The 144179-nt window shown below is 35.6% G+C and overlaps 7 protein-coding genes across 11 annotated transcripts; 5 read left to right on the forward strand and 2 right to left on the reverse strand.

The window, feature by feature from the left end:
* The first annotated feature begins 6471 nt into the window (after positions 1–6471).
* LOC120634168 (myrosinase 1-like) lies at positions 6472–15277 on the forward strand. The gene is made up of 7 exons (XM_039904594.1): positions 6472–6522; positions 7516–7612; positions 8628–9203; positions 9594–9836; positions 10683–10840; positions 12503–12744; positions 15022–15277. The coding sequence occupies exons 2-7, from the start codon at positions 7534–7536 to the stop codon at positions 15173–15175; spliced, it is 1452 nt and encodes a 483-aa protein (XP_039760528.1). The 5' UTR covers positions 6472–6522; positions 7516–7533; the 3' UTR covers positions 15176–15277.
* Positions 15278–16370: 1093 nt separating this feature from the next.
* Positions 16371–31797, forward strand: LOC120634308 (serine/threonine-protein kinase pelle). 2 transcript variants are annotated; one of them, XM_039904805.1, is made up of 10 exons: positions 16371–16544; positions 17948–18176; positions 18587–18666; positions 20458–20535; positions 23030–23192; positions 24541–24678; positions 26265–26391; positions 28471–28635; positions 29261–29454; positions 30850–31797. In XM_039904805.1, the coding sequence occupies exons 1-10, from the start codon at positions 16428–16430 to the stop codon at positions 31023–31025; spliced, it is 1467 nt and encodes a 488-aa protein (XP_039760739.1). In that variant the 5' UTR covers positions 16371–16427; the 3' UTR covers positions 31026–31797. The 2 variants fall into 2 exon arrangements, with proteins under 2 accessions (XP_039760739.1, XP_039760740.1); XM_039904806.1 differs by having other exon boundaries at positions 26265–26364.
* A 7363-nt stretch (positions 31798–39160) lies between these two features.
* Positions 39161–54168, reverse strand: LOC120634229 (wolframin). 3 transcript variants are annotated; one of them, XM_039904702.1, is made up of 9 exons: positions 53975–54168; positions 52876–52977; positions 51553–51652; positions 49008–49127; positions 47881–47999; positions 45983–46090; positions 43438–44627; positions 42538–43043; positions 39161–40965 (listed from the first exon to the last, which is right to left on the reverse strand). In XM_039904702.1, the coding sequence occupies exons 1-9, from the start codon at positions 54006–54008 to the stop codon at positions 40596–40598; spliced, it is 2649 nt and encodes an 882-aa protein (XP_039760636.1). In that variant the 5' UTR covers positions 54009–54168; the 3' UTR covers positions 39161–40595. The 3 variants fall into 3 exon arrangements, with proteins under 3 accessions (XP_039760636.1, XP_039760635.1, XP_039760637.1); XM_039904701.1 differs by having other exon boundaries at positions 52876–52980; XM_039904703.1 differs by lacking the exons at positions 51553–51652; positions 52876–52977; positions 53975–54168 and adding an exon at positions 49753–49834.
* Positions 54169–56117: 1949 nt separating this feature from the next.
* LOC120634157 (protein SHQ1 homolog) lies at positions 56118–58885 on the forward strand. The gene has a single exon (XM_039904575.1). It carries the CDS (start codon positions 56334–56336, stop codon positions 57747–57749), a length of 1416 nt encoding a protein of 471 aa, XP_039760509.1. The 5' UTR covers positions 56118–56333; the 3' UTR covers positions 57750–58885.
* Positions 58886–59610: 725 nt separating this feature from the next.
* LOC120634158 (peroxiredoxin-2-like) lies at positions 59611–64354 on the reverse strand. 2 transcript variants are annotated; one of them, XM_039904577.1, is made up of 8 exons: positions 64177–64354; positions 64043–64091; positions 63122–63263; positions 62540–62675; positions 61611–61713; positions 61219–61347; positions 60458–60560; positions 59611–59947 (listed from the first exon to the last, which is right to left on the reverse strand). In XM_039904577.1, the coding sequence occupies exons 1-7, from the start codon at positions 64207–64209 to the stop codon at positions 60469–60471; spliced, it is 684 nt and encodes a 227-aa protein (XP_039760511.1). In that variant the 5' UTR covers positions 64210–64354; the 3' UTR covers positions 59611–59947; positions 60458–60468. The 2 variants fall into 2 exon arrangements, with proteins under 2 accessions (XP_039760511.1, XP_039760510.1); XM_039904576.1 differs by having other exon boundaries at positions 59611–60560.
* Positions 64355–82488: 18134 nt separating this feature from the next.
* LOC120634096 lies at positions 82489–85207 on the forward strand. Its single transcript, XM_039904489.1, has 4 exons — positions 82489–82938; positions 83006–83234; positions 83338–85022; positions 85088–85207. The coding sequence occupies exons 1-4, from the start codon at positions 82489–82491 to the stop codon at positions 85205–85207; spliced, it is 2484 nt and encodes an 827-aa protein (XP_039760423.1).
* On the forward strand, positions 85200–85548 carry LOC120634340. The gene has a single exon (XM_039904853.1). It carries the CDS (start codon positions 85209–85211, stop codon positions 85533–85535), a length of 327 nt encoding a protein of 108 aa, XP_039760787.1. The 5' UTR covers positions 85200–85208; the 3' UTR covers positions 85536–85548.
* Positions 85549–144179: the final 58631 nt, after the last annotated feature.

Genomic DNA, 144179 nt, shown 5'->3' on the forward strand with positions numbered 1-144179 from the left:
GCACTGGGTCACAGTGGGGGACTACGGCCTTCCCCCCTACGGACTAACACCTTCTCATTGTGGGAGGCGACCCTCGATGCCTTGGATTATTATTTATGTATATTATTATAATAAATATCCATTAGTCATCTTAGTACCCGTTACACAGATGTGTGTTTTACCGGAGAATATTTGTTTATATTATTATTTTTTTCCCGGGAAAATGGTAAAAAGTCCGCTAATAAAGAAGAAAGTTGTCAAGGCATTCGCATTGATTGTTACAAAATTTCCCTAATAAATTTGTGATAGAGTGCGGCCCTGAGTTCATGTGGTTTCGTGTGTGTTCAAGTGTCTTCTATATTTGTTCCAATTCCTACGTAAGTGTAACTCGGAAAGGTAAGTACCGCTCATTTTTCTCTATATCCTCCATTTTGTTCTAGTTTTGTGCATTTCGTAATTATACCTAAACAATTTAATGACCTCGCCTAGCCCTCAAGAAGATAGAGTGCTGGATATGTTTCATTATTAAATTCATTTATTTAAACTCTTTATTTGCATACCTCTACACAGCTAGACAGGAATATTCTACGTGATCGAATCAGAAATGAGGAAATCCGTAGAAGAACTAGAGTTACCGACATAGCTCAGCGTGTCGCGAAGCTGAAGTGGCAATGGGAAGGGCACATAGCTCGGAAAACCGATGGACGTTGGGGTCTTAAGGTGCTGGAATGGCGACCCCGCACGGGTAAACGCACCGTAGGTCGGCTCCCAACGCGGTGGACAGATGACATCAGGCGAGTCGCTGGAGGCAAGCGGCCCAGGACCGTGTATTGTGAAACTCCCTACAAGACCTATGTCCAGCCATGGACGATTGGTTGAAATGTTGATGATGATGATAACACAGCTAAAAATATAAAGGACGAATAGGGAGAAACCCTGAGGCCGATTTGGTCCATAGATGGCACGTTGCGTTCATTACGTGAGAAATATGTACATGGTAGTGAGATTATGGCGATAAACAAACGAGGGTTCAAATACGGGCTTTTAAGAAAAAGCCCACTACAAACTTGTATTGGTATTCTTTTTTGTTATCACCATCTCACATTGATTCGTACTTATTCAATAAGAATACCTATGAGGCTCTACTAAGAGCGAGAAGAACTATTTTGGCTATACAACGTGTAACAGAATTACGAAATAATGTTGAAGGATGTATAAGTTTTCATGAGGAATCACCACGTAAAAATATTAAATTAAAAGAAGCATATTTATTTTTCCATACAATGAATTCAAAACATTCTAAGTGTTTACTTATGTCAATCCTATTGAAGATAAAATACCAACACGCGCATAGTACCTACGCTAAGCGACGTGTACTTTATAAAGTGACATGAGTCACATGATATTAATTTTGCATTTAATGTTAGGACTGTATCTGTTTTATTTTAGTAAAAAGTGTGGTAGTTGTTTTTTTTTGTTTATATACCACTGATGGTAGGCGAGGATGCGGCCTAAGGTGGAGCGCGCTTGCCTAGAAGATGGCTATTCACTCTTGATTTGAATGTACTCATATTGTAGGCACTGGGGAAAATGAATTCTCAAAAACTATTAGGTTTTCGGTTGCGCAGATAAGTCTCAGAGACAGTACATAATTTACCTGTGAAGTTTATTTACACGTTGCACATATAGGTAGGTACACTCATATGTACCTATCTAGATAGATTACTTCACACGCTCGCCCCAGTAGTCGCCCTCGCCTCATATTTCGTAGTAAAAATTCAAATAATAATTAATCGAATGTTTACTCACATATGCGGAGTTACTCAGTTGAATAAACAAACAGACAGCCTTAATACTGTCCCAATTCCTTATCAAGGCTCGGCTATTGTTAATAATAATTTATTTCTTTTCATGGAGAACGAATATGTAACGAGTACAAGCTGTCATATTGCTAACTTTACCTACCAATGAACTGTTTAGAATTATTTGAAAAGAGTTAAAATATGTTCTATAAAAAAAACATCTTTTCACCAAGTTTTTGTGTCTATGAGCCTTTTATTAGTAATAGATATTATGCAGTGTCGCGCATAAAATATTTTAGAAAAATTATCAAAATTTTGAACAGTAGATATCCCTTGCGACTTTGTCCTCAACCTTAAAAGATATACATATGCTGTCGCGGACTTTTTTTTAGAACTTTTAAAAGGAAACAACTTTGTCATATTAAGTGACTCCGCTCTTTATAAGAGATAGAGAGAAAAAAAAAAGAAAAAAACTTTGTCATACATGATTTATCGAAAAAACCCCGATTTTGAAACATTCTTCATTTGTGCTATGCTCGCATTGGTCTTAGCGTGATATATATAGCATATAACCCAACTCGATAAACGGACGGATTTGCGAAGATGAAATAATTTTTCATCTAGGACCAGTAATTCCTGAGGTCATCGCGTTCAAATAAACAAACAAACAAACTATATCTTAGTATAAGATAAAAGATTTCGCCAAAGCGGCCATTGCTCAGTGGACTTCGATTTCACTTTCGGGGAGTGTAGTTCAAAACCTAGCAGGCATTTTTAACTTTTCTAAGTTACGTTGAACTAGACCGGATCACAGCAATGACGCTAGGCGGCAGAATTAAGCATGGCTGTAGAACTAACGCGAAGAGTTCAATCACAAAAAAGTTCTACTACTTAATACACGGTGCGTATAAGTGTGACGATAACCCCAATTAAATACGAATCGATGCTGACAAATATGATTTCACCCGGCGATGAAACGCTGTGGTAGATGACAACCGCAAAATATAAGCAACTGTGAGTATCATTGCGCGCATATAGTACCTAAACGTTGCCTATAAGTTTTCTAGATCATGGTCCTACCTATTTTTTATTTAATTTTCATTTATACCTGCCTCTCATATCTAGTGGTTAGCAAGTTGCATCGGGTCACGGAATCCTGAATTCAGTTCCCGGGTTGAGGCAAAAAACGGTTAGGTATTAAGTTTTATTGACAAGGAAATAACAGTACCAGCGCAAGTTACAAAATTAGTACAGTAGGTACGACATTTAGTATGGCATTGGGACGTCTTAGTTATTTTTTGAAAAAAAAAAAAAAACAAAATTCAAAATTCATTTATTTCAAGTAGGCCTACTTTAAAAGCAGTTCGAGACATCAAGTATGTATGTTTGTAGTTACTCTACCACCAGGTTGGAAAGCAGATTCTACCGAGAACAGCCGGCAAGAAACTCAGTAGTTCGTATTTGTCCAACATGAACATTTACAGTCTATCTTAGAGGAGATGAGAGCGAAGCTAGTTGCTTTCAATCTACCTTGTCATTAAGAAATGCATCAAATGTGTAGTAACCTCGCTGAACATTTTGTCTTCATACTGTATAAGTTAGTTTAAAGTTACCTAAGCTGTATTGTAGTGAAATTGATGACGTGTAATGATTAATGATTAAAATTCACTTGTAAACCGTTTTAGCAATTGCACATCTAAGCTATTGCGCTTTAAAAATGCCAGGCGTATAAAATAAACACCTCTTTCATAGAAATTACCCTGTGATCGAGCTTTATCTATTCCACACCCTGTGCTTCTGTTATATCGGTTTGGTTGTATTTGTTGGACTAGCTGTTAGCTAGTATAGGATTTTATTTATTTATTTATTTATTTTTTGGATATAGCGTGTATAGGATTGGGGAACTCACAATAACAATCCCATTATTTATATTAAATAATAACTGTTTATTATGAATATGAAACACATTTACGTTATAAGTTTTACATCTTCCGTTAGTAGCTAAGACTTCGAAGTTGAGTTCTAATCAACAGTCAACAGTTTGAACTTCTTTCAACATAGACAATGATGCCCTTGACTAGAATCTCACCTGGAAGTAAGTGATGGCGCACCGCGCAGTTTAAGATGGTAGCGGGCTCAGGACATGACAGAAAAGCAATAGGTACCACAAATTGGTTTCTACGCGACATATCACATACCTATCGATTTCGGAAGGGCCTAAAAGCCTCCCAACAACAAGACCAGAGAAAATTTTGATGAGAAATTCCCAAGTTGCCCCAGTCGGGGGTCCAACCTGCCTCTAACATTCCACTTATAAGACAACTGGTGTTTATTGGTTAAGTTTTTCTGTCAAAGAAGTGTGTTCCAGCCTGGAGTGAGGAACATGGTGTTCGCTGTAAGCACGTTAAGCCAACGAACTCGGTTATAGGTATCACTAGAGTGTGATTCAATTTGTTGTATACGTATAAGCGAATTACAAAATACTGTAAGGGTGCATAAGCATATTTCATAAGGTATCACCCTGTAAAAGTATTAAAACAAAATAAGCTTTTTGATTTTTCCAAACAAACTAATTGTAACGAGTGCGTAGCGTCAGACGAGGAGAGGAGAGGAGAGGAGGTGGGGAACGAGGGGGAGCTGCGGGGGAACAATAATATGGCGGCAAGCGCGCGCGGCGGAGAGAGAGTTGGTTGAGTTTGAGTTTTTGTGGTGATTAAGTACCTAACCGTGTATCAAAATTTTGGATAACATAAATTAAAAGTGATTGTTGATTGTGTGCTACATAAACTCTTTTATTTGTTCCCGGCTATTAAGTTACATAATTCAATAAATTCTAAGTAAATTCTTAAGACAACCCTTTTGAAGTACCTACGCTCAGTGGCGTGTATAGGGTATGAACAGGGTATGCGGCTGATATAAAATTTGGAAAATCTCGATTAAGAGTTATAAATACTCAAGGGTAGACTTTTTTTAACTCTTACAATGCCTATCCTTAAGTTTTTAATTAATCGTACTGGAGGTTTTCGTCATTTTGTATCATCTGCATACCCTGTGCATACCCTCATGAACGCCACTGCGGTAACGCCACGCGTAACATGACGCGTACCTAATAAAGTTACAGAAGTGGTGTTAGGGCTGTATCTGATTTCTTTCAGTAAAAAGTATGGCATTGTTTTACTTAAAAACTATTACCGTTTCGGTTTCACAGATAAGCCTCAGAGACAGTAAATAATGTACCTCTAAAGCCTGTGAAGTAATATTTCGGTTTTCATTAAAACGTATAGCCCCGTCACCAGCACTCTAGAAGAAAATAAATGCAAAAAATATTTTAAATCTGACTCAAACGTTGTATAGCCCAGTCACCAGCACTCTTTCCGTTATCGAGAAAATAAATGCAAAAAAATATTTTAAATCTGACTCAAGTTAGTCTTTTCTCAACATTAGCGAATTGAAACAAAAACATAAAAAAAAACTTTTGGTATCTCCTGTTACCTTGTCTGATATTTAAAAAATCCTTAGCTAAACTGTTTAAAATAACGCTACGAGTCGAGCCGGCGGGCGATGCAACGCGGTGGCTCGTACTGAAAGTTTGTTTATGACAGAAATTGTGTTGAAACAAACAAAACCAGTAGTCTTTAATGTTAGGTAACAATAAAACCAACAAATAACGTATAATGACATAATTATTATCATTCCTATCACTGTTATCTTATTTTAGAGCATTATTGTCCTAACCTAAGCCTGTTAAATTTACGACTACGATTCAATTCCGTTGTGTCTACGCCAAACCAAAAATAAACGCGATCAGTATACTCCATATGCTTCAGATTTTGAAGCCTTTATCATTGACTTAATTGCATAAAAAAAATTCATTGTTCTAGGTAGGCTCACTCTATAAGCACTCTTGAACGGTTCGGAAGGCAGACTCTACCGAGAAGAAGCTATCCAGAAACTTTGTAGTTGCTATTATCCAACATTCACAATTTGCAATATATCATTCTTTTTCCTTTTTCAGAAGGATACTTGCCGATGACTGTGGTGTTGCTACGGTGCTACCGGGAAAGGGGGAAGACCACAAGAAGAGCCCCAAGGCTCAGCGATATCTGGGAGAAAGGGGAGACGTCGACCCGAGGATGTCTCCTTCAAGGACTCGGACCTCGACTCGGTTCGATGTTTATCGGAATCGTTTGTCGGTGGACTTTTGAACTAATAGTAGCTTAGTCTGAACGCCCCCGTGACCGTGGTGAGGGTGACGGGTGACGTCAGAAATCGGGAACTTCTTCGCCGGCGAAGACCGGTGCTGTGAATTCTGTGAGTGTGTGTGTAATAACCCATTTGATGGGACAAATTGGCGATAGGTTTTTAATAGTCTGGGTCGTCAACGACGTGTTAGGTCATCTCCGCATGAGATCGACGTTGGAGTCGGGAGTATAAAAGCCTCGACCAATAGGGTATTTGGTCGGAACTCCCTCGATATGGGTATCTAATCAAAGTCTTGACTAGTGTCGGGGGTTTTAAATTTTTAATTCATCTTTTGTTGTTTATTCACCTCACTTTCACAAGTATTCGGTAATGATAGAAGTCACTAAAAATTTAACATAAGATATTGTTTGTAATCAGCCCGCATTTACCTGTGATGTTATCTACGTTTATTTATTCAGTTTTTTTCTATGCTGATAATAGGTTTGGTTTTCCATTCCACTGAGATCGTGCTGGCGGATTGTCGTGCAGGTATTAGAACGTAAGAAACATCATTATCTTTGCGCTAAATAATTTGGGCAAATTTTACAACAGCACTAAAGAATATTTTAACGTTAAGAATAAATACACAATAACCATTAATCTAGATTACAATTTTTTTTTATTCCTCTACAAGCAATACCATTGACTGAAATATCACCGTTTGGGGCTGTATAATATGTATGTACAGCAGTTGGATTTCATTCCGGAATGCTCATTGTCGGTAGTGGTAAATAAAAAGTGAGAAACCAGAGAAAATTCAGAAATTTCACAATTCTCAAATTGATCGGTCGGGGATCGAACCATCTCTTTAGTGGTAAATAATAACTATTCCGTTACAACATTTACAGCATTAACAACCTACCACCAAAGTATCTTCGCCGGCAGACCCTTAAACAAAAATACTTCCCCCTGCAGAAAAAGTCAGTTATTGTCAAGGTATAAATAAAAAAACTATGTGAGGTTAAATTTCAACCCATGTTGCTTGTTTGATTTATATTCATCACTTGCTGTTCCCTGCGATTAAATCACTGGGGGTGTTGCTGCAAGTGTGAATGTGGGTGAGGCTGAGGGTTAAGCTATTAGTGTGGCTGTGGGAGTGGCAGAGGAAGTGGTAGGAGAGGCAATATGTGTGGGTGTAATCGTGGTAGTAGTGTGGCAGTAAAAGTGTCAGCAGAAGTCGCTGTGAGTGTGGCAGTGGGTGTCGCTGTTCGAGTGGATGTGAATGTGGCATTGGGTATGGCTTTACGAGTGGAACTGGGAGTGGCTGTGGATGTAGTAGTAGGCAGTGGGAGTGCGCGTTGCTGTGGGAGGGTCTGTGGGTGTGACTGTGGGTGCGGCAATGGAAGTGACTGTAGGTGTGGCAGTGGGAGAGGGCGTGAAAGTGGCAGTGGGAGTGGCAGTGGGAGGCAGGTCAACTCAAGGTATCCGTGTGTAAACATCCCTTTGGTCTTAAGATTTGTAGAGTGTTCTGAAAATGTATCACATTTTATAGATACTAGGATAACATAACATGAGGAAGCTACCACAAGGGCTGAAGCTGGGTGTGGCTACAGCAGCATATCAAATCGAAGGAGCTTGGAATTTTGCAGGTGCCCGTTTATTTGTTAATCGATAACATAAAAAGATTTTTGTAGACAACCTGATTTTTCAGTAATTTCTTTGACTTTTTTTATTACATACCCAATGCTAGAAGATGTTGCCAAATTGTCGCTCCAGAGCTTTTGGTAACGCTTTACTTACATTGAGAAATTTGTTATCAATTCCTTGAGTTCACATATCCTAGCTTAATCGGAAATCAACGCATATTTTACATGTGTTAAAACACCTTATAAGGTAGACCAAAAATAGATACGTAAACGATATAAGCTTGGATGTGAACAATTACTCTAACCAGGTTGCTTCTTAAATATTATCAAATGACAATGGTGGATAATAAAAAGAACACCCGGCTAAGATTGTTGTGGGCTTCTTCTTAAACCAGGGCACGTTTGGAACCCTCGTAGCTTTAGTTTTAAGTTTACGAATGCAGTTATCGCCATGAATACTCACATTTCGTGATCAAAAGTGTCATCTATGTGCCTATTTGAATAAAGAAATATTTGACGTTGACTTATTTGATAAAATCCAATTATGAATTAAAATATCTTGATTTTGTAAAAGAGCAACAGCCGAGGGTCATGCCAGCTTTTTCGCGGAAGAATTCTTCATTTGTTTAATGGCATTTTGTCATGCCTGCACGGCAAAGTCGGGAAGGTAGCTTGGCTCCAGGTCCTAGCTTTTAGGGGTATTCACCAACTTTTTAATAAACGTAACAAAATTCAAATTCAAAACTTCTTTATTTATTTAGGCCTATATATCACAGGCACTTATGAAGCGTTCATACATATAATATATTTACATAAATGTAAGGGGATGGTGATAACTTCGTTTGCCAACTTAAACCTAAAGCTACGAGGGTTCCAAACGCGCCCTGGTCTAAGAGCCCACAAAAAACTTAGCCGGGTAATTTTTTTTTTGTTATCACCATCTTACACAGTAAATTTTTATCGTAAAATTGTTTAGTTGTTAAAATGTATGAATATTGTTTATGGTTTTTTTAAACAGACAAAACGCCTAACATCTGGGATACTCTGTGTCACAATAACCCCGAAAGCATTAGTGATGGAACGAACGCGGACGATGCTTGCAAATCTTTCGAGTTCTACAAACGGGATATTGATATGCTGAAATTTGTTGGAGTGGACTTTTACAGATTTTCCATATCATGGCCCAGGTTGTTACCCAATGGATTCGCGAATAAAATAAGCGAGATAGGATATGAGTATTACAACAACTTCATTAACGAATTGCTGGCCAACAATATCGAGCCTGTCATCACTATGTACCATTGGGACCTGCCGCAGAATCTTCAAGATCTTGGTGGATGGGCAAATCCACTAATTGCAGACTGGTTCGGTGACTACGCACGAGTTTTGTACAAACTATTCGGCGATCGAGTTAAGATGTGGGTGACCATTAATGAACCCAAGCAAATTGGACTAATGGGGTACGGAATGAAAAGAATGGCGCCCGCATTAAATGCTACTGGTATTGGTGAATATTTAACGGCGAAGAATATTGTTATGGCTCACGCGAGATCTTGGCATATTTACAATGAGGAATTTAGAGACACCCAAAAAGGTATTTCTTATGAGATCTAATAATATAGATTCACCCTAATATTAATTATCTGTGTCAATGTCATTATGCTGTACAAGTTTATAGTCTGTCTATCGTTTTGGATCTCAATAAAATGATTTAAGGTGGTGTCAGAAGTGGGATCATTTTATCTTCATATAATAACTTTTTATACTAAAGGGTTCCATAAAAACTCCGTAATCCAATCTGTCACGTAGATCCCAGATCCATAACTTCAAATCTGTCCTGATCTGTCGCTATAACACGTTTGCATCGGGACGTGGTTTATATAAAATATGTGCATTTAATATTGCAGAAAAAACTATTATTACTTTAGAAAAATACAATACAATCATTGGTAAAAGAGGGAGTTACCTCGAGCCTTGCTTCCAGGTGTATGCGGCATTACAATTGCCACGGACTTTCGTGAGGGGGTTACCGATTCTCCAGAGGACATTGAAGCCGGTCTCGACGCTATAGAATTTGAGGTTGGCTTGTACAGCCATCCTATATTCTCTTCAAAGGGCGGATTTCCAGAACGTGTTATAAAACGAGTCGGTGCTAGTAGTGCTGAGCAGGGTTATCCAAATAGTAGATTGCCTGAATTTACGCCAGAAGAAATTGAATATGTCAAAGGTTTGTATTAGGCTTGTTTTTCTAACATGTTGTTAAATTAGTTATCTACTAGACTTATATGAGTAATTAAGTAAAATATGAGTAATTAGATAGAATCGCAACGACACCAAATCACTACTTTCTCCATTCATTCATTTTCTTGGTCTTCGTTTTTGAACTGAACTGCCGATACCGTATCGCCTATTTACAGAATCGTCAAAAATATAACTGTTCAGAACTGGGAATCAAATATTTTGTTCCAAATACAAAATTTATAATTTTTTTATATGCTCTAAAGTTTTTTGACAAATCTGGGTGCCAGGTGTGAGATTTTCTACCTGCGTTTACTTATTCCATCGCGTGAATGTTAGCTACGATTCTTATGGTATCGAAGAGCGCCATCTCGTGACAGTTTCCTAGTGTTGTTGTTTTGTTGTGTGGTAAGGCGCGCTCTAAAAAATGCTCCATCCCATTCACACTCATAGTATTTCTTCTTTTGCTTTTTGGCGTTTAGGGAAGTGTGCCAAATCAGCATATTGTACTTCGTTAATTTCACTTGTGTTGAAAATTGGCATTTCTATTCTTTAATTTACTTTTATAAATATTTACGTGTATTATATTCATAAAAATATTCTTCAGCTATCTTAGTACCCATAGCACAAGCTACGCCTACTTTAGGGCTAGATGGCGATGTGTGTATTGTCGAAGTATATATATTTTTTAATATATTTTTAATTTTGAGACATTGTCATTCGGTATGAGTTTGGCACTCGTTTGGCCAATCGCGACTTAAGGCTGCTAATCCACCAGCGTAAACGTTTGGTAATTCTAGAATGTTCTTTACCTATAGATTTTTCAACATTTAAGGTACCAGTGACTTCTATGGCTTCAACCACTACTCCTCAAAATTTTACACGCGCAGTGAGTATAAGCCTGGAACGTATGCCGTACCTTCTTACGATGATGACATCGGTGCAGATTTCACTTACCTGGATTATGAGAAGGGTGCTGTACCTCATGTCACAGTAAGCCAAGTTTTATATATGTGACCTTATTGTCTGTGTTTTTTAATATCATCGTAGCACTCAGACGAATGTTTTTTATAAATCTCGCAAAAACTAGCTATTTTCTCGAGCACATGTCCATATGCATGGGATATTTAGTACAGATATATTATGAATGGGCTTTTTAAATTTACAACGTGTAACAGAATTACGAAATAATATTGAAATTAATATTTCATTAAGAATCACCCTTTAAAATATTAAATCAAAATAAGCATATTTATTATTCCATACAAACGAATTCAAAACATTCTAAGTGTTTACTTATGACAACCCTATCGAAGTTAAAAGACCGACACGAGCATAGTACCTTCGCTGCGCAACGCGTACCTAATAAAGTTACAGGAGTCACATGCTTTTACAAAATAAAATCATGTAACTCCTGTATATATGTATGTGATAGTGGCTTACTCTAAAACTGTTGGGTCTTCAGTTTCACAGATAAGTATCAGAGATCGTACATATTGTACCTCTAAAGCCTGTGAAGTATTATTTCGGTTTTCATCTACACCTTGTATTTAAGTATGATGCAATGCATGCATTTACCAAATATTATCGAGTTCTGTTAATTGTTTTGTACAATTTATAATATAGCTCAGCTTAAGGATAGTTTTTTTTATATATATATTTGGTACAGCATGCCGACTATCTTGCGTGATGGAAAGCAATTATGAGATCTAAGTTTGGGTGCGCTTGCCTACAAAATGCCTATTCAATTTTGCCTTGAAAGCATTGCGGTTTTAGACAGGAAACACTGGCATTATTTTTTTTTAGGACTACCCATCATATTTTGTATGTAGTTTTAAAAATACTTACCTGCTTATAATTCCGAGCGCTGAACGATGAATACCGGTGTACGGATAAACCCGATTGGGTTTTTGATACGCCGCAACAGATGTATAATTAAAAGCCTTCCAAACCGTAGTGGTACAACACACATTTTGATGATTTTGGATATGAATTAAAGTCTGCGAGGCCTGAAACCCGAGTTATTTGACTATTCGTAAGGACGGCCAACAGCTATCTACACTTAGGTAACCAACGTGGTGACGGTTGAATCTCTTCTCATCCTAAGAGCAGACTTGTTCCCTGTAATAGGATTTTAATGGTTTTATAATCCTTACTAATAATACTTCTAAAAGCTGAGCCACATCTTGTCACTCTATGACTATGTTATATCCACCTCATGACGTAGATATGCCTTGCGATAGTGGGATTTTGTTACAATGGTACCATACGGATATGATTATTTCGGCATATTGTTTTTTTTTTTTTTTTGTTAAGCACGCTCTGATGTGCAATGTTAGCAAACCTTCTTAACATGTAATAGCTTTAAGTTTTCATGTAAGTGAATATTGTTCTTATGAAAACATTAAATTTCTTAAACCGCAATATTATAAATGCAAAAGTGTGTTTGTTTGTTCGTTCCTTTGTCTGTGTTTAGCGCCCTATCTAACCAATAAAAAAAAAAATTTTTAGCATCGAGTTAGTTGAAAGGACAGAGTAATATAGGCTTCTTTATATCCCTGGAAATGAACTGGTGCACACGGGATTTTTGAAACACCGTTATAAACCGCCGATTACGAACGCGTGGAATTGTGATAATTGTGATTTTATTTTCAGGTAATACCACACGGTATAAGGAAAGCTCTGAAATGGGTAAAAGACAATTGCAACAACCCGCCAATATTTATAACCGAAAACGGTTTCGGTACCTTCGGAGGCCTGAAGGACGCTACCAGGATATCATACTACAGGAGATACCTCGACTCGATTTTGGACGCTATAGAGCAAGACGGTTGCAATGTCGTCTCATATACGGCTTGGAGTTTGATTGATAACTTTGAATGGAGCAGTGGTTTAAGGTATTTAGAACAAGTAAAGCTTTTTGGATAGCGCAGTGGGTAGGTGCTCGACTTCACTTTCGGGGGGCCGAGTTCAAATCCCAGCAAGCACCTCTAACTTTTTTAAGTTATGTGCGTTTTAAGTAATTAAAAATATCACTTTCTTCGACGGTGAGGAAACCTGCATGCCTGAGAGTTCTTGGCACTGGGCCAGCGTGGTGGACTACGACCTTAACCCCATTCTGATTGTGGGAGGAGACCCGTGCCCTGTAGTGGGCCGGTAATGGGTCGATATAATGAAAGCTCTTTGTGGTAAAGCTCGTCCGGGGACGTACTACAGCCATGCTTATTTCTGCCGCTAAGCAGCAATGCATACTGTGTTCTAGTCTGAAGGGCGTGGGTGCCGGTGTAATTACAGGAGGCTGCACATGAGGCTTAACACCTACGCCTAAAGGTTAAAGGACACAGGGCGGTACGTTGCGAGACGTGTTGCTTGTATGCTCTATTTATAGGCGATAGTTTTCCACTCACAATCACTTATGCCATCTGCTTGGTCCGTCAATTACTTATAACTGTAAAAAAAAAGAAAAATATGTGGCGGAACCCCGCGCGGTAGGTATTCGGGAGCTTTCGTGGTCGCTCGAGTACGTTCGGCTGTCGGGATTCGCCAGTGTGTTCGGGACTCTGCCGTAGGTGTCACGCATCGCGGTAACTCGCACACCACGCCGCGCGGTTAAGTTTAGATTTTTGATTTTTTTAGTCATTTAACTTTGCAACTTAACTAAGAACTAATTATAACGATACTTCATATATGTGGGTTTCATTTACTACCGGAACCTCCTATAAATAGTTATTTCTATCATTTATTATTTTTCTTTTTTTTTTTTTATTATTAACAATGCTTAAGAATAAATTAAAAAACACTATTCAAAATTTATAAAAAAAAAAACTTCCACTCTCCGCTTGCGGGGCTTTTGAATGCCCAAGCAACCGGTGGTCAGGGCTCCAGAGTGAGAAACCTCACAATACGCGCCGTTTCAAGGACTGCCTTCTGTATCCGACCCTTGATCCAACAACCAAGCGAAAGCTTCTTGAGATGTTGGTCGAAGCTTTTCGCGAGAAGACCATTGACTGAAACGACTATCGGAACAACAACGGTCGACTCAACATTCCACATGGCGGTAATCTCGTGAGCAAGGTCCAAGTATTTAGATACTTTTTCCTTTTCAGCTTTCACCAGATTATCGTCATGTGGAATAGTTATGTCAACAATTATTGCACGGCGCACTGATCGATCGACTAGCACTATATTAGGTCTATTAGCTGTAATATACCTGTCAGTGATAATCTTTCGATCCCAGTAGAGCAATGCACTGCTATTTTCAAGAACTGACGCTGGGTCGTACCTATAGTAAGGCATCTCAAAATCGATAAGGCCAAACCGAAGAGCAAGTTGTTGATGAACTATCCTGGCTACTTGATTATGTCTGTGCAAGTATTCGCCGTTAGCAAGATGAGAACACCCGGAACTATATGCCTGAGGGACTCCCCAGGACGATGACACGCTCGACATATGTCTAGAGTGCCATCTTTCATAATGTGTTTCCGGTAGTTTCTCGTCTTGATGACTTCGTCCATAATTGCACAGACAAAACCCTCGGTTTCCCCAAATAGGTCACCGAACTGTAACCAGGATACAGATGCGATTTGATCTACATCTGGTCCCGACAGGGCCTTGTAGAATCTAAAAAAATAAATAGTTTATTAATAACTTGTTTAAAAGTAGAATTAATGATGATGGGAATTTGACGCACAGAGTAGGGATTGTGAGGGACTCAAACTGTAACCTAATATCGGTTTTTGACACTGTTTTAAAAACATGTTTAAATGTAACAGAAAAAATACAGTTACTGAATCAAAGTTTAACTATTAAAATGTGTTAATAGTGTAGCAGAAATAAATAGGTTAAAGTTACTTATTGCACGTTAAGGCAACATTGGCAACGATTACGAAAAAAAACAGTTTCCCTGACCGATTTTCGCCTCGGTAGTTAATCTTTTGAGAGATTTTCTAATGCTGCCCACACTTTAATGTGCAACAATATGCAGAATATTGTCAATAATATTGCCCGTCTTCGGGGTATTAAAGCATTGCAGTATCGATAAAAAATATTATAATTACTGTCAATATTTATAGAGTCCATCATATCGACTGTCTCGGGCAGCCTTGCGAGTGTGGCAACTGTCAACTATTTACATTGACAATATCTATATATGTATACTTTTTTTCTTTTTCCAGCATCAAGTTTGGGCTTTTCGAAGTGGACTTTGATGACGAAAATAGGAAACGAACTGCGAGAGCTTCTGCATTATGGTACAAGAAATTAATCAGTACTAGGATGTTAGATAGCAACGATGATGATATACCAGAATTGGTGGAACACATTTTTTAACATTTCTTTTATACATTCGACCTTTGAGAGAATGCACTCCTGACAGGCCGGTTACCACCATCGCTTCTAAGCACCGCTTATAGCAATTTTATTTAAAAATGACAGTTTATTTGACATACCCTATATCCTAAAGCTAAGGATGAGGACAAAATGTTTATTTTTTAATTTAAATTTAATTTAATATTTTAAAATACAACAATGTGATTGGTTTTTCTTATCAAATTTTTTAGATAAAATTAAAAAATACTATGTAAACATCATTTAGTTTTTTTGTTGTTGTGATTATTATTTTATCCGTCATCACCATATCAACCCATTACCGGCCCACGACATAGCACGGGTCTCCTTCTGTAATGAGAAGGGTTTAAGCCGTAATCCAGTCAGCTTGGCCAGCTGGCTGGATTACGGCTGGAGTGCGGATTGGTGGACTTCCCACGCTTTTGAGTCAAACTCTCAAGCATGCAGGTTTCCAACAATGTTTTCCGTCAACATTAAAGCAAGTGCTATGTAATTACTTGAAACGCACGTAACTCCGAAAAGTAAGAGGTGCACCATGCGTACCGGGACACGGTCCACCCGAAACGGAAGCTAAAGCTCTGACCACTAAGCTATCACCGCTTTATACTCCCAACATATCCGCTGAATCCGTGCGTTATAAGCACAAATCTAATAAATAAAAATACAGACATAATTTATAGTTATATAACACGGTTTGCAATCTGAATTGATGCGAAGTTGAACCGAGAATTGTAAATAGTTTGAAATAGTAAACTAACCGCAGAGATAATAGAACAGCCATAAAGACAAATATACAGCAGACAATAATTTCAAAGATGAAGACAAGAATTTAGCGTTCTGTTACTTATTCCTAGCGTCTTCCAGTTATATTATTGCAAACATCTTTAATGTACAGTCTATACAGCTAGTCCAAGATTTGGAATTTATGTATAATATGAAACTTGGCTCTCAATTATTTTTACATAAGTTATGTCTTTGATGGGATAAAGGACTAGTAGCCTCCATCTCAGTTTTAGATGGCGAAGCCTTAAAGACCTTAAATCTATGGCCGTAAAATAAATTAAAAAAAAATATTTTCCTGCCGTTAATCTGACATTGACATAATGTAAAATCGAACGTCAAACTCTAAGACGACCACGAAAATGTCAAAAAAGTTTAGTTGTCAAAAAGTGTTTGTTTAGGTTGTTTGTGTGCCAGTTTTTTTGTTTATGAAATAATACGTGACCCCAAAACAATGTATATTTATGAATTACCTTACGATATAAATAAGGAACTATGCAGACTTCTAGACAACGATGAAGATTGGAAGGAGCTAGCGGATCATATGGGGTATAAAGCATTTGATGTGAACGTAAGTGAAATTACATACAATATTATGTTATTCATTTAACATATTTGGGTTTTTCCCATCGCTATGGCTGGCCCAAGCGAGATCGCACTGGAAATTCCGGATGGTATTCGAATTATACAATAGGACTTTAGTGTCTTATAATTTTCCTCATTTTCGTAATATTGAAGATACCCATGATTCATTTATTATTTGGAAGGAGTCCAAAAATGGGCACTGCCCATCGATCATGGTACTGCCTCATTTAAATTCAATATTTCAAGCTTGGAAACCTTAAGGTCAAAGGCCAGGACTATGATATGTTCACATAAGCATTTTATCTGTGAACTGGTCCACCAATTAAAAATATTCAGCAACTTTATTTTTATGTCCTCACATTTGTGTAACTTTGTTTCTTCTCTGTGGATCACATGTACTTGTTATATGATTGTGATAATAATAAAACTTGTGGAGTGTGATTATTAATACAATTGAATATTGTATAAATAATATTAAAATATGTCTATTAAAAGTGTTATTCTTTCCCTCCATTCTCATTAACCACCACTCTTTTACACACTTCTTTTACATGCATATTTTATCATAATATTAACATAATATATTAATTTCTCTAATCTTAGAAGGGGTGGTTATTTAAAGAAATTTTGTGAGAAGTTTTAATTATTTTCTTTTCTATCTGCCTTCACCTTATTTATTTTATTTATTATTTGACAGTCAATTGGTGCAGTGGGCAGTGATCCCGCTTTCTGAGTCCAAGGCTGTGGGTTTGATGATGAACATGAACGTCTTTCAGTGTCTGGGTGTTATTATAGTGTATTATATTCATAAAAATATTCGTCAGCTATCTTTGTACCCAAAACACAAGCTACACTTACTTTGGGGCTAGATGGAGATGGGTGTATTGTCATAGTATATTTATATATATATTATCTACATGCATTTATTTTTTAATTAATATGTATTCTATATTCTATAGGAACTGTGCCTCGCTGCGGTGGTTTCGAGGACGTTTTAGATTTTATTTAGTTTTAAATAGTTTATTTTAGGTTATATTTATAAAACAATTATTTTACTGCATTTAATTTTTTATTTTTTTCTATATGTTTAATTAATATATTCGTAAATTAACTACCACTGCTTTGTAAAACAATTAAGTTACAATATTATTAGAGCAGAGGAGATATAAATAGTCCCCTAGTGATATCTAATTTATATGGGTACAGAATAATAATTTCACTTACTCATAGATTATATGTAATGGTAATTCTTAACAAGACTAGCAAAAATATTTGAGTCAGTGAACCTTATTTTGTTTAGACACAATATAGTCAATTTATAAATAAATGTATTATTGTCACTTGTTTAATAAAATTATTCATTCATTATTTATAATTTCCTCATTACAGGAAATACAGCAGATAGCCAAACGCCAGGAAATATCTCCAACGGGACAGTTACTGACGCAATGGTCTCAGCTGAATCATAAAGTAGAGGAACTATTCATGCTGTTGTACCGTATGAAATATATAACAGCTCTGAGATGCCTTAAACCGGTTGTGGATAAACCATTTCATAGGCTCTTGCAAAAACATGACAGCAAGACTTTGAAAGAGAGACATTCGCTATCTTATGATGGTAATTCTGCCTTGCTAAATTTTTAGCGTTAATTTCTTTTTAGTTGATGAAAAGTTCCATAGGAATATTTCTATTTTATAGAACTAGTTGATGAATTATTGTAAGAGATTTTTTGGGATTCACGGTTCTGGTAATCTGGAAGCCCCTGCACCAGTCAAGTCAGTATAGTTCCTAAGTTTTTACTTTTCCTTTTTATTCAGTTGATGTAAAATTCCATAGGAATATTTTTATTTTATGGATTTTTTTTGTAGGATGCTACCTCTTCTTTATCTAATTATGGTGGAGCTCATGGATAAACTGATATTATTATAAATTTTTATACATCTTTCATAATGTGTGTTGTGGACAACTACAGAAGATTTAAAAACTGTGTATTTGGCAATCTTGATCAACAAAGTTGTCTTTTTCAGAAAATTTGAATAAGCAAAAAACACAAAAAGTCAATGGAAGTGAATTTTCTATACCTCTACCTGTGATGCTGTATGAAGAGGTATGTAATGGGATGTTGATATTAACTGTTTAGAAGCATACATTGTAAGTCATTGTTTTTTTGTATGTGCTTATGCTTAGGAAAACTATTTAATTTTAAGAACTTTAAAACCACATTAAAAACAAACTTTTCCAGCAACCTAGAAATGTTCAGTACTGTAATATTATTAACGTGAAATGAAATAAAAAAATCCTCACTAATTTAATAATTTCATACCCGAGAAACCCTCTTTTCTAGGAAATTTTTAGGGGTCTTCGGGTTTAATTTAAATGTTTTATTTTTATCAGCATTTTTGTCTACACTTTGAGGAAATATAAAAAAAAAAACTAAGAAAATTATATCGCATAATTTAAATAACAAACTAAAAAAGATTAACTTAAAATTTTCGTAACGAACATTTTGTTTTGTCTGGAAAATTTTACTGAATCGTGTTAAGCAAATAAACGTTAAGTATCGAATCTTCTTCTTTAGGTGCCTCTCCAACTAGTGAAGGTTGGCCGTCAGTTTTTGATAATTTTCCTTTTCTCTCGCGAGGCTAAACAGATGGGCGGCACTCTCGATCCCAGTCCACTCCCTTATATTGCGCAACCAAGCCTTCCTCTTGCGACCGATGCGTCTCTTTCCAGCAAATTTGCCCATCATTATCAGTTGCAGTAGCCTGTATCTATCATGCCGAAGCACATGCCCTAGATAAGCAACTTTTTTCTTTTTGACGGTCTTCCAAAGTTCGCGCTGACAACCAACTCGTCGCAAGACAATAGAAGTATAGAATAACAAATATTATTTTCACTGCGAAGCTGTGAACATATATATTAAATATGTTGTTCTTTCGACTTCACTTAGTGGTCAGCACCTTAATCTAAATAAAACATAATCAACTAACTGGTCTGGGTGTTTATCTCGAGCAAATGTTTTGCCGTGTTAGCGTTTGTTAACTTATTTTATTTTACATTAAACTAGCTGTGACTAGGGCTGCTACCGCGTACATCGTAATTTCTAGTCGTACCGTGTAGGCTAGTATTTTTTTAATTTCTCGGATTTTAAAGTATTCTTTCCCGGGAATGTAATCTACTTTTGTATAAAATTACATTAAGATTGTTTCAGCGGTTAAGCTGCACATGAGCACCATATCTCTCTCTCTCTACGTCGTGTTCCTCATTGCTGAGGGTCGTGACCCCTTCCACTTTTTGGACGATTTTGTGCCATTTGACTCAGCTTTGAGCAACGTTTAAAGCAGTATGCACTTTGGTGTCGGGAGCAGTGCGGATTTGATCCGACCAACGAATCGGGCTACGTCCTCGAGGTCTCTTTCCTTCCACTTTGCCAGTGACCACTATATTTTCAAGATTGTCTCCATCTCTTTTGGCAATGTGACCGAAGTACTCGAGAATCCTCTTAAGACAGGTGGTTGATAGGCTTTTTGGAATTTTAAGCTGTCTCAAAATCGATGCGTTGGTCCTGTGTGCCGTCCACGGGATTCGCAACATTTTCCTCGAGCACCACATACTACAAAAACAAATGTTTATATGAACCCCGTAGGACCTCTTTATTTCCCGGGATATAAATTATATAATATCTAAAAACTTAGTACCTTTTTATGTGTATTTGTGCAAAAGTTCAATAATGGTCTTTTTCTTATTATCATCATCATCACTTCAACCCTTTAACGGCCCACTACGGGGCACGGGCCTCCCACAATGAGGTTTATGCCGTAGTCCACCACGCCTGTCCAGAGCGGATTGGTGGACACCTGTCTTCTTCTAAATATTGTTAAATAACATCTCTTTATAGCGACACCAACTTCCAACTCGAAGTGACAACAATGTGGTGACGACTCAAACAGAAAGTTCAAATACGGAGAGTACAAAGGTAATGTAACAAATCTAAATATGCATGAATGGCATATTTTATATATTCACTTTATTGCACAACCAATAAAACAGTTTACAAACGGCTGACTTAATAATAAAGCATTTTGTATTATATACAAGGTGGAAATGAAAACCGAAATAATCCTTCAGAGGCTTTAGAAGTACATTATTTACTGTCTCTGAGCTTATCTGTGAAACCGAAACGCTAGTAGTTTTTGATCGAACCATTGACATCGTTTCTACTGAAAGGAATCAGATACAGCCTTAACATTACTGTGCGCGTGTCGGTCTTTTATCTTCAATAGGGTTGTCATAAGTAAGCACTTTAAATGTTTTCAATTCGTTTGTGTGAAAAAATAATTCTTCTCTTGGTTTAATATTTTTACAGAGTGATTCCCAATGAAATATACACATGCATCCTACAATATTATTCAGTAATTCTGTTACACGTTGTATATACAATTTATACACGTTGTATTCACATAAATTCATTTAAAACTTTCAAAACTTTTTATGTAAAGTCTCATTTAAGTTTTATCAGTAGTAGTTTTTGTGACAGAGCGCGTCCGGGGAAGTACCACTACGACTTGAAAGAAGGAGAAACCAATAAACCTTTCCATCAATTTTTTTTTTATTCATCTATTTACGAAATTCAAATTGAAATTTCAATTCTACACAGAATACGTCATCAACTCGTGGTAGACCCGACAAATAATATTTTTATAGGGATTTTTTTAATGTGTTCTATTTACGAAAGCTATTTCAATTCTACACAGAATACGTCATCAACGCATGGTAAACCGGACAAATAATGTTACTAGGGGTTTTTTAATGTGTATCTATTTACTACAGCTATTTCAATTCTACACAGAATACGTCATCAACTCGTGGTAGACCCGACAAATAATATTTTTATAGGGATTTTTTTAATGTGTTCTATTTACGAAAGCTATTTCAATTCTACACAGAATACGTCATCAACGCATAGTAAACCGGACAAATAATGTTACTAGGGGTTTTTTAATGTGTATCTATTTACTACAGCTATTTCAATTCTACACAGAATACGTCATCAACTCGTGGTAGACCCGACAAATAATATTTTTATAGGGATTTTTTTAATGTGTTCTATTTACGAAAGCTATTTCAATTCTACACAGAATACGTCATCAACGCATAGTAAACCGGACAAATAATGTTACTAGGGGTTTTTTAATGTGTATCTATTTACTACAGCTATTTCAATTCTACACAGAATACGTCATCAACGCATGGTAAACCGGACAAATAATGTTACTAGGGGTTTTTTAATGTGTATCTATTTACTACAGCTATTTCAATTCTACACAGAATACGTCATCAACGCATGGTAAACCGGACAAATAATGTTACTAGGGGTTTTTTAATGTGTATATTCACTACAGCTATTTCAATTCTACACAGAATACGTCATCAACGCATGGTAAACCGGACAAATAATGTTACTAGGGGTTTTTTAATGTGTATCTATTTACTACAGCTATTTCAATTCTACACAGAATACGTCATCAACTCGTGGTAGACCCGACAAATAATATTTTTATAGGGATTTTTTTAATGTGTTCTATTTACGAAAGCTATTTCAATTCTACACAGAATACGTCATCAACGCATAGTAAACCGGACAAATAATGTTACTAGGGGTTTTTTAATGTGTATCTATTTACTACAGCTATTTCAATTCTACACAGAATACGTCATCAACGCATGGTAAACCGGACAAATAATGTTACTAGGGGTTTTTTAATGTGTATCTATTCACTACAGCTATTTCAATTCTACACAGAATACGTCATCAACGCATGGTAAACCGGACAAATAATGTTACTAGGGGTTTTTTAATGTGTATCTATTTACTACAGCTATTTCAATTCTACACAGAATACGTCATCAACTCGTGGTAGACTCGACAAATAATATTTTTATAGGGATTTTTTTAATGTGTTCTATTTACGAAAGCTATTTCAATTCTACACAGAATACGTCATCAACGCATAGTAAACCGGACAAATAATGTTACTAGGGGTTTTTTAATGTGTATCTATTCACTACAGCTATTTCAATTCTACACAGAATACGTCATCAACGCATGGTAAACCGGACAAATAATGTTACTAGGGGTTTTTTAATGTGTATCTATTCACTACAGCTATTTCAATTCTACACAGAATACGTCATCAACGCATGGTAAACCGGACAAATAATGTTACTAGGGGTTTTTTAATGAGTATCTATTCACTACAGCTATTTCAATTCTACACAGAATACGTCATCAACGCATGGTAAACCGGACAAATAATGTTACTAGGGGTTTTTTAATGTGTATATATTTACTACAGCTATTTCAATTCTACTCAGAATACGTCACCAACGCATGGTAAACCGGACAAATAATGTCACTATTGGTTTTTTAATGTGCATATATTTACTACAGCTATTTCAATTCTACACAGAATACTTCATCAACGCATGGTAAACCGGACAAATTCAATGACGAATTCCTCAGGAACGTTTCAGCAATTCCATTGCTCAAATACGAGGATCTGAGAGAGGCCACTAAAAACTGGAGCGAAAGTAATCTTCTAGGAAAAGGAGGATTCGGACAAGTTTTTAAAGGTACACTAGTCATTCTGTATTTTAGTAGAATTAATAAATGTTAAGTAAACTCATTGACTTATTATAACTTGAGAACTTAAGTTTCTTAAGTAATTTATAGACTTATTGTAACTTATTGTTTTTTTTTATGTTGACTTAACAATTAAGTATTCATTGTAAAGTCAACATCTCCTGAGGATGCTACGTCTTCGGAGCGAAACGTACATTGCCGAAGATCTGTTTGGTGTGGAATATATGGATTGAAGAAATTATAGATTGCACCATACAGATTGTCCTGCTTTTCGCGGAGTATAGCAAATTAAGCTTAATTTTCATAAGTCAAGGGCTAACCTGTAGTGAAATAGTTTATTTTTATTGAAAGTCCTATTATAGTATTAAGGACTACGTAAACGATAAAAATGCTTTGGTGAAAACTATTGCTCTAACCAAGTTGCTTCTTGGTTTTAAATGACAATGTGAGATGGTGATAACAAAAAAAATAACAACCGGCTGAGTTTGTTGTGGGCTTCTTAGACCGGGCGCTTTTGGAACCCTCGTAGCTTTCGTTTTAAGTTGACGAATTTAGTTCGCCATCAACTCACTTCTATGTCATATTTACGATGTAATGTACGCATCAAAAGTTCCATCTATGTGCCTATTTGAATAAATAAATATTTGACTTTAAGTCGAATTTACCACAAATTTTCTATGAACCTTTAGTATAAGGTTGACGGCCGATTGGCGCAGTGGACAGCGACCATGCTTTCTGTGTCCAAGGCCGTGGGTTCGATTCCCACATCTGGAAAAGGTTTGTCTAAAGAACATGAATGTTTTTCAGTGTCTTGGTGTTTATGTGTATATTCTAAGTATTTATGTATATTATTCATATATATATATATGGGTATGTTCCGTATAGGCTCCGAAACGGCTGGACCGATTTCAATGAAACTTTCAGGGAATCTCCGGATTGACCTGGCGAGTAATCCTGTAAAGTTTGGTGACGATCGGAGCACTCCTATTTTTGAACTGTCGAACTGTCAAATACAGCTTTTATTTACTATGATGATATTCTATTGTTGGGTGTACATGGGTGTGGATAATGATCTTCACCCGCTCGAGAAGAGAATGAATACGGAGAGAAATAAATGATTTAATATATTATGAGACTTAAATTTAAAATATAATGATGTAAGTTTATTAAATAAAGCAAAATCTAGTCCGGCGAAGCGGGCTGGGTACGCTAGTTTTTCATAAAAATAATTATCAGTCATCTTAGTGCCCATAACACAAGCTACGCTTACTTTGGGGCTACATGGCGCTGTGTGTATATTATATTTATTTATTATTATAAGGAGGTTATGATTTATAGGCGAATGGAAGCTGTCGCTAGTTGCAGTGAAGAAACTCAGCAGCAATGACGCGCAGAACAAGGAGTTGATCGGGGAGATGTGCCTGAACCAGTACCGGCATGACAACATCCTGCCTCTATACGGTTACAGTTTAGGAGGTAATTGTTGTTTTACACATTTACAGGTCTTATTTCTGGACGCATACCTCTTGCCTTGAATGAGAAGGGTTTCATGAAGGGTGAGATCGGTTTTAAGTTAGCGGTCCCGTCTTCGGTTCTCGGCTGGGGAGATTTGGGAATTTATTATTTCCGAATTTTCTCTGCTCTGGTCCGGTAGGCTTCGGCCGTGGCTAGTTACCGCACCACCGACAAAGACGTGCAGCTAAGCGATTTTGCGTTACGTTATTATGTCGCGGAGAAACGGATTAGGGGAATTGGTTGAATACGGCCACACTCCCTAACAGGCTAGCTCACTACCATCCGAGACCGCATTATTACTTACCACAAGGTGAGATTGCAGGGCTGATTTAGTAGTAGTGTAATAAAAAAAAAAAGGCGGTCAGTAGGTGATCATCTTCATCATATTACTACAGGACACGGGTCTCCTCCCACAGTGAGAAGGGTTTAAGACACCTTTGAGAACATTATAGATGCAACTAAGACATGCGGGTTTCCTCGAGATGTTTTCCTTCCTCGCACAGGCGAAATCCTTGCCTCTTTCTAAAAGTCTCATAAAAAACTATTTTTTTCCGCACGTAGCATTATAGTGTGTAGTTTATTTCCTATAATTTATTGATTTTCATTTTTTTAATTCTTAACAATGCAAAAAAAAACACTATTAAAAATTTTTGAATGCCCAAGCAACCGGCGGTCAGGGCTCCAGAGTGAGGAACCTCCTCACAATACGCGCCGTTTCAAGGACTACTACCTTCTGTATCCGACCCTTGATCCAACCAAGCGAAAGCTACTTAAGATGTTAGTCGAAGCTTTTCGCGAGAAGACCATTGACTGAAAAGACCATCTGAACAATAACGGTCGACTCAACACCCCACATAGCGGTAATCTCGTGAGCAAGTTCCAAGTATTTGGATACTTCTTCCTTTTCAGCTTTCACCAGATTATCGTCATGTGGAATAGTTATGTCAACAATTATTGCACGGCGCACTGATCGATCGACTAGCACTATATCAGGTCTATAAGCTGTAATATACCTGTCAGTGATAATCGTTCGATCCCAGTAGAGCAATGCTACTTTCAAAAACTGACGCCGCGTCGTGCCTATAGTAAGGCATCTCAAAAATCGATAAGGGGGCGTCCATAAATTACGTTTTTTGAACCTCCCTCCCTCCCCCCTGGTAAGATGTCGTGAAATTTCCCAACCCCATCCCCCAATCACACATGCGATTTTTCAAAATGAGGGTTTCTTACGTTAATGTGTTGGATTGTTATTGTACAAAGAAAGACCAATGGACCAAATTAGTATAATTTTCTTTGTTTCAATCAAAAAAAAAGGCGTGATATATGCCGAGACCCCCTCTCTCCAACGTAAGGTTAGATGAGATTTGACTCGACCCCCGCCACCCCTTGAACATCTCACGTATTTTATGAACGCGCCCTAAGGCCATACCGAAGAGCAAGTTGTTGATAAATTATCCTGGCTACTTGATTATGTATGTGCAAGTATTGGCCGTTAGCGAGATTAGGACATATTTTTGATTGATTCAGATATTATCATTTATTATTAGGTCCAGAAGCCTGTCTAGTATATCAGTTTATGGCTGGCGGGTCACTGGAACAAAGGTTGCGGCATAAATCAGCACATCCCCCTCTCACGTGGTTACAAAGGTACTGGATAGCACATGGTGTTGCCAGGTAAGAATCATTTGTTTACCAGGTTTCACTGGAAACTGTTCCTTCATCTAAGTATTTTTATATCTCTTTAAACAACAACACAACTGTAAATAGGCTGTGTATCCTACGCCAACTATCAAATGCGAGAAAAGCGAGTTTAAATTTTAAATGACATTGTGAGATGGTGATAACAAAAAAAAACACCCGGTTAAGTTTGTTGTTGGCTTCTTCTTAGACCAGGACGCGTTTGGAACCCTTTTAGCTTCAGTTTTATGTCTACGAATTTGGTTATCGCCTTTATCTCACTACCGTGTAATTCTCATGTATACATCAAAAGTGCCACCTGTGGGGTCCTACTTGAATAAAGATATTTTAGACTTTTTTTTGACAAGTGAAGGTGCGTCCAAATAATATATATATTATTTATGCAACACGAAAACCGTAATATTTCTTTACATGCTTTAGAGGTACATTATTTAATGTTTCTTAGACTTTTTTGAGTAAACTAAAATTATCAAGATACCGAAAATATAATTCGTTCGTTAAAGTAAATTTACTAAATATGTAACATATTTTATTGAATATTAATTTGAATAATTAAAAATATGGTAGAGACACACATACACCCACACACGCACACACTTACCCACACACATGCACGTACACACACAGTTATACACATAATAAATTGTATGTTGATAATGTAAACTTCCAAATATGTATGCTCTCTGTTTTTTTTTGTTTTTTCTCTAATCTCGATGCACATATGGAAAGACACTGACCCCCAAGACACGGGATATCTCAGTTCTGGGGTCCACGGTAATTTTAGAAAAACCGTTGTACTTTTAAGCAAATAAAAACTGATATTACTGTTAACTTCCAAATAAAACCAACTTCCAACTTTGAAAAAAAACCACTGCCATAGTTTTTATTGAAAGAAATAAGATAAAGCCCCCAACATCGCATGCAAAATTAAAATCAAGGACTCCTGTCACAGTACGTACGCGTCGGCATTGGTACTATGCGCGTGTCGCTCTTTTGTCATTAATAGGGCTGCCATAAGTAAACACTTGAATTAGTCTGTATCATGTTAGTCTGATTTAATAATTTTATAGGATCATTCCTTATAAAATATTCTGGTGGTGTAAATGGTGGTAGTACTTCCGAAGAAGAGCTCTGTCACAGAAAGCTCTGCTACTACTTTACAACCATTATAGTTTTATTTAAATTTTTATTAGCGTTTTTACCTACACTTGGAGGAATTATAAATTTATAAAATTTTAAATTTATAAAAAATGATAATTCCTTCAAGTGTAGGTAAAAACACAAATAAAAATTATAAAAAACACAAAAAAGCAATGTCATCTCATTGTAATATGGACCTTTGAAAAACGTAGATTGAAACTGCAACGTTTCCTACTAGATGACGCTACAGACGCTATAAGACAGATGTGAAAGGCATATACTAATTTCGGTATCGACGGTAGGAGAGCCGTAGCTTAATTGGAGAAAGCGCTCATTCCTGTTTAGAAGAGAAGTCCCATAGTACATGTAAAGACTAGAGAAGTCAACCAGTTTCTAGTTGTAGAAAAATTATTAAATACTTCTTTTTCCAGGACTAAAAGTAGCATGTGTTACTCTCCGTCCTTTCCACTTAAATTAATTAATTAATTTAATTTACCCTTCTAATTAGAACATCGACTTCACTTTCGGGGATAGGGTGGTGGTGAGTTGGAATCCCAGCACGTACATCTAAGTTTTTTTTTTTATTATTTGGTAACTATGACCCGTCTACACTATAACATAACGGAATAATTCAAAAACTAAACTAAATCAAAAAAAACTTACATTCAATATTAATATGCAAGATACAAAAAGTTATGTGCGTTTTAAATGTAACTTGCTTCAACGGTGAAGGAAAACATCCTGAGGAAACCTGCATGTCTGAGGGTTCTCCATAATATTCTCAAAGGCGTGTGGAGTCCACCAATCCGCACTGGGCCAGTATGTTAGACTGCAGCCTGAGCTCTTGTCATTTTGGGACCCCTGCCCTGTAGTGGTCGGATGAAGATTATAGCTAGGTTATATCTTATCTCACAGAGGTCTTCAGTACTTACATACAATGGTCGGCACACCTCTCATACACGGCGATATCAAGCCAGCCAATATACTACTGGACCAATGTACGAAGCCCAAAATAGGGGACTTCGGACTCGCTAGGAAGGGGCCGTACGGAGAAGACCGGACGCATTTAAAAGTTTCCAGGTAAGACATGGGTACGGGGCTTAGGCTACACCTTTTTACTATGTAGTTTGGATATTCCATTGAATTAATAACATACAGAATCCTCATTCAGTCATTTTTGTTTGCAATCCGATCAATCAATTTCTATTTATTTGCTGATACACGTAATGAGGTGTTACAGTAAAAAGCTAGTACAATAATATTAATTAAAATTATGAAATAATGTTTATAATAATACAATTCATAAATAATAAATTACAGTATATGGGCACATGTCAAAGAATACAGTAAATTAATAATTACTTACGAATATTCATCAATGCAGTGCATTGTTTTCAAAAACAGTGAAAACCTTGGTTGGCTAATCTGTGTAAATCCAGGAGGAAAAAAATCTTGTCATGATACAGAGTAAAAGAACGTTCCATTTTTAAACTACACGAGAGATTTTCATACAACTTTTACCGGCCGCTGCTCGCATGCTTTTGGCCAGTAAGTAACCTACAGCAATTCCGATTTCTTTCGAAGAAGGTTGTCAAAATAATGCTCAAATTTGCAAGTAGCTATCCAATGTCATATTTATTGTCTTCCGGCGCGAACTCTTAGTGCGTAGTGAACTACATGTTAATCAAATGCTATATTGCTTCAGAGTACACGGCACGCGTCCATATTTACCCGACGAGTATCTCCGTTCCCGATGTCTATCGCCAGCCGTTGATGTATTCAGCTATGGCGTGGTTATGATAGAAATGGCTACAACCCTGCCGGCTCTAGATCGTTCTAGATCAGTTTCGTTACTGAGCGATTATACCCACCAATTGGCAAGAGAGGGCGTTGATTTTGGTAAGTAATGGTAGAAATAAGTTTCTGTAGTGGTAGAAATAAGTATCTGTGGTAGAAATTAGTATCTGTGGTAGAAATACTCTTACTTCAAGGATTTTGTTTTTAAGCCTTCTATCGCCAGTTGTCGATATATTTGGCTATTCGCTCTAGATAGCTGCAACCCTGCTTGCTCTAGATCGTTCTAGACCAGTGTTGTTATTGAGCGATTATACCCACCAATTGGCAAGAGAGGGGTGGATTTTGGTAAGTAATGGTAGAAATAAGTTTCTGTAGTGGTAGAAATAAGTATCTGTGGTAGAAATTAGTATCTGTGGTAGAAATACTCTTACTTCAAGGATTTTGTTTTTAGCCTTCTATCGCCAGTTGTCGATATATTTGGCTATGGCGTAGTTATTCGCTCTAGGTAGCTGCAACCCTGCTTGCTCTAGATCGATCTAGATAAGTGGTGTTATTGAGCGATTATACGCACCAATTGTTAAGAGGGGGCGTGGATCTTCGTAAGTAATGGTAGAAATAAGTTTATTTTGTGGTAGAAATAAGTATATGTGGTAGAAATAGGTACTTCTAGGATTATTTTGTTTCTGAGCCTTCTATCGCCAGTTGTTGATATATCGGGCTATGGCGGAGTTATATACTCGGATAGCTACAACCCTACTCGCTCTAGATCGTTCCAGACCGGTGTTGTTATTTAGCGATTATACGCACCAATTTTCAAAGGGGCGTGTATTTTGGTAAGTAATGGTAGAAATAAGTTTCTTTAGTGGTAGAAATATGCTTCTTAGGTAGAAACAGTCAACGGATATATCGAAATAGTTTCGCTTTCCTAAAATCCTACTTGCACTTGAGCAGTTATTTTAACGATCTGCAGTAAAGTTGCGTTAGATAACATTTAGTTATAGTTTTAGTTGTAATAAAGCTTTTTATTAAGCAACTCGTCCGGGAACTACTACCGCAATGCTTAATTTAGCTGCCCAGCTGTGTTGCCATTAAACTGTATTCCGGTCGAAATTTTAAATGTATAAATTTGACTATTAGTAAGTTCAGATTCTAAAATATTTAGTATAAATTTATTCTCTATAATTTATTTCTTAACAATGCTTGCTTAAAAAAAGTCCATTAAAAATTTATAAAAAAAAACCACCCTCGTCTTGTGGGGCTTTTGAATGCCCAAGCAACCGGCTGTCAGGGTTGTGAGGAACCTCCGTTTCACAATACGCGCCGTTTCAAGGACTACTGCCTTCTGTATCCGACCCTTGATCCAACCAAGCGAAAGCTTCTTAAGATGTTGGTCGAAGCTTTTCGCGAGAAGACCATTGACTGAAACGACGATCGTAACAATAACGGTCGACTCAATTATTACTAGAACGGTTTGTTTTAATTTTTTTTTTCTTACAGCATCTCTAGAAGACCGAAGCCTACAGGCTATACAGAATTCGAACCCGCAACTGTGTAGAGAGTTTGTATCCATCGGGCTACATTGCACTAAATACATGAGACAGGAGAGACCGACTATGTTCGATGTATACAAAACTCTGGATGCTATAGACTTGCCAGGAAAGAATTTTACTTAGCAATTATATAAACGCCTTTAATACCTCAAAAGGTAATTTAATATTACCGGGTATGAGAATGTATCCCCGTTCGCCCTAACCTACCCGTGACGTAGAGAACTGAACGGTATTTTAATTTATTCACGACTGTCCCCACAACTTTATTCAGTTTATCAACGGTTGTCCCTATTACCGTGATAAAAAAGTTCTCATAAATAACTAAAAGCGTACATTGTATAAAATATGGGAGACAGGAAACAAAATTGTTTTTTGATGGTACAAAATAGCTCTTTAGAATTCTATGTTGTATATCTAAAAGGCTCTATAAACCTCTAAACGAAATTAAATCTGACCTTATATGAGATTGGCCACACTTTATTAAGTTTATTAGCGGTTGTCCCAATTACAGTGATAAAAACCACCTAGGTATATATTAAGACACCTATGTTGTATAATATGTATGACAGGAAACACCCATGTTTTTGGACGGTATAAAATAACTCTTTAGAATTTTATGTTGTAAATCTAAAAGGTTGCCCCCGTTACAGTGATAAAAACCACATACGTTACGTGTACGTACGACACGTACGTTTTATATAATATGTGTGAAGGGAAAGATCGACGATTTTTGACATGTATAAAACTTTGTGCATTCAAATTATACGTAATAAATCTAAAAAGGCTCTTTACACCTATAGGAGAAATTAAATCTTGCCTGATTCGCGTTGTCCCTTTAATTTGAAATGAAAATGAAAATGAAATGAAATTTGAAATGAAAATTTATTTGTTCACATAAAACAATAGCAGATAAGGCGGAGAACTTCTGTTAAGTTTAAAACCTGTGCCAAAAGATCTCGCTCTTCCATTACAAAACACATTTTTATCTTAATTTATTTATATATTACTTTTTTTTTTTAATTTCTGACATGCGAGTAAAACATGCAGTGTGAGTGCGATTATGTTATGTGTACGTGCGTGTGTGTGTGTGTGTGTGTGCGAGTGTGCGCGCGTGCGTGTGTATGTGTGAGAACGTGCTTGCGTGCGCGCGTGCGTGTATATGCGTGAGGCTGATTATTACTTAAGTAATAAACCTTAATAAATTTAATGCCTTACTTTATCAGTTGCAAAAGGAGTTCAGTTTTTTCATATGTTAGTGATTGTAACCATTGAGTAATTTTTGTTTTACAATCGTAAGACTTTAATTGGTATATATTAAGTGCTTTATTAATTCTGTTATATATAAGACTGGATTGTTTTTTAAATTGTTTATTAGCAAAGGCCGTTTTAGTGATTACTGAAGGGACAACAGTATTATTAGTTCTTTTATTAAGAATACTGCGATCAATTAATGATATAACTGTGAATAACAACATGTTATTTTAATTTTTAACGATTGTCTCCACAACATTATTCACTCTATTACGATCGTCCTCATTACCGTGGAACAAATTCCCTCGTATAGCCCCCGAATTTGCAATGGAGACTCCGGTGACTAATCTAAAGCACCATGTTTAATTTAAACAGTATATATGTGTTAAGGAGAGAGGTCCTAAAACCTCTGTGATACGATAATTAAGATGATTCTGTTTATGTATTTTTGTAAATAGATAATCGGTATAAATATATATATATACTTAAAGCTATATATATGTGATATAAAAAAACGGCATTACCCTTATGTGTAATAGTACTGTTGGTTGCCCTTAAAAAGCTAAGAAATAAAATAAATATATATATACCTATATACGTTTAACCGATGATTGATTAATTTAATTCAAAATTTTCTGATGGCAGATTCAATTTAGTAGTGCTATCTTTATCCACAATGCCATAATATACTCTATGACAAGGTCCGGCATAAAAGCATCCGGTTCCGCTTTCAGAATACGTTAAAAAGAAAAAAAAATGTTTTAGTCAATACAAAAAACAGTTGCAGAGTTGCTTGGCGGCTTCTTGATAGAATCTGCCTTACGAACCGGTGGTAGAGTCACTACAAACAGACATACTAGACGTTCCGAAGGTGTCTACAAAGTAAGCTTATTTGAAATAAATGAATTTTAAATTAACGAGGTCATCGGATGTTTTTAGATTGGATTTGTTAAATTTCTGGCGTTAAAAATTATGATCGAACGAAGTAGTTATTAATATTGTATTTAGTAAAACACGTTTTAAATAAAATATTTTTTTAACATTATTTATTATTAAAGGGATTTTTATATTGTATAATAATATTTTACTTTTAAGAATTATAATAAGACAAGCTATCATCTTTATGTCCAATCATTATTAAATCCACCTTAACGTTAGGATGCACTATGAGAGCTCATGGTAATGTTTGTTACTACGGATGTATTGTGTTTTTATCGGCCAGTAGTTATGTAAGCTGTTATCTCATGTTATTAATTGAATATTTCTATTTTCTAATAAAATATTCTTCCATAATCATTTTTTAATTTTTTTTTTATCCCCACTTCTATCAACAAGAAGTTATTTGTATTTAAGTTTTGCGCTTACATAAATAACCTTTCAAACGCAGTGGCGTACACTGGGCTTCTAACCAGGGTATGCATACAGTGGGAATATTGCCAAAAACGCCAAAAATCCTCCTACTATACGAGTTATGTTATTATATTATTATAAATTTTGGGGTAGTCAGTGCTTTTGTGAATTGCACGCCACTGATCAAACGACATCGGCCGCTTTTTGAAAATCTATTCATTTATGGTTTTATTAGTGCCAATAATCTGCAATTTAAATAGCTGTAAAATACGCACAGGGCGTTTTAAGGTTTATATTGTTATTTACTGCAAAAGCGGTAACGGGCGAATGGTTATGCTTCACTTTCGGAGGGACCGAGTTCAAATCCCGGCACTCAACTTTAACTTGCCTAAATTACGTGCGTGTTAAATATCAATTTCTTCAACAGTGAAGGAAAACATCGCGAGGAAACCTGCATACCTATTATATATATTCTATTATATTTTTTTTGATTTACTAGCTGTCCCGGCGAACTTCGCACAGCGATCTTTTTTTTTTTGATGAATGTTATATTTTAATACTTATTATCTTATTCCGGACTAAGAGAAATCCAAAAAAGTTTTACATTGAAGAATAGGATTTCAGTAATATATATATATATTCAACAAAACTAAAAAAAAATTGGTTGCCTGTAAAGTCGGTATACGGGCGAAAGTTTTACGTGACAACGACTTTGAGTGGTAAAATAATTTTAATGTGAATATTCATTCGTATAGTAGGAAGAAGGATGAAATAATAGTAACAATTTAAAACATTTATTTATACAAAGAATTATATTTAAAACATTAATTTATACAAAGAATCTCGCACTGAATTTCATATTAACAAAATTTTATTTTTACCTTTACACATACATACGTATTTATTTACAAATATACATACAATAACTTGCAATGCATTTGCGTACAATGAAACAGCGTTTACTACAAAGGGACGCGTGCCTTTCGCTTTTTATGTCTGTCTCTCTCGCTCTTAGGCAGGCGCGTGCCTCTCACTCGCTCTCATTGTGAGCGCATAACGTGAGCGGAGCGTAACGCAGTTTCTTGAAGTGTCACCCGGCAAACCAATTAATAAGACGTTGTCACGTCAAAATAAAATATCATAAAAATTGGTCCAGCCGTTCTTGAGTTATAAATGGTGTAACTAACACAACGCCAAATGGAACGCCTTGCCGTTAGATATCCGTGAGGCACATCGATTAGGACCTTCAAGAAACTAGTGAAGGATCATTGTCTCTTTCAGCCGAACATCGCTGAAGCGGATCATTTTAAGTGTGTAATTTTAATTATTTATGTATTTCATATAAATTGAGGATGTTATATGTTATATATTTATATAGGTATTTATGTTATATATTTTATTTGTATTTATATGTAAAATATTTATATATATATATATATATATATAAATATAGTTATATTATAAATATATATATATATTATTTATATATTTGTATAATTTTAAATCTTATTTATTGTACCACCTACCTCTTTTCTATGTTTGTTCCTTTTACGCCATTGGTTGCCTGGAAAAAATCGCTATGTAGCGATAAGGCCACCAAACTGTACTCTCTTCATATGTATTTATATCTTTGTAACTACTTTTTTTTCTTTGCTGTACAATAAAAGTGTATTCATTCATTCATTCATTCACAACTTCCTTTAATATGTACTTATAGAAGTGTACGTATGTGAAGTAAGTTATATATATACTTTATTTATCTGTTTTTGTAATTTATGTTTACTATTTAAATATTATTTGGTGTACACTCTAACACCCATTTTCTTAACTTCGTGTACTTTGGAAGGTTGCCTGGTAGAGATCGCTTTTAAGCGATAAGGCCGCCTATTGTACATTTTCATTCTTTATTTCAATTGTTTCTTTTTATTGCTATGTCTTTGGTGTACAATGAAGTGTATTTGATTTGATTGATTTAATTTGATACCTTATAGTTCTTCATGATTTTCAAAGACAACCAGAACGCACTTACTGTTGGGATGAGAATGATGAATATAGTAAAAAAAGACGAAATTCAATCAAAATATTTAATTTGATTAAAATACACGACATCCATAAACTATATTGTCACATTTTAATAAACATTTTTAGTTTCACATCTTTAAACTACAATACATAAAGATATGGGATAAACATTTTAATTTCACAATAATTTAAATTCTCAAAATACTTAGTTCTGATTAAAATACGCGACAGATGAAACTTTCGTCACATTTTAATACATTTCATTCACAGATTAACACAGTACACTAAAATACATAACATATTATGGCATTACATTTTAATGTCAAAATAATTAAAACTCACAAAATACACTCTGTTCTTATTAAAATCAATAGACGACAACTATTATCACAAAATTGTTTATAAAAAAAAAAAAAAAAAAAATTGAATTCCCAAATTACATAGAAGTGTATTAGTACATTTTATTACCTTATTATTTTTTATATTTTAGGATATTAGGATTTCTTAAATATTTGTCATTTTTGCAGCACGTTAGTAACACATTAAAAAAGTTAATGAATTTTTCGTAAAAAAAAAATTACGTCTACTAGAAGTTTGGTAACAATTCTTCTGGACATAAATCTTTAAATAGAACTAACTACCCGAAAAAGTAGTTACTACAGATTGGCCGTTATAAAATGTGTTGCAGACGTGTGTAAGTATATGTATATAATACCTTCTATAACCATGGTTAACAAAAACCGGTCGTTTTTCTTGAATCTGTGCTAAAATTCATCCAAATCTTTAAGCCTTTCTGGCGTGATTGAGTAATAATAAACATCCATCAACTTTTGCATTTATATATACAGGATGTTTGGTGCATCGTGTGCCAAATCGAATCTGATGATTGGAGGGGTCTTTGGCTATCTCTTCAGCCCTCGTAAAAAAATCTTGCTCAAACGGTTTTTTTTATACTGATTTTAAATTGTTTTTTTAAAAATTGTAAAAATTCTACATTTAAATTTTAATAAAAAATAAAGTTGTTAAGTATTAATTAATTTTCTTTTTAATCTTTAATTTGTAACGTTTTACGCTTCTTTTGAAACTAGAATTACACGCCAGCAACATCTAGTTTTTGTTTTACAGCCCCGCAAAGTTTTTTTTACGTAAAAAAATAAGCTTGAACGTCAACTTTCGGTTTTAATAAAAAAAAAACTAAAAGTGATCATGTTCTTCCAATTTTTTTAAAACATCTCTGGACTGTCCCCTTTCTAATGGTGTGCAATATGCCATGAAAAGTAATTAGTAACATCACTAATTTTCAAATTTTCTAAACTTGGTCGCAATTTTCTAATATTCAACAGGTGAAAGAAAAACAAGGGTTTGCGTAAATAACACTCACAATTCACAAGGCAGATGACATTTTCTGTCTCTTTCATAAAGTTATACGCCCGTTGTTCGTTTAAACAGGCAAAAATAGTTTTTTCACTCTAGTGAAGCGAAATCTATCTTCTATTCCTTTCTTGCATAGTGCAAACCTGTTTGAACCAATCGCGAACGGGCCCCGCGTCGCGTCGACACGGCGGCCATCTTATTTTTTAGTCGAGACATCACTGCCTCTGCTGCCTAACGTGTGTGCTAGCTTACTGTACTCCACGATTCTTTTATTTAGTTTTCGTTAAGTTTTGTTGTTTTTTGTTACGTTTTATTTACTTTTGGTGTTATTGTTAAACTTTGTTGACTTTTTTGTTGTTGCAATGACGACATACTCTAACGAGGAATATGCGGACATCATAATGGTTTATGGTGCAGCCCGTGGTGTCGCTCGTGCAGCGCAACGACTTTACCAGGAACGCTTTCCTGGTCGACGATTACCTGGCCGCAGAGTCTTCCAAGACACATACCGACGTTTACGCGAGACTGGGAGTGTCAATTTTCATGAACCAAGGGGACATGTTGTGCGACATAATGTTGAAGTGGACGAGAGAATACTGGCACTTTTTGAGGAAGACGACACAAGAAGCATTAGATATGTGGCGGCACAACTTGATATTTCAATATGGAAAGTGTGGAAAGTCCTTCGACAAAACGAAAAATATCCATTCCACGAGACTCCGGTTCAAGGTACGTAATTTAAAACCTTTGTTTGACGTTGCCTTTGTTTAGCAGGTATCCATAATCTTCTAGTGCAATTAATTACTGCTCAAGGGGAATTAAAAAGATTTTTGGTTGTTGCAGGTCTTGAGGGTGGCGACTTTGACAGACGAATGCACTTTTGTCGGTTTTTGTTACACACAGATGTGGATAATCCTGATTTTTTAAAAAGAATACTGTGGACTGACGAATCCAAATTTACCAGAGAAGGGATTCTTAACTTGCACAATTTACACCATTGGGCACCGAAACGGCAAAACCCACATGCCAAAAGACAGCAATCTTTTCAAAGACGGTTTAGTGTGAACGTTTGGGCAGGAGTGATTGGGAATCAGGTAATTGGACCGCACTACCTGCCTGATAACTTAAATGGCGATAATTATTTAGAGTTCCTGCAAAATGATCTGCCGGAATTATTGGCCGAGGTGCCCGTGTTTAATGAAGATGTGCCCATAGTATTTCAAAATGACGGCTGTCCCGCGCATTGGCGTTTAACTGTGAGGGAATACCTCGATAATGTGTTCCCCAATTCGTGGATTGGGCGCGATGGGCCTATTGCATGGCCTCCACGTTCCCCAGACTTAACTCCGTTAGATTTTTATGTCTGGGGACGTGCCAAAGAGCTAGTATACGCCACAGAAGTCCCAACGAGGGAGGTACTAATACAACGCATAGAAGCGGCCTTCGGTACAATTAAGAACGAAATACGGCTTCGGACTACAACTGTAACAATACGTCAAAGATGTCGGGCCTGCATTCGAAACAGGGGTGAACAATTTGAGCAGAATTTGTAAAAATTATGAAATAAATGTTTCAAATGCAATGTATTATTTTTATTTCAAGTAAAACCTACGAAATTTAAAAATTTTACCTGCTTGTGAGTTTTATTTACGCAAAAACTTGTTTTTCTTTCATCTGTTGAATATTAGAAAATTGTGACTAAGTTTAGAAAATTTGAAAATTAGTGATGTTACTAATTACTTTTCATGGCATATTGCACACCATTAGAAAGGGGACAGTCCAGAGATGTTTTAAAAAAATTGGAAGAACATGATCACTTTTAGTTTTTTTTTTTTATTAAAACCGAAAGTTGACGTTCAAGCTTATTTTTTTACGTAAAAAAAACTTTGCGGGGCTGTAAAACAAAAACTAGATGTTGCTGGCGTGTAATTCTAGTTTCAAAAGAAGCGTAAAACGTTACAAATTAAAGATTAAAAAGAAAATTAATTAATACTTAACAACTTTATTTTTTATTAAAATTTAAATGTAGAATTTTTACAATTTTTAAAAAAACAATTTAAAATCAGTATAAAAAAAACCGTTTGAGCAAGATTTTTTTACGAGGGCTGAAGAGATAGCCAAAGACCCCTCCAATCATCAGATTCGATTTGGCACACGATGCACCAAACATCCGGTATGTATCTTATAATAAATGCTTATTAATAGCAAAAGTGTGTTTGTTTGTTACGAAACCAATTAACTTTAATTAAAAAATAATTAAGTTTTTTTTTTTTAATGACAGTCTTTTTTTAGTGATCGTCTATTCGATAAAGAACCATCAGGAGCACAATTTTTCGACGGCCGAACGTAAACGATGAAATAAACATGGAATGTCGGAATTTCAAATATCGAATCACACTAATGTCAATAGTAAAATGGAACTTATTTCGTCTGTTTTAATGCTCAAATTAGCCAATTATTCAATTAACCAATGCTCAAGCGAAATTTATGATAAATACCAATAAGTTGTATAGCATTTACGGCTCTAAATTGAGTTCCATAAAGACTAATTTACTTCGCCGTTACTGCTTTGATATTCAAAACGTATCTTTTCACACCATATCCTATATATTATTAGTTTTCCAAATTTAATTTTGAGATTTATGTACAGCAAAATAGCCACCAATTTCTAAAATGCAGTCTTAGGCCAATTATAAGAAATATCAATAATCATTAAAATATAATAGACATTTTGTTACAGACAACATAAATATTAGTTAGGTACGTAATTCTTACTTCACACAAATCATTTTCTATTATGAGTTTACATACATTATTCATTCATCAGATGTGACCCATACTTAATGAGTTTAATTCATATTTCATTTAATTCATTATCACTTTAATTCAAAATTAAATATAAAGATACAAGCTTATTTAAAGCACGTTAAATCTTGACAGTATATTTGATCCAAAAATATTACATTAATGATGTTCAGAAAAAAGTGACCGTGTTTTAAAATTTCCGTAGCCATTTTAAATTACAGATTTTAATTTTGTTTAATTTCTTTATCCTGTAGCGTGCTCTCGTTGCATCACTAGTTCTTGCAAATGCTATTTTTTATTAATTAAGTCGTAAGAAAAAAAAAACTTCAAAAATTTATTTATTTTAAGCAAATGCCTAATTTTATGTACAATATTTTTTTCTCAAGGCGGATCAGAAATGTTATCTAAGCGTTAAAGGTAACAAAAAAAAGACATTGTTGGTTAAAATTTTCATGAAAAGCTAATGCATCACTTTTCATGCACATTTTATAAATTTACGAGAAGACTGGTTTAAATAAAGTAAAACACCTTTCTCTCTCTAAAATATGCCTAAATAGTTAAAAATCTTAGCCATAAAGTAGCTTGCAAAGATTCATGTATTTATTTACACAAAAACAACACATTTAGTAAAGATTAGAGTAATGGGAACGGTCGAGCACGACTACGGGGGAATGGGGGTCGCCTCACGTTAATAGATGACCCCGTAACAACATCGATACTGATTCTAAGAACCATCTAAAAAAAAAATAGGCAAGGAAAACGGGTCGAGCAAAAACTCACGACGAAAGGGGAATGGGGTCGACCCACGATAATAATGGATGACCCCTTAACAACATCGATACTGATTCTACAACTATCTAAAAAATAAATTAAAAATACATCCGACAACATTTATTTAAAAACAATAACGGGATTCAATATAAAGTTCAATATATATTTAGCGGAGACAATGCAATCGTTTACAATAGTTTTACAAAGTTCGGACAGTTTTGACGAGTACGGTGTCCTTGAGGTCACGGTACCCCTGGCAGTTTTACATTCTATGCATTTAATCTCGTGGCCTTTCACAATAAGGTCCTTATTGCCAATGTTGTAAGACTCATTCTCGTTTGTGAGTACACCCTTGAAGCGTATTTTGTCATCGGAGCGCAGTAGACGTGTGAAATTCGTGAACACGTTATCGAAAATGAGAGATATTTCCGCATGGCGCTTTAGTAGCCCGCCATTTGCTTCCATATTAACCGCCACTTCGTACTTGTATCTGTAAATTAAAATACATTTTTAATTCCAAATATATGATCCCACTTTCTGAGTGCATTGCGATAGATTTTCTATCTACGTTAACTTATTCGATGGCGTGAACTTTAACTACAGTTTATATGGTATCTAAGAAACGCCATCTAGTAAAATTACTAGTCAATAGATGGAAACAGTATAGTCAATAGATGGCGTTGCTTCGATACCATATAAACCGTATCTTACACGTGATCGGATAAGTGAACGTAGATAGAAAATCTGATACTTGGTACCCAGGTTAGGTAAACTATTTTTAAATAGTTTGATAAAACTAGTTGATAAATCTCAGATTTTCTTTTAAAATGTATATATATATATATATATATATATTTTAATAAATGTATATATATATATATATATATATATTTTAATATACGCGATAAGCTAAAGTAACGCATAAGAAAAATTAAAAGGTGATATTCAATTGCCATTATAACGCATAGAATAACAATCCTTACAAATATTAGTCTACTTTTTTTATTCCACTACTAGTTAGCCCTTGACTGCAATCTCTCCTGGTGGTAAGTGATCATGCAGTCTAAGAAGGTAGCGGACTAACCTGTTAGGGACCGGGTACCGGGTAGTCATACCCCTAATCGGTTTCTACACGATATCGCACCGGACCACTAAATCACTTAGCGGCCCGTTTTTGTCGGTAGGATGGTAACTAGCCACGGCCAAAGCCTCAGGCCAGACGGGAGAAAATTCAGAAATTACGAATTCCTAAATATCGTCTGCCGGGAAAAATTTAAGCTGTTAACAATTTAAGCTTAATTTTCATAATATATCATGGATTTCCAAAGTGCTTCTATCCAAGTCTAATCATATAATCCAGGGCTTCCAAACCGGGCGCCGTAGAAAGTGCAGAAGTGCGCGCGCCGCTAGACGCTCAATCAGTATTAAAAAAAAAACAAAACCAAAAATAATAATTAATCTCCACCGCCGCGCCGGAATGTGGTAGTTATATTTTCCTTATTCCTTTATTAAACAATTTATTAAAATTTAAAAAAAGTACATATATGAAAAAGTGATGGTTTTATTTTTGTGCCAATCTGCTTACCAGTAGGTAAGTATCTATTTCAACAAGCTAGGTTATGGCGTGGGCGCCGTCGCAATTTTCTAAAGTTGTTAGTGAGCTGCGGGCTTAAAAAAGTTGGCAACCTCACCTCTAATCCTTACTAATATTATTAACTAGATGTGCCCCGCGGCTTCGCCCGCGTAATTTTGGGAGGCAGCGTACTGCTACATAGTCTACACCTATAGTCATATATGAGATTTTTTCACAATTTTTTTTTTATTTTACGTAATTTTTTTTTTCCAATGAAAAGTATACTATGTTATTTCTAATACCTCCAAGAATATGTATAAAAAGTTTCATGAAGATCGGTTCAGTGGTTTTCGTGTGAAAGCGTAACAAACAAACTTACATTCACATTTATAATATTAGTAGGGCGGCGAAAGTGAGTTTGTTTGTCTTTCAATTAATGCTAATAAAATAATCATCATCATCATCTTCATAAAAAAAAAATTAACTCACTCATTCAAATTGTTCAAGTGACAGCTCCTCCCACTCTGCCGTGCCACGCTACGGACAAACTCGCAGTCATTCAACATAGCACCTTCCTCGGTTTGGCATAGAGTCGAATATTCCTCGCCGTAGTAACATTTGAAATACTCCGACAAAACCCCGGGTAGCCACGACGCGAAGTAACTCCACCTATTGCGTACACTCCTCAACTTGACATCATTAACATAACCCTCCCAGTTGACACTGGCGCCATCTAACACAGAACACTTGATTTGGGTTGAAGCTATATTGCTCTCGGACCAAGATGGGTTGTTACATTGGTTATAATAATCGTCCCATCCAATGTGATATGTGTTTTCCTCGTAATCGGACATGAAGTCGTTTTTGAGCAGATTTTTTATACTGGTTTTCTTCTCACCTAGTATTTCTATTAGGCCGGATGGTAGGCCGTCGTCTTGAATCTGTACTAGGAATTGATTGCTTACGTACAATAGTGTTATTAGGCCGACTGCGAGCTGGAAACACGAAAAAAAAGTTAAAAAAAAATAAGAGTCGAAAAGTTACATGTATCACAATAAATATGAGTTAACAAGTTACACGTATCAAAAATATGAGTGCAAAAGTTATATGAATAAAAATAAAACTCAAAATCAAACAGTTAAATCTCTCTCTCTCTCGATCAATCTAACTTAAATTTACCTAAAACAAATTGAATTACGTTTATACCAATTTAATTTCCCCAAATCCTATTAAAAAATAATGAAAATGTTTTTCTTAAAATAGTTTTACTTTTTAGGAAAAATACTTTATTAAAATTAAAATTATCTTAATACAACAATGTGTAAGATTTTGTTGATTGTTTAATAAACAAAAGAGTTAGAAGCGAAACTTAACACGAAATAACTTTACCTGAAATGGTGTGACGAATTTCTTGGTAGCTTCCGATTTCGCGAGTAGACAGGTAACCCCCAATCCAAAAGTGAGACCAACCAATACGGTCAAAGTATAGAAAATCCTCGACATCGTAACGTACTGGAGGAACGCGAATATGGGCAAAGTCACAGTAACTATACCCATAAGGGGCAAAAATAGGAACGAGCAGACCAAAGCCAAAGTACCCCTAATCAAACCATACGTGGTGCAACCATGCGAACATGTTATAAACATTTGCAACCAGCTGAGAGTGACGCAATGGGGGAGTGTATACTTAAGTACCCCTTGCCAATTCCCTCGACGGGCCATTAGGAATAAAATCACTGGTATCAGTAGAGAAAAGAACACGCGAGCGTTCAAGCAAAACTCGATGCTATTACCTAGGATGTAAGACGGATAATTCGATATGTGCAGGTCCAAGAATCTCCATCCTTGGTGGACAACCGTGTCCTTCTCGTAAGGGTATTTCGCCAAAACGTTAATGCCGAAAGAAATCAAAGCCAATACATCTGGATAAGGGTTGCCATTCGTGCCGAAAGATAGCAATGTCATAAACATTAGACAGAATGACAGAACACAGAATTCCGAAAATGGCACCCACTGACTCGCTATAAATGGGTATAAAAACAAATTAACGAACAAAGCTAAGAAAAACTGTAGAAAAGGACCGAGATTGTTCCGCACAAATAGATTTTCCGATTCGTCCGGCTGCAAGTTCCCGTCGCTATACCGTAAGAATAGTCCGGACCATTTCCGGAAATCGATAAACTGACGTTTAGCGAGCAGCATCTTGAAGGTACATATTGTCATGACGATGATGCTCGCGTAGTACAAAACTAATGGAACTAAATGGTACAGACTGTCAGTACTGACTGACAAATAAGCTATAAGGAGTAAAGACAGCTCGATGTTCGAGAGTCTGAATGAAAATGTACCCAGATAGAAAAGGAGTTTTAAATAAAGTACTTGTATGAAGACTAATGGGTGTAGAAAGGCTTGGTGGAGTATAGGTATATGGTCTAGGGCTTTAATGCTAGGGTCTGTGAGGGTTAACTCGTAGCTGACTAGAGGTAGTTCGCCCTGACAGTAGTCTACTGCCGCGGAAACTAGATTGTCTATGGTAAGGTTGCGGATTTCGTCGCTCTGTGTGGGCCTGTCTGTATAATCTGTAAGAGAAAGCAAGAGTAAATGGCCACAGAATTACAACTTTAATGCTATAACTATTCGGGCTCGATTAATAACCGCGTGACAAAAAGTCGAAATATTTACGCAATTTTTTTTGTTAAATTTCAACTGACAGCGCCTTTCAAATGTCAGAGCGTGACAAAACACTGCCTAAAACGTTTATTAATTAAGCTTTATTAGAGGGCATCTTGAGGCATTGAATATTTCAGACATTCTTGTTCAAGGTTAAAACGACCGCAGCGCCATGTAATACTTGCCAAGTTTCTAGCCCGTGTTTATCTCTCGTCTATGGTTTAACTCAGTTCAAATTATGCTTGGTCTAATTTAGGATAATCATCTTGGCATCTTGGAGCACGCCCATCAAGTTTTGCGTTCTTATATTTAAAATATAACACAGATAATGTCGTACATCATTGGTGGGTGCCGCACACTTAGCGCATGCCACGCATAAGGATCGTCCACAAATCGAAAATCAGTTTCGAAATAAAATAAATCGAACATTCAAATAACAACAACTGAAAATACAAATAACAATAATCTAACGATATAAAAATATTTTAAATATTGAAGTTACTTATCAAGAATTATTTCTTTAAATAATCTGCTTCTAATTATACAACGTGTATCCGTGAAAGTGTGAATAAGTGTTTTTCATAAGGAATAACCATGTCAAAATATTAAATCAAAAGTAACATATTTATTTTTCCATGCAAAGTAATTCAAAACATTCTTAGCGTTACTTGTGACAACCCTATTGAAGATAAAAGAGCGTCACGCGCATAGTACCTTTGCTACGCGACGCTTACCTAATAAGGTGACGGTAGTCACTTGATTTTATTTTTGCATGTTATGTTAGGGCTGTATCTGATTTATTTCAATAAAAATTATGACAGGAAAAATATATTACCGTTTCGGTTTTACAGATAAGTCTCAGAGACAGTAAATAATGTACTTATGCCTCTGAAGTAATATTTCGGTTATACACGTTATATAACAAACCATTACATATTGACAATCGCGAAACCTTATCCCTTCTGTGGACTGTCAAAATTATCATCCTAAATAAGACGAAGCAGTGTGTGCCAGAGAACTACAACGTTTTAAGTATTTACACACGTAAGTTCCTACAAGATTTTTATTCATAAGAAAGGAAAGTGTATTTCTATTTCATTAGTTTTTCCTTTAAAATAATGATTTTTATTTAATTTTTTTGCACTCCTTTGAAGTAGTAACAGAGTATACTAGGATTTCGTTGTTTGTGTGTTTGTGTCTTCAAAACTGTAAAGTGTTTTTTTTTTATATTTTTAAATCTGCTTACTTAGTTAGTTTCACTCACCATCATCAACGTCGTGTGTACGTATGGTACCATTTGAGTGTATGTGGTCACCGGATTGAAGCTGTGATGGTTCTAGCGCCTGTTCACCGTCCAAAGCTCTTGCCCCTTCTGGAAAAGGAACATTTATAAAATAATCGTTTTTAACTATTTCATTGTAAGTATAAACACTAATAAAGCGGTGAAAGCCCAGTGGCTATGACTTCGGCTTCACTTTCTGCGGGCCGAGTTCGAAGCCCAGCAAGCACCTCTAACTTTTCTACTTTTTCTAGAGGTAATACTCTAAAGTTATTTAGGTTTCTGAGTAATCAAAATATCACTTGCTTCAACGGTGAAGGAAAACTTCGTGAGGAAACCTGCATGCCTGAGAATTCTCCATAATGTACTCAAAGGCGTGTGAAGTCCACAAATCCGCACCGGGCCGGCGCACGCTTTGTCCGTAGGGTAACTAGCCAAGGCCAAAGCCTCCCACCAGACCAGACCAGAGAAAATTCAGAAATTATAACAAATTGACCCTGCCGGGAATCGAATCCGGGACCTTCTACTTAAATTCACAGCGCTCACCGTTGCGCCAGCGAGGTCGTAGCGTTGGTTAGTCCCTAACGAAGTGGACAGATGTAATAAAACGAGTCACCGGAAACGTGCGGCCCAACATCTTGGATTTCGGAACTCCCTCCAAAATAACTATGTCCAGCAGTGGACGACAATCGGTTGGAGAAGATGATCATGATTCCAGAAGCGCCAATCCTCACAAATGATGCTGTTTCCTAATTCTTCTTTCTAAACCGCCCTTCTTCTTCTTATTCTTCTTGTTCTTCATCTGCGTCGTCTTCTTCTCCTTCTTCTTCTTCATATTCATCTCCGTCAACAGCCTATTACAGTACACCGCTGGACAAAAGGCCTCTCCCAAAGGGTGGATTTGCCCATCATCACCACGCTGGGCTGGGTTGGTGATCGCAGTAGATGGTAGTAGAAGCACAGAGGACGCTGTCCGCTCTCCGATACCTTAGTCGCCTCGTACGACACCCGCGGGAAAAAGAGCGGTTGTGACAACTATATTCTCATCTGCTGCTACCAAAGTAGCCCCTGTATTAATGGAAATAAACTGCTACCAGAATTTGTAATTCGAACACATAATTTTTTTTTTTTATGTTTGTAGTTACAATTAATTGCTGGTGTGTCTTATGAATCCCTACTTAATATTATAAATGTCAATGTAAGTTTGTTTGTTACGCTTTCACGCAAAAACTACTAAACCGATCCTCATGAAACTTTGTTCACATATTCTTGGAATTGTTAGAAATAATATAGGATACTTTTCATCCAGACATTAAGCTCGGTTACTTTGGGAGAGGGGATGAAAGTGTTTGACGATTTAACACCATAACTCCGACAAATTAAAACCGATTGAAATCATTATTTTTGTACTATCCCTACTAATATAATAAATGTCAATGTAAGTTTGTTTGTTACGCTTTCACGCAAAAACTACTAAACCGATCCTCATGAAACTTTGTACACATATTCTTGGAAGTGTTAGAAGTAATATAGGATACTTTTTATCCAGACGTTAAGCTCGGTTCCTTTGGGAGAGGGGATGAAAGTGTTTGACGATTTACCATAACTCCGACAAATTATAACCGATTTAAATAATTATGTTTGTACTATAGAGGTTATAATATGTGTTTAATTTTGCCCGAACGAATTTTGTAGATATGATGAATGTGGTTGGAGATAGAGGACAGAACTCCTCAGCGGACAGCAGCAAACCCCTCGTAGGACTACAACTGAATTGAATGCCACATCAAAAAACAAAATCAAACGCAGACGAAGTCGCGGGCAACAGCTAGTAAATAAATAAATAAACAGTTTAGAGGTTGAAAAAGGTTGGACTGAATTACCTGGTGAATCATCATCGATCGCCTCATCATCGGAATCCTTCCGCAGTGTTGTAGAACAAATTTCACGAATACGTCGCTCCAGTTGTGCAGTGGTTATGTATTGTTCCCCGTTTGAGAGACTATAACAGAGATAAATCAATAATCCTTAATTCAAATAAAATTTTCTCGAACATGACCATAAAATTTACATAAAATTTTTGGAAAATTGAGCGTTAATTTGACAACCTTCTTCGAGTTAAATCGAAATTGCTGTACTGGACAAATACATGCGAGCAGTGGCCGGTAAAAGTTGTATAAAAACCCGTATCTGTCGTAGTTTAGCTGCCAAATAAATTACAGAGTGAACTGATATTGGTCGTGCAATTTAAAAATGGATCGATCTTTTATTCCGAAACATGGCAACCAAGAAGGTAAAGTTCCAGACGTTTTATTTAAATTTCGAACTGCAAATAAAAAGCTTCTTATTGATGAAGAAAAAGGAATGAGCACTTTAACGCGGGAAAATTATTAATCATTATGTTCATGCATCAATGCCTCTTTTGCTGGCCGCTGCAGTAATGTACTATATCTAAGCTACTTATGAAGTCCTGGTATCATGATACGCTGCCTATTAACGTCCCAATACTGGGCACAGGCCTCGTCACCACCACGCTGCTTTAATGCGAGTTGGTGGGCACAAAGTGAGCGATTAATAACCCAGACCGAAAGCTTAACGTGCTTCCCGAAGTACTAGGATTGATAGGGCCAATTTTCTAACTAGGACTAGTACTAATAATTCCTTAATTCTTTAAAATCCACAAAACTTATTTTTGGGTCAACCCAGGATTCGAACCCCAGGACATTTGGGAATATCTGAGTTATCTCTGGTTTGGTTAAGTAGGTAGCTTCAGCCGTGGCGAGCGCACAAAAATGTTTGTTATGACATCACATTACAAATCTTTGAATTTCTTTGTTTTTCTCTCCTATAATAAACGTGTTAACTACATATACCTTCCACTTGAATCACTCTATCTATTGCTGAAAAATTCATTAGAATCCGTTGCGTAGTTTAAAAGATCAAAGCGTACAAACAGCGTGAACGATTTTTTTTTATACTATGTAGATACAAAGAAGATATACAAAAGTACCTCGCGAATAGATCCCTGGCGGCTTTTCTGGCTACTGTCTCCTGTCTGCTGGCAGCCAAGCAAGACTTGGCGCGTACTATCGGGGAGCTGTCCTCGTCTATCACGCCGGAACGAATACACCTGTAAGGAAAAATTGAATTTTTAGGCATCCATTATTATCCATTATTATTCGATTTCAGAACGTTACAAACTGAAAAGTAACTTTTCACTCCTCATGCTCTTAAAATACATTAGGCTATGTGTAGGCAGACTAAAATCCAATGTCCACTTGCGCACAAAAGGATGTAGGTACCTAGTTTTAATTATTAACTTTCTGGTTCTTAGTTCTAGTATTGTTGATCATAATGATTAAGTTCATACCTAACCTTTAGGCGAGGATAATTTATTTGTGACGCAAAGAGTATCTAAACACTACGTTGTTTGTAACATTTTTTTTGTTTGCCATCAAAATAAAACACTATGCCAAATTCGGTCATAAAACCCATTTTATCATTCATTTAAATTTAAACTTTTGATCTTACCCGCAATCGATGTGAAAGCAGAGTATGTAACTGTCCGGGTATTTTTTTTATGTAGGTATGTTCGGGCACAACTCTTTCATTTACCAAGTTTAAATTAAGTTAGTTTATACCAAAAAAATATAGACTTATATGAACTTATTACAAACCAAATAAAGCTACGAAGCTTCTCTTTGTTAATTATTTAATTCAAAATGTTTTACGTAGTAGGTAAATCAAAATCTTACATCGTTTTGTGAAGCTCGGCACGCACTTTATCCCATTTCGATTTCCAAATAGCGAATTCCTTATAATTTTCATTCATTTATACCGAAAAAAATACAGACTGATATGAACTAATTGAATATCAAAAAAAAAGCTACCAGGGTTTCCTTCGTTAATATAGAATTTAATAATGTTACACTTTGTACGCGTATAGGTGGTAAACTCAACGGTATGAACCAAACAATGCCATGTTTATTGGTTTCGCTTTCAAAGAATGTTAAACAATTGCGTCGGATGTATGAGCAAGAGAGTTGGTGGGAAATTTTGAGGAGGTGCTTGATAAACATAATGGACTTTCATGAATAATTTCACAAGTATTCGTATTTTTTTTCATCAACCCATTACACGGGTCTTTAGCACGGGTCTTCTCTCAGATTGAGAAGGGTTCGGGCCGTAGTAAATTACAGTTTTGTGCGTTTTTAATGTAAGCAATTAAATATCACACGGTCAAGGAAAACTTCGTGAGGAAACCAGCATGCCTGAGAGTTCTGTGAAGAGGGCCTGTGAAGTATGCCAATACGCAATTAGCTTGGTGGTGGACTGATTCTGGACTAAACGGTGCCTAAACCCTCCTCGTAATACGAGGAGACCCGCGCACTGTAATTAGCCAATAACTTGGTTGCAGTGGCGTGCACTGGGTTTCTTACCAGGGTATGCATACAGAAGGAAAATTGCATAAAACGTCCTATACGAGTTATATATCAATTTTAAAATAAGCAGTGCTTTTGTGGCTGTTTTTGTGAAGTGCACGCCACTGTTGGGTTGATAATGTAAAATGAAGATAACATGATTAATTCGGCAGTATTGTCGTTCCGTGATTTGAGACGGATACTATTCCTATAATAGAAACTGATAAAAGATTTAAAAGCTAATAAGCTGCTATCCTTTTAAGGATAACGTAGCTTAATTAGCAACGTCGTCGCTAGCTTTTGTATTCTTTAATTTTCTGGGCCGGTGTCAATCTGATCGAATAAATACAAAACACATAATTTCACAGTGCCAGTTCTAAAGTTATCGCAAAGGAATGTTTTGTGGAGATTCAGCGAAACCGGTGAGCAACTATCAGACAAGTAAATGAATACGGGGGCGATGACGATCTAGTTTATCAAGTCCTTCCTAAAGATCTACCGCAAGCTCTTGGATAATTACCTCATAACATTTTCTTGCGATTTCACTTATCGAGACAATAGCTATAACAATTTATTTAAAAATGGTTTTATAGAGGTGAATTTTTCGACAGTGAATTGGCATTGACAAAATATATGTCATTGTTTACCACATTCTTTCATAGACCACATTCTCTGTCAATTAATAAACCTTTTTGATCGAATCTAACCATTTTTTTGCTGTCCTTAAATATAATTGTTATAATAATAGCATTCAAATTTAAGGTTCTCATTGGAAGATAAGGCGACGCTTTTTCTTATAAACTGAGAAAGGGATCAGCTTATGGAAATTAAATAAATAATAAATAAATAAATAATAAATATACTACGACACTACAAACTTCGCCACCTAGCCCCAAAGTAAGCGTAGCTTGTGTTATAGGTACTAAGATGACTGACGAATATTTTTATGAATAATATACATAAATAAATAGCAATATACAATATAAACACCCAGACTCTGAAAAACATTCATGCTCATCACACAAATATTTTCCAGTAGTGGGAATAGAACTCACGGCCTTGGACTCAGAAAGCAGGGTTGCTGCAAACTGCGCCAATCGGCCGTCAAAATTGCCTCTTTTATAAGTTTCCTACCTTCTAAGCATTCTCCTAGCTTCAGGATGCGCCTGTTCAGTGGCGCAAATGAGCCATTCGAGTGCCTGTTTGAAATTTGATATCTTATCTGCTTCCAGTTCTAGAAAAAAAAATCATTTTAAAAATACTACTTATTTTATTTTTAAAACTAACAAATAATTGACTGACAAAGCCAATAGCAGACCTGATGATATGTGAACAGAGCAACACTTCGCAGGGCACGCAGCAGGGTAAGCAGTGGCGTGCACTTCATACATGCACAAAAGCACTGCATACCCAAAATATTTTATTTATGCCATGTACCTGCTTTATGCATACCTGTGGGTCAAAAAAACCTGTGCACGCCACTGCATGTAAGGAACCATATACTTCAAAGTGCAGAACCTGTGTCGGTTGATACCTGAGGTTTATAGGTGTTAAGCCTCATGTGCTTGATAATTACCCCGGCAAACACATCCTTCAGATCTTAGTATTTTGTAAATGTGAAAGTATGATAGGAGGTTATTTACTCTTTCACGCCTCAGTGACCAAACCGATTTGGCTGAATGATTTGGAATAGCTAGGGCAACGTAGCGGTTTGGAGTTCCTCCCCTGCCCGCAAAGCCTGCAGAAGGCCGGCTCAGCTTTGCTTGCACACAGATACTCTCAATGAGTATACAAAGACATTGACTAACTATGATACCTAAACGACACATATAAACTATATTTAAGACCAAACTCAACTACACTAAACTCAATGACTAAAACCAATCGGCAAACTAAAGCTAAAGCTCAACCAAGTAGTGGTTGAGCTTTAGCTTTAGTTTGCCGATTTACCAGACATTTTAAATATACCTAGATAGCTAGCATTTACGAAATTATTTAAGCCCCTTAATTAACTAATAATTTTCATTTTATACATCATAAAGTTCTTGCAGGAACATGCTAAAAGATATTTTTTTTTTATGACTAGAGGAACTATAAGAATTTTATTTATTTTTCTTTTCAATCCCTAAGAATAAGCATACAAGATGGTGGTAATAGATTGTTTATCAACTGCATAAAACAAGACTCCTCCGAGATGTTTATCAACCAAACAAACTTTTTCTCTTGAATAAATGGGCAGAAAAATTAACATCCTATTTTCCACGCAAGTTTTTTTTACCTTACTAGAAAAGTTTCACCATAGTTTTTCTACAAGTAGCCTAAATGAATCCTCGCAAAGCCTCAAAGACAAAATTGAATCAGCCATTCCAAAGACGGACGGACACAAAAAAATACAAACACGTTGATTATAAGCTTAGTTTTGATATCACAGACAGCTATTAAAAAACTTATACTTACCACATTTTTCCTCCAGCAATTGTTTAGCTAGTACAACCTGTGATTCGGCACACCCATCTTCAGCCAGTTGATTACGCAGCCTCCTCAGTGAGCCTTGTGGTCCATCTGAAGGAATATATTAACTCAAAAGTATATTTTCCATTGTAATGTACCTAGTTTTTATGAAACATGAGAAATTAAAATTAAATTATGTTGTTCAATTTTGTCATCATTATCAATCTATTACTTGCTCACTACAAGGTACAGGTCTCCTCACAGAATGAGGGTTTAAACTGAGGGCCAAATGCAGATTGGAAACTCCTTTGAAAACATTATGGAGAACTCTTAAGCATGTAGGTTTCCACACAGGTTTTCATTCACCATTACTAAAGCAATTGCCTAAAACATACATAGCTCTGTTAGTTGAGAGGTTTATCTAACTCTCGTACTATAAGTGAATTATCAAGTTTTGAAACACATTGATTTTCCAATTGTAGAACATAGTGGTTCAGCAAGTTCCACTCAGGATTAAGAGCTCCTAGGCTGGGTTATTCATATAAAAATATTAGATAGAGTTAGGAAATGTATATTGCTCTTTATCGGGGAGCATCATAAGATTACAAATAATTTTTACAGCCAGCCAACTAACACTGAAGCTGTGTGCGGGTTAGAAACTCTTAAGGCCTCACTCAAATGGAAGAAGAGGTCTGTGCGCAGATGTGAGATATTCATGGCATGCCTCATAGTGATGTAAAAAAATCTCGTAAAAATTAGCGGCTGGAAATTGACTGGAATGGAATTATGGTGGTCATGGTCAAGCTTGTCGTTGTTGAAGATGAATCTACGACAAGTTCGACGGTTGGGCATACACCGACCGACCTAAATAAATGTTAACATAACAGGCCTAATTCATAACTGCTTAAACTTAATAAAAGTTGTGTAAAAATAATAAAGCAAGGTCAAAAACCCACATAAAATTTACCAATCGGTAATCAATCGAACAGGTAGAGTAAGAGGCGTTACTAAATAAACGATACTATATACACCTAACTATTCAATCCTAATTTAAAGTTGCCTGTGTTTTTCATATTTGAAATAATTACAAATACAAAATACTTACCATGCAAGTGCCATCGCTTTCGTCCCGATGGCATTATTCTTACTTATTTCAAGTCGTATTCTGCTATATGGTTTCATCCAAGCTGCAATTTATTTACTAAAACTAAATTTAATAAGCAGGTGATTATTTTATATTTCACTTTATTTTCAATTCCGTTTATAATTTCGCAAATTCGCGTAGGTATTATTTACATTCTGCATGACATCACACTTGTCAGTTGTCAAATTTGAAATTTCACAGTGACAAATTCAATGCAAAAAAAATTATTGCAAATTGCAGGTATTAGCAAAGGGTTGAATGGTTTGGTTGGAATTGGTTTAGAGGATAGAAACACATACTATGGCTTGTACAAACCTTACAACCTATAAAAGCAATATTTTACTTTAAAACTGGGCCTTAATTCTAATATATTAGCTATCCAGAAACTGAAGGATAAATTTAATCGCAGCACAAAACAAAAAGAGCGAGCGCAGTAAACCCTAAAGTAAAACTAATATGTTTCGAAATAGCCCGTAGACTTCCTGTTTATTCTGAACTTGTAATAATTCTTTGCGTGAGGGGTGACCGAAAATAAACTGTGAATGTAAAAAATACGTATGAAGAGAACAATAGCATAGCTGACGGTTTCAAAATGTTCTCTACAATATTTAACTTTTGTATTATTACGCCTGCGTTTAAATATCGTAGCGTGATTGATTATAATATGAATCTTTGGTTTAATAAGCTAAAATTCCACTTTATTAGTCTGTCGGATATAGGTCAAATTCGGCAGTTACATGGTAGCCTCCGCTTTTGAGACTTATAATATATTAAGATAATGATAAATAATTCAGAATTAAAAATAAATAATAAAAAGCCCTACCGCATGTTTCAGTCCACGGTCAGTCTCGGGCCGCAGTAGCTTTATCATGCCGCTGAAAGCTATCGAGCCGGATACCATCAAATGCCGGTAAACTGGTTTGTCAGGTTATTTATAAAAGATAGACATAGGCTGAATGACTGACTGAATGACGGAATGGCTGACTGACTCACTGACTGACCTGACTCACTGACTGACTGACTGCCTGACTCACTGACTGACTTTCTGACTGTCTCACTCACTGAGCTCACTCCTCCTTCATATTCCAACAGAACCATACCATAGTACCAACCAAGTCATATAAACAGACTGTTCTTGTGTTTGTGTGTCTGTAAAATCTCTCAATACTATCATTGAAATTTTAGGTCAAAACCCAGTACCGTCCAACGTTGCACAAATTTTTGTCAAAACCGCTTCGGCTCTTTCCAATGGCTTCGGTACAAGTGGAACTGTAAGAGTATCGGTTCGAAAAAAACCCGAAATATGGTTCCTTATCAATGAACATAAACCAGTCATTCTTGCCATCTCTGATACATGGCTATACCATAGACAGTCATGCAATTATTTCGACTGACATTCGTATTGCTCTAGCTTGTGGCTTAACGAAGTCTTAGACTGACTGACACGAATAATTTTCAATCTTCTTTCAGCAAGATCTATTATGAAATACAACGTGCTGATTTGGTACACCTAAAAGCCAAAAAAGCAGAAGAAGAAGAAGTGTTCTATTAGTCAAACGCTTTCCTTTGATAGCCATATCGAGGGAGATGGTTAAAATATAGAAACCGCCATTATGGGGCGGCGGACATCTAAATCATCTCATAGACCGATTTGACTATGAAAGAGACAAGATAATAATGACAATAAATAATAAATAAATATACTACGACATTACACACATCGCCATCTAGTCCCAAAGTAAGCGTAGCTTGTTTTATGGGTACTAAGAAAGATGATGAATATTTTTATGAATATAATACACATAAATGCTAATAATATATAAACACCCAGACACTGAAAAACAATCATGTTCATCACACAAACATTTTCCAGTTGTGGGAATCGAACCCACGACTCAGAAAGCAGGGTTGCTGCCCACTGCGCCAGTCGACCGTCAAAAGATAAAGATATATTGTCTTTGTAGATAATATTATCTCTTTATCCTTTTCTTAATTATATTTTTGTGACTTAGTGACTAATAAATACTACTACTATGTCGGATGCTCAGGTCAGGTCATTGTGGTAGCAGTTTAAAATATTACTATGGCAACCCCACAGCTCGACGGATCAATACTCATTACCAAAGAGCTACTTCCTAAATCCTCTTCACCATTCATTTCAGTGAGGTGAACCTTTTTGTTTGTTGTTGACACGGGAATTGGATTTCTGCTTCTGGTGTTTAAAAATTGTAATAACGCAAACATTGTGACTTACGCATGACCTGTGAAGGCCAACGTAAACGTATGTTCAGTTTCCTATTTAAAATTCCTTCAACTCAAAATGCTAACCCCTCGCTTCAAGTTAGCCCAAGACGAGAACCGCGTGTATATAACCGTGCACGCACCGTATACAAACATCGGCGAAACTGAGATCGACGTTGATGGTGAGAATGTTTTGTTTGTCTCCGCTCCTTACTTTTTAAGACTCCGTTTGCCAGGACGGATAGTTGAGAATGATCTCTCGAAGGGTTCCTATTGCTGCGATTCGGGGGATTTCAAACTTGTGTTTGAAAAAGAAACTCCTGGGGAACACTTCGAAAATCTCGATATGATAACCAGTTTGCTGGCACCGCGAGACATACCAGATATTAACCCCAATTTGGTAGAAATGCTTGAGGAGGACGGGGTTACAATTGAGCAAGAGGACAGCGAGGATGATGATGGTGATGATGCTATTTTAGGGTGCCAATACCCTTTTGGATTCGCAAACAGTATATTAACAGAGTTCAAAGAGATTGGTACTGAATTTCCACAGATATTTGAACTGAGAGTACCCGAACTTGTGCCTGTGAATAAACGTAACACCTTGAGAGAGCAGTATGAAGAGCATAAGTTCTCCTCAGATCATTATTTGGCCGATTACTTTGACAAGGAACTCTTGGCACCATATTTAAATGCAACAATGGCATGGGTCAGTCCAGACTTTGATCAAAACATTGATTTTACAGAAGAAGAAGTCAGTATCTTGAAGGAATTACCTAATAAGCATTATATATTAACCAAAGCAAAATGCGGTCAAGTTTTTTATGGGCTTATAGATATATTGTTTGGATATTGCTATGACAAAAGAACAACTTTAAATGACAGTAATGTAGAATCCAGTTGGACAATCAATAAGTTATCAGCAACATTAAGCTGGTTCTGCGTCTTCAATGACATGAAGGAGGTACTCATTGCATGTTATCGAAGGGCTCTTTCATATCCAATATTTCGCAACTTTGATCTTTGCAACAAAATAAAGAATGATCTTGCATCGCTTCTAAGGAAAGGAAAGAAGTTTGTCATTAAATGTGTTATAAGTATCTACCAAATGTTCAATTTGAGTAACGATGCGCGGTACATTCTAAACCAGCTATACATTAAGGATTACTTGATATTCCTGCAAAAGTGTAGGGCAGAAAAGTTTGAAGAACTGGGCAATAATATTGCTAACATTAACATAACAAAGAATGATCTCTCACTAGAGATAGTGGAATTAGAGGTTGCTGCAGTAATGGTACAACAGGAAGAGAGTCAGATTATGGAAAATGAAATGGCTGTTCAAATGGCTTCAATGTCTTTGTTACCGGGATTAAAGAAATTAAGCGATTTCATTATTGATGATGACAGTGATAGTTCTGATTCAAGCTCAAGTGATTCAAGCAGCGACTCATCTGATGATACTTCTGATTTAGATTCAGATGATGAACCATCTTGACAGTTCCTAATGAATTTGACTGGAATGGGAATCTAATAAATTCAGTAGATGGAATATCTATGGATAGACAAAGTGTGAACACTGAGTGGAACTCAAGGGACTGACAATTATCTAGATAATAGAGTTATCGTTTTGAGGAGAATAGAATAAGATGATAGTGATAATAATCTGAAGTCATAGTATGCAAATGCACATAATATAGTAGTAATGTTTACTCTTGTGTAATCACTTGTACAACGGTTACATTGTTAGCAGTAAGAACCTTTTAAGCGACATGCAAAGCTTCCTGTTGAAAATACCTAAATATACTATGAAAAGTATCAGTTAAGGTAAAATTAAAGTGATTGTAAAACACAAAGATGTAGGTGTAGTAATATGCAAAAGTGTGCACAGAAAACATTTTAACACAGCAAGATTAGGGATTGTGTTAAACAGAAGTTTCAATAATTAATGTTAAAAATGATGATTTATGATCAATCATTCCTGCATGTTAATTTTTAATAATGCTGTATTTGTATGGTAAGCAACACTCATTAAATATTGCAATTGCAATGTGATACCTGGGTAAATATTTTGTAAAACTATATTTAATCAAATTTTTGAAATGACAATCTGATTTTTGCCTTATTTTATATCTATTGATAGCCTATACCAGTCCACTGCTGGACTAAAGGCCTCTCCACAGGGGAGGGTTTACTCATAATAACCACAATGGGCAGAAGGATTGGTGATTGCAGTAGATAGACCATAGCACAGCAGATGCTGCTGGCTGTTCTGTTATAATCCCTTAGTTACCTCACATGACACCCACAAGTAGAGTGGGGTATTTGATATTACCAAAAATAACTTCTTGACCAGTGAAGGTCAGTACTCAATCATCCCTGCCCATTAATAAATTTATTATAATGTAATATCTTTAAACAAGCAATTCTTGTATATATATAATTTGAATCTCTAAATTGGCTCCAACGATTTTCATAAAATGTAGTATACATCGATCGATCGATAAATCGGTCTAGCGAGGATTCATTTATATTGGAATCTCGGGAAAGAACAGCAAAAGATATCCTTTTTGAGAGATATTCTGATACGTCCGATGCGTGAACGGTAAACGTTACGCCAAACGACGGAAGTATGTAGTAAGTATATCAAAATTGTCGGAATTGTTTCTTTAAAGTTCTATAAAACAGTCCGCGACAACATACGAATATTTTTTTAAGTCTGCTCATTCGCGGACGAAGTCACGGGGGTCCGCTAGTTTAATTATAAACATTGATAATTAATTTCATCCACGCTGATGACAGCTTAAAAACTATTGCAATATTGATTTATTTCTCTATAAGGTTTTTAGATGTTGTGTAGACAGTGTTATAATCACTAGTTATTTGTGATAGTTTTGATGTAAAAAACTGGTATCACTTTAGACCAGGAAGGACTAGGTAAATAAATCACCTGGATTTATGAATTTGATAGAGTACATTGGATAAATATAAAATGTATATCTGTATTTATAGCTATTATAGCTGTATTTATAAACTAGTATGTATTTTACTAGTATGATTTATATATGGATTTATAAATTTTATAGCTATGTAATAATGGGAGAAAGTAATTTCTCTGCATTACTTCTTGTATGTATTTGTTATTTACAAGTATCCATTTAATAAATTGTTAACTATGGTAGTACAATAATAGTATACTATTAAATATAGAAAGCTGAAATAAAATGGCAGGATTTATAAATTGTATGCATTGAATGAAGCTGTAACTATTATTACAGGAAAGTGGTATTTATAAACTGTGAAGTACATTGTATGTAGCTTGTAGCTTTGATAAAGGGTAAAACTAAAACAGCTGGATATAAAATTTTATAGTTTATTATGCATGTATACATATTGGAATATGAGATAATTAAGCATTAAACACCCAGTTGTTGGAGAGCAGGAGTAGACTGGAATACTTTGTATAGTGAGATTTTATATGACAAGCGAAACTGTGTGTTTAATGTTATAATGAGAAATTAAGATTGACTTTTGAAAAAATAGTAGTATTATAATATTATTTGTATTTTAATGGTAGCCGTTTCTTCTCACATTCAAATTAATACTTACTTCACAAATAAACTTGTTTAATGGAATAATGATGTTTTTTTAAAGACGAGGCTAAGTAAGGTCAACCAATCATGTCCCCGGGTCATTCTGGAATTGTTAAGAAATTTAGGAATTTGAAATGCCATTTTGAACATGCACTTTTTTACTGAGTTAATATGCAAGGGGTAGATGTTGTCAAAGTGATACAATAAGTATCACTTTGACAACATTTACCATCAACCCAATCTAAAGTATCTCTAGACAGTATTCAAAATATCATTAATTTATTGCATAAATTGCAAGAATTAAAAACATGAAATGCAGTTTGCACCTTTGGATATTTTTTTTCGCCTTAGTGAAATAATCGCCCTTTCCCCGCTCAAACTGTAGGACGTGCCTTTGCACCAAATTTATATTTTGTGTGAACTCCTAACACATTCAATTGCATATGACTGTATGCTAAACATGGAGAAGTAGAGCGATATTACTACCTAATGATAATATTGTAAAAAATGCATATTGGTTATGAGTTATAAAATAAACTGTTCGCAATCTCAACCCTTAAGTAGGTTGAAACTCAAAAAAGTTAACAGTTTGAAAGATTCTTTATTACTTTACTTTTCTAAGATTTAATTTGCCTTCTGGAAATACTCTTTGCTTTCCCTGGGATTTGGTTTGATTGTGTCTGCATTTGTGTCTGGGTTCCAATTAGCTGGGCACACTGAAAGAAAAAAAATGAAACATGACAGTCAAACGAAAAAGGATTTTTTTGATTTCTTGAATTTTATTATTTTCAGCTCGTGCTTGACCTCAATCGCAATATTCGATAAGGGTAGAAGTCGGGGAATGGGACTAGTGAAATTAACCTTACTTTCGTAAAGGTTAAACTCATTTCTGTACTGTTTAAAAACATTGTTTAGTGGGAACATGTTATCTAAAATTACTAAATCAAGTTCACTTTACTTTGAAATTAGTGTTTCGGTACTCGATAATTGCGAGCAACAAACCGTTATACTATGGGACTTTACTCATCAAAAATTTCACAAGTTATTTAGATTAATATTTTTCATACGTCCGGTAAATTTTACATCAATAATACCTATATGTGTACATGTGTAATTTAGTGAAAAAGAATCAAATGGTTCATTGGCTACAATCATAAAGTATATATTGCAAATGATTTGATAGAAAAAAAACAACGAATTGATAAAATCGAAAAGCGCCTGTACTGACAGTTTCCCAGTATATTAGATGGCGCTCTTTTGATTTTATACAAATAGCTATAAAATCACCGCTAGGCACTGGAATAAAATCAAAAAACATGCCACCATATTGAAGTGATGACCATTGAAAAGCTGGTTGAAAAATAAATTTCTTACCTTCACCATGTTTATCGGCAAACTGAAAGGCCTTAACCAGCCTCAATGTCTCATCCACTGATCGTCCTACAGGCAAGTCGTTAACTGACATGTGTCTTAATATGCCGTTCCTATCGATAATGAACAGGCCTGGAATTAAAAATAAAATTAGTTATACAAAATTTAATTGTTTCACAAATTGTTAGTGATCAGGCAAATAAAGAAATATCGAAGATATTGCTGCTGTTATTGTAGCTGCTGTAATGTACAGCATTGAATATTTTTTCCTACTCATCAAAACATTTTGTTAGTTCTTTCTTCGCACTCTTAACTAAGCAACTAATCTACTTGATTTTTGGCATAGAGTGAAAGGGTGGAGAACGCAGGCAACATAATGTGTAACAAATAATTACCACGCAACGCAAATCCTGCATCCAATAGTACGTCATAATCCCTCGAGATTTTCTTTGAGTAATCTGCTAACAGGGGGATATCGATTTTTCCCAAACCACCATCCTGAAAAAAAAAAAAAATTAAAGGATAGGTTAATTTAAATAATTTCATAAATGCTTCTTTTCCTTAAATGACTACTTAGTAGATCAATAGAATTTATAATTAAAGAACGTAATAATTATATAATGTACGCATCAAAAGTGCCCTCTATGGGCCTATACTTGAATAAAGATATTTTTGACTTTGACTTTAGAGTAATAAAAAATAGAAAAAAATATTTAAAAAAATTCTAAATTTTTAATACTGTTGTGTTATTTATATGCTTAAAAAAAATTAAAATAAATAAAAAATAGGAAATACATGTGACATAAAAATACTAATATAATTATTGACTTAATTTAACTGTTTATTTAGATTGCAATGGTATATTTTGGTTTCATAATGATTATGTATTTGTTATTTAACAATATCTGTGCCTACTACTGAAACACCTTATGTAAAATGTCACTGCAAAATAATATTTAAATTTTTGTATTTACATACATTTACTTCAAACACAATACAGATTCGAAGTTGTCTGTTGTTTTGCAATGTTTGCGATTTTATAATATGAAGTTTATAAAAGATGTACCTGAACACAATCTGGGTTTATTTATCATACAGAAATCTGTGGTTTTCCCAGTAGAAAAAGTATCATAAGTTTCAGTAAACTTTTCCAGTTCAAAAAGTATACTATGTGCATCTCCAGGATGCACAGCATATGTATGTGTGCCAAATTTCATTATGATCACTGCAATGTTTGCGCTAACACATGCAACAAGCATGCAAAAAAAAAGGATAATTTTGGATTTATAATATAAGTATTTATAATAATAATAAAAATAAATACCTTCCTAGGTGTGTTTATCCAAGCTAAGTGACTGAATTCTGAATCAGTAGAAACTCCAATCACTTGGCAGTCAATACCGGCAAACTCCTTTGCCTTTTCGCTATAAGCAATCAACTCTGTAGGGCAGACGAAAGTACTGAAATTGAATAAATTACAAGTTTTTTAGTCCAACAATAAGTCCAAGCAAGTATTAAAAAAATACATAGTGTATTTTCATTCATTTTTATTAAGTAATAAGCTTTACATAATCTTATTAGATTGCATGTAACATAAAAAATTGAATTCAGATGATTTCAAATTGAAAATTTGCTTATTTGAAATAGGCTTACAAAGTCTCAGATACAGATTTCTACAAATTAATTATGTATGCTGAGATCCATAGACATATGTCAGGTAAACACACTTTGGCAATTGTCACTATCTGTAATGTTGCAAGTTATTCATTCCCAATCAGCATACTATGTATTTCCCTTCAGAGATGCTATACTTTAGTTCAGGAAAGTGGCTAATTATATGCTACTGTGTCACCACCTGGCAGTGTACTTTATTCTGCCAAAATCATGAGGTCAAAATCTAACTTACAAGTCCAGAGGGTAGAACATGAGAACCACATATTTCCCTGAAAAGTCAGCCAATTGTAACTGGTTGAATTCCCCGTTAACCACAGCAGTGGCTGCAAAATCAGGGGCAGGCTTCTGTACTTTAGGTGTAAGAACAGCATTACCTGAAAATAAGATAATTTTAATAAGCACCTGCGCTTTTTAATTCTAATTAGTGTTTGAATGTCCAACAATCAGAAAGTACCAGCCCAGTAACTTTTCAATAGTTTCTTGAATTTAAAGACAATGTGAACATCCACTAGCCAAAGTTAATTTATTGCTATTAACGTTTTTAAATTACTATTGACTCACAATTTTACTTACTAACCTATCTATTAATACACACTTTAATCATTGCACACATTTAAAATTCTTAGTTGTGTACCTACACTTGGAAGGCAAATGTGATACTTTGGATAAAACCTAATATTAAAACTTTTTATGATGGCTATACTCGTAGATTGGTTTGTCTAACAATAATTAAATAACATTGTCAGGCTATATCTAGTTAGTACCCTTGTGTCAAGCAATTTATTACTATACTGCAATGGTCAGAAATTATATTGCATACTGTTAAGTAGTGTTGTAAAAGTGGTGTGATTTGACACAAATCGCGAGAGAACCATGCGCTGGGGTAAGCAGTAGCCTATATCTTTATCTAGAGTATAATCTATCTCCATTCTAAATTTCAGCCTAATCGGTTTAGTAGTTGGGGCGTGAAGGAGCAACAAACCTACATACAAACTTTCGCCTTTATAATAATGTGATTATAACGCGCATGGATAAAAAAAACTTATAATTATATATGACTATTACTTTCGAAGCACGTCACCTGTGAACTTATGCAAATAGGAATAGCGGCTAGTATGAGTAAAAAAGAGAGGTTATGTAAGAGTATACTTACTGGTTGAAAAACACGATTTCTTTGTTACTGATACAGCCGGTGTGAGTACCTACAAGAAAATATAGTTCAATCCCCGTCTAAAATAAAATAAACAGAATATTAATTGGACCCAAGGAAAAATAAGAATAACTTACCCGGCGGACGAAGTTTTTTACGAACAGTGACATTTTAGAAATTGATCGTTTATAACTTAAAATCAATATTTATGCTAAATCAAAGTTTTCAATGCTTTTCGGTGAAGATTACAATTAGTTTTGCGAATTTTCAAGAATGTTTCGCAATTCGTAAATATTGACAAATGACAGCCGACAGATGTCTCTTTCAAGTGTCAGCTGATGCGATCTGCCCACAGATTAATGCGATACTTGTAACCTACGTCAGCCAATAAGTAGGCTTTTCGCTACGCTTTTCGAGGTCTAGAAATTTATTTCTGATATCAGTATCTATCTAATAAATTTTTATTAATACATAACTATAACCTAAAATAAACTATTGAAAAACTAAATAAAATCTAAAACGTCCTCGAAACCACCGCAGCGAGGCACAGTTCCTAAGATGCTGGCAGCATTTCCCCTCTGGATGGCCAAACTAATTCGTTGGCCAAGGTAACTGCCCGCTCTAGGATCACCGGTAGACTCGATAACCCTTTTCGATAATTCTTTGAAAAGGGCTCTTGCCTCCGGACCCCACGGTCCCAAAGTCTCTACACCAAAAGGCACAAAAATGAAGCTGCTATCCAGGTTTTCATATTTACGCCTCTTGGCCTGCTCGGCACTGGAAGCAGCCGCACCTACCATTGACGAAGTGGCCTGGATGTGTGATGCAGCTAGGGTATCAACACAAGTTGCATCCCACAGAAGTGACCTTCCAAGCCTCCAAGGTATGAGCGTCATACCATCAGGTCTCTTGCCATCGCTCCGCGCCAAACCAATAGGTTCTAATACAGCTGGTACGTGAGCGGTAGCTAGAGAACGTCGGATGATGTCGTTGATGGTGCTATGGCGAGAGAAGCGACCAGCGCTTCTTGAACAGGAGAGTCCATGGTGACCGTAGGTGTCAACGCTGTCACCGCAGTGGCATCGATGAGGCTGAATTATAGAGGCGCCAAGCCTAAGACCAATCACCACCGATAGAGTGGTGTGGTCTAACATAGTGCCCAGGTTAGCTGAAGGGAGAGCATGTAGCCAGTAGCCGGAATCCTTAGCAGAGAGAGCGAGAAGACGAGCACGGTCTCTTTTAGATGGCATTTGGTCTAAAAGTGTGTCAAAAGTTTTTTTGCAAATAATGTCGTCCCACTGTCTCTGTGAAGAAAAAGAAACCGGCAAAATACTGGGACTAAGAGCAGACCAACTATTTCTTGCCTCTGCCAACTTCTATGGAACCCAAAGAATTGGATATAATTTTTTGAAAAAGAGTGTGTGTACTGTACACAGAGGAAAGAAAAGCTGGCAGCGAAACACTTGAAATTTTGCGAATTCCAAGACCGCCATACCCTATCGGAAGTGAGGCCTGGGTCCATGCCTGATTACTTATGGGACAATTTAAAATATTAACAAGAATATCTTTTATAAAAGTATCCAATTTTTCCATTAAAAAATTAAATTTCCAAAGAGGTGAGCATCTAAGAAAATACGTAAATTTTGGAACAAATAAACAAAAGCGAATAATAGTTAGAGCCATATGTGGATTAATTTCGAAAAGACGATCGGAATTGTTGCTAAATTGGGAAATTAAATCGTCAATAAACTGTGGGACTGACGTTTCCAGTATAGGTGCCCCTAGGAGACGAAGTGATTTATCATTTAAAACTTTGATGCCGGGAGCCAAGTTATTAAATTGTTCTAAAATGTGCTGTTTCGATTCATCCGAAAATGAATTTCAGTATCTATTACATTTTGTAATTCCAAATAGAATTAAAAACATACAGAAACCTCATTAAGCCATTATTGCATGACATGCATGGTGTTCAAAAAAAGTGATAATGCCCCGCGCACGTCTGTTTTCACACCCGCGGAATGTTGCTAGCTCACAAGCTTTTCCTTATTTTACATAACATTACAGGTAAAATAAATACTGCAAAACTGCTAAATACCATTCATACCAATGAAGTGACTAACCGCCCAGCGGCTATTCGAGAAACATTGGTACTAAAGTATATTAAAAATGAATGAACTGAAAGTTAGTCTCACCAAAACTGGAGATTCGGATAATTTAGGTCTTGAAAGGAAAGAAAGGTTTAAACGTTAATATTAAAAACTGCCTTGGGCAGTTTTGCCCAAAGGGCCTGCTAATTCCTGCTAAACAACTGAAGCGACCTATGAAGTTTTGTGTGTATATTTCAATGGGAATCTGGTTAGTTTTAAAACACAATTGTACTACGTAGGGGGTGCCGGATTACTGGACAGGATGACGTCTGCGGGGTCCGCTTGTAATATAATAATATGAGGAATTTCTGTATAAATACCATATTGAAAGTAGCGAACAGTCAGCTAGTCAGATTTTAGAAAATCATCAAAAGTATGTTTAGAAAGATTTAGACAACAAAGCAAATCACTATTCATATTACATATCATGACGTAGATTTTTAATTATTGTTTTTGACGCAAAGTCGTTTACCTGATTGCTAACTTGGGTGCCCTTCAGGCTAAGTTCGCCAATTGGGTTCTAAGAACCGACATAAGTACTATCAGATACACTGTTTGAATAATTCAATTAACTTGTATTACTCACGTAAGCTTCTTAGCGTTTGTTCGAACCTTTTAAGGGATCAGATTAAAGCATTCCTTTTGCCTTTGCATTTAACTGTTCGCATAAGTCAGCTTTTGGTGGTTGGGTGAAGCGATATTCAGCATTTACCTATCAGAAATAAGATTCAATATCTTTTGAAAAGAAAAAGTGAACAGATTTCGTTTAGAGTGCTGCCCAATAAATAAATACAAGAAAAAAACACAGCCAAGTGCGTACAGATTTGCGCACCGAGGGCTTCGTACGTTGGAAGAAAACGTATACGTAATGATTAATTATATTGTTCTGGTAGTCTTAAATATATGATCATGATTTCTTCATTTAAGTTGTGATTCTGTTTTATAAAAAGTCTAATAAAAATGTATTTTTAAGGTATTCTTAAATAAATTAGTTACCTATGATTTAAACTATCATTTAATTAATTCAGTTTTGAAATAATCTATCAAAATAAATTAACATCTAACATTATACGTGTAAGTATGTGCGAATGAACGATGGGTGAATTGTTAGAGTATCTAGAGCTTTTTGTGACAGAGCTCGTCCGGAAAAGTACTGCCGCTGAGCTTATTTCTGCTGCTAAACAGCATTATTGCAATGCTGTGTTCCGGTCTGAAAGGCGTGGTTGCCGATGTACTTACAGACACATGCTTAACACCGACGCCACAGGTTGATGGACACAGAGTGGAACTTTGCAGGACGTGTTCTTTGCATCTGATTAAAGGCGATGGTTTTCCACTTATCATCAGGTGGGCCATATGCTTGGTGCGTCAATTGTAACAAAAACACGTAAATTATTGTTTTAATATTATCATGGATTATATGTAATCCGGGATCCCAATAGCCATTTGACCTTAAATAGAAACACAGCTGAAGAAGTCAAGTTTTTTTATGACAACTTTTTTATTGTGGTGTACAATTGAAGTGTGTAATTACTCATTCATTCATTCATTCATACCTCTTAAAATGTATTGACACAGTAAATGTGTAAGCTAAATTATTTATAGGTATTTTGGCTTCAGGAAAAAGTTTTAGCACAAAAGTTTTTAATTGTTACGAATTCTATAATTTTATTTATTTTAGGGACTTCAAAGAAGTGTCGGGAGTTAGCCCCCCGGTCTATAGAGTAACCGCCAAACCGCCGTTTCCGAGTTACTTCCTTATCGGTTTGCGTCTTGCGAGCGACCAATCACAAGACTTGCTCGAACTAGCGCTCTTTTGATTGGTCGCTGCTGGGCTCTCACTTAGCGTCGCTATGAACGTAAATTTAAAGACAAGTAAGCCTTGCCTCAACTCGTTATTTTTCTATTTAATAATAAATGAATAAATATACTACGACAATACACATATCACCATCTAGTCCCAAAGGAAGCGTAGCTTGTGTTATGGGTATAAAAATAACTGGTGAATAATTTTATGAATAATATACCTACATAAATACTTATAACATATAGATAACACCCAGTCACTGAAAAACATTAATGTTCATGACACAAACATTGTCCAGAAGTGGGAATCGAACCCACGGCCTCGAACTCAGAAAGCAGTGTCGCTGCCCACTGCGCCAATCTGCCTTCAAATTGCTAATATTGGTGAGCAAAGAAAAGTAATTAGATGAATTCAAAAGTATGTACATTTCCTGTTCTAACACACAGGTACGTATTCCTTCATTTTTCATTAGCACATATTATAATAAACGGTATGTTTTTACAGTTATACTTATGGCACCGTTTTGTCCACTGTCCACTGGGTATGGAATCCAAAAAATAAAGCATGTGGTACGCGAAAATTAGGCTGATCTCGCCATTTGTGTGTAGGCAAGTACATATATGAATTTGTTACAGTAACGTTCATAGGTAATTTACCCATATTACCTGATAATATTGGTACTTTACGTAAAAATGAGGTTTATATGGGTTATACTCCAAGGTTATAAAGTATTATATGTTATATGATATATAAATTGTTTTTTTTAAAGACAATATCCAAGAACTTAAGTCCGTCACATCTATTGGCTGCATTTATACACGCATGTGGTGAAGAGTGGCTAATTTTATTGTTATTGGTTGTTATGTTTATGTTTTGTCAAAACAAAAAAGTATTACTACGATGGCAATGGTAACTAACGATTCAAAAACGGCCACAAGCGTTCAGACTGTTCGCTCGGTTGGATTGTAAAGTCGCTTTGTAAACTTATCTATAAGATTTAATGTTACTGACATGCTGTGTCCATAGTATGATACATAGATATATACATTATATATATATAGTATATATATATATATATATATATATCTGTATAGAATCCTAAGTTTGTGCGTTGAAATGTCTATAACAAGTTCTTCGTGAATTTAGCTAAGAATATAGCTAAAGTTTGTTTGATGTCATGTTCATAAACGTTAATAAATACCTGCTCGCCCAAGGATACCTGCATCCTTAGTACGATATTTGTAAGCCCGCAATTGTGAATTTGGTTTCGAACTAAATTTAAGCATGATAATGTCGCTGACGGTAAAGTAGTAAATTTGGGACGACTTACGATCGATACGATACGTATTGATACATTTTTGGATGAGTGAAAAGAGAGAAGAATTATAACTTAGAGAGAACTATTTTAGCATGAAGACGTAATAACAAAGTAACGCTTTAGATTTTCAGGATAAAAAGTTGCCTTTGTCCAAGGAACGGAACATGGGTAACGTTTCAAAGGAATTTACAAAAAAAAAATGGTCAAGTATGAAATATATAGCTAAGCAAATATTGATGAAATTTTAAATTTTGTATTGAGGATACATAAAATGCCTAGCTTTATACGGGATAACCTAGATAAATGAGATGGGCTATTGAGCATCTGATAGCCTAGTGGTTGTGACTTAAGCCTAGCTTTTGGGGGAACAGAGTTCGAAACTCTGAAAAGTTAGAGGTCCGGCACGCACCCCTAACTTTTCTGATTTATGTGCTTTTTAAGCCAATAAATACCACGATGATGGAAGACGTCGTGAGGTAATAATCTGCTGCCGGACAGTTCTCCATAATGTTCTCAAAGCCGTGTAAAGTTTACCAATTAGCACTAGGCGAACTTGGTTGGCAACGTTCTAAATCCTTCTCATTCTGGTTGGAGACCCGTAGAAGGCTGGTAATGGAGTTAAAATGATAATCATCATCATCATCATCAAAACAACCGATTGACGTCTTTTGAAGGGCGTTCCGAACTCCACGATTCTGGTCCGCTTGTATCCAGCGGCTCCCCGCGATTCGCTTGATGTCGTCTGTCCACCTGGTTGGGGGTCGAACTACGCTGCGTTTACCGGTGCGGGGTTGCCACTCCAACAACTTGGAACCCCAACGTCCATCACTTCTCCGAGCTATGTGCCCCGCCCATTGCCACTTCATGCTTCGCGACTCGCTGAGCTATGTCGGTAACCTTAGTTCTTCTACGGATCTCCTCATTTCTGATTTGATCACGTGATTACGTGATGTTAGAGATACTCCTAACATAGCTCTTTCCATCGCTCGCTGAGTGACTCTTGCGTGAGCCTTCTTATGAGGCCCATTGTAAGCGACCAAGACTCTGGTCCGTAAGTCATCACTGGCAATGATATTGATGATGATATTGTCCAGAAAAAAATGTGAACAAATTAGTGCTTTATATAATCGAAACTTAGGTCCATTTTATTCTCGACGACGAACTCGAAGACGAGTCTATCAAGAGTGACGATCTTATCCTAAGGGTATGTGATAGATTTCTCTCGAGTTCAGCTTTACTCATTTATGTCAAACTTATTGGTACTTGCAATTATGTTAATATAACTTATGTTAATTAAGTTATATTAAAGCTTTGTAAGTCGCTAGAAATTTTGTTGATGAATTTCTTTGCCGTGTGTTCATTATACGGAGATCACAGCGTGAGCTTACAAATTAGTAACATATTAATTCTTTGAACTCTTACTCGGAATTATATTTAGTCTGTCTGAATTTTACTTTTAGGTAGATACAAATAATTTCAGCTTCATACGAATGATATAAATTAGAAAGGTCGTTAGTCTGTTTTTTGCTGGGTAGAATCTAACCGATAAGTTATCTACAGTGTACAGGGTTTTTGACCAGGGTATCCATTAAGCAGGACACTAGCATAAAGAGAGAAAATCGTCCTCTATACAAGTTACATAAAACTTTTATGGTAGCCGATAGGCAGTGCTTTTGTGCATATGAAGTGCACGGCTCTAGTGATCTGGGTATAATGTAACTGCCATACTCCTAGTAGGCTAGCTATCATCATAGGCTGCATCTCTTAACACCAGGTGAGATTGTAGTCAAGAGCTAACTTCTAGTGGGATGAAAAGAATTTCAGAATTTTCCAGAATTTTTAGCTCCCTTTTTTTACTCGTAAACTTCCGTCTCATTTCCGCGAAACACACAATGACATTGTATTTTCTTCGGGCGAACGAGAATTTTTATTTTAAAAACTAATATATTACAGCTGAAAAGTCAGCGAAACGGAAATACTTTGATTTCCCGGTGGTGACGCTGTAGTCGTTAGTAATTGTTGCATTTTTTTTGGTTCCTACCTGGATAACTGCAACTCGAGTAAATACGTACTACAAATACATACCTAGGCCTTGTTGATCAATGAGGTATAATTAAAAAAAATAAAAAGTGTGTGTGTATTAGTGTACACACGTTAGAAGTTAAACTTCTTTATTATATGTTTTTATTTCGATTCGATTTTCAATTTTCTTTGTGGAGACGGCAGATCAGATTGCAGTTGTCCCCACCCCACTTCTTCCCGCGGGTGTCGTACGAGGCGACTAAGTGAATATAAAGGAGAGCGGAGATCTACTGCTGCATCTTATTATTATTAATAATTGCTTGTTTTAATACAATTATTTACATTATCATCGTCATCATCATCACATCAACCCATAACCGGCCCACCACAGAGCACAGGTCTTCACCAGGCTGGCCCAGTGCGTTTTGGTGGACTCCACACACCTTTGAGAACATTATGTTGAACTCGCACGATGTTTTCCTTCTCCGTTGAAGCAAGTGATATTTTAATTACTTAAAACGCAGAAAAGTTAAGTTTGAGTTGCGTGCTGTGATTCGAACTAGGCTCCCCGAAAGTAGAGTCGTGTGCTATATCGTATGTGCTATCACCGCTTCCGCGGTTTTTTATTTTAATTGTTTACTGCTATTTACAATCAAAAACCTAAAAAAACTAAATTAAAAAAAATATCATAATCACACCCACGTGTTGTATTTATTAGAAATAGATATGGCGCGTAAAGATTAATGTGACTCAGGAATGAAGATGGCGCGTAACAGAAAAAGATGGCGCGTAACGGAAAAATATGACGCATAACCGAATGCGTGATGGTAATTTTATTCCCAACACCGATAAAGAAGTTTCACTTCAATTAATACTATAATTCTAATAGAGATCTAAAGGATGGGCCACAAAACAACGAAGTAATATAATTTTCATCATCACAGTAATATTAATCAATTGAAATCCACTACATCTTCTTTCTCATGTAACGAGATGTACATAAACAAGACCCTACCCTGTTATTTAAAAAAAAAACGTGTGTGTACTTATGCACACGTGTTAGAAGTTATACTTCTTTGGCGTAACAAGATGAAAATTTTATTATTCTTTTTTTTTAAGAAGAAGAAAAAAGCGACACTAACAATAAAATAAAGGTATACATTGAAAGATTTACTATTACGCATTATGTATTTAAATAAAGTTTATTTAAATATCACAAAAAAAAAATATTATTATATTAATTATGCATATTGATATAAACTTTTTTTGAAAAACTTTAATGTTGACTAGCTATTGTTCTTCAAGGTTCCGGTATTTTGTTACGGTGTGCGCATCGTAAAAATGTACTCTCATCATTTTTCCGTAACGCCATAAGAAGTATAACTTCAAAACGTTCATCAAATACAAATTCAAAATTCAGTTATTTCAAGTGGGCCTAGTGGGAACGCTATTAAAAATATCAGTAAGGATTTCTTGCTTTGGGTAACATTTGCTAGCTCAAGGTCATGCATCATTTGTTTGAACCTAAGCCATCTCAAAGAGCAAAGCTTAAGCTTAGTTCAAAGGGATTTATTTTTAAGAACATGTTTGTAAGACGTAACTGAGTTCACATTTTTATTTTAAAGTATCATTATGAAGAACAGATCTTGCATTTTCCACTAGGTATATAATCTCTTATATACAGTTAAATATATACGGATAAAGCGGTTATAGCGAATTGGATAGTTGTTCGACTCCACTTTCGGGGAGCCTAGTTCGAATCCTAGCTCGCACCTCTAACTTTTCTGCGTTAAAGTAATTAAAATATCACTTGTTTCAACGGAGAAGGAAAACATCGTGTGAGTTCAACATAATGTTCTCAAAGGTGTGTGGAGTCTACCAAAACGCACTGGGCCAGCCTGGTGAAGACCTGTGCTCTGTAGTGGGTCGGTAATGGGTTTATGTGATGATGACGATGATAATGTAAATAATTTTATTAAAACTAGCAATTATTAATTAATACGACTGTAATCTAGTAAATATCAATTAATTGTAATAATTAAATAAAAAAGGTGTCATAAACAAGTTTCACTTCTTACGTATGTAGACTAATACACACACACACATTGTAGTATTTATTTTCAATTATGCCTCATTGATCAACTCGCACCTCTAACTTTTCCACGTTATGTGCGTTTTATGCAATTAAAATATCACTTGTGACTAAGACACCGGGAGGTATCTTTGCATCGTTTGAGTCCATGTAAGACTGAAGTGTTTCGATAATGCAGTCTTATTTATATCGAAATACCCACCAATTCAATGTCATGAACATTGGTATAATTTTAATTGTTTCTTGAAACTATTGAAACTATCTATTAATTAAATAATATTGATTAGTGCCTAAGTAAAAAAAACCTAATCAATTTAATAAAATATCTGGCCAATATGAATTTATAGTTATTAAAAGTTTAATAATTTGCCCACTTTATAAAATTACTGTAACACTTGCCTCAGCGGTGAAGGTTTTCCTTCACCGCTGAGGCAAGTGAGTTTCGTGAGGAAACCTGCATGCCTGAGAGTTCTACGTAACGTGGTGCACTACGGCCTTAACCCCTTCTCATTGTAGGAGGAGAACCAGCTCTGCAGTGGATCGGTAATGGGTGATGACCTTTTTGCGTCACAGCTCGTCAGGGGGAGTAGTCGTGCCAATTTCTTGCCTACTTCTGCCGCCAAGTAGCATTGCTGTGTTCCGCTCTGATGGGCGTGGTTGCCGTTTTAATTAAAAGAACATAAGGTAGACCTACGTCTCAGGTTGATGGACACAGAGTACTCTGCAGGACGAGTTCCTTCCATGCACTGTGAAGTATTGGTTTGTCTATATGCGATAGTTTTCCTACCATTGTATTATTGTGTTGTCTTGGGATATTATAAGGTTGTTATGTCAGTTTGTGCATGCACTGAGACGCAGTTAGATTACATTAGGTCCGGGCGTTGAGTACTAAACCACTGCACACGAACAATACTGGCTGACTGGTCACATAATAGTTTCTAGAACATTAACGCACGCCTGTGTAAAGACCATGTTTCCATAACATCTACTAAATAATAGTAGATTATGAATCTAGTTTGGCTTTCTTAGCGCATTAGCTAAAAGCGAATGCGCTAAGAAAGCCGAGAGTGTTGTAAGTAATGAACCATACGCGTTTAATTCCGTTCTAAGAAAAAAACCTGAACAATTTTTGCTGTATGAAAGTTTAGTTTTTCTCTATTAGCCTAGAATAGAATAGAATAGAAAAAAATAGAAAAACTTTATTGCAACACAATACACTAGGAAAACACAAGGAAAACAGTAATTGCACTTAGTTCTAGGGAGGGCGGCCTTATCACTAAAAGTGATCTTTTAAAGGCAACCGAGCGTACGAAGCCGATAAAAAAGTGGAAAATGGGTGGTGCATAAAGGATAGATTAGATAGAAGGATTATTATTCGTGGCGGATTAAAATTCACTAACGCTCTATTTTCCAATTTGACCTGGGCATTTTAAGTTACTAGCAATATACCAAAAAGCAAAAATATTAATAAAATATAAAGTACGGAAATTTTCGTATTTATAACATGTTTAAAATATAGCTAGTTTTTTGATAAAATTAAACGTTCATTTATCACAATTGAGATGAAAATGCCTACTATTTTTAGCCGCATAAAACCTCTCTGTTGATTGAAAAAAATTGACAGTATTATTCGGCCAGTTTAAAAGGGGCCCATCTTCAACCATATAACTTTTCAGGTACAAACTAAACTTAATCGGGTCATCATAAACAAAGCACAAAATTAAACGCTTTAATCTGACAGTACAAACAGGTTTAAAAAAATCTTGATTAAGTGCTATGATTAGGTGTAATATAATTCCTATATCCCTAACAAGTAAGCCCGCTCTCATCTTAGACTGCATCAACACTTCCCACCATGTGAAATTGCAGACAAGGATTAACTTGTTTGTATAAAAAAAGAATACTAGATCAACTGTGTCCGACGAATATAACTTGGGTAGCACATCTGCAGTTTGTGCTGACAGAATACGAAATGTTTTGGCGGGACATAACTTATGCTTCCGGCTACTCACTGTAATTCATTGCGTATTAGCATGACATGCATGCAAATATGGACGGATTTGTAACAGAACAGATGCTGTTTATCGTTGCATATTCCATGTTTATGAAATCATTTTTGTATCATTTTATGGTAAATATAAAATAAAAAACTTCCGAGTTTGGAACATCGTCGCAAGGTTGCCTGCTTTTCGGTATTCTATAGGATATATTAAGGTGCTCAAGAACTGTTTGATCTAGTTCCTCTCTAGCCTTTTTATCATTGAACCGCGAGGCACCATAAGGATCTGTATCCCTACGTGGTCGATTTACCACGGACGCGTACGAAGTGCTTCCCATCTTCGTTTCTGATCCGCTAGGATCTGGAATGCCTTACGTACCATCCTACTTATATTATAAATGCGAAAGTTTGTGAGTAAGGATGTATGGATGGATGTATGTATCAACTAAAATTTAGCTGGCATCGTGGCTAGCTATGTGACGAAGGCTCATAGGCTTATTTTTTATCGGAAAATGAAACAGCTTCTACAGGATAACAGCGCTATTTTTTTCGCTTTTGTCTTTCAAAATCCGCGCAACTTGGTAGTAACAATTATGGCTATATAACATCACGCTACGACAAATGGCTCCTATCATTGATGAGAAATGTTGCAAAAACTGCAAAAAATATCCTTTTTGAGAGATTCCGATGCGTGCGATGCGTGAACGGTAAACGTTACGACGGTAATATGTAGTAAGTATATCGGAATTGTCGGAATTGTTGTCGGAATTGTTGTCGGAATTAAAGTTCTATAAAACAGTCTGCGACAACATATGTCTATTTTTTAAGTCGACTTACACGCGGACGAAGTCGCGTGGGTCCCCTAGTCATTAATAATCCATTATACAAGCCCTCTACGGACTCCTGGACAAAGGTCTCCTTCCATTGTGAGAAAGGTTTACGCCGTAGTCCACCACGCTGGCATATTCCGGGCTGGTGGCATTTTACAAGAGTTTCACATTGATATTGATGTATAACCTATTTATGTACTTAATACAATTTTTTTGTATAAAAAAATAAAAAATGCTACCCTTGACTTTTATTTACGAAAATCAGACAGAATGAGTTAGGCTCTATTTGGATTTGAATTTAAAAACAGAACATAAAGATATTGTGTCAAATGTAAGTAGAAAGATAGACAAAAAAACCAGACATAGCATTCCACGAGATAACACGTATAAAGTCGCAAAAGTAACTAATAGTTTTAAAGAGCAAAGTTTATCATGATAAAGTTGTATGTTTTATTTATTTAAACTCTTTATTTGTACACCACTACACAGTTAGGAAAATAAAGGACGAATAGACAGAAACACAAAAAACTGGAGTAGAATACAAAAGGCGGCCTTATCGCTTAAAAGCGACCTCTGCCAGGCAACCTTAGGATTAGGAGACAACAAGAGCGAGAACAAAAAGGTGGTGTAAAATTATTATAAACCTACATTCAAATAACACCATACGAATACATAAACAAAATATACACAAATAAAAACATAAAATAAAATAATTATATATATAAATATAAAATAAATATAAAAATAATAAACTAATATGTATTATGAAAAGCTATATTAATGAATGATGATATAAAAATAAAAACCAGTCGTCTTATTGCGCAAGATAATAAGCTTTAACTGCATTTTTAAACATATCAAGCGATTTTGCCTGTCATATGTTCGTAGGGTATCATTACCAACCAATTACATGCCCACTACAGGGTACGGGCTCCTCTCAGAATGGAAGGGTTTAGAGCGTAGTCCACCACGCTGGAAAAGTGCTGCTCGGCGGACTTCACATGCCTTCGAGAACATTATAGAGCCTGCAGGTTTCCTAACGATTTACTTCACTGTTAAAGCAAATGATATTTTAAAATCGTTAATAACTTACATCTATCTATATATATACTAGCTGTTGCCCGCGACTTCGTCTGCGTTTGATATTGTTTTTAAAGTATTCAGTATCGCTAAGCCTTAAATGAGTATAGTAGTATATATATAACATGTGACTGTCAATTAATTATAGACAAATAATTTGCAATAAAATAAAATTGCGACTATAATTAAAGATCTAAGATATCCTATCTCTTAAGTTGGACCAGACTGCTCACGGTGTGTCAATTTAATTTAAAATCGGTTAAGTAGTTTAGGAGTCCATCGCGGACAAACATCGTGACAGGAGATTTATATATATTAAGATATAAAAGAGAAAGTGTGTGGGTATTTTCCGTATAGGCTCCAAAACGGCTGGACCGATTTCAATGAAACTTTCTCGAGGGAATCTCCGGATCGACCTGGCGAGTAATCCTGTAAAGTTTGGTGACGATCGGAGCACTCCTATTTTTGAACTATCGAAATGTCAAATACAGCTTTTATTTACTAAGATGATATTCTATTGTTGGATGTACATGGGTGTAGATAATGATCTTCACCCGCTCGAGAAGAGAATAGAATAATATAATATATTATGAGACTTAAATTAAAAATTTAATGATGAAGTTTATTGTTTAAATAAAATAAAGCAAAATCTAGCCCGGCGAAGCGTTGGGTACGCTAGTAACTCATAAAAGTTAGAGGTGCGCTACGGGAATCGAACTCAGTCACTCCGTAAGGAAAGCTGAAGCTCTAGGCTATCTCAGCTAGAATAACTAGTATAAATAAGGTCTCCTCCCGGAGGAACTCAATTTCGAAAAATATAAATATTCCTTAGTCAAATATTTGCTCGATTTACATTCCATTACCCGCCACCGCTCCCCTCTGAATAATTCGCTAACATTGAGACATAAATAATAACAGGGCTACTCTCAGTACGAGAGGTAACTCGCTTGTGTCGACGGTTTTGGAGTAGAGAAATACTAGATAGATATTATTTCCACTTATGCGCTGAGAGTTGATAAAGCTATGGGAGAAGATATATTTTTAACCTTTCCCCGGGGATATAATTGTCTCCTGCCTGCTAGCCCTGCTGGACACCGAAGTCTTCGAACAGACTGCCTGAGTGCGAGATTTTCTACCTACGTTCACTTTTTCGATCGCGTGAAAGTTAACTACGATTTATCATTCATTCACTGCGTGCGGCAACAGCGACTAGTTCTGTTTTTTTTTTTTTTTTTTTTCTTTTTTTAGATTAGATTACATGTAAGGGCTTCGCTCATGCGCCCTGATGTGACTTATATATCCTATTTTAGCACTAAATATGCGTGCACAGTGCGGACATGTAAGGGTACCGTCAACATAGTTGTAGGTAATATTGGAGGGTGGCCTTGCTTTAAGATGGTCACGAAAAGCATCATGTTCGATCCTCCTTTTGTCTTCGAAGTAGCTGGTACTATATACTACGACAATGCACACATCGCCATTCAGCCCCAAAGTAAGCGTATCTTGTGTTAAGGGTACTTAGATGACTGATGAAAATTTCTATGAACATGAACATATGTCACTGAAAAACAATCCTCATTCATTCATAAAACAATTGTTAAGTATCACTTATCAATTATTCATTGTAAAGTCAACATCTCCTGATGATGCTCCGGTTTCGGAGCGAAACGTGCGTAGAGGGTATATTGCCGAAGATCTGTTTGGTGTGGGGTATAAGGATTGAAGAAATTATAAATTACACCACACAGATTCTCCTGCTTTTCGCGGAGTATAGCAAATTAAGCTTAATTTTGATAATATGAAAACATGTTTAATATTTAAAAAAAAATGTGCAACAAGTAAAAGAGGTTTGTTTGGAGCATGTATGCTTTTTATTAAATAATTTCTTGTAAGAATTATAGTAATCGAGCAAAAAGTAAATACGAATAGGCGCCTACGATATAAGTTTGCCTAGCGTGGTATCTAGTAGAAACTTAGGAGTCCATCAGCGGGCTACATACTCAAAGTACTATATCATCAGTAATGAAAGGATCAGTAAAAGAATTCGTAGAAAAATAAGATAGTTTTTTAAATATAGTTTAACGGGTACATACCACGATATATTTTGGATTTGTCGATATTTCGACCCAGTTTCATGGATTAGTATGTACCCTTTGAACTATATTTAAGAAATGTTGATTAACCATGAAATTCTTAGTTGAAAAGATAGTTTTTTTTGCGATATAACAGTGTTTCAATACTCGAAAATGAATTAACTATTGGACCTTGCAAATTCTGCACTAACGGCAAACAGTAATTATGACTTTATATTAATTAACATTAGTTCTTTTTTGCTTTGGCGTATTTCGAAAAATATAAGTTGTAATATAGAAATGTCTCGATAGTCGAAAACTTGCTTGGAAGAAGTTAAATCTCGTACTGAGGGTTACTAGAGAAATTTCACTTTGAGTTACGTTTTTATTTTTACGTTTATTATACGTATTTCATTTGGGATAATAAATATTTTTCTACCGTAGGTGTCATGGGCTTTTGACTTAGCTCAATCTTTTTTAAAGTGGGTGATAGCGCCCCCTTGTGGTTAATGGCATAAAATGGATGTAAAATGGAAAGAAATGTTCCAACTATATTATATAATTTTTTTATGACATAGTATATGTATTTTTTTATTTATATTTTCTGTATTTATTACACTACAAGTTAGCCATTGACTGCATTCTCACCTGATGGTATGAGATAAGAGACATTCTAAGATGGTAGCGAACTATCCTGTTACGGAGTATGGTAGTTATAATCGGTTGCTACGCGACATCATAACGGAACGCTAAATCGCTTAGCGGCACGTCTTTGTTAGTAGGGTGGTTACTAGCCACGGCAGTAGCCTTCCACCAGACAATCGTAATCAATATCGCTATCGATTTCTCAATCAATATCGTTATCGCTGCCGTAATCGATGACTGATATCGATATTAAAATCGATATCGATATCATAATCGATAACTATAATCAAATATCATAATCGATAATTAGTATTTAATATATAATTGTAAGGCGATGATCTTCGTTCACCAACTTAAACCTAAAGCTACGAGGGTTCCAAACACGCCTTGGTCTAAGAAATGCCTACAACAAACTTAGCCGGGAATCGATAATGTAAACGATTTTAACATCGATTTTGTTATCAATACTGATATCGAAGTCAATAACAAATACGATTATAGTTATCGATGACAATATATTATAAATAAATATACTACGACAATACACACATCGCCATCTAGCCCCAAAGTAAGCGTAGCTTGTGTTATGGGTACTAAGATGACTTATAATAATATACATATAAACACCCAGACATTGAAAATAAAAATATCGATATTATGATCGTTATCGATAACGATATCAATATCGATTTCAATATCGATATATTGACATCGATATATCGATATCAATATCATATTATATCGATATCGATATCGATATTAGAACCGATGTCAATATCGATATCGACATTATAATCGATATTATTATCGATATCGATATCAATATCAATTTTTATATCAATATCGATATTAATTTTAATATCGATGTCTATATCGACATCGATATCGATATTAAAACCGATGTCAATATCGATATCGATATCGATATAAAAATTTATGGTAATATCGATATCGATATCGAAATTAAAATCGATGGCAATATCAATATCGATATTAAAATCGATGTCAATATATCGATATTGATATCGATATTGATATCGATATCGATAATAATATCGATTTTAATATCTATATCGATATTGACATCGGTTTTAATATCGATATCGATGTCGATATAGACATCGATATTAAAATTAATATCGATATTGATATAAAAATTGATATTGATATCGATATCGATAATAATATCGATATAGATATTGACATCGGTTTTAATATCAATTTTAATATCAATATCGATATAATATGATATTAATATGATATCATGATCGATATTATTATCGATATCGATATTGACATCGGTTTTAATATCGATATCGATCATAATATCGATATTTATATCAATTTAAATTTCAATATTGATATCGATATCGATATAATATGATATTAATATGATATTATGATCGATATCAATATCGATAACGATATCAATAAAGATATCAATATCGATATCGATATAGATATAAATCATAATATCGATATTAATATCATATTATATCGATAACGATATCAATATCGATATCGATATCGATATCAATTTTAATATCGATACCAATTTTAATATCGATATCGATATTAAAACCGATGTCAATATCGATATCGATATCGATATTAAAATCGATGGCAATATCAATATCGATATTAAAATTGGTATCGATATTAAAATTGATATCGATATCGATATCGATATCGATATTGATATCGATATTGACATCGGTTTTAATATCGATATCGATGTCGATATAGACATCGATATTAAAATTAATATCGATATTGATATAACAATTGATATTGATATCGATATCGATAATAATATCGATTATAATATCGATATCGATATTGACATCGGTTTTAATATCAATTTTAATATCAATATCGATATAATATAATATTAATATGATATCATGATCGATATTATTATCGATATCGATATCAATATCAATTTTTATATCAATATCTATATCAATTTTAATATCGATATCAATATCGATGTTGATTGTTGATTTAATATCGATATCAATATCGATATTGATTTAATATCGATATTAATATTGATATAGCCCTTGCCTCCGGGCCTACACGGAGGCATTAACCCGGCCCTAGGGGGGACAGAGTCACCTTCTCTGCCCTCCACTGGGTATTTCCCGTCCGGCGCGTCAACGTCGCGGGGGTGGGCACCCCCCCACTTCAGTAGGCTGGAGTGGTGGGGTGGCTAAGTTCGGTCGGGGACCCAGTACCATGGGGTATAGCATGGAACCCATGCCCAGGAATACGGGTGAAGTCCTCAACGGCTGTGAAGGCGGAGATGATGATCATCGGAACGGCGGAACAGGCGGAGGCAGCCTTCACTAGAGGCACCCTCTAGTGAAGGCTGCTTCTGGGTAATGGATAACCAGGCTTCACTAGATCTACACTTCTAGGCAGGGGTGTAGTAGGGATGGCGGCGGAAGAGATCTTTGGATCCAACGGCGGCGCCCAAAACTCTCCACGAGAGGCACTGCCTTGGCGTCAGGCGGCAGCCGGTCGTAAAAAAATCAAAGCCACTTTTTATCCTTGTCCAAAAATGAAAAATACAACAAAGAGAGAGCGATTAAATGTTAGGGCGTACCCCTTAAGCGACGGTCAGAGCAACACATGCAATACATGCGCAATGCGATTGGCTACGTGGAACGTAGGCTCAATGACGGGCAGGAGTGCCGAACTGAGTGACGTCTTACAGCGACGTCGTATTGATGCATGCTGTATTCAAGAGACCAAGTGGCGGGGATCAAAATCAAGATTAATAGGTAATGGGTATAAACTGCTCTACCATGGGTCAGAAGCTAAGAACGGAGTTGGAATTGTACTGTCCAGTAATTTAAGTAGCAGGCTCGTCAATATCGAACGCGTAAGTGACCGGCTTATGTCGGTAAAGATTGCCTTGGATAATCAGCAATGTTTTAACATCGTGACAGCATCACCTCAGACCTCAGACAAACTGTACGGAGGACGAGAAAGATTCTTTCTGGGAAGACATACACAAGCTTGTAACGGAAATACCGCCAAAAGAAGCCATTCATATCGGGGGTGATCTCAATGGTCATATCGGAGCGAGTAATAACTATTTCGATAGATGTCACGGCGGGTTTGGATACGGAAACCGCAACCGTGATGGTGACCGCATTCTACAGTTCGCCTCTGACTGTGATCTTGCTCTTATTAATACTTTCTTTAAAAAAAAAGACACTCACCTCATAACTTACAAGAGTGGCGGACACACAACACAAATAGATTTTTGCCTTGCAAGGCAAAACCATTTGGGACGGTATAAAGATTGCAAGGTTATACCAGGAACCTATGACCACCCAACACCGACCATTAGTTGCAACCTATAGGTTACCAAAAGCACTAAAGTCCAACGTAACAATATCATCTAAAATAAGATGGAGGCGCCTAGAGGAGGCAAGTGGCGACATGCTTACTACAACTGTCGCTGAAAAACTTGATTCCATGAACAATATAGATCGCAACGCAAACGATATGTGGGGTGAGTTTGAACCTGTCTGTAGAACCAACGCCGAAAAACACCTAGGGCGAACAAAGCCCAGAAAAGGCCCCTTTAAAGAAACTCACTGGTGGCAAGACACTGTTAAAGAAGCAGTGAAGACCAAAAAGGAGCACTTTAAGAGATGGCAGACCACGGAGGATCAGACTGACTTATATCTATATAAGGAAGCAAAGAGAACATCTAATCGACAGGTTGCAATTGCTAAATGCGAATCCAATCGTGATTTTTATGAAAAGCTGGAGACGGCAGAGTCAGAGGTTGATATACATAAAATTGCAAAGACGAGAAACAACAATACCAAGGATTACAGCACGATAAAATACATTAAAGATCCCAACAATAGAATATTAACAGAAGACGTTCACATAAGAGATAGGTGGGTGGAATACTACCGGCATCTTCTAAACGTGTCCCACCCCATAAAACATGAAAGCGCGAAGCCTACACCAGTTCAAGGTCCTGTCCCATGCATTGTTATAGATGAAGTCAAAAAGGCAATCAGACAAATGAAGAACAATAAGGCCGTAGGCCCTGATGAAATTCCAGCCGAGATCTGGAAGCGATTAGGAGAACTGGGAGAACTCTGGTTGCTTGAACTATTTAATAAACTAGTTATTGGTCAGCCTATTTCGAACTCATGGCGACAAAGCTTTTTAGTACCTTTTTATAAGGGCAAAGGAGATGTCAGGGACTGCAATAACTACAGGGCCATAAAACTTATGTCGCATACGTTCAAAATTTGGGAAAGAATACTTAATAATAGAATAAGAGACATCGTTGAGTTAACTCCCAATCAGTGCGGCTTTGTCACGGGCAAAGGTACATCCGATGCTATACAAACCATTCGAATCATGCTTGAAAAAGCGAAGATTAACAAGTCCAACCTACACATGATCTTTATAGATTTAGAAAAGGCCTTTGACCATGTTCCCAGAAATTTGATATGGCAGTCGCTGAGAGCACAAAATGTTCCCGAACAATACATTTGTCTAATACAGGACATGTACAACAATGTTACCACTCAAGTGGTAAGCGCCGCTGGAACTAGTGATGGGTTTGCAATTGAAGTCGGAGTACATCAGGGCTCCGCACTTAGTCCTTTGTTATTCAATGTGAACATGGATTATCTCACGAAAGACTGTCAAAGACCCGTACCCTGGAACATCTTGTACGCAGACGATGTCGTGCTCATATCTGACACTGTTGCAGAGCTACAAAGTCAATTAAATCTCTGGATAACATCATTGGAAGAGAATGGTCTTAGAATCAGCCGAGGAAAAACTGAGCACATGTCCTGCATATTCGATGGTACAACCGACGCCGCCCAAATTAAATTCTTTATTAATAATACTCGTATTCCCACAGTAAAGCAATTCAAATACCTCGGATCCATAATAAGCAACGATAGTAAAATTGACGATGACGTGACTTATCGTACTACAGCTGGCTGGAATAAGTGGAGACAGCTCACAGGCGTAATGTGTGACAGAAGAATGCCCCTAAAGATCAAAGGGAAACTATACAAAACTGCAATCCGCCCTGCCATACTGTATGGTACGGAATGCTGGGCCGCTACCAAAAAGCACAGGACAAAGTTACACACCACTGAGATGCGCATGTTACGCTGGTCAGCGGGCGTCACCCGCCTCGACAAAATCAAGAACGAGTATGTTAGAGGTAGTTATGGAATCACTCCCATCGTTCATAAATTACAGGAAAAACGATTGCGCTGGTACGGACACGTTGTCAGACGACCCGCAGACCACATGGTACGAGTAGCCCTGGACATACCGACGACGAAGCGTGGGCGCGGAAGACCCCCCGCCACCTGGTTAACGACGGTCCAAAATGACCTGAAGCTAAATGATATTAACGCGGAAACTGCTCAAAACCGTCTTGAATGGAGGAAACGGACAAGGAGAGCCGACCCCAGATGATGGGAAAAGGCGCAGACAGATGATGATGATCAATATTGATATAAATATCGAAATTATGATCGATGTCTATATTGATATAGACATCTATATTAAAATTAAAATTGATATCGATATTGATATCGTTATCGATATTGATATCAATAATAATATCATATTAATATCATATTATATCGATGTCGATATCAATATCAATATCAATATCGATTAAAATAATAACTATCGATGAATATCGATATTAATATCGATATCTATATTGATATAAATATCGATATTATGATCGATGTCTAAATCGATATCGATATAGACATCGATATTAAAATTAATATCGATATTGATATAAAAATCGATATCGATATTAATATCGATATTCATCGATAGTTATTTTTTTTTTTAATTTAATTTTTATATCAATTTCGATAACAATATTGATATAAATATCGATATTATGATCGATGTCTAATGACAATGTGAGATGGTGATAACAAAAAGAACACCCGGCTAAGTTTGTTGTGAACTTCTTCTTAGACCAGGGCGCGATTGGAACCCTCGTAGCTTTAGTTTTAAGTTTACGATTGTAGTTATTGCCATCACTACTCACTGCTATGTACACATTTTGTATATAATAACGCATCAAAAGTGCCATCTATGTGCCTATTTGAATAAAGAAATATTTGACTTTGACTATCGATATCAATATTGATTTTTATATCAATATCGATATTAATTTTAATATCGATGTCTATATCAATATCGATTTAGACATCGATCATAATATCGATATTTATATCAATATTGATATCGATAATACTATCGATATTCATCGATAGTTATTATTTTTATCGATATTGATATTGATATTGATATCAATATCGATAACGATATCAATATCGATATCGATATCGATATTAATTTTAATATAGATGTCTATATCGATATCGATATTAATTTTAATATAGATGTCTATATCGATATCGATATCGATATTGATATCGATATTGAAATCGATATCAATATTATATGATATTTTTATTTTTATATCGATATTAAAATCGATGTCAATATCGATATCAATATCGATATTAAAATTGATATCAATATAGATATCAATATCGATAATAATATCGATTTTAATATCGATATCGATAATCGATATCGATATCGATATAGACATCTATATTAACATTAATATCAATATCGATATTAAAATTGATATCGATATCGATATCGATATTGATATTGATATAAAAATCGATATTGATATCGATAGTCAAAGTCAAATATTTCTTTATTCAAATAGGCACATAGATGGCACTTTTGATGCGTTATTATATACAAAATGTGTACATAGCAGTGAGTAGTGATGGCGATAACTACAATCGTAAACTTAAAACTAAAGCTACGAGGGTTCCAATCGCGCCCTGGTCTAAGAAGAAGTTCACAACAAACTTAGCCGGGTGTTCTTTTTGTTATCACCATCTCACATTGTCATTAGAAAATAGTTAAGAAGCAACCTGGTTAGAGCAATTATTTACACCCAAGCTTTTTTATCGTTTACGTAATCCTTTATACTATAATAGGACTTTTCTATAAGCTTTCGCTTAATACAAACTTTGAACTTCTTTAGTGACATCCCCAAGATATCAACCGGTAATTTATTGTAAAATTGTATACAATTTCCTTTAAATGAATTGCTTATTTTGTCTAGTCTAGTGTACTGCACTGCAAGTTTATTTTTGCTTCTAACGTTCAAATTATTGCAGTCACATTTTCTTTTAAATTTTGATATATTTTTGTGAACATACATTAAATTTTCAAATATGTATTGGCTATAGAGAGTCATTATTTTTACATCTTTAAATTTATCCTTCAATGACTCTCTCGGACCCATTTTATAGATCGCACGAACAGCCTTCTTCTGCAGCACGAAAATAGTGCCAATATCAGCAGCATTACCCCATAGTAAAATTCCATATGACATAATGCTGTGAAAGTAACTAAAATAGACTAGCCTAGCAGTTTCTATGTCTGTCAGGTGGCGTATCTTCTTTACTGCATAGGCAGCAGAACTAAGCCTGTTCGATAAATTATTTACATGAGGGCCCAATTAAAGTTTAGCATCTAACATTATTCCTAGAAATACTGTTGTATCCACCGGATTCAATTCCTCATTATTAAGTAGTATAGTGGTTTTTACATGTTTAACATTTGGTAATGTGAATTTTATGCACTTAGTTTTATTTTCATTTAAAACCAAATTATTAGGTATTATGATCGATATCTACATCGATATCGATATCGATATAAAAATTGATGGTTATATCGATATCGATATTAAAACCGATGTCAATATCGATATCAACATCGATATTAAAATTGATATCAATATTGATATTAAAATCGATCAAATCGAAAAATTTATCCATAGTTTTTATTTTTATCGATATTATATCGATATCGATATCAATATTGATATAAATATCGATATTTTTACATTTTCAATTTTTATCGTTATCGATAACGATCATAATATCGATATTTATATCTATTTTTAATCAATATTGATATCGATATCTATATCGATATAATATGATATTAATATCGATATCGATATCGATATTTATTAAAAATAGATATAAATATCGATATTATGATCGATATCGATATCGATATCGATATAGATATAAATATCGATATTATGATCGATATCGATATCGATATCGATATAGATATCGATCATAATATCGATATTTATATCTATTTTTAATAAATATCGATATCGATATCGATATTAATATCATATTATATCGATATAGATATCGATATTTATTAAAAATAGATATAAATATCGATATTAAAATTGATATAAATATCGGTATTATGATCGCAGTGGCGTGCATCTCATAGATGCAAATAAGCAGTGCATACCCTGACCTCAGGGCCTCTCAGACCATAAGGACGACTTAAAATTTAAAGATTGAAAAAAAATTCAACAATTTATAGAAAACTATAAAAGCGCCATCTAGTTAAAACCGGCCGCACTTCTATGTAAATCAATGAACAAGTCCCGTGTCATGGTTTAGAACTAAAATAGACAAACTGCATAATATTTCGACTATATTTTAATTTTGAGTTGTAAACAGTATCCCTAAATAAAAAATAACGCTTTAAATATAATTTAAATCTCATAAAATTAGCTGGGGTTTTCACGATTAAGTATCTATTGCCGGGCAAATCGTTTATTCGTCGCTCGAATTAATGCGCTGCGCCGCCGCGGTCTCCATAGAAGCACGGCGATTGAATGCATCTGTCGTTACTTGTGTGCACCAGCACATAAGGAAGTTCTGGTGTGTAGTGATATAATCGCGTGCGTGCTTACACAATATTTGGCTCTTTCTATGTGTGCGAGTTTTCTAGGTTTCCAGTATAGGGGTTTCGCTTGTGTGCAAATCTTAAAAGCACTGCTTACGGAAATTTGAAATACAAATGTATGCTTTGTTTTTTTATAAGCACAAGTAATTTGCTTTGTTTGTTATTGTTTTAAACGGCAATAATTCTTTTTTGTAGTTAAAAAATTTATCAATGAATTTTATTACATTCAAGTTCTTTAGAAATTTATAAGTACCTAATTTGTTCAAAAAGTATATTAAAACAACCATATTAAAAGTGGCCGAATTATGTTAAATAAATTATTAACGTATACCAGGTGCCATTGGTAACTGATGAAGTAATATTCTTCAAATGACAACTTTTAATAGCATTTGTGTACTAAGAAAATATTACGGACATGTTTTGACTATGATATTCTCATTATCGCTGGCGATCGCTCAGCGCCATTATTGTTTACCTTTTACCTTCTGTCATAACAACTTATATTCACCGAATTAGAATTAATTACTGTTTTTTTCGTTTGCTGTACGGTTGTTTGTAAATAGTTACAATTATTATTGTTAACATTAACCTTTGTGACAGTGTACTGTTTGTAAATGATTGTGAGGAATATTCTTAGTGTAAGAAAGTTCTTATATTCGGCGTGTGATCTGATGGTTCAGTGTGCTTGGAAAATGTAGGTAAGTTTAGAGCTAATTCTTAACTAACGTTTAATTGAGATTATTCGTAAAGGAAGGAATGCACCTACAAGGAGCGGCACGTAAAAAGAGCTCTGACTTACTTACAGAAACAGGCGAATAGCAGTGATCAATGTTTTGTTTCATTATTTATTTATAATAATACCTATGTTTGTTTATTGTTTACACTAAAAAACATTATTTAATGTAATTGCCGCAATGGCAGACAATTTTAAAAACTCGCTAGTCGCTCGTCTCAGAGCTTACTATACCTATTGGAAATAGGAGATGATGAGAAGATCTACATGGGTATCACAAACAATGTTAGGTTAGGTACCTACTCACAAATAAAATTATACAGTAACATCAAAATAGCATGTTCAGTACCTATTTTTTTTTATGCATACCCTGACCGAAAACCCTATGCACGCCACTGTATGATCGATATCGATATCGATATAAAAATTGATGGTTATATCGATATCGATATTAAAACCGATGTCAATATCGATATCGATATTAAAATCGATATTATTATCGATATCGATATCAATATCAATTTTTATATCGATATTAAAATCGATGTCAATATCAATATCGATATCGATATAGATATAAATCATAATATCGATATTGATATCGATATCGATATTGACATCGGTTTTAATATCATATTATATCGATATCGATATCAATATCGATATCAATGTGAATATCGATAAAAATAATAACTATCGATAAATATCTCGATTCGATCGATTTTAATATCAATATTGATATCAATTTTAATATCGATATTGATATCGATATTGACATCGATTTTAATATCGATATAAAAATTGATATTGATATCGATATCGATAATAATATCGATTTTAATATCGATATCGATATTGACATCGGTTTTAATATCGATATCGATATAACCATCAATTTTTATATCGATATCGATATCGATATAGATATCGATCATAATACCGATATTTATATCAATTTTAATATCGATATCGATATCGATCATAATATCGATATTTAATATTAATATTGATATCTATATCGATATCGATATCGATATTAATATTAAAATTGATATCAATAGTGATATTAAAATCGATCGAAACGAGATATTTCTCGATAGTTATTATTTTTATCGATATAGATATCAATATCGATATCAATATCAACATCGATATCGTTATAGATATAAATCATAATATCGATATTGATATCGATATCGATATTGACATCGGTTTTAATATCAATATTGATATCGATATAGATATAATATGATATTAATATGATATTGATATCGATATCGATAATAATATCGATATTAAAATTGATATAAATATCGGTATTATGATCGATATCTATATCGATATCGATATCGATATAAAAATTGATGGTCATATGCTGCTACGCCAGAATGTATATATCGCAGGGTAAAAAAATTCCTTTGTATTTAAATTTTGAATGAAAATGTTTACTATCACTGCTTTACGTTACTAATAGCGCGAGTGTAAAAGAATATATACATATATCTTGAGTCTAAAAATATATTATGAGCTTACCGTCTGGAAAAATAAATATTGCAATTTAAGTCGCTTTTCTATCTGTATTTAAACTTTAAATTAAAATGTTTACCATCACTGCTTTGCGTTACTAATGTCGCGAGAGAAGTTTCTCTTTGCTTATTTTAGTTATGAGTCATCTCCGCCAAATTGGATTTGCCATGTCGTCATATTACTGCCCTGAGTTCTCATACTTATTTCGTTCACTGCGCACTTAGGTAAAAAAAGGTTTTCTAGCGCTTCTTAAAATATATAATGAATAAACACTCTGCAAAAATAAATATTGCAATTTATGTTGTCCTTTTCTATCTGTATTTAATTTTTTAATGGAAATGTTTACTATGCCTTCTTTGCGTTACTAATAGCACGAGTGAAGTTTTTCTTTGCGCATTTTAAAAATTCAAAAATTTCAAAATTCAAAATTCATTTATTTCAAGTAGGCCTAAGCACTAATATAAGCACTTTTGAAACGTCAAGTCTGTCTGTGTGTAGTGACTCTACTACCGGTTCGGAAGGCAGATTCTACCGAGAAGAAGCCGGCAAGAAACTCAGCAGTTGCTCTTTTCCAACATTAACAATTTCCATTAAAAATTTAAATACAGATAGAAAAGTACAACATAAATTGCAATATTTATTTTTGCAATATTGATATTATACTCGATTGATATTGATTGAAATAATCGATAAAAATATCGATATTGATATAACAGATTACAATATCGATGTCTATATCGATTTAAAATCGATAACGATATTGATATCGATATCGATTATAGTTCGATATTGATATCGATATCCAAATCGATATTTTTTTATCGATAAAGACATCGTTATTTTAATCTATTATATCAATATCAATAAAAATTCGATATCAAAATCGATATTGATCGATATCGAAATCGATTATGATATCGATATCATAATCGATAACTTTAATCAATATTAAAGTCGATATCAGTATCGGTTGTGATATCGATATTTAATCGATATTGACACCAATCGATCAATATCGAATTCAAAATCTTAATCGATATAAAAAAAGATATCAATTTGATTTAGATATCACTATCGATTTTGATAGATGTTATCGATTTGCGAGGAAACCAGCATGCCTGAATGTTTTACGTAATGTTCTCAAAGGCATGTGAATTTATTTTTAAAGAGGTTGCATTAATAACATATTTTCGAAAGCGCGAGAAAACATTTGACTACCTAACTAAGCAGTGAACGAAATGTGTTAAGGAACTCATACAGTGACGTCATGGCAAATCACCTTGGCGGAGATGACTAACTAAAATGCGCAAAGAAAAACTTCACTCGTGCTATTAGTAACGCAAAGTAGGCATAGTAAACATTTCCATTAAAAAATTAAATACAGATAGAAAAGGACAACATAAATTGCAATATTTATTTTTGCAGAGTGTTTATTCATTATATATTTTAAGAAGCGCTAGAAAACATTTTATTACCTAAGTGCGCAGTGAACGAAATAAGTATGAGAACTCAGGGCAGTAATATGACGACATGGCAAATCCAATTTGGCGGAGATGACTCATAACTAAAATAAGCAAAGAGAAACTTCTCTCGCGACATTAGTAAAGCAAAGCAGTGATGGTAAACATTTTAATTTAAAGTTTAAATACAGATAGAAAAGCGACTTAAATTGCAATATTTATTTTTCCAGACGGTAAGCTCATAATATATTTTTAGACTCAAGATATATGTATATATTATTTTACACTCGCGCCATTAGTAACGTAAAGCAGTGATAGTAAACATTTTCATTCAAAATTTAAATACAAAGGAAATTTTTTACCCTGCGATACATACATTCTGGCGTAGCAGCAACCAATAAACGTGGACTACTTATTCTAAACCAATTACTTGATGAAAAAAATCTATTTTTTCCACGATGACAACATCTTTATAGATACACGCACGGGAATTCTGTCTCGTCATACCGTACTTTTTGTGCTCCGGACTGTGCTGATCTGCATAACTACGATAGAAATGTTTGACTTTGTATAGCTCTTAATGTGATTTGAATTAAAGAAAATCCTGAAAACGAGAAATCCTGAGACGAGAAAAAAGTCTTCTGTTTCAGGATGTTAAGCTCCTATTCAACAATCAAACATTATTTTACCTTTTCACAATCATAACAAATGCAACTTCAATCGCGTATAACAGTCCACTGGTCGACTTGAAAGGCCTCTCCACGCTGGGCACAAGCGTTGGTGATCGCTGAAGATGGTAGTAGAAGAACAGCGGACGCTGCTTCTCTTTCTCCGTTAGTCTTTCCACTTACTCACCTCGTATGACATGCGACGTTTGAAAGTACATGATAATTTTAATTTAAGAGTTCTTACCTACAATCGGAGAGTAATAATTTAAATTTAAAGAAACCCCTGATTCTCAATATCGTGTACATTATTCTACTAGTCAATCCCTTTCATTTGATACCAATATTGAGGGAGTTGTGAAATAATACCTAAACCGTCGTCATTCGTCATACCATTTCGTCGCAGCGGCTATCTTGGATCGACTTCCACCAAACATAACTAAGAACATTCTTGACTAACTCTCCTTTCATAAAAAAAAACGAAATCAAAAATGTTTCATCCGTTCGAGAGCTAGGGCGCCACAGACAGACACACAGACACGTCCAACTGAAAACTCATAACACCCCGTCGTATCGCGTCGGGGGTTAAAAAATACGCCCGTGTGTTTACTATAGTTATTGTATTGCAGTAAAGAACTGATGCCTCTAAGCATTTAACGAGCTGTGAAATCTTTTCTCCTTAACGAGTCACCTGGATTGAGAGGAAATAAATTTTTGCTACATTCTTTATACTTTATATGAAAGAATCTGTGACTTTGTCTGTTCGTGAATGCACAGACCCCCTCTCTCGTAGTAGGTGGGGTGGGACTTTAGATCGTAGACCTACCACGCTGCTCTAATGAAGACGGGCGGGCTTTTACGCTTCAAAAATAAAAAAATCATTTATTTCACGTAGGCCTAGTTTATAAGCCCTTTTTAACGTCAAGTGAGTCTGTTTGTAGTGATTCTACCAGTGGTTTTCAAGGTAGATTCCACCGAGAAGAGCCGGCAAGAATGCTCTCTTTCAACTTCATTCTACAGTTTAAAATCTTTCGAATTTTTACTTTTTTGTGAAATATGAGAGCGCAGCGGTCTGATTTCATGCAGCCATGTAAAGAAATTCATAATTCGTATAAATATATGATAACTATGTTACTGTTATGACCGAGACCTACAGCTTAACATGCTCACCGAGGCACGGGTGAGAAAAATACCAATTTCTAAAGTCCGGGCTGATACTGAGAATTTATTTAGAGTAAACCCTGTTAATTTTTGACCCGAACCCGTAATCGAACAAAGGACTTTTTGAACCGTAGTGCACTTATAACCACCGTTACTTGACTTTTAAAAATAACCGATTTAAATGAAGGACTTCCAAACAAACTTCCTTGCGCTATTTAATCCCACTAGGAGATGAATTAAAAAAAACTTTATGAAGACATCTCTACGGTTTTCAAAGAATGTGTTGTAGCTAAGAACAATTGCTATTAGTACTGTATGTCTGTCGGCTGTGGGTTGTGGTTTTATCGTAATGGGTTTTAGACATCGTATCGGAACACTATATTGCTTTCCAGTACCTCTTTGTCGGAAGGGTGGTAACGAGAGACCCTACCGGCCACGTGACCAGACCAGAGAATCTTTAGAAATTATAAATTCCCAAAGTTCCCCTCCCGAGAATCGAACTCCGGACATCCAACTTTGAAACCTGCTGCACCAGGGAAGTTGTCAAGGTATCCATGTGGATTTTCCCACGTTGAAAAAGTCGGGACAAGGCTTTTTCTACGTGTAGTTATAGCTAGTGTTGTGTAGCTATTGTATTAATAGAGTTTGACGAAAGTTAAATTAATTGCAAAAAGGACGGACTTTCGTGAAGTTTTTATAGTTTCTTTTAAAAGAGGAGGGTACTTGAAAAGAACGTAACGATCTTTGTTTGGACAGATCCGTGAAATAAAATCGAAAGAAATGGTCCTTTTTCGTTCCCAATTAAGCGGAAAAAAACTATTGTACGGTGGAAATTATTTGGAAGGTTCTTTTTTATCTTGTAGGGAATTACTGTTGACAGACTTTTTGTTGAGGCCACCTTTTATCATCCGATAAGTGCTGGCATGGGATAAATAAATAAATAAATAAATATACTACGACAAAACTCACATCGCCATTCAGCATCTAGTAAGCTCAGCTTGTGTTATGGGTACTAAGATAACTGATATAAAGTACAGATGAACACCCAGACACTGAAAAACATTCATGTTCATCACAGAAACATTTTCCAATTGTGGGAATGGAACCCGCGGCCTTTGGTTTCAATTAGAAGTTGCCCACTGCGTCAATCAGCCGTCTAACAATATATTCAATGCTCGTTTTTTTTGGGACATACTTTTTATCCCGGAAAAACAAGCCTCCGTGAAAATAAATAACTTAACTTGTAAAATAAACTAAGTAATCCTGGACCTAGTCCCGCGTAATAGGCATGGTAAATAATAAAAAAAAAATGCCATATGATGTTCGGAAATATCTACTAAATCCAAAAATATTTGAAATAATGAATATTGAATTTGAAATAAATGGATATAGAATTGTAATTAAGAATTTAAAAATCGAGTGTAGAATTTAATAGTAAGCATTTGGAAACGCTGCACAACCGAAAAAATCCACAGACTAAAAAATTTCAAGACTTTGAAAGCCTTCCATTATTGTCCGACCAGACATTTTGAGTTAAGAGATAATAAAAGAATTAGGACTTTTGATCTATCCTATTAATCATTTTTTTTCCACTACAGGTTAGCCCTTGACTACAATCTCACCTGGTGGTAAGTGATGATGCAGTCTAAGATGGTAGCGGGCTAATCTGTTAGGGGGTATGGTAGTGATACCCCTCGCGGTTTCCACGCGACTTCGCACCGGAACACAAAATCGCTTGGCGGCAAGTCTTTATCCGTAGGGTAGCTAGCCACAGCTAAAGCCTCCCACCAGACCAGACCAGAGAAAATTCAGAAATTATAAATTCCCAAATCGCCCACGCCGGTTTTGCATTGCGTTAGATGCATACATCGCGTTTTACTTAGACGATTTCTGCGGTGCGTAATATACGTCTTTCCGTCGAGCATAAAAAATGTGAATAATATACGTAAGAAACACGCGATACTTCTAGGTTCCATAACGCTTGGCGTGTGAAAGTGTGGGTAGCGTAAAATACAAAATCGTGTAAGATCCGTTTCATCGTTAAAAATTAACTCTGTTTACGCGTAACTATAACAGGGTGGGTAGCGCAAAATACAGACAAATGTAACATCCGCTTCATCGTATAAAATAAACTCTGTTTACGCGTTTAGCTACAATAGTCTGCCTACAGAGATTTTTATGAGAAATCGTTTAAATCATTTAAAGTATCGATAACATTTCTCATAAACGCGCCTTTATATTATTTACCTACTAAAAGCTGTTATTAGTTTCAGCTGCTAGTTTTGTACCCCACAAACTAGATATCACTACTTATAAACGAAATTTGTAGATAACTTCGATTTATCATTAAATTAAACTGTTACTTTTGAGATTAAATGCCTTTAAACATAAACCTTAAAAAAAGGTTCAAAACAGAATTTATAGATTTAAGCGTATAGCAATCGTGGTTCTGTTAAACTTAGTTGGCAAAGCTGAAGGACAAATCGGCCGTAAGTGTGTTTTGGCAATAAGTATAGACCAGGGCAGAGAAAATTCAGAAATTATAAATTCCCAATATGCTCCTGCCGGTGATCTATTCAGAGATTACTGACGTAGAAACAGCAAGACTTGTTTACTTTGGGGCAAAGCTGCTGATATTGTATCTATATTCATATTGCAGAAAAGAGCTGTACGGTCAATATATAAACTTAAATCACGTGAATCCCTCCGTGAAAAATTTAAAGAAATAGGTATACTTACGGTAGCCTCATAATATATTTATAACAATATAGTATTTGTAAGACAACATATTAGTCTTTATAAACAAAAAGTGGATATAAACGTAGAACGGTAAAACGGTAGAGTTACTACACACAGACAGACTTGACGTTTCAAAAGTGCTTATATTAGGCCTACTTGAATTAATGAATTTTGAGACCTTTCACTTAAATCCAATTGTTGGATTAAGGAGGTCGTCTAAAATGTAAGTAATGATACGTGAGCAATGATTCAAAGAGTCGCGTCGCGTGTTTAAAGCGTGCTACCATCTTAAGATTCAGTGAGACAAACTTTGACACGCGTCTACACCAGACGCCCTCGAGTCCACTTTGAAGTTCGCTTCAAAGCTGTCTCCGACAGAGCGATCACGAAATTTATTGGAAAAAAAATATTGGAAATCATAAGCCTCTTCAAACATTCCGAACCGATTCGTTCTTTGAGGACCACCTTTTGGTCACCACGTCTTGTAAGTGGCCCTAGTACGAGTTTATACCTACGTACCTTAGTATGATTTTTTTTATCATATCATGGCCGGCCGGTTGATATCAATCACCCATTACCGGCTCACTAAAGGGCGCTGGTCTCCTGCCACAATGAGAAGGGGTTAAGGCCGTAGTCCACCACGCTGGCCTAGTGCGGATTGGCGGACTCCACGCACCTTTGAAAACATTATAGAAACCTCGCAGGCATGCAGGTTTCCTCACAATGTTTTCCTTCACCGTTGAAGCAAGTGATATTTTAATTGCTTAAATCGCACATAACTTAAAGGTAGAGGTGCGTGCTGGGATTCGAACTCACCCCCTCGAATGTGAAACTAATTCTATTCTGTGCACACCATGCTAGCCGTGCAGGGCTATCACCGAATCAACTTTAATTTCTTTTAGCGTTTCAGAGACTTATAGACGACCTCCCTGAAACAGTTGTAAGCACTGTGGTCTTATGAGTGGAGGTCCCAGGTTCAATCCCCAGGAGGAGCAATTTGGTTTTTTAAATTATTAATTGTCTGGTCTGGTCGGAGGCTTCCTGGCTGGTTACCACCCTACTGACAAAAACGTGCCACCAAGCCACAGGAACAGATTAGGGTTATGAGTTTACCATATCCCTGGCAGGTGGACTCGCTACCATCTTAGACTACACCATTATTTACCACCAGCTGAGATTGCAGTGGCTTACCTTTAATCAATCTATATATATAAAAATGTTATGTTGGTTTGTGTGCGCTTCAAAAACTCAAAAAGTTTTGCACCGATCGAGCTGAAATTTTAGCATGATATATAATCCGCATCAAAAATTATTTTTATCTATTTTTTGCATCAGTCACATATCCGCAACCGTGAAACTACAGTTTTTTTAACGATCTATGTACCAGTGACCGCGCCATCTGCCGAAAGCGAGAAAAACACTCGCTGACATATGTAACGTATTCTTTGTTTTGTTTCTCATTTCCCAACCATTCCATAAAAATGTGCCACAGCGAAGCGTGGCAGGGTACAACTAGTTTAAAATAAAAGTCTACCTTTGATAAGTTCAAGAATAAACAAAAAATAAAAATAGGTACCTATACAAACTGTTACGTTTATGAGAAGCTTAAAGAAGTGGTTTGATAATGTTAAAATGACAAGCGCTAACTAAATCGCTTGAGTACGAGAAATAATGTTCTAGCTTAACTGCTAAACTTACGCATTTGAAGCGCTGATTCTCGTTTTAAAACTTGGTTACCCAGCCAAATTGCAATTTAAAGTTAGCGTTATCCAATAAGTTCAAGTTGGAAACATACCCATGCTTGTTTATAGTCGGGCGTACATTCGAAATACGAATTATAATTAAGTTTTGCCTCGTGAATGAATTGCATTCAATTCAAAATTTTTTATAATTTTTATTAGTGTTTTTACCTACACTTGGAGGAATTATCAATTTTATAAATTTAAAATGCATATAAAAATGTTGGAACCGACAGGATTTGAACCTGCGATTCTCTGGCAATCGCGGCCTGAGCGCTTTATCCAATTAAGCTACGGCTCTCCTACCGTCGATGACGAAATTAGTATATGCCTTTCACATCAGTCTTATAGCGACTGTAAATTATAAAAATTATAAAAAAAGCAATGTGTCATCTCTTGTTTCAAACGTGTCTCATTGTAATATGGACCTTTCAAAAAGTAGATTGAAACTTGCAACGTTTCCTACTAGATGAAGCTACAGTCCCTATGAGACTCATGTGAAAGGCATATACTAATTTCGGCATCGACGGTAGGAGAGCCGTAGCTTAATTGGAGAAAGCGCTCAGGCCGCGATTGCCAGGGAGTCGCTGGTTCAAATCCTGTCGGTTCCGAAAATTTTTATATGCATTTTAAATTTATAAAATTCACTCCTAAATTAAAATTATAGATTAAAAAAAAATTGTTTATCTGTAGAGTTTGTTTTCGAACGATAATTTTACGTGTAACGTCATAAGAAGACATTGATGTAAAATTGTGAATTGAATTGAATTTTGTATGATAATATGGGTACCAGCCGAACGCAGTCCTTTCTATCGATTGTTACGGCTCTCGCTTCCACGCTCGGGTCTGGCGGAACGTGACAATGAGTCATACTTTTCCGTGCGCGCCCGACGTTCATCGATTTATAAGACGTTATCACGTCAAAATATTTTAAAAATAAATGTAAAGTTTTCCTTTGTTGGTACCTATATTTACATGTACATATATTTTATAAATCAGAAATAAGAGGAAAGACATGAACTTGACGATCTTGTTGGAAAAATGGTGAGCGTTTTTTAAGTGGGAGTACCTGGATTCGATACCCAGCGGGCGGGCGGGTGCAGTTAGGCTATTTATACTTTTCGAAATTGCTCTGGTTTGGTCTAGTGGGAGGCTTCGGCTGTGGTTAGTTACCAACCTACCGACAAAGACGTGCCACCCCAAGCAATTTTAGCATTTAGAACAATTGTAGCGGTATTGGTTCTATAAAACTGCCATAACCCTCAAGCCATTGCAACTGCCATTAGACTGTATCATCACTTCCACACTCTGACATGTTTACTGTCGTAGCGCCCGAATGCGACTAGTTCAAAAGAGCATCCAAATGTTCAAGTGGGCGCTCATTTCGTGAGGACGTTTTTTCGACTCTGATTGTGTATCTACTTTTTATTAGTGATCGATGACAAATACCTTAACAATAATATTATTGTCACTTGTTTAAAATAAAGTCTTAGCGATAATTGATTACCTACTTATATTATTTATATATTATGAAGCGGTGAAAGCGCATTGGGCAGCAGCTCGACTTACCTTTCGGGGGCTCGAGTTCGAAGCCCAACACCATCACCCCACACCTCTAACTTTTCTAAGTTATGTGCGTTTTAAGTAACTAAAATATCACTTGCTTTAACGCTGAAGGAAAAACATCGTGAGGAAACCTACATAATTTTCTCAGAGGTGTGTGAAGTCCACCAATACGCACTGGGCCAGCGTGGTGGACTACGGCCCTTACCCCTTCTCATTGTGGGAGGAGACCCGTGCCCTGTAGTGGGCCGGTAATGGGTTGAGGTAATGATGACGATGATTATTTTAAGTAAACTCAAACATTAACTTGTATACAAGTACACGGTTGAATAGTTTATAAGATCAACTATTCTACCGTGTACTTGTACTTGTATCATGTAATACGTGTACTTGTATCAGGTTGCCTTGACAAATGAATTGTTCCTTATTATATGGTATACACTAATTTGCTATTATATAACCTAGTTCAAAAGCCTATTCAATATAGACAATAGCCCTTGTCCGTTTAGGTCTTCCCATCTCCTACAATGGAGGATATAACGCTCCTGAAAATTTCACAGTGTTGAAAATATAAATATACAATAATTATTGTGCATTTCATTAGCATTAATTTGCACAGGCGACCGGATTGTATCCAATTAATTACTCGAAATCTGGCTGAGCTGATTATTAATGGAACGTGCAAATACCACGGCCGATTGGCGCAGTGGGCAGAAACCCTGCTTTCTGAGACCAAGGCCGTGGGTTCGATTGCCACAACTGTAAAACGTTTCTGTGATGAACATGAATGTTTTTCAGTGTCTGGGTGCTCAAATTATTTATCAGTTATCATAGTACCCACAACACAAGCTACCTACGCTTGCATTGGGGATAGATGGCGATGTGTGTATTGTTGTAATAAATCATATATTTACTATTTATTTATTGACTGTTCGAAATTCTAAAGTTCGAAGTTCAAAATCGCATCGTTGGGCTGGGCTAGGCATGCAGGCTTCCTCGCGACCTTTCGCTTCACCGATGAAGCTAGTGATATTTTAATTACTTAAAACTAACAAGTGCACGACTCTCCTCCCACAATGTAGTAGTACATTCACACCTCAGTACATTACATTACACTATTTATAATATGAATCCTGTTCATTCCACTAGTCCGCGGTAGAATAAGTGATATTCTAAATACAGTTATAACTAGTTAGGAGTCAGATACTCACCCACACCATGGCCAAATCACAACTTTTTACCTGAATTTGTGGGTCATAGTAAACTTCGTTTTTATGTATATAGATATATATAAAGTAAATAAATAAATAAATAAACATAACTTAGAAAAGTTAAAGGTTTTTCTGAGATTTGAACTCTGCCTTCGGAAAGTGTAGCCGAAGTTATAGCACTAAGCTATCACCGCTTCAAGAAAAGGACGTGGCATAAATGAATTTTTTTTTTTCAAAATGGTGTTTCAGTTTCATAAATAACTCATACATTTATAAACTCGCAAATTAGCGTGGCTGCAAGTTGCAACGCCTGACTGTTGCATTATTTACATTTGCATTTGTAGATTGTAGTATGAAACCTACGGTCTTTTAAGTTCAATACTTGGGTCCCGGTTTTGGATAATGCGTTGCGAGGTCTTAGATTCTTGGGTATATAACTGCACGTTTTTCCCCGTCACTGGATCTGTTTATCAGTCCGTTTATTTGTATGTATCATTTAAACTGAATGCTTCAAATGGCCAATAACCGGTGCATAGTCAAATATAGGGTCAACCTAAGATATTAGCCCATGTTCTTGGTCTACTTTTATTACGATTTTTACTAATTCCGTGGGAATTCTCCATTTTCTGGAATAAGAGCCACTACTTAGTGACTTAACAAATATCATTGTAAAGTCAACATCTCCTAAGGATAATCAGGTTTCGGAAGATCTGCTTGGTGTGGAGTATAAGGATTGAAGAAATTATAAATTACACCATACAGATTCTCCTGCTCTTCGCGGAGTATATTAATTTTAAGCTTAATTTTCATAATATATCATGGATTTTCGCAAAGTAACGCCTGCTTCTATCCAATACTTTCAGTTCTTTCAGTGGACTTAATGCGAAAAATAAAGTCCATTTGTAGTTTAGATACGGCGTTAACGAAGGCAAAAACAAACAAACATACACACTTTAACATTTATAATATTAGTATTAATAGTAGTAGTTTTTATTTTTGCTACAATTATTTTTACACCTTTTTATTTCTTATACTTTTTACACCTTTTTTTACTGTTAAATATTCACCTACTGATTGTGTTCGTTTTATTTGTTCTTTTTACAAATTATTTCAAATTTTCATTAAAATTCAACTCTTAGTTATAATAGAATAAGAAGGGTAATTGAATTTCATTAAAGAAAAAGTAATATAAGGTGTAATGATTATTAGCACTTTTGATACCTCGAGGGTAGGAATAGGAATGAATCGTGCTCCGTTTACTGTCTATTATATAGCGTGTACAAAGATCAACATCTTACTTCTATGTATCGAGGGTAGAGGTAAGGAGAGTCATCTTTTATGGGAGAAAAGTTGAAAAATTGTCCAGTTGTATGCGCTAAATAACAGTTCAAAAATCCTCCACAATGGCGCTGGTGGATGCACAGGGTATGGTATGAATGTAGCAATCGTAGATGAATTGAAGTATGCCGAGTTAAAAAATTCAATGTCATTATCGACTAAAGTAGTTAATTATTGAGAAATTCAACAACTTACGTTGTACAAAATATTGTGGTAAATATAACCTTACTTCCTTGTTTATTTTTCAAGCCTACTCTAACAATATTTATATTTGGCGCTTCTTTTAAGAGTTACCTTGATGCAAATGTGGCGCCATCCTAATTTAATACATTTTGACGACACTTTTTCATATACACAGATGATCCTCCTTACCTTTACTCCATACTTCTATGTCATTCCTATCCGTACTAACAAAACACAGACAAATAGTATTTTGTAAGCATACTTTGTAGGTAATGAGTATACAAACATTTCCTTTAGGATCCACATAATGTTAATCTATGTTATCTGTATATTATAAGTATTTTTGTGTATTATATTTATAAAAATAATCATCAGGTATCTTAGTACCCATAATAATACATAATACAAGCTTCGCTTACTTTGGGGCTTGATTGCGATGTTTGTATTGCCGTGGTAGATTTATTTATCTTATTACTTAAAAATAATCACGATATATAACAGTTATAATAATAACGCAACGGAAGACGCGGTTGTTTGCTCAGTTTGATACTGGAGCAGACTGAAATTCAGCGCTGAGCATTGTCAAAGTCAAAAAAGTCAAAGTCAAAAAATACCTTTATTCAAGTAGGCCTGGCCCATGCCCCATAGGTGGTACTTTTGATGCGTACTTTTGAATTATACGATAGTGAGATGATGGCGATAACCATATTCGTAAACTTAAAACTTAAAACTAAAGCTACGAGGGTTCCATACGCTTCCTGGTAAACTCGCACAACAAACTTAGCCGGGTGTTTTTTTTATCACCATCTCACATGGTCATTTAAAATTATTAGAAGAGCAACCTGGTTGGAGCAATAATTCACACCCGAGCTTTTTTATCGATTACGTAGTCCTTTATACTATAATAGGAGTTTTTTATAAGCTTAAAATTGTTGCCAATGCACCGCATAAGGCTGAGTTTGCGGCCATTTGCTATATTGTTAATAATAAATTGGTAATAATTTAGTATTATTGGTAATAATTTACTATATATACTATAAAGGATTTTTATTATAATTATTGCTTTTTATGTATATATATTACCGCTCTCCATTTATAACCTTCTTAATCCTTATTTTGTATGGCTGTTAAAATACTTTGAATATAATTTTATCGTTCACATGCTCTCAGACAATTGTGTGTTGATTGGTTTAAAAATTCAGTGACCTGCAAACTGGGTGGATTTGTAAATTCATCCATGTGTTCTGAACAGCCATCTAACATTATTCAGCCAAGATGAGTCGCAAATGTATTTTATTTATAAACTAGCTATTGCCTACGACTTGTATGTGTTTTTAAAGCATTTGTCAAGAATAATTTAACAATAATTTGTCTGTGAGATGGTGATAAGAAAAATAGTCGGCTAAGTTTGTTGTGGGCTCTTCTTAAACCAGGGCGCTTTTGGAATCATCTTAACTTAAGTTTTAAGTTTAAATTTAAAAAAAACATAATTTATATAAAATGACGAGTTAGAAAAAAATAGACTGTGCTTTGTCTGGAGGGAGGTTTCGGCTGTGGCTAGTTCACCACCCTACCCACAAAGACGTGCCGCTAAGCGATTTAGCGTTCCGGTACGATGTCACGTAGAAACCGATTAGGGGTAGGGGTTAAATATAACTGCCATACTCCCTAACAAGTTAGCTCGCTACCATCTTAGACTGCATCATCACTGACCACCAGATGAGATTGCAGTCAAAGGCTAACTTTTAGTGTAATAAGAAAAAATAACATACCGGCTTACATTCATAAATCCTTTCTACCCAGGCTATTTCACACACACCCGATCTGCACTATCAGCTGTCACAGAAGCAAATACAAACAAACTATTATGTAACGTTTAATATTTTCTTTTTCATGAATCCTGAGGGAACCACACATATATCCGGGATAATAAGTAAGTAAGATTAGCCTGTTTGTTAATCCTGGGTAAAATCTATCTCGGGCGCCGCTAGCTGGGTCGCGGTTGTGTGCGAAAGCGTTCCCGTGGTCCTGCCACCAGGCGACTTGCAACACTGTGGGGTTTTAGCCGGTACGAGTCCGACACGACTACTGTTCCTCCCCGTGATGCGGTGGTATCCATGAGGATTTCCCCACGAAAAAAATAATTTGGAAAATCCAAAAGTGCACGACTCATAATGCAAAAAACAAAAACTGCAAGACTGTATATCTATATATATCCATGTAAAATTAACATGGATGGTGATATATCTATCTCTATAGATATTATGTACATTTTATTCCACCAGGGGCGCCTGTGCATCACTTTCCTAGTACAGCTGTTTTTTATTAATTGCAATTAAACTACACTGAATTAATTAATCATTCGCATTCAGTGACCTACAATCGTCGATTAGAATTTAAAAAAAAAAATTTAACTAAAATAATGGAGTGTTTTCGGGTTTCACACATGACGGACAGGAAATTTTTTTGACCTATTTTGGTGTTTTTTTCCAATTCTATTGCAGTAAATCATTTTTATAAAAGTATGGAATTAATCTCCATTAAATTATCTCGACAATGGTATGCAAAATATCTTGATTCCGTGAACTAACAAGGCTATAACAATAAAAATAGCCGCCGAAATGAGGCGAAAAAAATTATTCGATCGTAAAGCACTCTCTGATGCTTCGCATCATGAGTCGTGCAAAAGTGTATCTCTCCATTCCAAATCAGTCAAATTGGTTCAGTAGTTTTTGCGTGAAATAGTACAAAACATTCGTCCATCCATCCATACATTAACTCATCTATCCATCCATTAAAACTTTCGCATTTATAACATTATTAGTATTCTCAGTAAGCGAAAAGATGAAAAGATCAGGAAGTCCATTATTTTTTTCTCGAAACTGAATACTGCAGTAATTAAAAATTGCCGTTTCCAATATTATTTTTCTGTAAAAAGCAATTTCCCGAGAGAAAACATACTAGGTAGAAAACTGTACTTACTATATTGCTACGTTCAATAAGAACTTGTTATGATGTATCAACTTCATCGAAATTGAATTTTTGTAGGACTTGTACATTGGATTATTGAATATAATGTACAGCAGAAAAACTCTACCACAATACCACATGTATATATTGTATGATATGCGCTCAGTGGCGTGCACAGGGTTTTTGACCAGGGTAATAAAGCCGGTACATGGCATAAAATAGAAAAACTCCCCTCCAATACGACTTATATACAATATTTTGGGTATGCAGTGCTTTTGTGCATGTATGAAATGCACGCCACTGTATGCGCTACAGTATAATGCTTGAAAACTCTAAAAGAAGTTTATGGATAAGTTTTAAAATATTAGCTTAACTTTGTATTCTTGAGTTTGGCGTAGTGGTGAGCGAACAGTGCTCATAAGTGGTAGGCCCCTGATTCGATACCCGGCAAGCGCAATTTTTGAATTTATATATACCGAATTTTATCTGGTCTGGTCTGATGGGAGGCTAGTTATCACGCAACCGAAACAAAACAAAGAAAGAATCGCCACCGAGCGGGTTAGCGTTCCGGTACGATGACGTGTAAAATGCGATATGGGGTATTATTTTTTTCCTCGTTTCTGATACGTACCGCAAAGGTTTGGAACGAACTTCTGGCATCGGTGTTTCCTGCCACATACAACCTGAATGCCTTCAAAGCAAGAGTGAATAGGCATTTTCTCGGCTCAACTTAGACCTCATCATTGCTATCCATCAGCCATGATTGTCGTCAAGCGCAAGCCTATCTTGAAAATAAAAGAAAATAACTGCCATACCCCTAACACGTTAGCCCGCAACCAACTTAGACAGTATAACCCTTAGCATCAGCTCGGCTAGCATATTAAATATTCAATGGTATTATCAGTGCCAAATACCATCGAGAACGGTAGTTAAACAAGACATTTATCAAATTCTTTCATTAATATACAACATGTTAATGAAAACAGAAATAATACTTTATAGGCTTTAGAGAAACATTATGTAGGTACTGTCTGCGAGAGTTATCTGTTTGAGTAAACCACTGCCATAGTTTTTTCTGAAATAAATCAGATACAGCTCTAACATCACATGCAAAATTATTATTATTTATTAGGTACGCGTCGCGTAGCGTAGGTATTATGCGCGTGTCGGTCTTTTATCTTTAATAGGGGTAAAGTAAACACTTATGACAACCGACTGTTTTGAATTCGTTTGTATGGTAAAATAAATATGCTTCTTTTTATTAAATACTAGCTGTTGCCCGCGATTCCGTCTGCGTTTTGTTTTTTGATGTGGCATTCAATTTAGTTGTAGTTCTAAAAAAAAATTAAAGTATTCAGTATCTCTAAGCCTTAAATGAGGGATTTGCTGCTGTCCGGTGAGAAGTTCTGTCCTCTATCTCCAACCACATTCATCAGATCTCCGCAAAGTTTGGTCAAAATTAAATACATTTTATCCCTCTATAACAGAATATATATATATACCTAGAACAAAAATAATTATTTAAATCGGTTATAATTCGTCTAAGTTATGATGTAAAATCGTCAAACATTTTCATCCCCTCTCCCAAAGGAACCGAGCTTAATGTCGGGATAAAAAGTATTCTATATTACTTCTAACACTTCCAAGAATATGTGTACAAAGTTTCATAAAGTAGTTTTTGCGTGAAAGCGTAACAAACAAACTTACATTGACATTTATAATATTAGTATGGATAGGGATTTTATTTTTTTTTTGTAAAAATATTATAAATATTACTTATGCATCCTTCAATATTATTTCGTAATTCTGTTACTTGGAGGCGCTTGTAAAGGTACCTCAGAAAGGCTTTTTGAACTTTTTCCAATAGAAGAGCATCTGTACTTTCATAGGGATTCCAAATACAAGAGCTAGCATCCAATTTGCTCCGCACAAGGGAATCAAATAGGAGTTTTATAGTGCGACGATCATGAAAATCAAGCGTATTGCGCAATACAAAACCTAGCTTTCTAAATGATTCTGAAGCGAGCTCAGAGATGTAACTATGGAATGTTTTGTATCAAACGTGACACCTAAGTCTTTGATGGTAGTTGCTCTGGCTAAAGGGTCTCTTCCCATCTTGTAAGCGAACTTGAATTGGATACTTCTTGTTCCCAAAGTTCATAAGTACTAGTAACGCCATCTATTGCAATCAAAATATGGATATACAAATTAAATTTAAATATTCTAGACATTCTAAATTCAAATTTATTTGCAGTTCAAACAGGATTATATTAACAAACAAAAAGATACACTTCCGCATTATCAGAAAAAGGAGAGGTCCCAGAAACAAGCCTTGCCTAACGCCTGAACGAGTCTGATATTGCATGTATAATATTACACAGCACAGCACTTTCTAAGAGTTCTCAGGACTATATAACTCCAGGTTAACAAATCGCCAGCGCGAGACTAAGTACTAGTAACGCCATCTATTGCAATCAAAATATGGATATACAAATTGAATTTAAATATTCTAGACATTCTAAATTCAAATTTATTTGCAGTTCAAACAGGATTATATTAACAAACAAATAGATACACTTCCGCATTTATAATTAAAGTAGAGATTATTTTTAATTGGAGCTACCGTTTAAAGAGGCTTGTTAAGTTGAGCCACTCTGAAGGCAGTTTAATTATTACCGTAGAACTCAGTCCATAATCCACGAATGCAAATGTAGCCGGCAGGATGGTTGCAATCGCGTTCATTTGCATTCCACTCAACAACAACGTTCCGTAACTCCCTTGTATTTGCTTCTACTTAATTTTCAACAAGTAATGCTTCGCGATTTTATTTATTAAAGTAAATTTACGGACTAAGCTGAAGGACCGACGAACATGCTTTAGAGTGAAGCATTGGGTCCACCTAGCTGAGGCGTTGGTTTTAAGCATCATATTCTTTGAATTACACCAGCAACCACGCCCTTAAAACCGGTGTGTTTTTTGTATCAATGCCACAATGCTGCTTTGCGGCAGAAATAAGCATGGCGGTATTATTCCACGGACGAGCTCTGTCACAAGAATAGCTTTTTGTGAAAGAATTCGTCAAGGGAAAAACATAATAAATAGATTATAAGCCAGTAGCGGTCTCCACATTACCGAACTAGATGGCGCCACAATAATCTTTCATCGCGCTAGCGAAGTGTTCACAAAAAATTACCATATAAACAACTTCCAATGATGAATGTTCGCGCCTCAGTCCCCGAGCACGATCACCCGCTCGGAGGAAGATCTTCCTATTGTTACGGTCGAGCGTATCACCATAGCTCCCGTACAAGCATCTTTGCTTTTGTTGTCGAATCGTGGTGATCAGTGTCGATCTATAGATAACCATCAATATCAACCAAGGCTTTCCTCTCAGAATGTTGGGCCATAGTCCACCACGCTGGCTCAGTGCGGTTTGGTGGACTCCACACACCTTTGAGAACATTATGGACAACTCTCAGGCATGCAGGTTTCCTCAAGATGTTTTCTTTCACCGTTGATACCAAATGATATTTTAATATCTTAAAACGCGCATTACTAAGCAAACTTTCCAAAATAAAAATATTTGTAAGTAGGTTAAATATACCTTTTCATTATTTTTGTTTGTTAATCCTTCCTAATATTACAAATGTGAATGTAAGTTTGTTTGTTACGCTTTCGCGCGAGAACTACTTAACCGGTCATCATGAAACTTTGTACACATATTCTTGGAGGTATCAGAAGTAATATAGGATACTTTTTATAAAAAAATTTTTTTTACTTAAGATAAAAAAATGATTGTCGAAAATCTCATGTATGACTATAGGTGTAGAGTATGTACGCTGCGTCCCGAAATTTACGCAGGCGAAGCTGCAGGGCATCTAGTAAAATATAAAATTGTCATAAGTAAATTTGTATTTAAACCTTTAAAGTAATGAAAATTCAGGTTTGATGAAACGTTATTCCACATTTGTCGGCTTCGGCGGCGCAGAAATTTTCCACGGCATTATCTTTAAAGATAAACTTTGTACGCACAGAACAAACACGTGAAAGCACGGGTCGTTGTTTGAATATAATTTTCCGATTCGCTTTATTCTGAATGCCACGGAGGATATTAACGTACAAAATCTTCATTGTTTTCAACGTTTATTCTGGAGGGTTATACAGTGGAACTAACGACGAAGTCAGGCAATATTTTGAACACTAAATAGGTATGAACACTTTTTTTTTATTTTTTTTTATTAACGATATTTTAACGGGCATGATTGCGCTGGGCGCTGGGCTTGACGACAATCATGCCCGTTAAAAAGCAATGATGAGGTGTTGGTTGGAGCACGCTTGCCTAGAAAAAGCCTATTCACTCTAGCCTTGAAGCTACTCAAATTATACGTGGCAGGAAACACAGTTGCCGGGAGGGCGTTCCACATCTTATCTATTTTCGTCTGGCAACATTTTGAACATGAAGAACAAGAAGTTAACCCCACTTCATCATCAATTAACTTAATATAAACTTACCGTGCCCTGTGGTGGGCTGGTTTTGATCTGATATGATGATGATCTTCATAAGATAAATAGAATTGTCTCAGCCTACAATTGTGCATTTAAAAAACGGATTTAGATATTTTTCACAATTCCGCTCTGAGTTATAAGCGCAAAATTAAAAAACTGTTTGTTACGTAATCCTCTTTTATTTTTATTTTTAAATTTATCTCTTTAGTTTTAGGTTCTGTATATTGAAGAACGTCTATATTTCATGATGCATGCAGAGTTAGCCTGTAATTGGTGTATACAATGTAAAATTCAGAATATTACTGTTATGTGTATAATAATTTTAAAACATTGTATATAACGTTGGCTTCCTAAATAATTAAATAAATAAGTCAACTTAAAAGCCCTTTTATAGTCAATGCCTGTCAGCTCACTCTTTTGTATTACAATAAGTTATATTCTTTTTTAAAATTTCTTTTAGGTAATACAAAACGCCAATCCATAGAAATATTAATAATGCGATAGTTTCTTTTTTTGTTTGTTTGTCCTTTCTTCACGCCGTAACCAAGTTAACTATCAACTTGACTTTTAGCTTAGAGTTAGTTGAAAGGATGCAGAGAGGAAAACAAACTGTTTCCAAAGAGAATCGTGAAAAACCGTAATAAACTCGAACTACAATAAAAAAAAAACAGTAGTTGATTGGCACAATGATAGTCGGTCTTTGAATTGTATTTTTCGATTTGCCATATTCTAAATGCCAGTCAGGGAAGATAATAAAACCAATAAAACTCCCAGTATTGCCAGCGCTTATTCCGAAGGGTTATTAGTGGAACCGACGACAATGCAGTCGAGCAGTATTATTTGAACTGGTTTTAACTGACACTGAGATGATTTAGACTATACAAAGCTTTATCGAAAGGAGGTGATAACCGATTGCATATTGTAGAATTCATAATAATAAAAAACTATTGTTACGCGACGTTTTCCTAAGACTAATACTTTGACATAGGTCTCATAAAAAACGCGCATGCGGGTCTTCATAGTCACGACGGGACCCAATTTAGACAATCTCATATTATAATCGCGCTATTTACTTACCCGAAAAAAAACCAATGAAGTGAATCACAGATTCAACGAATATAAAACGAAAGTGTGTTTATGTACGGGCCTCGAAGCAACGCCTCCGTACTCGGGTCGTATTCGCAAGGCAGTTATGCTGCCCTGGTATCAGTTTTTCTGGCCCCTTTGTAGTGGCTAAGGCCCGTCATCATTGGCTTTGAGCCTGTTGGGCTGTCGTGCTCCTGCTATGTCAGTGTTACTTCCCGCATCACTGTCAGCGAAGTCGGCGCCGACAACTGTGGCGGTTTCGATTATCTAACTAGATGGCGCCACAAGATCCTACATCGCGCTATCAAAGTTTTCAGAATTGAGGACGATATATACAACTTCCATAGATGGATGGTTGGAACTTTATCCCTGAGCAAGTAACACCAGCTCGGAGGAAGATGTTCTTATTGTTACGGTCGACAGCAGCACAAAAGTACAAAATAAAATATGAAGTGTTCATGTTTAAGCGCAAATGGGCTCGCGGAATACTAAGGCAGCAGAAAAAAGGCTATACTCCCAAATAATATTAATTATTCCCATACACATTCATACGTCCACACAGCCACGTGTAAATGAAAGACTTACAGTCACTAAAATTAGTGAGGGTGTCAATTTTTGTGGTATCTTTTATATAAAGCGAGCGAGTGAGCAATGTGCTTTCCGCCATTGATAAGCAGTGGCGTGCATTGAGGTGGGTTTCTTACCAGGGTATGCAAACACCAGGAAAATTGCATAAAACGGCACAAATTCTCCTCCTATTCGAGTTATATATCAATGTTAGGGTATGCAGTGCTTTTGTGCATGTATGGAGTGCACGCCACTGTTGATAAGGTAAACGATACTATTCCTTACTCGGAGCCTGTACTGCGAATATACTATATGCGAATATATAATCAAATGTCCTATAAATATTGGTTTCACCAGGGAATGAAACCCAGGAAATCACGATCGTAACTATGCTAACCCCCAGACTATCGGACCGGTTTTGGGTCGCTCGTTACTGTATAAATACTTCAATAAGTATTAAATACATAATCCCCTCGGCGAACTCGTATTTATCTTCATTACCATATTGATCCTCGGAGGCCTCCGAGATGAAATGTGATATTTATCTAAGCAATTGTTTTAAGCCTTTCACTGCGTAGGACGGTTTAACGCGCTACCTTTATAGTGAAATATGAGAAGTATAGCTTTATTAATCTATCTAGCTTTAACCGTACCCCTCGCATTCGCTGAAGGGTGTGGCTATTGTCTCCTGATGGTTATATTTTTCCCATTTTTTAGAAGAGACATTAATATTGAGATTATCAAAGTTTAGTGTAAAATTTTAATTAATATGAAAACAGATACGAAAGGTTTGGGTGGGGCCGTCCCAAGAGGTGAAAGGTCCGTGGATAGAACAGGTTACAGAGGGCTACACCGACAAGAGCTTAGCTTTTGATTTAAGACAAAGAGAAGAAATGATCAAAATATTGGCAATAAAACCTGATGTGTGAGATGTGAGAATGAAATGTGAGAATAGATCAAAAAGAAAGAGATCCGTTCGGGAGCTATAATACCACAGACAGACACACACACACAGTCATACACACACACACACACCCGCACACCCCATACATGCAGACACATCAAACTTATAACATTAAGTAGTTTTTGCATCTGGGATCAAAAATAACATACTCCAGTGCAATGAGAAAATTAAATTCTTACAGATAACGAAATACTCGTAAATCTTATGCATTTCACGAACGAGTTGGTCTCAGTTGGATGCTAGCAGCTGTAGCTAATTAAATTGAGCTCTCAAAAGAAATAATCTCGGCACGCTCGAAACGCGACAAATTCCACGGCGCATTCGGCGCATTTTCGCTTCGTTTTAAATTGTCGTACACGTGGTATTAAGTTATAAACGGAATGGTTACCTCAGAATTTATACTAACTTTTTCATAGTTAATCAGAATTTTTGATAATAAAAGAAACCTAATAGTTTGCTTATCGTCAATATTTCGCGGCCACTCTAAAGGGCACGTGCTTCCTGGATGGCTGGTGAGTATATTGTGAGAGTGGAATATGACGACCTCCCTGGCGCAACGGTGAGCGCTGTGAATTTAAGCAGCAGGTCCCAAGTTCTATTACCGGCAGGGGCGTTTTGGGAATTTATAATTTCTGAATTTTCTCTGGTCTGGTCGGGTGGGCGGCTTTGGCCGTAGTTACCTCTCTACCGACAAAGACGTGCCGCTAAGCGATAGTGTTCCGCTGCGATGTCGCGTAGAAACCGATTAGGGGTATGACTACCATAATCTCTGACAGGTTAGTCCGCTACCATCTTAGTCAGAGGCAAACTTGTAGTGGAGTAAAAAAAAATTGTAGACTTTACATGCCTCTGATGAAAAAGGAAAATATGTACTCAGATTTGCAGTTAGAGCAAGTTATATAATAATTGCTTAAACAAAAAAATATGTAATATATACGAGTATATCTCATCTACATATATTTTTATAAAGCGCCTAAAAGTTAAATAATGTCGTTTGAAAATGGCTGCCAGGCTATTAACAGTTTTATGAGAGATTAGGTAAGGTCCAGCTGGTATTAATATAACGCTAGTATTTCATCACTTATACCAACTTCAATTTAGTCTCATAAAGACTCTAGGTATCGCATATACTTATAGGTAACTGTAATTACCAATAATGAGATCGTGAGTGAGTCGAAAACAAGGAAATCGAAAATGAGTTTATTTTTATTTATTTATGAAGCACGCTTAAAACGAACAGATTTTACGTTTTTAACATAATTATCATTTTTAACCCATTATCCATACAAGAGGTCTTCTCTCAGAATGAGAAGTGCTTAGGCTGCAGTCCAAGCTAGCTAAGTTCGAATGGGAAGAACTTACACGTCCTAGAAAACGTTATGGAGAACTCATAACTATCCAGGTTTCTTCACGAGGTTCCAGACGCGCATCCGCTCTGGCGTAGACGGGTAGAAAGAAGACGGAGGCAATTTTCCGCTTGCTAGGCTACCCGTCACTACACAAGCCTCTTTACGGTCTGAGTAGGGGTTCAAGATATCCTGATCCCCTCCTCGTTAGAGCGGGAGCCCCAGCAATCCGTGGGGTGGTCGTACCCCGACGACGTCCAGTGGCGTGCATAGAAGGTATGCACAGGATATGCAGATGATATAAAATGAAGAAAATATAGTAACCTAAAATCTAGTAGTAACAATCCTTTAGTTTTTTATAACTCATACTGGAGATTTTCTTCATTTTATATCATCTGTATACCCTGTGCATACCCTCTATGCACACCACCGTAGACGTCCCGGGGAGGTGTATAACGGGTTCCCGGTCGTTTAACAAAGCCAACAAGAGGGACATGCCGTGGTTGATTTTAGTTTGGTATATGACGATTTAAGCGCTCCCTAGGTTTTGTAAAAACGGGCATTAAAGTTACATGTACGTGCCGGGGATCGAACTCGGTTCCCCGGAGTAGTCTGGAGTTTAACGTCTAGGCTGTAACCGTTTTTAAATATAGGTCACGCAAATTAACGTGTGCTTATATGCACGCCAATTAAAATATAAGTATTCTATTACTTAGCTATATGAACACGACCTTAATGGATTTGGTACTTGGTTAGTTTTTTCTTTTCGATCTCAATAATGTACGGGAGCTATGGTGATACGCTCAACCGTAACAATAGGAAGATCTCCCTCCGAGCGGATGTTCGTGCTAGTAGTGTTGTATATATATTCATTATTTATAAAAACATCGCTAGCACGATGCAGCATCTACGTAGCACCATCTAGTTAGCTAATATGGAGAACGCCACAATAACAAACAGATTTCGATCGACTTTTTAAAAGCATCTTGCAGACAAAAATTCTACACCGGAAAAACTAGCAATAATTCATTCATTCATTTTTAGAAATCCGTTATATTTTTAAAAATCCGAATGAAACGTGAATGAAGTCGTTACAACAGCTAGTATACAACATGACGAACAGTTTATTTCTGTTCCGAGGCGCTTTGTAGCGAAAAAAGAAGTTGGGTTCAATAAGCTTATTACGGGGCAATGATTTTGTTGAGAACTGAATTTTTTCAAGCATTATTTTATGCCTTGGGGAATTGACGAAAAGGTTACATCGATTAAAGTACATTTCAGAAAGTAATGTTTACGAAAATCTAAGCTTTTACTTTCGATATATATACTCTACGCCGTAGCGGTGTTACGCAAATTCGTAGATTTAGTAGGTCTACGTAAAATCTGATCTATTAAAACGTCGTACTGTCTGAAGTCCTATAATAATAATTAATCCGTCTATACCAAAATCTTCTTGGGACCGACGAGTAAGAAAATAAGCTATCTAAATTAAATATGCGATCTGAAGGTTTTGGATTATCTGGTTTAATTACTAATTTCGCGCGTTTATAAATAAAAATATCGTTTTTTTTAATCCACCTTTGCTTATTTTTAAGATTGGATTCTCTCTTTTTTTTTTTTAATTCTAAAATATAATTTTTATTAATACATAACTATAACCTAAAATAAACTATTTAAAAACTAAATAAAATCTAAAACGTCCTCGAAACCACCGCAGCGAGGCACAGTTTCTAAGATGCTGGCTGCATTGCCCCTTTGGATGGCCAAACTAATTCGTTGGCCAAGGTAACTGCCCGCTCTAGGATCACCGGTAGACTCGATAACCCTTTTCGATAATTCTTTGAAAAGGGCTCTTGCCTCCGGACCCCACGGTCCCAAAGTCTCTACTCCAAAAGGCACAATAATTCTCTTTTGGATATAAATAAAATATATTTTAGATTTCGCTTGTTTGATAGTTCAAATCAGAGAGAGTGTGATAGTTACAGCCACCATAGATGACAAAAAAAACCTGTAACTTATTACAGTCTATTCCATTTTTTTTATTCTCATGGAAAATTTGTGAAACAATATGATTCAGATATTGTTGTACCTAACAAAAAAATAAATAAATTTTTAGGAGAAAGAGAGCTAAGAGCTGTCGATCCGGTATATGGTGATCGCCCTAACACATAAAAGTGCTGGCCGATAGATAGCCAATTGGAGCAGTGGGAAGCGACCCTGTTCTTCAGAACATGGACTCATCCAAGGCTGTGGGTTCGATTCTCACAGCTCAAGAATGTTTGTGTGTGAACAAGAATGAACATGAATGCTTTTCAGTATCTGTACATTAATGTGTATAAGTATTTGTGTATTTTATTCATAAAAATGTTCATCAGCCTTCTTAGTATCCTTACAAACTACGCTTACTTTGGGGCTAGATGGCGATGTGTGTATTGTCGTAGTATTTTTATATTTAAATTGATTTATTTAAGTTGTTGTTATTAAAATTTTACTGGTTTCGGTATCCACCAAAAAAAGAGTTTCACGATTAACTAGAATAAGTTGGTGACATCAAAACATGGGTTATAGTTGAAATAAGTTGTTGAGGTAATCTGATAATGTTTAATGACCTTTATTTAAATAGTCGCAGAGTACCACTACGGTACAATATATTAATATCATGTTTGTATAATGTTTCATAAATGTGTATTATAGTTCTGTACAAACAATGTAGTTCCGTTAAACAATGTAGCTCCGTCGGCTGCCAATATATCATGGAATTCCGCAAAGTAACGCCTGCTTCTGTCCAATTATTGAATAAGAAATAAAGTAATAACTACCGCGGGATATTCACCATGTGGTGTGGCTGTAGTAAGTAAACGAAGAACACAGCTCCCTCTTGACATAGTTAAACCAACTAGAGTAAAGCGCACTCGGTGGCAAAGTAAATAGGCGTATGGAATTTCAATCTCGTTTGCGTTTGTCGTTCACCACCCTTAGCATGAGTTATGCCTCTTTAACGTCGATGATGAGTATCGAAACAATTAATGTTATGGTCATGGCGATAAAGGAAACGTGACGAGTGGGAGTCTCTGGAGAAGGCCTTTGTCGTAGGACAAGTTACTGCTTTAGAGTAAAAGGTATGGGTCATCATTATGATTATAACCACTATAAATTAATAAATATACTACGTCAATGCCTTCACACATTGCCTTCAATCCTCAAAGTAAGCGTTGCTTGTGTTATGGGTACTAAGATTAAAGATGAATATATTTTTGAATATTATGTATAAATGTAAGTATCTATATATACATATACATTGACGGCCGATTGGCGCAGTTTGCAGCGACCATGCTTTCTGGGCGCAAGGCCGTGGGTTCCCACTGGAATCCCACTACCGGAAAAAGTTTGTGTAATGAATGTTTTTCAGTGTCTGGGTGTTTATATGTCTATTCTAAGTATTCATGTATATAATTCATAAAAATATTCATCAGGCATCTTAGTACCCATAACACAAGCTTCGCTTACTTTGGGGCTAGATGCGATGGCGATGTGTTTATTGTCGTAGTATACTTAATATATTATTTATATTTATATTTATTAATATACATATACATACAACACTATTACTATAAGATATCACAGATACAAACAACACTATGGTGGTGCGTCACCGTATTATATTTCTAGTGCTACTGAAGTGCGAAGCTATAAATGTACAAATGGATACTGGCTGATGTTGGGGTTATCTTTTTTATCATCATCTGCAGTCTATTAACGTCCCATCTTTGGGCACAGGCCTCGTCTCTTATAAGAGAGATGGTTTTATAGCATAGACCCAGCACGCTGACCCAATGCGGGTTGATGGGCTTTAACGACTCTGCTCTCTGAGGCACTTCCTGACTCCGGGCTAGTACTGAAGATTCTTTAGTGAAAATATACAATACCTCACATAATTTGTTTTGACCTGGGATTCGAACCGAGGACTTCGTAGTCCGTAATTGAAAATGCTAACCACTAGACCAACGAGGCAGTTTCGGTTTAGCTCTGTAATCATTATTTTAGATTCGGTTCCGTGATTTATTCTTGGTATGTATATTTTATAATATTTTTTTTAGGCTTTAAGAAGCAGTAGCAAACATGTCTGTTTGTGCACGTATGGCCCCCCTAAAAATGGATGCTAGAGCGTATGAACACTCCTGCTGATCAACCAGACCTGATGCCCAAGTCCGTCAATTGTCACTATAAAAAATAACAATGAATATATCATAACTCTTGAAACGAACAAAGTCTTCGAGTTGACCTAACTCGTACTAGATGTTTTGTATCGAACAAATTGCCAATTGAGCGGCGTTAGGAGGAAATGAACATTTTAATGAAACGTGGAATGATTTATCTGCCATCTGAATTAGGACTCTATTGTCTAGGTGCTTCAGTTGTATTTAAGATGATCCAACTCGGAGTTGTGTTTGTGAACAGTTGTGTTTGTAAATTGACGGCATGTTTGAAGGGATTTACAACGTTGGTTAAATTTCGATGGAAGTTATACTCATCGAGTAATTAGGTATACAACGGTTAACCGAATTACGAAATAATGTTGAAGGATGCATAAGTTATATTTCATAAGGAATCATGTTGTAAAAATATTAAATCAAAAGAAGCGTGTTTATTTTTCCATAATTCAAAACAGCCTAAGTGTTTACTTATGACAACCCTATTCAAGATCAAAGACCGACACGGGCATAGTACCTAAGCTACGCGACGCGTGCCTAATAAAGTGACAGGATTGTAAAGTGTTGGATGTGATGTAAGAGTTGAATCTGATTTCTTTCAGAAAAAATATGGATTTACTCAAAAACTACTAGGTTTTCGATTTCACAGATAAGTCTCAGAGACAGTACATAATGTACCTCTAAAGTCTGTGAAGTATTATTTCGGTTTTCATTTACACGTTGTATAGAAGGATTATCGTCATCCCACTGCTGGGCAAATACGAGTGTTAGTACTTACCCGTACGAGTTCTGTCACCAAAAGTTCTCTAATCTTACACTGAGACCCTAATAAACAAAATGTTAAACTAAGTTGGTCGGTTACAAACATTAACGATGTAACTTTCGATTACCTACTATAACTTTGCTATTGGCGACGACAAGCAATTAAACGTGGAATTTGCTCTGAAATTCTTGTAATATAACATAATCAATATAATGATATTATATAAACCTCGTTTGAAAGGGGTAAGTAAGCTAATACGGTAGGTATTATAGTATTCCTTATCCTACTAAAATATAAATTGTAGAGTTTGTAAAGATGGATGGATAGATGTATGGACGAATGGCTGGATGGATGGATGGGTGGATTTCTGTTGGTCTTTTAAGAAACAAACTACTAACGGATATGACTAAAATTTTGTAATATTTGGAAGAAAGATTATATCCTGGATTACCTCATAGCCTACTTTTTATCTGGTTAAGTTCCGGCAGGATTTATGAAAAACCAAAATAAATTACTTTTGTTACACAACTTGTTAATGAAATCAATACTAACCGTACAAAGATGCCAATAAAATTACGCAGTGACAACCATTATATTGTCTTTAGTTGTTTTTTTAATTTCTTTACAAGTAAGCCCTTAAGTACAACTGATAGTAAAGGAGGTGCAGTCTGAGATAGTACCGGGCTTACCTGTTAGGGATATGGCTGTTCCCCTCATCGGTTTCTACGCGGCACGGGTTTGTCTCTCATCAGACCAGACCAGGTAAAATTCAGATATTATAAATTCCCAAAATTGCATTGATACTTTTTAGTACTCATTCCTTGACACCCTTACTAGGGCGCAGGTGGCTCCGCTGGCTTTTAGTTGGTATTCCCACGATGCTTTACCAGCCGCTGCTCTAGAGGCCGCTCAGTTCTGACTGCGCCTCCGGCAGGGATAACGTATTTCCCAGTGTCAAAAAAAAAGGTTAGATTTCAAGGTATTATGAAAAAAAGGATAAAAGTAGAGTGGGAGTTCTCTTCCAGATGCAATGCAAAGCGGTCGGTCGAAGATAGAGAGGAATTTATTTAGTACGTGGGCAACATTCCTAATGGCGGTGGGCATGCATAACGAATCCATGAGGATTTTTCCTCTCCCATGAAAAAAAAGATTTGTCAAATAAATCTTTTAATTTACTTTTCTAAGAAAACTGAAATTTACCGTTAATCGATGTAAGGGTCTCGTAATCCGTATTTAAATATGCTTACTAGTCTTCGAGGCATTTAACAGAAAAGGTATTTAATCCAAGTTAAATAACTCTGTTTATTATTTATCTTCTTGTTCGGGAATTATTTAGAGAGTGGTTCAGTGTAATGGAATGTAAATTGGGCAAATGTTTGGCAAAGAAATGTCAACATTCTCGGGTTCCGTACGCAAAATGTTAAAACGACCAATTTAAATCAAACACTGTATATATACCACAAATCCGGAGTTTGGTTGTAACTTTCTCATGAGTTTTTGTATCTTTTTGTACTAAATCCTGACTTCCTCACTAAATTAAAAAAAATCAAAATTCATTTATTTCAAGTAGGCCTAATTAATAAGCACTTATGAAACGTCAAGTATGTTTGTAGTGACTCTACCACCGGATCGGAAGGCAGATTCCACTGTGAAGAGCCGGCAAGATACTCTGCAGATTGGCTCGTTTCCAATATCAATTTAAAGTTTAACAATCTTTAGAATTTTTCTGTTTTGTGATAGATAAGAGCGGAGAGGCCTGCTTCCAAGCAGCCTTGTTGTTTAGGAATTCATCAATCGTGTAGTAACCACGATTTATTAAATGTGTTTTAATATTTTGTTTAAACTTAGGTAAAGGTAGATCTAATATTACCTTCGGTATCATGTTATAAAAGCATATACCCATCCCCACAAAGGATTTCCGTAATTTTCTCAAACGATATGCAGATATCACTAATTTATGTCCGTTTCTAGTTAGTTGACTGTTTATATCGACTTTTTGTTTATAATTACTTATGTTTTGTTTAATAAAGATAATATTATTATAAATATATTGCGAGGCTACTGTAAGTATACCTATTTCTTTAAATTTGGTGATGTTGGTTTATACATCGATAGCACACTAATATTATGAATCCGAAAGTGTGTTAGTTTGCTGTGTGTTTTTCCACGCATAATACCAGCCAATCACAGGGCGTCTTGTAATTGACTGGTACTGGATTTATAATCATGATGCAGATGAACGTCTATTAGCATTTGAACGTTGCTGATTGTAACTTTTGACGTCGGATTGGTGCAGTGGGCAGCGACCCTGCTTCCTGATTCCAAGGCTGTTGGTTCGATTCCCACAACTGGAAAATGTTTGTGTTATGAACATGAATGTTTTTTAGTGTCTGGGTGTTTATATATATATATTATAAGTTTTGTGTATATTATTCATAAAATTATTCATCAGTTATCTTAGTACCCGTAACACAAGCTACGCGCTTGCTTTGGGGACTAGACGGCGATGTTTGTATGTTTGTATTATATACATATATATATATATTTTTTAATAGTAATAATTTACAAACTAAGCAGATTGCTGAACTAATGTTAACTGGAAAACCATCTCTGTGTACTACCTCAGGCGTAGGTGATAAGCCTCATGTGTCTGTTAAATCACCGGCACCCTTCAGACCGGGACGCAGCGTTGCTCCAATGCTACTTAGCGGCAGAAATACGCATGGTTGCAGCACTTCCCCGTACGAATTCTGCCACTAAATTTCTAAGACTTATAACAGGCCTGGTCTATAGAAACCGCTCTCCAGGGAACGTAATTGGATAACACTGACTTTTATATTTTTTAAAGCGATACTGGAATGCCTAAGAACAGGTGATCCGAGAAGTGTAGACCATAGACTAAAGAAGCAGCTGGGTTATTAAAAAAATATTCAATAAAATATACGGAACTTATGCGAAAATATTGGAATTCAACTTGACCTATTTTTTGTTGTTCTGTTTTTCATTTTTATTTATTTGTTGTTGAATCGCTTGCGTTACGACATTCCGGAGTCAAGAACACCTGAGCTTGTACCTACCGGGTTTATTCACTAAACTTATGTGTATACTTTGCTGATGATAAACTTTCGATAGAAGCAGCCGTTACTTTGTGGAATTCCATGAGTACAACGAACATTATGTTTATTCCTGGCTTCCTTACTAATATCTTCAATGCGAAACTGTGTTTGTTTGTTTGTTTTTTATCCTTCCTTCGCACCTTAACTAAACAACCAACCGATTTTAACGTAGACTTAAAAGGCTTGAATGTAACTTAGGCTACTTTTATCCCAGGAAAACCATCGGTTCCCGCGGGATTTATAAAAACGCGGACAATAGCTATTTTGGCGAAAACCAGGCAGGATAAGGAGTTTGTTTAGGTTTATATTTTTATAAATCGTTCTGGAGACTTTCTTTATTTTATTACATCTGCGTACCCTGTGCATACCCTCTATGCACGCCACTGGTGTGAGGAGAACCGTAACCTGTCGTGGGCCGGTAATGAGTCGATACGATGATGATGATGTTGATGAGCTAAATTTACGGCAAAGGGCTAAGAGTTATAAGAAGCCTACCCTTAATTTTTATTTAACTCGTACTGCAGACTTTCTTCATTTTATACGTATATCTCTGCATACTCTGTGCATACCCTCTATGCACGCCACTGGTGGGAGGAGACCTTGTCCTGTTGTGGGCCGGTAATGAGGCGATATGATGATGATGTTGATGAAATAATTTGCGGCAAAGGGCTAAGAGCTATAAGAAGCCTACCCTTTAGTTTTTACAACTCGAACTGGAGACTTTCTTCATTTTATTACATCTGCGTACCCTGTGCATACCCTCTATGCACGCCACTGGTGTGAGGAGAACCGTAACCTGTCGTGGGCCGGTAATGAGTCGAGATGATAATGTTGTTGATGAGATATATTTTGGGGGCTAACTTGTTTTAGAATTATAAAAATAAACGAAGCCTCTATTGCTATATTTCTTAAAGCGAATTTATGTTACGGCTAGTATAGTAAAAAGAGCCTTTTTCCGCAAATAGGCCATTCGAGCGAGTTTATTGATACTGTTCTGTAATTCTGTTTCAAATGGTTTTTTCCCACCATATGCAGTTTGTTAGCTACGATAACACTTGAAGGCGGACGGAGCTCCATAGTTCCGGTTCTAAACTTCCGTCCGTCCTTAAACTTTAACTGCATTGGATTGCCGTTAAATGTAACCATACGTACCATTTCATAAATGATTGAATTGTATAGTAATCCATTCAAGGTTATTTTTTAAACATCGGTAGATTGATTTTGACGGCCAATTGGAGTCAGTTTGATTATAAAGCATGCCCCGGTCAATTTTTTTAAAATATATTAAATGTACAAAAGTTTTCCAGTTACAGTTTTATAGAAAACGATGTAGCGGTGATAGCCCAGTGGGTAGGACTTTGATTTCACTTTCAAGGCACCGAGTTTGAATCCCAGCACGCACCTCTAACTTTTCTAAGTTATGTGTGTACGTCGTAGAAATAAATTCCACCCTCGTCATCTGGATGCCTGGTATTCTTCTACTGTTAGAAATACCAGATCATTTCTACCGCGCACTTGCAAATTATGGAACAATCTCCCATCTGATGTGTTTCCTCAAAAATACAATCTAGGGTTATTCAAGGGGCGGATAAACAAATTCCTTAAAACCTGGCAACGCATCGGTGGCTCCTCTGGCGCTGCAGATGTTTATAGGCGGCGGTGATAACTTACCATCAGGTGACCCACTTGCTCGTTTGCCCGCTATTAATATTAAAAAAAAATGTGCGTTTTAAACAATTAATATATCACTTAACAGCTTCAACGGTGAAGGAAAACATCGTGAGGAAACCTGCATACCTGAGAGTTCTACGTAATGTTCTCAAAGGTGTGTGGAGTCCACCAATCCGCACTGGGCCATCGTGTTGGACTACAGCTTTAACCCCTTCTCATTGTGGGAGAAGACCCGTGCCTTGTAGTGGACCGGTAATGGGTTAAATTAAAATATACTATGACAATACATACATCGCCATCTAGCCCCAAAGTAAGCGTAGCTTGTGTTATGGGTACCAAGATGACGGATGAAAATTTTTATGAATAACATACATACATACTTAGAATATACATACAAACACCCAGACACTGAAACACATTCATGCTCATCACACAGACAGTTTCCAGTAGTGGGAATCGAACCCACGGATTTTGGCTCAGAAAGCAGGCTCGCTGCAATTTGCGTCAATCGGCCGTCTATATGATGGGGGTTGAGGTGATGATGTGAAGACTGTGCGTAGGTCGTCGAAGCAGTATTTTAATAAAAATTGGATTGAAACATGCGTACTTTGAAATTATGAAAATTAAGCTTAATTTTCTATACTCCGCAAAAAGCAGGACAGTCGATATGGTGTAATTTATAATTTCTTTAATCCTTATGGAGTATAAGGATATAGGAATTTATAATTTACACAAGTTGGCTTTACAATGAATGTGTGCTCCGGTTTCGGAGCGAAACGTGCGTAGAGGGTACATTGCCGATGATCAGTTTGGTGTGGAGTATAAGGATTGAAGAAATTATAAATTACACCATACTAATTCTCCTGCTTTTTGAGGAGTATAGCAAATTAAGCTTAATTATTATAATATTAGTTTATTTCTTACTTAGTTTTTTAAGGTTGAATGAATGAATGAATGAATGAATTAATGAATGAATGAATGAATGGATGAATGAATGAATGAATGAATACACTTTTATTGTACACCAAAGAAAAAAAAGTAGTTACAAAGATATAAATACATATCAAGAGAGTACAATTTGGTGGCCTTATCGCTACATAGCGATTTCTTCCAGGCAACCAATGGCGTAAAAGGAAAAAAACATAGAAAAGAGGTTGGTTAGGTCAATATTAATAAAGCATATGTGAGAAAAACGGTTAGTATTTATACTAACGGTTAGTAGTTAGTATTTTAGTTAGTTGTTACTTAGGTTAGTATTTAGTATTTTAACGGTTCTACTCGTATTTATATAATCGGACAGTTTTGAACCACCAGAAAGAAATCTCTGAAATTGAATTACGAATCGATGTTTTCCTGCCGCTTAGTAGTATTGTTGCAATGTCGGGATAGTCGGAGTGAAAGGCGTGGTTGCCAGTGTAGTCAAAGGTAGTGGGGCTTAACACCTACGCCTTAGGTTGATGGACACAGGCAGGTTGCAGGACGTGTTCCATGCATGCATTCGAAGGGTTTCTTCAGGCAATAATTTTCCACTTAGCATCACGCTCGCATCGTCAGGCAGCTATAAAAAATTGAAAATAAATGAACGGAAAATTTACCTTAGTTAACAAAGAAACAAAACACCGTTAATTTTTTTTTTTATAACAGTCGGTTATTATTTTTAAAATTCAAAATCACTATAACCCGAGGTGTTTTGTCGTTGGAAAACCGCTAAAGCACACCTATCTGGAAAAATATTCATTACGAATTTAAAAAATGCGTTTATTGAGAATCGATTGAAAACTGCATTCATGTTTCGAGAGATTTCATTTTCCATTCTATTGTTAAAATTTTCAGAGCAAATTTTAGAGTCTTTGTGCGAAATATTTTCATTTTGCACTTTTTTTTACGAAAGCTGCCATTAGCAGCTTTTAATGGGCACTTAGCTGAAATTGTTGTTATGAATAAATTGTGTGCGATTATTTTGTGTACCTAAAGAGAGAACGAAAATAAATGTAGTTACATTTAAGAAAATTGTTTGTTTAAACGGGATTTAATTTAGTTTATCACACACATTTTAGGTTCACGTCATCAGCATCACGTTAACCAATGGACGACCACTCCTTGTGGTAGGGAGTTTTGAATACCACGGTCTTGTGCCGTACGGTCCCTACGACTCCTGTCTTCTTCCTCAGGATAGACCGAAGCGATAGGCATATTGATGACACTTTTGTTAATGCGCCCTGGTCTAAGAAGAAGCCCACAACAAACATAACCAGTTATTTTTTGTTGTTATCACCATCTCACTTTGTCACTTAAAACTATTTAAGAAGCAACGTGGTTAGAGAAATAGTTTACACCCAAGCATTTTTTTTTATTGACGTAGTCCTTAATACTATAATAGGACTTTTCTTTAATTTTGAACTTTTTAAGAGACATCTCCAAGATATATCAACTGGTAGTTTATTGCAAAATTGTATATAATTCCTTTTAAATGAATTAGTTATTTTATTTAGTCTAGTATTTGCAATGCAAGTTTATTTTTGCTTCTAATGTCACATTTTCCCTTTCTTTTTCTCCTCCAGAACCACTTCTTAAGAGTATCTATTCTTTTATTCTCACTCAGACATGGACCCTGAGGGATCAGGGTCCATGTCTCCCAAGCGAAAAAATATATGGAAAATATCAGTGCAGTTAGACAAAAGACCAAATAAAATACTACAAATAACGTTGTCTCAAGACGCACCCAATTCCATTTCAAAAATACCAGGCGTGTCAAAGTCGGTTGAAACACCTTATTGAAACTGTGTTTATATGAGAAAGACAGGAATTGGATTCGGCGTTTCTCTTGCAATTTTAAAATGGCATTTTCGAAGTTGCTTTCCCAGATATACGACCAAAAAGCAAAGTTGGTCCTACCCGGTCCTCTGCCTTTCTCAGCCAGCCGATTGCAGCCATCTTTTTAATGTCACTTGATTAGCGGATAGAGTAATTTTCATTAATTGAAGTATTATTAAGGCAAAAGAAATCAACATTCTGTGTAAATTTCAACACCTATACAGTTTTTTTTCGCTTGTTTCTTTTGTTACTTATATAACTTTAGCTTAGTTCATTATTAAAATTAAAAATTTAATAATTGTGTTATGGGTACTAAGGTGACTGTTGAATATTTTTATGAATAATATACATAAATACTTAGAGTACAAATATAAACTGGGTGTTTATGCCACTGATAAACATTCATGTTCATCACACAAACATTTTCCAGTTGTGTGAATCGAACCTACGGCCTTGGACTCAAATAGCAGGGTCGCTGCCCACTGCGCCAGAGGATGGAGATGGATGGCCTGCCAGAGGATGGCTACGCATTTCCGTGGTGTCACCTGGGGCAAGTTCTAGGTTGTGCCACACAACATACGTGGTGTCGTTGATATTGTAATGTCTGGTGCAATGTAAATCTTTCTTTCACGAGTTATAGCCCGCTTACAGACGGATGGACTGACGTATTAACAGATGGACAGCGAAGGCGTAGTAGAAATCCATCTGCGGTAACGGAACCCTACAAAAACTGCTTAGATGTGGAATATCCTCTCGGCACGGCATGCTTATTTCTTGTCACGCATAAATTGGCTATCTTCAAACTAAAAGAACACAAGTTTTACAGAATGATCATAGTTTTAATAAGTCTATCATGCACAAAAACCCCAACTTGAATATTAATATCTTCTTGAACACCCAACTCAGACATTGAATAAATAAACTAGAATTAAAGTTTTGAAGATTAAATTAACAGTTGTCCATAGTTCTCTAGTTTGTTTAATTAAAGTGTGAAAGTATTCGAATTGGAGTTTGAATTTTCTGATTGTGGAACTTTGTTTATTCCAAATTCAATTTTCTCACTTTGTTTACCTCGTCGATCTAGCGGCTAGTAAGGTCACCATTTATCGATCAATTCGACCATCAGTGCTCGTTCTAACAAACTCATCAACATTATCAAACCAACTAACGGGCACCGGGTTCCACTCAGAACGAGAAGGGTTAAGGCAGGTCCATCACGCTGGTCAAGTGCAGATTGGTAGCCTTAATACTTTTTAAGAACATTATGAAGAACTGATTATGCTGTGTTCAGGTCTCAAGAGCAAGGGTAGCGGTGACATTATAGGCATATGAGGCCTTTACATCTACGCCTTATTTTGATGGACGACACTTTGCAGGATGTATTGAATTGTTTTCCACTTAACCTGCTCCATGGTTGACGGAAGATATCCGAGCACTAATGGCGAAGCGAAATGCCGCCAAGTCCAAGTACAAACGTAATCCTACATACTGTAATCTAAATAAATATAAACACCTGCGTAACCGCTGCAATAAAATTTGTAGAAATGCGCAGCGGAGCTATATTTACTCCTCTATTGAGAATAGTAGCGGGTCTGGGGCCTGGAGATTTTTGGAGACTCTTGGTATTGGCCAGCAACGCTACAGTGCTCCCTGTAATTTGGATATAGACGCCCTAAATCGTCATTTTACTTCGGTGTCGCCTATGGATCTCCAGGTTAAATGCAGCACTTTATTTCGTATCAACACTCTATCTCCTTTAAACTGTCCCTCATTTGGGTTTCAACCTGTTACTGCGGCTGAGGTCAAAAAGCACATTCTGGCCATTAAGTCTAATGCTTCCGGGTGTGATGGAATTAACCGTAACATGATTATGCTGAGTCTAGATACTGTAGTGCCTGTACTTACACATATTTTCAACTTCTCCTTGTTTTCTGGCGAGTTTCCTATAGTTTGGCGTAAAGCTCACGTTATTCCCTTGCCTAAGTCTAAAAATCCTGTTTCTTTCTCTCAATATCGCCCTATCTCTATACTTCCCTTTTTATCAAAGGTCTTGGAACGTATTGTACATGACCAGCTTAATTCTTACCTGGTAAGCAACAGTATCCTAAGCCCGTACCAGTCTGGCTTTAGGCGCTGCCACAGCACTGTTACCGCTCTTGTAAAAGTTTGCGACGATATTCGGGCTAACATGGACAATCAACTTGTCACAGTTCTTGCTCTATTAGATTTCAGTAACGCTTTCAACACTGTGGATTTTGATATCCTTCTTGCTATCATGAAATCACTTAACATTTCTCGGGGTGCTATTGAATGGTTCCGTAGCTATTTGTTTGGGCGTCAACAGTGTGTGCATAGTGACAATAAATTCTCCACTATTTCCTCACTTACTGCTGGTGTTCCACAAGGCGGCGTACTTTCTCCTCTGCTCTTTGCCATTTTTATAAACTCTGTTTCTAAGCTCCTCACTTCTAGCTTTCATCTTTATGCTGATGATTTGCAAGTTTATGTCGCTGCCCCTGCTCTCAATGTTTCTGAAGCAATCTTTCAGTTAAATAATGACCTGCGCAGTATCTACACATGGAGCAATTCATATGGACTTTGCGTAAATCCGCATAAGTCTCAGGTTATTATTATAGGCAGCCGTCAGCAGTTAGCTAAGGTGAATTTCTGTACCTTGCCCTCTGTCCAGTTTAACAACACAAATTTGATTCCGAGTACTTTTGTAAAAAAATCTTGGCCTCGTCATAGACAATAATCTGTCGTGGTCTCCACAGGTAGCTGAGGTGAGTCGAAAAATCTTTGCTTCGATTGAGTACTTAAATCGTTGGAAAAATTTCCTTCCTATTAAAACTAAAATTTCTCTTGCCCAATCTCTTCTTCTTCCTATACTGGATTATGCAGACTCATGCTATCCTGACCTTACCGATGAACTTCTTAATAAGCTCGAGCGCCTTCAAAATTTATGCATCCGGTTTGTGTTTGGACTGCGTAAATTTGATCACATATCGGAGTACCGAGCTAGACTAAAATGGTTGCCTATCCGTTTACGCCGTGAAGTTCATCTACTTTCCTTCTTTTATTCTATTCTTAATAGTCATTTATCTCCCTCTTATTTAAGGGCGTTTTCGCTTTATTTTTGACTCATCTTCTCATTCCAACCTTCGATCCCGCCTTGGTAACCGTCTGGTACTCCCTTTTAGTAAAACGAAGTTCTTTAGTAATTCTTTCACCTTTAAAGCAGTTATGCTCTGGAACAATCTGCCTGCTGAAATCCGTGGAAGTAGTTCCCTTCCGATATTTAAGAGTCGTCTGAAGGACTACTACCTCTCTTTGAGTGATGAAATTTGAAGTAGATTCTTTATATTCATTTTTTTTTTTTTTTTTTTTAACTGTGTGTTAAAATCTACTTATATATATTATGTTTGTTATATATTTATATATATTATGTATATTTTCTATTTATATATCATGTAGGTATATTTTATATATTACGTATATTTATTTAAATTATATATGTATTTGTATCTTTACATGTTGGTATTTATGTATATCTATCAACACTCTTGGCACTATCCCGTTCTCTTGCTGTAAGTCCTATCTACAAAGGTTGCCTGTAAGAGATTGCTTGCAGCAATAAGGCCGCCTTTGCATGTCTACATTGTGTACTGTATACTCCTTACTGTTTCTTTTCCTGTATGTTATACGTGCAATAAAGTGTTTCTTCTTCTTCTTCTTCTTAACCTATAATTTAAAAAAAAAAAACATTGGTGGGTCCATCAATCAACCCAACCAACCAAAAAAAAAAAACACTTAGGTATACAGGTTTCCTCACGATGTTTTTTTGCACCGTAAAAGCTCATAACTCTACGTGCAAGCATGCAATATACTGAACCTACTGGAAATAACGTCGAATTGCGTTGCAAAATCAAAAAATCAAAACCATAATTAACTCATCTCAAGTAGCTCTAATCAAGTCAAGTCCAGCCACTGTGTGTTTACTCTACAGTCGGTTCGGAAGGCAGATTCTACAGAGACAAAACCACAACAACAAATGACTTCTGAAGAATGTGTTTGCAGACCATATTCGGTGGTCACTATTCTATTTTTATATCCAGTCTTTCTTACGATTAGCAACTGTTTTCACAATAAATTATGAATCTTGATATATTATTGATACTTTACTAACGGCAGAAGAAGCGGTGATAGCGCATTGGGTAGAAGCTCGACTTCACTTTCGGTGGCCCAGTTCGGATTCCAGCACGCACCTCTAACTTTTCTAAGTCGTGTGCGTTTTAAGTTATTAAAATATCACTTGCTTCAACAGTGAAGGAATCTTGAGGAAACCTGAATGCCTGAGAGTTCTACATAATGTTCTCAAAGGTGTGTGGAGTCCACCACTCCGGACTGGCCAGAGTGATGGACTACGGCCTTAAACCTTTCTCATATAAATAAAAAATAACAAATTATTACTTTTCCCACCTTTTAGTACTTTTATATAATTTTTCCTTTATTTCACATTAAAGACACTCACATTACATTTAATTTTTGATTTTAGATTTTTAGTTTTTCTTTTTTTTAGTTTTTCATGTTTATTAATTTCATAATTTTTGATTTTGTTTATTATTTGCCTCTTTGATGATTTTGTATTTCTCGATGTAAATAAGTTTGTTTTAATGAAAAATATCTTTTATTTGTTTATATATTATATTCTATGTTATTGTTCTTTTTTATGATTATTTTGTTATTGTTATTGTTTAGTTGCGAGGATTCAGTGACGACGAAGATAATGGGGCTGGCTGAAAACCAGTGCTGCGCGTTTTAGTTTGCAGCTATACTGAGCCAGCTCCTTTGTCACACATTTTTTTTTAATTTTTGTACTTTAACAATTATTTTATTTCACAAATGTAACATTTTACACAAATGTGTGACAATAAATACGATTTTTCTTTCTTTCTTTCATTGTGGTAACTTTCGTTAAAATCTTGCCTCATTATTGCTATAAGCGTGATTGACATAAAACGCAAATCCCATGTTGCATTTGTCAACTTTTAAAACAAAATTATAATTTAATAGCTAACACGTATTGCATAATATATGTATAAGTATGTTGTGTTAATTTCAACGTTAATTTCCCAGCGAAGTCACAATTTAATATATTAAATTTGTGTTAAAATTCAACATAGAGTACACTCACCGCAATTTGATTTGTGCGCGAGTTGAACATTATTTATGTTATGTTATTTTATGTCCTGCCTCGTTTGGTACTCTAGCAGTGAATATATTCGTTATCAGATCGCAAGATCCTTGGTTCGATTCCTGCGTTAGAAAACTCTTATGAGTGCAGGAATCAACACGATATTTACCTTCACCGACAAAGGAAGTGATATTTAATTCCTTAAAACGCTTATAAACGGGGCTGGAACTCTGTCCCTCGAAGAGAGGCCGAAGTCCGAACCAGTATCCATCATCGCTTCACAAACTCTAGACAATACTACCTACCTAACTACCAGGGCTAGGCTTCATATCCTATATATATATCCTATTTAATCCTATTATATTATATACTATTTAATTTTATTTATCTCTTTTAATAATTTATTATGTTAGTTATTATGTATCTATTATATATATATATATATATATATATATATATTTACAATAATAGATACATATGCTATATATAATCCCTATCCCTACTAATATTATAAATGTCAATGTAAGTTTGTTTGTTACGCTTTCGCGCAAAAACTACTTAACCGATCCTTATGAAACTTTGTACACATATTCTTGGAAGTGTTAGAAGTAATATAGGATACTTTTTATCCCGACATTTAACTCGGTTTCTTTGGGAGAGGGGATGAAAGTGTTTGACGATAAGTCCGACAAATTAAAACCGATTTAAATAAATATTTGTTATAATATGTGCTTAATTTTGCCCAAACTGTGTAGATCTGATGAATGTGGTTGGAGATAGAGGACAGAACTCCTCAGCAGACAGCAGCAAACCCCTTATTTAAGGCTGAGCGATACTGAATACTATATATTTTTTAGAATTACAACTTAATTGAATGCAACATAAAAAAACAAAATCAAAAGCAGACGAAGTCGCGGGTATAATGAATACATATACCATTTGTAGAACAAACTTTATACAGCGGAATAAAACACGATATAAAGTCCATTATATAAAATAACTGCAGCGATTTAAACGTAACGTGTAACAATAGAGCAAAGTGTTATCTTTTGATAAAAGAGCAACAAAAGGCGCGTAACATATTGATTTATGCAACAAAGTGCTATCACATGGCATGCCTAGTTTTTTTTTATAAATAAACTATGATCTGGCGGGAGGCTATGGCCGTGGCTAGTTACCGATCCTGATTGGACACTTATAAACTCCAGACTGGTATGAATAAAACAGAGAATCGAACCCAGATCCTCCGTCTCTGCACCTAGTGCGACGTGTTGTAAAAGGCTAATTCTATGCTGAGTTTAAGAAAGATTAAGAAATTAGGTAAGCACGTGCCAAGATATATACAACATGTTAATTGCGTTGTCTTGTCAGTGTAGCCGCAAGTCAGCTAGCGGTTTTGCGCTTAATTAATGTTATCATAACAATATAATATTCGTTAACAATTCTGTATTCAATTAAATTGTAATTGCTTAAGTAATTTTAAGCATTTGTTGCGGTAATTGCTTCGAGATTTCTTTTATTTATTTATTTATTTATTTAGCAAACAATATAATATTCGTTAACAATTCTGTATTCAATTAAATTGTAATTGCTTAAGTAATTTTAAGCATTTGTTGCGGTAATTGCTTCGAGATTTCTTTTATTTATTTATTTAGCAAACAATATAATATTCGTTAACAATTCTGTATTCAATTAAATTGTAATTGCTTAAGTAATTTTAAGCATTTGTTGCGGTAATTGCTTCGAGATTTCTTTTATTTATTTATTTATTTATTTAGCAACACACCCCGTGAAGATATTACAGTTACCCAATTCATCTCCCCGGGGCTATTAAAAGAATGTATGAACGAGTAATAATGACAACAAATTAAATTAAATTACAACAAAATAAGCTATATATGAGTGTGATGAGCATGAGTTTTGGTCAGTGTCTGGGTATTTATATGTATATTCTAAGTATTTATGTATATAATAAAAATATTCATCAGTCGTCTTAGTACCCATAACACAAGCTACGCTTACTTTGGGGCTAGATGGCGATGTGTGAATTGTCGTAGTACCTATATATATTAAAATAAAAAAAAAAAACTGTAATAATAACAATAACCAAAAATTCAAATTCCAAATATTAATAAAACAAAACATTCAAACATATAATTAATATCTTAGATTACCTATTCTCTAATAAGATTTTAATTTGCTTTTGGAGCTGAAGCGGCGGGGTGTAAAATATGTCCAGTTACGAATTACTATTAGGTAGGTCATTGAGCAAGCGACTACTATTAAAAACTACCTTTTAATAGTAGGTACTGTACTTGTACCTACTATTAAAAATATAGCAGGAAATAAAACTGTTTACTTTATCACAGATTTATTTATTTATTTATTTAGGAAGCCAACGTTATATATAATGTCGTAAAATTATTATAAACATAACAGTAATATTCTGAATTTTACATTGTATACCCCACTTACAGGCTAACTCTGCATGCATCATGAAATATAGACGTTCTTCAATATACAGAACCTAAAACTAAAGAGATAAATTTAAAAAAAATACAATAGATACTACAAACTAAAATAAAAATAAAAATAAAAGAGGATAGATTATATAGATTAAGTATAGAAAATATCGTGTCTACCGGGGTTGAGATAGATACCGGGGGTAGACACGATACTGGAACTTATCTTGGCCAAAGAATAAGCGTATTCCATTATCCTTGCACGTAGGTTATTTCTGTTTATAAATATTTCATCATCATCATCATCATACCACCCCATTACCACTACAGGGCACGGGTCTCCTTCCACAATGAGAAGGGTTTTAGGCCGTAGTCCACCACGGTAGCCCAGCGCGGATTAGTGGACTTCACACACCTTTGAGTACATTATGGAGAACTCTCAGGCATGCAGGTTTCCTCACGATGTTTTCCTTCACCGTTGAAGCAAGTGATATTTATTATTAGTATTTTATGTGTGTAATCTTGATAAGTATTAGTGTGTAATTGTTCGTAAGTATGTATATAATAATAATACACCCCACCAATCGGTTTCCCTTAGTTTTCCTAATCCTAAGGTTGCCTGGAAGAGATCGCTACTAAGCGATAAGGCCGCCCTTTGTATCCAACTTTTTAAGTTTATTTTTGTTGTGTCCATTGTTCTTTTTTACTATTTGTGGTGTACAAATAAAGTGTATAAAAAAATATATATATTTCAATTGCTTAAAATGCACATAACTTAGAAAAGTTAGAGGTGCGTCCCGGGATTCAAACTCACTCCTCCGAAAGTGAAATCGAAGTCCTACCCACTGGGCTATCACCGCTTCGAAATTTTTCAATTGTTGTTAATTTAATTTGCCTGGTGGAGCCGTGTGGTGAAGGTAGATCAGAATACAGTTGTCACCAACCCTCTTCCCGCGGGTATTGTACGAGGCGACTCAGGGAATATAACGAAAAATGGACAGCAGCATCCTCTGTGCAGCTACTACCATTTACTGCGATCACCAACACTCGGGAGTGACCCGAAATGGCTCCAGTAGTGGCTGATGTAATAATCATACACCCAAAGTAAACGTAGCTTGTGTTATGGGTACTAAGCTGACTGATGAATATGTTTATGAATAATATACATAAATACTTAGAATATACATATAAAAACCCAGACACTGAAAAATTGCCATGCTAATCACACAAACATTTTCCAGTAGTGGGCATCGAACCCACGACCTTAGGCTCAGAAAGCAGGGTCGCTACAAACTGCGCCAATCGGCCATCAAATTCGATATCAATTTTAGAGAACACATAAATAAAAATTATAAAATAATAAACAGATATTAATGTTACCATATATACGACAAAAATCATGGAAGTTAGTGTTTAAAAAGTATTAGCGTCTACAGTACGCAAATCTTGTAGAGTGCATAGGGCTACGTACGCGCTACGGCGGCAGTAGACATTGAGGCGCCGTTGAAAGCGGCCACCGGTTGGGCGCTACGAAGTTCGATACAAAACTCCATGCAGGGATGAACAATTATTATGAACCTTTGATTTCAATTAAAAAAAAAATCAATCAATTTAATCTGTGAAATTAACTGTCAGATTTTCGCGTCAATTTTTATTTTGCACAGATAAATAATAATCAAAGAAAATAAGTTATCATTATTTTTTTAATAGAAAACATTATAAGAAATTTGTGTGTGGTTTTAGATTTTTATTTGTGTTAGTGTGTGTGCTCTATTAGTGTTTATACCTACCTCTAAAAGTAGTGTGATCAATTAATTTTAAGCAAATAAAGTTTTTGTGGTTTTAACGCAGCGCCAAAGATTATAAAGGTAAGTGATTAGGATATAAATTAACTTTAAGCAAATGAACTACTCATTTTACTCAGTTTTATGTTAGAAGTCGTGCTACTTTTTTACAAACGATTATCTAAGAGATTTTTTTTTATTTGTTAAAAAAATACAATAAATTTTGGATGAAATCAACATATTATCAATAATCTTCGCCGTTTTCCAAGTAAAAATAGCCATATAATGAAATAGATTTTTTTCGCCATGGTATTAGATAAAGGTCTGGAACTGCGTAGGTATCAAAGGTTATTTAACTTGTTGCTGACTGTGAGGGGTCTCAGAGATGCCGTGATTTTTTAAGATACTAAAAGTAGTAGTGTAGCAGTTTTCTTAGTATTTATTTCGAAGTAAATTATGAAACTGAGTGATCTGTTAATAATTGAAGCCATCATCTCACTACCGTGTGGTTCTTATGTACGCATCAAAAGTGCCACCTGTGGGCCTACTTGAATAAAGATATTTTTGACTTTGACTTTGACTTTGAAGTTTTAGTTTTATTACATTTGTGTTTAAATGTGCTTATTATTAAAACAAAATAATTTCATATTCAACTGCCTTGTTAAGCGTTATCAGGGTCCGAAGATTAGATCGAATTCCATTCTCATCATAGCACACTCTGAAATATGAGTTATGACATATTAAGACTTGTAAAATTTTACGTAATTGCGTTCTACTACGCACAAAATGTATTTCATGCGAAGTTAAGGTTTCTACATCTACCCATACTACAAAGACCTTTGTCGCCAATTAAAGATATATTATCCGCTATCATCCTTAGATTAGATCGCAGCCTACATAAATCTGTAAAAATAATTACGATAGGAGGTTTGGAAGCGGTAAGAAATTCAATAACAATTTTTGAACCGTAAGGACCACGCACGGTTCAACTTCAATACAAGCTGTAAAATATAATAATTTTATGGCATAATGTCCTTTTAGGGTGTTTTTCTTAAGTAAATACCTTCTTATTTTGTATAGTATTTTAGTGTTCTTTTATGAGACTTCTTGTCTGATGCAATTTTTTTATTAGCTTTATAATATATTCGTATACAAGATTCGGCACCTGTATCTCCTCAGAATGGGAAGGGTTTAGGCCGTAGTCTACCACATCACCTAGTGCAGGTTGTTAGATATCACACGCCTTAGAGAACGTTATCGAAAACTTTTAAGCATGGAATTTTTCCTCATCATGTTTACCTTCACCATTTGAGCAAATGCCACCGTATAATTGCTAAAATCAAATAGCAAATACTAAACTCTGGGAAGTCCAAGGTACGTGCCGATGAAAACTCGGTCTTTTATACATTTAATAATTATAAAATTAGAAAAAATACAAAGAAATAATTAACAATATACATTATCATATTAAAATTAAGAATTAAAATGCACTATAAATTTATTAAGATGCCATGTCATAATTAATAAATAGAAAAAAAACAAAAATTGCAAACAAAAATTACTTTAACTGTTTGCTATGGCTGTACGGTGATATACCTTTGCCTTTTCCCTATGATAAAGAATAAATAAAAAAAAATAACTATCTGCTTTGAAGTAAATCTAAATTATATCGAAAATAATATTAAATGCCACAATGTGACATGTTGACTTAATGCTTATTGTACAGTTAGGTTTTTCGGTCAAAGGTTTTATAAAGACAAGCTTCAAGCAACATCTCAAGAAGCTGTCACCTGTATGTTGGATTAAGGTCTGGGTATAGATGGAGGTATTACTTGGCGCGCGTACTGAGAGTGTTTTATATATTAATACTTTCTCACACTAGAATAAATCTCAATCTGAAGTTATATAAAATAATCAAAGAGAAGTCGTTATTGGTGTAGTGTTTTCTGTTAGTGGAAATAATAAACTATTCTCAAACTATTATTTCTACTTACAGCCATACAGGTCGGAAACCGGTGGGTGCAAGGGATAGCGTAATACTCTTAAAACAGTAAAATGACCGAACAGTTATAAGAGTTCAATTATAAAAAAAAAACATCGAATGCTTGCTGAACCCCTTTCCTTTGAAAATTTTTTTTAAAACATTATGAAAAAAAAAACTTACCTTCATAGGAACGCTTCTTAGATGGCCAAATTCAAATTTCAGCATTCCGCACTTCAGGTTAGGTTTGCGGGTTTTCTGTTATTTAGCTAGTTAATAGTTATTGATTTAAGTTTAAATATTTTTTATTTAAGTTATTATTTTTTTATTGTTGGTGTTTGTCGCTTATTATGGTCTCTAACTTTTCTTAGTTAAGTGCGTTTTAAGAATTAAATATGTTTATATTTGAAAATTGCTTTAACGGTCAAGATAGATATCACAAAGAAATCGCATGCCTTAGAGTATTCCATAATGTTCTCAAGGACGTAGGAAGTCCACCAATCCCTACTTGGCCAGCGTGGTGGACTACGGCCTAGACCCTTCTCATTTTCAGGGGAGACCCCTGTAGTAGCCGCTAATGACTTGATGTTTTTTTTTATATCTTTTATTATTTGGGTATTTTATCAAACACGTATATGTCAGCACCATCATCTCTTAAGTAACTGAGATAACAAAACCAAATTATTAAAATAATACCTTTTATAATAAAAGTTACATTTCTATTGTAAAAGGTATATTATATATAATATTATATGTTATCCAAAAATATCTTAACAGCAGACTGAGAGAGAAGGTTTGTAGGAGCACCTACGTCAAATCTGTTGATGAAGATGATGACGATGGTCAGTAAAGGTTGTATTATGTATACTAGAAGTATTTTGAATAAATGGTTATACGATAGTTTATTATTAAAAAGTCAAGATGGCAACACTCGTGTTCGTAAAGCTGGCATTAGCCTCTCGGAAACAGATATCGGTTTAGAGTAAATACCGAGCGAAGCCAAAGCCCGATCTCCCATGAATATAGGGCAGTCTTGAAATTCAAATTTTGAATTTCGATCGAGTTAAGAACCTGTGAGGGTATATTATATTTACCAGTGTCGCATATTTAACGTCTTGTTATCTAACGTACTGTTATTTAACGTGTCCTGTTATTTAACCAAGATGCTTTTATTATTACTAATAATATTTGATGGGGTGTATAGTTGTTTATTTATTTCTTTGCTTGAATATGGTACATCTACATCTATTTATCTATAGTTTTTTTTTTTTTTTATTGGGCAAAATAAATTGTAACAAATATTTTCCAACATAAGTATCCATCCCCTTAGAAACTATGCGTTTATGGTGAGTTATATTATCCATATATCTATTTCTACTTATATTATAAATTATGCGACAGTTTGTATGAATGGATGAATGGAGGGATGTCTGTTACACTTTTATGCTAAAACTACTAACCCATTTTGAATGGAGATAGATTATATCCTGATGAGATTTTTATCTCGGAAAATGTATAGTCCCCGTGGGATTTGTGAAATGCCAAAAACCACTCGGATGAAGCGGCTTTACTCAACCATCCCACAATACATTAATACATTAATGTCTGTAATAGCACATGGGCTATTCTTTATTCTGGAACAAATTATGCTTCCTGTGTCATAGATTTATTTCTGTTTTTCATCAAACTTCTATTTTTTGCATAGTAGTAGTTCAGGGTTCAGAGAACAACACAGTGCAACCCTATGTTATCCAAATTTAAACGCGATCGCAGTCGCGTATATCAACTAGTGGACCATAGATGTGAATTAAATAGTTACATAATATGTAACCAAGATTGGCGTGCAAAATAATTATAATTGTTCTAAGCTAACAATTTGTAGGGTTTCATACCCAAACCGTAAAACAGGACCCTATTACTAAAACTCCGCTGTCTATCCGTCTGTTACCAGTCTGTATCTCATGAACCGGGATAGTAAGACAGTTCAAATTTTCACAGATGGTGTATTTCTGTTGCCGCTATAAGAACAAATAATAAAAACAGAATGTATTAAATATTTAAGAGGGCGTCCATACAACAGACATGATTTTTTTACAGTTTTTGTGGAAACTTCATAAGTTTATGTGATATAAAAATACGGCATTACTCTTATGTGTGTACTGTTCGTTTCCCTTCGAAAGCTAATAAATAAATAAATATTGGAACGGAACCCTTCGAGTGCGAATCCGATTCACACTTTACTGGTTTTTAATATAAAATGTCAAGAAATGCAATAAATTGGGTAGGGATATACTGTGGAGATACAATAGCAGATTTAAGAATGTACGACAAAAAAATACTTATCAGAAGTTGAAAAAACTAGAAAGAATACGGTTTTCGTCTTTGCTTACCTAACGTCTTTATCTTTTATCAAAACCCAAAATCACCATCGAACGAAACCATAAGCAATTTACAACGCTGCCAAAAGTAAACGTTAGCGATTTGTACAAAAAAAAAAAAGGAAATTCATAACATTGTGGCGCGAATGAAAATATTATTTGCGATAAAAGCAAACCGCCTGTGGAGGGAAAATCGAAAAATGTCAGTCGGGTTTTTCGTCATAAAAAATTACCGCACAATTTGCGCTGCGGGCAGATCACGTAGCAATTGATTGCGAGATATGTCTTTTATTGAATCCGATTAGAATCACAAGGTAATGAGTTAAATATTCAACCGGGGTTTAAATTGATTCTTAATAATGATAAAAGGGTTGGCTTATTTATCGCTCGGGTTCTCGTTATATCAACGTATGAGCTTTTTTGGACTAAATTGGACCTTAAGTTGTAACCATTAAGAGCTTTTATAGTTTTATTTTAAATCCAACATTTTTTAATACTTATTTAAATAACTAAGCGGTGATAGCCTATTGATTAGGATTCGGCTTCGCTTTAACAGGACCGAGTTCGATTCCCATCACTGGAAGATGTTTGTGTGATGAACATTAATATTTTTCAGTGGCTGGGTGTTTATATATATATTATTCGTAAAATTATTCATCAGTCATCTTAGTACCCATAACACAAGCTATTACTTACTTTGGGGCTAGTGGCGATGTATGTAGTATATGTAGTATAGTATATAGTATGTAGTAATCTTGTGATTATTTAAAACGAAAAACGTGTATTTATTTTATTTAAACTCTTCATTTGTAAACCACTACACTGTAAGGAAAATAAAAGACGAATATAGAGAAACACAAAGACTTGAGTAGAATACAAAAGGCGGCCTTACCGTTTAAAAGCGATCTCTGCCAGGCAACGGATTAGTAAAAATGTGTAATATTAAAAAAAAGTCGGGCAGTTTTTTCATGTCCGAAAATGGATATAGATATTGCAATGAATGGAGGTAGGTGTTATTATTTTTCAGCGGTCTCTATAATTAATCAAGTTTCGTATGATTAATGATGTGAGACTTGTCAAGATAGTCGCACATTTGTAGGAGGGTTAGGAGTGGGAACTTTCCTCCTTGCCAAGTAATCCCTATTAATATTATAAATGTGAATGTTAGTAATGTTAGTTTGTTTGTTACGCTTTCACGCGAAAACTACTGAACCGATCTTCATGAAACTTTGTATAAATATTCTTGGAGGTATAAGAAATAACATAGTATAGTACACAGAACTTTTCATTGAAAAAAATTACGTAAGTTAAAAAAAATGTTTGTAAGAAAATTTGAAATCTCATATATGACTATAGGTGTAGACTATATAGCGGTACGCTGCCTCCCAAAATTACTCGGGCGAAGCCGCAGGGCACATCTAGTAAGTTAATAACCATTTCAGGTTTTTGCTTTTTTTTATTCCACTGCAAGCAAACCTTTGACTGCAATGCCACCTGGTGATACATACAAAAACTAAAATATTTCCTCTTTTTAAAAGTATTATACATTGAAAGAATATATTTATCAATAACTCAATATTGAGAAACAAGTTTTAAAAAAGCTTTTATTCCCTGGAGCTCGTACAGTGTAAACAGAGTTTAAAATAAAAAAAACAATTGGCAATACTTTTCCATGTCCGCGAATGGATTATTTAGCTATTTTTATAATTATTATTAATACTATGTAAATTAAGCTTAACTTGTTATACTCGACGAAAAGCAGGAGAATCTGTACGGTGTAGTTTATAATTTATTTTATCTTTACACTCCACACTAAATAGTTTTTTGGCAACGTATTCTCTTTGCAAGTTGATCTGGCACCATAGCGTCCTCAGGAGATGTCGACTTTACAATTACAGTTAATATCTAATTCCTACACTAAAATATTTAATTTATTAATTAGACGGCCGATTGGCGCAGTGTGCAGCGACACTGCTTTTTGAGTCCAAGGCCGTGTATGCAAAGTTCAATTCCCACGACTGGAAAATGTTTGAACATGAATGTTTTTCAGTCAAAAATACAAAATTCAAAATTCATTTATTTCAAGTAGGTTTATAAGCACTTTTGAAACGTCAAGTCTGTCTGTGTTTAGTGACTCTACCACCGGTTCGGAAGGAGCCGAGAAGAAGCCGGCAAGAAACTCAGCAGTTGCTCTTTTCATACATTAACAATTTAGATTTTACATTTCAAAATTCATTTTTCTATCTTGTGAGAGATGAAAGCGGAGCCGGATGCTTCCAAGCAACCTTGTCATTAAGAAATTCATCAATTGTATAATAACCTTGCTGTAATAAATGTGTTTTAACACATTCTTTAAACTTATGCATTGGTAGGTCCAAAATTACCTTTGGAATCATATTATAAAAACGTATACTCAGTCCCACAAATGACTTCTGCACCTTTCGCAGACGATATGCAGATGTCACTAATTTATGACCATTTCTTGTAAGTCGACTGTTTATATCCACTTTTTGTTTATAAAGACTAATATGTTGTCTTACAAATACTATATTGTTATAAGTGTACAGTGTCTGGGTGTTTATATGTTTATAAGTATTTATGTATGTTATGCATACGAATATTCATCAGCCATCTTAGTACTAATAATACAAGGTGATGTGTGTGAATCGCAGTATATATAGTCGTAGTATATAATATAAAAAAACGTTGTACTTGTTTGATTGCTTAAATATTCAAGAGCAAGCCCCATGCACTAAAACAATCAAAACAAAACATTAAGCTAAAACAAAAGTATTATAGAACTTAAAACAGATTATACATGTTCTTTTGGTTTTTTCGTGGCGGCATTGTTATATGATCTTGGCAACTTAAGCCTGAATTGTTAGGGATTTGAAAGAAGCTCATGTGATATTCAACAGTCGGTGAGGGAAGATCCTCGTAAAATACTTCCGAATTGCCTTTACCTACATGGGAATTTGTATTAAATAATGTCAATAGCCAACCGGTCTAAATTTCAATTTAACTACTAGATTTTCAGATAAAGGATTTCTAATAACCGATTTAACTGTACATAATGCAAGAGATAAATTTTATCCAAATGAATAAGGTATGAAGCGGTGGTTAGGACTTCAGCTTCATTTTCG

Source organism: Pararge aegeria, chromosome 23 (assembly GCF_905163445.1).
Source record: "Pararge aegeria chromosome 23, ilParAegt1.1, whole genome shotgun sequence".
Lineage (NCBI taxonomy): Eukaryota > Metazoa > Arthropoda > Insecta > Lepidoptera > Nymphalidae > Pararge > Pararge aegeria.

Excerpts from the sequence above, each read along its gene's own strand:
- LOC120634168 (XM_039904594.1), top strand. The coding sequence starts at position 7,534 with ATGAGGAAGCTACCACAAGGGCTGAAGCTGGGTGTGGCTACAGCAGCA. Across the intron at positions 7,613-8,627 it reads AGGAGCTTGGAATTTTGCAG|ACAAAACGCCTAACATCTGG; the intron begins GTGCCCGTTTAT and ends TTTTTTAAACAG. Across the intron at positions 12,745-15,021 it reads GAATGGAGCAGTGGTTTAAG|CATCAAGTTTGGGCTTTTCG; the intron begins GTATTTAGAACA and ends TTCTTTTTCCAG.
- LOC120634308 (XM_039904805.1), top strand. The coding sequence starts at position 16,428 with ATGTATATTTATGAATTACCTTACGATATAAATAAGGAACTATGCAGA. Across the intron at positions 23,193-24,540 it reads ATTCGGACAAGTTTTTAAAG|GCGAATGGAAGCTGTCGCTA; the intron begins GTACACTAGTCA and ends TATGATTTATAG. Across the intron at positions 26,392-28,470 it reads ATAGCACATGGTGTTGCCAG|AGGTCTTCAGTACTTACATA; the intron begins GTAAGAATCATT and ends CTTATCTCACAG.
- LOC120634229 (XM_039904701.1), bottom strand. The coding sequence starts at position 54,008 with ATGCCATCGGGACGAAAGCGATGGCACTTGCATG. Across the intron at positions 51,653-52,875 it reads ATTGCTGGAGGAAAAATGTG|AACTGGAAGCAGATAAGATA; the intron begins GTAAGTATAAGT and ends TTTTTTTTCTAG. Across the intron at positions 40,966-42,537 it reads CACTTGAACAATTTGAATGA|ATACAAGTACGAAGTGGCGG; the intron begins GTGAGTTAATTT and ends TTTAATTTACAG.
- LOC120634157 (XM_039904575.1), top strand. The coding sequence starts at position 56,334 with ATGCTAACCCCTCGCTTCAAGTTAGCCCAAGACGAGAACCGCGTGTAT.
- LOC120634158 (XM_039904577.1), bottom strand. The coding sequence starts at position 64,209 with ATGTCACTGTTCGTAAAAAACTTCGTCCGCCGG. Across the intron at positions 62,676-63,121 it reads ATGTTCTACCCTCTGGACTT|TACTTTCGTCTGCCCTACAG; the intron begins GTAAGTTAGATT and ends ATTCAATTTCAG. Across the intron at positions 60,561-61,218 it reads TGCCGATAAACATGGTGAAG|TGTGCCCAGCTAATTGGAAC; the intron begins GTAAGAAATTTA and ends TTTTTCTTTCAG.
- LOC120634096 (XM_039904489.1), top strand. The coding sequence starts at position 82,489 with ATGGCGGCGGAAGAGATCTTTGGATCCAACGGCGGCGCCCAAAACTCT. Across the intron at positions 82,939-83,005 it reads GGCTCGTCAATATCGAACGC|CATCACCTCAGACCTCAGAC; the intron begins GTAAGTGACCGG and ends ACATCGTGACAG. Across the intron at positions 83,235-83,337 it reads TCTACAGTTCGCCTCTGACT|GCAAAACCATTTGGGACGGT; the intron begins GTGATCTTGCTC and ends TTGCCTTGCAAG.
- LOC120634340 (XM_039904853.1), top strand. The coding sequence starts at position 85,209 with ATGCGCATGTTACGCTGGTCAGCGGGCGTCACCCGCCTCGACAAAATC.